At 34.7% G+C, this 144,179-nt stretch overlaps 2 protein-coding genes across 3 annotated transcripts; both read right to left on the minus strand.

Annotated features, from left to right (window-relative positions):
• Positions 1–1,988: 1,988 nt before the first annotated feature.
• LOC137809959 (pleckstrin homology (PH) domain-containing protein) lies at positions 1,989–76,686 on the minus strand. 2 transcript variants are annotated; one of them, XM_068611028.2, is made up of 63 exons: positions 76,272–76,686; positions 75,001–75,104; positions 73,890–74,024; positions 73,735–73,785; positions 72,599–72,693; positions 72,391–72,508; positions 72,017–72,118; positions 70,217–70,405; positions 69,976–70,136; positions 66,606–66,776; positions 65,946–66,038; positions 65,528–65,849; positions 65,330–65,434; positions 65,141–65,236; positions 64,233–64,300; positions 62,003–62,123; positions 61,729–61,923; positions 61,455–61,658; positions 61,235–61,344; positions 56,699–56,795; positions 56,496–56,594; positions 53,497–53,646; positions 53,347–53,421; positions 52,775–53,269; positions 52,223–52,696; positions 46,912–47,025; positions 46,659–46,843; positions 46,351–46,459; positions 41,370–41,513; positions 40,409–40,699; positions 39,387–40,031; positions 39,095–39,286; positions 38,527–38,630; positions 30,806–31,095; positions 30,618–30,702; positions 30,199–30,528; positions 29,550–29,909; positions 28,968–29,457; positions 28,077–28,240; positions 26,523–26,685; positions 26,164–26,433; positions 25,837–26,034; positions 24,689–24,731; positions 24,343–24,467; positions 23,757–24,254; positions 22,401–23,168; positions 22,219–22,292; positions 21,718–22,066; positions 21,543–21,641; positions 21,306–21,461; positions 19,583–19,764; positions 16,155–16,667; positions 14,449–14,626; positions 14,210–14,346; positions 13,029–13,155; positions 11,788–12,009; positions 11,245–11,604; positions 8,335–8,493; positions 7,906–8,190; positions 7,615–7,836; positions 7,462–7,514; positions 6,305–6,413; positions 1,989–2,604 (listed from the first exon to the last, which is right to left on the minus strand). In XM_068611028.2, the coding sequence occupies exons 1-63, from the start codon at positions 76,366–76,368 to the stop codon at positions 2,266–2,268; spliced, it is 13,059 nt and encodes a 4,352-aa protein (XP_068467129.2). In that variant the 5' UTR covers positions 76,369–76,686; the 3' UTR covers positions 1,989–2,265. The 2 variants fall into 2 exon arrangements, 1 of the variants encoding a protein (XP_068467129.2); XR_016518310.1 differs by lacking the exons at positions 1,989–2,604; positions 6,305–6,413; positions 7,462–7,514; ... (18 more) ...; positions 25,837–26,034; positions 26,164–26,433 and having other exon boundaries at positions 26,547–26,685; positions 28,077–28,211.
• A 5,426-nt stretch (positions 76,687–82,112) lies between these two features.
• On the minus strand, positions 82,113–83,650 carry LOC137809960 (FCS-Like Zinc finger 1). Its single transcript, XM_068611029.2, has 2 exons — positions 83,193–83,650; positions 82,113–82,753 (listed from the first exon to the last, which is right to left on the minus strand). Exons 1-2 carry the CDS (start codon positions 83,477–83,479, stop codon positions 82,576–82,578), a joined length of 465 nt encoding a protein of 154 aa, XP_068467130.1. The 5' UTR covers positions 83,480–83,650; the 3' UTR covers positions 82,113–82,575.
• Between the last annotated feature and the right edge of the window lie 60,529 nt (positions 83,651–144,179).

Here is a 144,179-nt window from a genome sequence, read left to right on the forward strand (position 1 = left end):
AACCATCAATTTAAGGGGGGATATTAGGTATAATAGTAATAACTGTTTATAACAGTCCTAACTGTTACTTGTATTCCATACTGCACTGGGTATTATTAACACCCAGGCTGCTCTACATGTAAAGCTGAATATCATATACTAAAGTTCTCTCAATCTTTCTCTTTTCCTAATCCTTTCACTCTCCCTCTTTACTCTTTTAACTCGAATAAGTCTATAGCAAGATGCATTTGTAATATTGCTTACAATTGTGATTTGTATAAGGTTACTAATAAATATAAAAGTCATTAATGTGTTATGTTTTACTATTACTTATTGTTAGAGACTGAAATCTACACTAACTTGATGTTATGTTAGTAATATTTTTTATGAATCCTCCTCTTGGTCTTGCTCTTCCAAATCAAAATCAAGTTTGCAAACAAACTAAATCATGACCTAAAAAGGTATTAGATAATGATTTTTTAAACTATTTCTTTTTCTCATTTCAATTGGTTTTATATACTCTAACTTTGATAACTCTTTCATTAAGAAAAATAAAAATATTTTTACTATTCTTATTGTGTATGTAGATAGGAGATTCTCGATATTACTTTCTAACAAAATTTTCAGAATCAAGGATCTTTACCAACTTAAGTATTTCCTTGATCTTGAAGTGCCTTGGTCCAAAGAAGTTATACCTCTTTGTCAAAGAAAATATGCTTTGAATATTCTTAAAGATCCTACAAAGCTCTACACCCCATAGGTGATCTGAAACCCTTGTTCGAATGCAAAGTTCCTCTTCCAAATCTTAATTCATACTCACTGAAAGATTACTATATCTCACAATACTAAGGTGTATTTTTGTAGACTTTGACATAAATGATCTAACAAATATGAGCCTCATGTCCAAAATATCAAACTCTTGTTACCTATAATGGATAAGTTATTTATTTGTGATCTACATTGTTTCCAACATCATTCTTGTCCTTTATTGCGATAACCAAACAACTCGTCATATTGCTTCTAACCTTATTTTCCATGAACACATTGACATAAATTATCATGTGATAAAAAAAAATTCACATTTCCTTCATCTTCCATTCCCTAAAAAAATTGTTGATATTTTTATTAAATCTTTAAACCACATTGCCTTCAAAACCATATATGCAAACTTGGCATAATGCATATATTTCATCAAGTTTGAAGGGGATATTATGATACATATTTGTTATATTAGATTTAGTTAATCTGTCTAGCTGGTTTGCCAAACGGTTTAATGAATATTGTTTAATTAGATCATCTGATGCGTACTTCATGTAAATAATGTCTAACAAAATCATTTAGTAAAACCACATTTAATAAAACCGTCTAATATCTAGTAAGAATGGTATTACTCAATGATCCCTACTTGACTTTTATATAAGGATTATCTTATGCAAGTTAATGAAATTTTGTTCCATTCTTAGTACCCTTCTACGAATTTCATGAATTGTAGTCTACCTAATATAGAAAAATAGTTTATAGTATCTTCTTACTGTTTTACATAATATACTATATTCAATGACATAGCAAACTAAAGGTGAAGGTGGTGTATCATATCACACTTGCTTCATTCGATCAACCACACTATATACCTTCTATTCTACCTTTTAGCATCTTCTTTTATATCAACATGTGCCAACTTGTATTATTGTTTTAAACATAGATTTCATTCCATGCAAACCATAAGGTCCAATAAATTTTTTCAATAACTTTTATTCTAATAAATTTCAAACTACGTCCAAATACATTAATTTTGGTGTTTTGATTATTTTAATATATGCAACATGATTTATCTAATTCAAGTGGAAGCATGTCTTTTTTTTCTTCTTATAATAATAAAAAATAAAATAATTATTAAAATAAAAACTATCATCAAAATTATAAAAAAACGTGAACACTTGTAAAAATAGATTATTGTATTAACTTCTATGATTATTGTGGGTAGTTAATTAAGATCGAAAAGGAAAGACGAGAGGCAATAAAATAATAATTATGAAACATAAAAAGTCAAATTAAAAGAATTTTTGTAAAAAAAATATATAAAGAGAATTAAAGAAAAAAAAAATGATCCTAAGAATGAAATCAAGAAAAAAAAAGGCTATACACAATTTATTGTGCACACAGTTGAACAATTAAACTAGCAAAATATATTGGAATGACATCTTAAATAGGCGAATCTTTAAAATTGTGAAGCTTACGTTTGCTGCCTTCTTCAGCCTCTGGACCTTGAAGAAATGAAAACGGAGGTTATTGTGATGGCAACTGACAGTGAGGGTCATCACGGATTCTCTTGGGCTTCCAGTCGGATTCTTCCTTGCTTTGTCGTAGTGCAACAAAATGCAAAGCATCACTCTGTACTTGATATATATGACAGGACCATGGATATGAATCAGATGCAGACCAAACCTTCAAATCTTCAAATTCTGTTTCCTCAATCAGTGACTCTGCCACACAGTACACAAGATCAGGCTCTGGTTCCGAATGACCAGCAACGGCAACACATCCAGGAGCCACAAATCCATCTGGAGCCCGTGGTTGCCAAATTGATACCGGAGCAACGTAATCTTCCGAGCAATTTCGCCACACCTGCCGAGGGTGAAACCATTCTTAGGTGATAAGGCATAAAATCTCTGATCCACTCAAATAATCACAATTACCACTAGTGCAGGCATTGTCTAAGGAGTACTAAGCACCAACTGATACTGAATATAATTTAAAGATTAAGGATAACATTATACACTATTAGCTGAGAATCTTTATTCTAAAAACATCTCTGCTACAGACATGAAACATATGTGCCCGTAGAGGTGAAATAATTCTTTCAACCCTTCAGGACACGGTTCATTTTGTTTTTCCCCTAATATTTTTTCACAATGGAAAAAGCTCAAACAAGCCTTGAATGAAATGACAGTATTCTTCCTTAAAATCTAAGTCGACTGAAATTATATGGCTATCTAATATCATTCTGGTACAAGGGTTCTACATCTGAAATGAAATGTATTACTCTTCTGCTATTCCGATTATGCCAGTTTGAGTAGGTAGTCATGGGAGTGGAAGAAAGTTTGAAACAGATTGACTTGAACTTGCTTACAAATTTGGCTACTAGTGATTAAAAACAATGCAGACAGGAATTCGAGAGAGAACTTGACCGAGCACTTAATCGAATTGTAATCACCTCTTCTGAATACAATGATCTCTATCTATAGAATAACGAGTAACTAACTGACCTCTAACAAAATACAGAGCTTTAAGATAGTAACATACCATTCTTGATCTTTTATGATTAGAGATATAGTCAAATTATAATATATAATATATAAGTATGTGTAGTTCTGTAAAGTTGAGTTATGTCTAAAACTCACTTTCAAAAAGACAAACAAATCTATATTTATTGTGCAGAAGAGAATAGAGTCAATGAAAATTTGCCTCATATTTACGTTGATTTTAAATGGTTGGAATAAGAAAAGCATTAATCTTCTTCCCAAATGACATGTGAAACTTAATTTGCTATAGTATGTGTTGAATGTAACCGGCTTAGCCCATAATTTATATTGTTCAATTTGTTATAGTATTGCTCTGATACCATATTACGAAGTGGACTAAGCCTAACTCAACCCCATAAAACCAGCTCATAGGGTTGAGGTTTGCACCCACTTATAAAAGGCTCTAATCTCTAGTCGATGTGGGATCTCCAACACACCCCCCTCACGCCGAGACTGCCAACTCGTGCGTGGGACTATATATTTTGGGTGGTCCGATAGCGGCCCGATAGCGAGCGGCACGATAGGCCCAACACAAACACTCGCTAGGATAGGCTCGAAATGGCTCTGATACCAAGTGGAAAGAAATAGATGAAATATATTTCTGAGATTTCTTACAAATGTGATTACAGTCTCTATTTATAAACGGTTTTACAACCTAAGTAAGGAAAGAAATAATAGGTAATGAAAGCAAGAAATAATGGGTGTTTAAAGCTGTACAAATCAAATCACTAACAAATCTGTCCTAATAAATATAAAATGGAATATGCACTTAATTATAACATAATTCTCCTGATTATGCAACCGTTCAATTATTATGTTATTGATTTTGTTATTATTTTCATCTATAAATAAAGACTCCTGTGTGTATTTTACACAGGATATTTTCTTTTCTTCATTCTTAACATGGTATCCATAGCTTAGGGTTAGGATTCAATTTTTTTTTTGGTGAACCCACTATTTGTATATTGAAATACATTAAAGGTTCTCCTGGAAAAGGCTTCACAATAACCATACTAGAGTTGTATGTTATTTAGATGCTAATTACGCAGGATCTCCGTTTGATAGAAGATCTACTTCTAGTTGTCTTTGATCCTCCTATTATGTCCAGTGGGCCTGCAAATTCTCCTCCTCCTCCACCTCTTCAAGTTTACCATTGTTCCCATCATCCACAGGATGACTCTCTTCTAGTTCCAGATCCTCTGTCTCTTCCGGCTTCGATAGTTGAACCTGATATTCCCATTGCCCTCTATAAAGGTATGCATTCTACCCTTAATCCATATTATAATGTTTTAAGCTACCATCGACTATGTCAATCTTTTTACATTTGCCTTTCATCTATTTCTTCTGTGTCCATTCCAAAGTCTGTAGGTGATGCCTTAGCTCATCCTGGTTGGCGTCAAGCCATGCTTGATGAAATGAGTGCACTTCAGAATAATGGAACTTGAGACCTCGTTCCTTTACCTTATGGAAATCTGTTGTTGGTTGCAAGTGGGTCTTTGCTATTAAAATTGGTTTTAATGATATTATTGATCGTCTCAAAGCTCGTCTTATGGTCAAGGGTTATATCCAAATTTTTGGTTTAGACTATGGTGATACTTTTTCTCCAGTAGCAAAGATGACTTCAGTTCGCTTATTTATAGCCATGGATGGTCTTCAACAATGCCCTCTTTATCAACTGAATGTCAAAAACGCCTTTCTTAATGGGAATTTGCAGGAAGAAATTTATATGGAGCAACCACTCGGCTTTGTTGTTCAGGGGGAGTCTTTTGGATTGGTATGTCGTTTGCACAAATCCTTATATGGTCTTAAGCAGTCTCCTAAGGCTTGGTTTGGAAAATTTAGCAAAGTTGTTCAATAGTTTGGTATGACTCGCAGTGAAGTAGATCATTCGGTTTTTTACCATCACTCGAGTGTTGGCTGTATCTATCTTGTAGTATATGTTGATGACATTGTTCTTACACACAGTGATCACCATGACATCTTACAGGTAAAACAACACCTTTGTCAACACTTTGTGACCAAAGATCTTGGCAAACTATTTATTTCTTAGGGATTGAGGTAGCATAATCAAACAATGGTATTGTTATTTCTCAGAGGAAGTATGCATTGGATATTTCGAAGAAAACTAGAAAAATCTGTTAAGACACCTATGGATCATAATGTCAAACTCTTACCTAGTTAGCCTTTCTCAGATCCTGAGAAGTACAGAAGATTAGTTGGAAAATTGAACTATCTTACTATCACTCGTCCAAATATTTCATTTGCTGTTAGTGTGGTGAGTCAATTCCTTAATTCACCATGTGTTGATCATTGGAATGCAGTCATATGTATATTGAAATACATTAAAGGTTCTCCTGGAAAAGACTTGCTATATGGTCACAATAATCATACTAAAGTTGTATGTTACTCAGATGCTGATTGGGCAGGGTCTCTGTCTGATAGAAGATCTACTTCCGGATATTGTGTTTATATTGGTGATAATTTAATTTATTGAAAGAGTAAAAAACAAAATGTTGTCGTAAGATCTAGTGCTGAAGCGGAATATAGAGCTATGACTTCAACTACTTGTGAACTTATTTGACTTAAACAGTTACTCAAAGAAATGCAATTTGGAGAAGTCAATCAAATGACACTCATATGTGATAATCAAGCTTCTCTTCATATTAGCTTAAATTTCGTCTTTCATGAAAGGACCAAACATATTGAGATTGATTGTCATTTCATTCGAGAAAAGATTGTGTCTGGAGACATCAAGACTGAATTGATTATATGTGCATAGAATTGATTATATATGTAACAAGCTTGATACATATGATTTATATGCACCAACCTGAGGGAGAGTGTTGAATGTAATAGGCTTAACCCATAGTTTATATTATTCTGTTATTATGTTATTATTCTCATTTATAAATAAAGACCCCTATGTGTGTATTTTACACAAGGGATATCAATCCTATATTTATGTTCTTCATTCTTAACCGTATGGATGTTAACTTGTACTCTTAACAATAATTTAACCTTACCAAGTCATATCCCATCGGGAGAGCAAAAAGTCCATCAATCTTGCGGTACACAGCAGCCACATTTGGAGGATGGAGACTAACACGAGCAATATCCCCAATATATATATAGCTGGAAAAGTAATTAACTTGACATTATAAACATGTACAATAAGTGTGGCATAAAGGCATGCCCTTTCAAATTTAATTAATTCCCAAGTATGCATTTCATAAACGCAGGAAAACAGTTGTCATCAGAATAATTCATGTTTGCAGCAACTCCGAAGTGGATGAATCATGAACATAGTCAACAGAAATTAGAGTACATCCCTGATCTTTCTTAATTTTTAGGAAGAAATAGTGAACTTAACTAGGTCATGCGAAATCAAATTGGAATAAAGCATTGGCCATGAACACTACTAAACTTTTCAGAAAATTCAGAATGTGAAGATAACTTACGATACACAACCATTCTGGTAGGACCAAATTCATGCTAAGATAAAAATACCATGCAATCTTAGACTAAGATAGGTGAATGATAGGAAAACACATAAAACTTTAAATGGAAAGCATATGCGAACTGATGTTTCACAAAATTGTTTAAAAAAATTAGTGTAGAACAGATAATGCAAGTCCAACCTATAAGATTCCTACGACATACACAAAAATAACCCATACATTCAAGCAATAGGAAAATATTTTTGGTACTGAAGTTAACAAGCTTATTGAACAAATACATTAATTAAATTAAACTATTAAGGCAAGGAGTGCGGTAATGATAATGCTAAGTTTAGATATGAAAAGGAGCATGTTTAGTATATTATGATTTTATATAAACTATTACATATCCAAACTATTACGTTTTAGTATTCCTTTATCCTCCTTTTCATCATCTTTTTACTTTTCTTCTACATGAAAATGTCCATTCTTAATTACTACGTTAATAAACTTGAAATACATCAAATAAGATATTTGATAACCGGTAAAGAAAAACCATCCCATGAAAAAGCTAAACAAGATGAGTTAAGCTTTCATATTTCAAAATAAGCCAAGTTAAAGATTTAAATTTGATTTGTCTGAATAAATAAAAGCCTAGTTTGAGCTTCAAATGCTCAGTTTGCTTGTAGAGAAGATTTAGCTAAGTCCAATATTGAACAGCTGTAGAGAAGAATGATAATTACCCATCAGGACACACAGGCCTCCAAATGCTACATATTCTTCCATCTTGTGAAATCTGAGAACATAAAATGCATGTTACATTTAACACCATTGGTTCAGTTTAAGAACCTCATGCCCAGTGCACAAACAACTTTAGCAAGAAATGAGTAAAGGACCTGTTTCCTGCTGCATAATGAACATCGACCATTGTATTCTTGTTCGCTGCTCCAGATCTTTGAGAAAGTAATGTTGTGTCTCACAAATCGCCTATCATCAGATGCAGTACTGTTTGATGAAATCTCTCTAGAACTAATAATGGCCTTACTATTAGGGGTCCGTGATTCTCTGCTATCCACTTCAGTCCAGGAAAAATACACTTGTCTCTGACTTGAAGGAACCTAGAAGTGAAATTCTATTAAAACTCTGTTCCTTTTGAAGAAATGAACCAGGTTGTGAATACCACTTACCTTTAGAATGAAGCTTTTCATGTTAGACTGATATGCCTTCCATGTTCTACGCACCACTGAACATATCTTAGTAGCTTGGGGTTCTCTTCCTTCAAACACTTCCACACTATCGCATTTTATCACTCGCACAAAATTTTCAGATCTCCGAAAATGTTTCAGATGGAGGATCAAGAAAGAAGGTTGGGAACTGCCTGCTTTAGCCAGCTCCAGCGCCATCAACTCATCCCAGGGTACATCCCAAATAATCTTGCAAGGTCTTTTATCCATTTTGTCAGGAGCAAGACACTAGACAAAAACAGAAAAGACAAATGAGTTATTTTCTATAAGAGAAACATAACCCCAATCCCAAAGACTAACCTGCAGTTGAGTTATTTCCCTAAAAGAAGCATAATCCATAATCCCTAATCCCTATGACTATGTTTGACTAACCTGCAAAAGCATGACTCGTTTATTGGTTACCAAAACAATTTTCTGATGAGGCACAGTAAAATGCTCTTCATAATAATCAGACAAAGCAAATTTTGAAGGTTCCTTGAAAATCTCAGTACATCCAAATTGTCGACTGGCCTCTCCAAGGTAAAGCACCATCTGGACCCAGCAAATAAATGGAGAAAAGAAAACATAAATAAGGCATTGCATACATATCATTCACACAATTTGCCAACTGACAGACATAAGAGTTTACAAACAACAACAAAAGCATTCAGAAAGCTTGCTTGGTTGCACGTCATAATCAAATCTTTCCAGTGACTACAGATACTCATTTTTCCAAGTAATAAATATTGTTGGATGATAAAATAAATAAAATAAAAGTATGACTCGTACCCATTCTATACAAATAATTATTAGCAACAAATGGAAACCCCCCCCTCCTTAAAATAATTCTCACTGTTGGATGAAATTCACATCAACTATATCTTGTTGGAGAAAATACATTTATTAGTGCTTAATGGTTTAATTGATATAATTAAGGATTTTGAGTACACCCAAAATAAAGGGTACTGTTTTCTTTTCATAGTGTTGTTCATAAACAGGGGTATAAGGTCAGTATTTTGCATTACAATAACTATATATGCAAGAGTATCCATAAGAGTATTTTAGGATCATTGAGTTAGTATTTTGTACCACATCATTACACACTATCAAATACTTATACCGAGTGAGTATTCACTTTTATCTCTTTCTACTTTGGCCTACCTATATGACCTATAATTTCAAGCTCATTAGGGAAATTTATTTTCTTGCATCCATCTATTCCTTTGTCACCTTTTCCTTCTAATACCTAAAATATCAATTATATTATTATTAAGGGGTAAAAGACTTTTCTATCTAACACGTAAAGTTTTGATTATATTATTGAGGTCAAAACCATTCAAAAATCTTTCTAGAGGTTACATGGTAAAGCTTTAAAAGTAGTATCATGACACATAAATCTTATAAATCTGATGTATCTTGCAATAATGCAATCATATTATTTTTTCTAAATTTGAAATGGTAATTAGAGCTCCTGATATTTAGGAGTCTTTAACTGTGCAAACTTAATCCTAGTATATGTGTGTGTGTATATATATATATATATATGTATGATGTATCTTAGAGTAATGCAATCACATTATTTTCCTAAAGTTGAGATGGTAGCAGAGATTCTGATCTTTAGGCATCTAATTGTTCTAACTTATCCTAATACATAGTGTTGGAGATCCCACATCGACTAGATAGTCGATTAGAGCCGTTCATAGTATATAAGTGGGTGCAAACCTCACCCCATTGAGCCGGTTTTATGGGGTTGAGTTAGGCTTAAAGTCCACTTCGTAACATGGTATCAGAGCCATTTTCGAGCCTATCCTAACGAGTGTTTGTGTTGGACCTATCGTGCCACCCGCTATCGGGCCGCTATCGGACCACCCATAATATATAGTCCCACGCACGAGTTGGCAGTCTCGGCGTGAGGGGGGTGTGTTGGAGATCCCACATCGACTAGAGATTAGAGCCGTTCATAGTATATAAGTGGGTGCAAACCTCACCCCATTGAGCCGGTTTTATGGGGTTGAGTTAGGCTTAAAGTCCACTTCGTAACACATAGCCTTCATTGTTGTGCGACTCACATCCTTGTTGTAGCCTTCACGGTATATGATTCTAATCTTCCTCCCTCTTTTTGCCTTGATTTTACCTACTTTTGATGGCTGAAATGAAAAAACTGGGAACAAGTCCCAAAATGCTGGAGAATTGCAAAAATGATCATTTTGCTTATTCATCAAATGGAAAGAATTATCTCACAACTCTTTAAGACCACATTGAAGAGAGAAGGAAAGGTCAATCACCTGACTGATGATTTTCACATTGCAAAGGGTATTGGAGACTTGAACTCATTTACTTATCTCACACTAGGCTAGACATTGCCTTTGTTGTGAGTCTAATTAGCTAATTTATGTACCAACCAACGGAAACACATTTACAAGCTACCCTTTGAATTGTCTAGTAAAAGGAAGGGATACCAGGGAGAGGGATTTTATTAAAAAAAATATAGTAAGTCTCGAGGCACATACAAATGTTGATTATGTGGTGTTAGTCATGAATACAAGGTCAACTACTGAAAGGGGGAAACCTAGTGACTAAAAACAAAAAACAAAGCATGGTAGTCAAATCTAGCACTAAAGCAAAATTCTAAGTCATGGTGCAAGGAGTATGTAAAATTTCATGGCTGAAGATTATATTGGAAGATTTGAAGATAAGGTGGGAGGAACCTGAGGTTATATTGTGACAATAAATCTGCAATTAGTATAGCCCACAACAAAATGTGGAATGGTAGAACTAAATATATCAAGGTGGACAGACTTGAACATATACTCAAAATTACCAAGGGGCTAAACAACAATAGCTTTGAAAGAATTATGTCCAAGCCGACAATGGAGAAATTTATTTATCAGCTTGAGGGAGTGTGTCAAAATTGGGTTGCATTTTTGGAAGAATTTTAGGAAGTTTTATATTAGCCTCGCTATATTTTTATTCTTTATCATTACTGTATCTCGCTATTAATACTATGCATCTATATTTAGAAACAACCCTATAATCACATGGATTTGTCCTCTAGAATAAGCTATCCTAATTCCCAAAATAATCAGCAGCAGGCTCATTTATATATACAAATCTGATGTATCCCATAATAATGCAATCATATTATTTCTCCTAAATTTGTGGGTATAATACAAACATAACTCACTCAAATAGTTTAAATGAGCTCAAATGTGTTGTCCGCTGTTTTCCCCCTACTTGCAGAAAAAATAGAAAACCACTTCAAATGTTTCAGTGTACTTGTGGAGATGCATTTAATTAACATACCTGCCCTATAGCCTGTCTTTCACAATATTCTCTCAGTACCCCATCAGAATGTACAGCCCGAGGATTTCTAATTCTGTGGAATGCAATCTTGCTGTTGAAAACCTCAAAACATTTGGAACAACTTGCACCAATTCCATCAACAGTCAAAGAGAAAAAATCAAGGGCCCCGCTTACTGGTTGCACAATGAAACCTAAAAAGGCACGTCCAAGCCCATGAGCCAATCCTAGGAGACCATTTTGTCGAGCACTCTCAACAGGCTTTCTCACTACACCGGAGACACCAAAGGCAACACCTTGGGCAAGAGCTTCTGTTCCTTGAATGATCCCATCCCCGACCCCAGTGATTCTCCTTGATCTTACCTGTGTTCAAGTGATAAAGCATAACAGATATATCATTTTAATCAGAGGTGGAATCAACAATCTTCAGAATAATTAGGAAAAAAATTAGGATACATTCCAGGAAAATAAAACTTGCATCAAAGAGAAACAAATGACAGGATCTTGTAAATTTGTTAGTAGAAACAAACAATAATTAAGTGTTACCTGCTTTGCACGTAATTGTAGAAATTGCCCATCCGTAGATAGCTCAGCAAACCCTCTGCTAAGAGAAGCCAATGTTGAACTTGTCATACCTAGTACATTCACTGAAAATATTAAATGTAAAGGATTATGAATCAAATCTCTCCAAATACGATTCCCAATAGCTGAAACAATTGAACTTTTCCGCATGAATCTGTCTCTGTGCATCACCCTCCTTAGATGCACCTAAAACAATATGTCAGTGTTAAAAACCTAGTTATCACAACATTTTATTGGTCAAGATTATTCCACTTTGGTAAAGGAAAATGTAACAAAACTAGAAAATTCTATAGCCCAGGTGCATTCAAGCATTCACAATTGTATAAAGAACTAGCAAACAACACGAGTACACCCAATTCTTGCAACACAGAAAAGTAAACCGCTTCTATTTAGAATCAGGAGTAATTTCAAGCATGTAAGCAGGCTTGACATCATTCCTTGCGTACACTCTTGTTATATTGATGCTTCTTTGTTCTACCTTGCTTTTCATGTTTTGAAAGATACACTACCCTTGTTCTAATTGTAGCATTTTTAACATACTTTTATCATAAATTATGTGCAGGCCATGTCCAATAATGTGGGAGAGTGAGTGAGTGTGCTTCCAGCTTCTTTTTTTTGAATGAAAACTAGATATGCAAAAACATCACTATATAGATTGCATTCCCAACTAGGTTGACACTTCAAACTATATCAATCATTTACAGCATACTTTAAATGTATTACAAAATAAGATAATAAAAGGTATACAAACTAAGTGGGGGGAGTATATCAAAACCAAGAGTGTACTTTCAGCTTGAGTGGCCTGTTTATTGAAATATGTCTCTTTCGGACTCATGGTCCACTTTCTTAGACCCTTTTATTTGTTTCTAGCCCACTAATGTAGGGGTTTTTCTAATATATATAAAAAGGAACTAAATGGTTAGGGAATACATGGTTGAGGTATCGTATCAGGACAAAAATGGTATGCATCATATATAAAGTCAGATTGCTGATAAAGACCCAAATACGCTTGAAAGTTGAAACAACCTGGCAGATATATGAAACTTTATTCATCCAACTCTACAACACACTATCACAAGTATGAAGTAGGGCAACATAAGGTCATAGAATTTAAAAGGAAAGGATAATATACTACATATGCTTATTGAATTTGAATGTAATTACGTCTCTGTGTGTCTATGTGTACAGTATATCAAATAGCTCACCTGGATCTTGAAGGCATTTCCAACAGCTGAGAGTATAGGACTCCATATGCCCAGGACCCCATGAGGTCTTTGCCCTGGAGCAGTCTCTAGTGAAAACTTCAACCTTACTTCTGAAACATCTATTAGGCTGCAAAATTAACGGGATCAAATAATAAAATCACATTCTTTTCAAACAAAATCACAACATATTAACATGTAACTATCTGGGTAAACTGACCAGTCTTCATTGAACAAATTTTGGGCATAAGAAGTGCACAACAGCAGATGTTGGCTGTATTTGAGTAATCCTAATTACCTAGGAATCGGCAATAGGATTTGAAGACCAAAAACCTAATAATATATCAGTTTATTACCCTTCAAATTAGTTTTCTTTTAACACCCCCTGTCTCCCCAATTAAGTTAAGATGCAGCTATATTTGCAGTTGTTTATTCCCAGAGATGAAGTAAGAAAGTAGAATGTGTTCAACTGGGTGAGGGAGAAAATCCTCCGAAATGAAAGAAAAGAGATTATACAGTGTAAGTGGCTTTTCTCGTTGTTCACCTAAAACGTATCTTTAATAAAAAACGACTAAACACAAAATTTGTTAAGAATTAGGTTACAGAAAGAAAAATAAAGATAAGGCATCATCCTAGAAGAAGCCAAAGCCAAACAACATAATAGACAAACACAGTGAAGAAGCATAATATAACCTCATAATATTTTTCCAGTTCCAATATGTACCTATGAATGACACTATAACTGTTGTTAAAAGAAACCCATGAAGAATAAACAACGTACTTCAGACATATTTTCCAAGCCTATAATGTAAAATACACTTGAAGGTTATATACTCAATTTCCATTTAAAAAAAGTAATATGTTGCCAAAAGCTTAAGTAGTAACTAGTAGCCTATCAACTACTACTAAGCATGGGCAAAAGATTATGCTCAAAACATACGCACATAATATAACTTAACCAGGAAAATTAAGCTGGCAAGGATTGAACTCAAAGCCACCACATATCAAAGAAGCTCCATATAATACCATGTAGTTATATGCATTTGTGTCATCTGGTAGTGCATTGATACATATAATTGAAAAGTATATGCAGAACATTAAAAGCCAAACAAAAGTGAGCCAGCTATAGTATTCTGAACAAAAATAAAGCTATATTTTGAAAAAGTAAAGAGAAAGAATATTACTCAAAACGTATCTCTGGATCAACCTCTGTGACAGTTGAACTTTTAGGTAAGCGATCTAGATGCAGATTGTTGTAGAAGTCCATGATAGCCCAGATAATAGGTTCATGAATTTCAAGCCTCCAGCACTTGTCGGTTACCTAGAGCGTCCATCAAATTTAAAGAGATTGTAAATAATATAATTTAAATATTTGAAATTTTATTGAGAAATCTAGAATATCATAGATCAAAACATAGCATACTCGTATATAAACATATGGGTAAACTTGTATTCCATCATTATTCTCATTCTGCATGGTGATTGTCATCTTGAATACTGGGTGTTGCACATCAGAGATCTGTTCTGGCGCCAAGAGCACAGGCATCAATGTTAGAGGGAGCTGGTTGTCCAGTTGCAAATAACCAAATATGAGCTTGAACCTGTAAAAAATGCCTAAAAATAAATTTACAATACTGAAAATATAGTGTACATAATTTATAGGAAATGCAGACCTTTGGCAAAAGTCTTGAGGAAGTTAATGTCAGTGATGACTCAGCACTGATGTGGCCAAAAACTAACTATCCTAACTCACAAAGATACAATTAGAGAGAAGAAATCACTAACTCTAGAAATTAGAATACTAACGTAAATTGTAATAGAGAAAGCTCACAAACTCTAACAAGTATTCTTGGAATTTGGACTTAGAGCTTAACTCAACCCTTTCAAAATTGGATTGTAAGGTGAGGACTACTCAGCTTTATAAGCTCTGTTTAAACCATATCTCTAATGTGGGACTAAATCACCAACCTTGAGGTTGCAATTAAGTAAGCTCCCAAAGAGACCACAATTAAGGCAGTTTCCCAGCACTCTTTCTCACGTCTAGGATTCATAGCTTAGAGCATGGCAAATGCAAAGTGCCCATGAATGAGTCTAAGATAGAATCCAATACCATCTTAAAATTCGGGCGTAAAGTCTGCCTAACGTAACTCTACAAAGTTAATTTGTAACATAAGGGTTGTCCAAACTTCATAAGTTCTATTTAAACCACATGTATAATATATATCGGACTAAGCCATCATATAGTATTTTAATTTGTAATCAGTAATCTATTTAATATTTTTGAAAGCCAGAGAAAGAGGAGAGAAAGGAAAGTAGAGAAAAATATGTATTATTGTACTCTAGCGAACTACAGAAAAACACCTGTATATAGATTGATGGAGTTGGTTAGACCTAAAAAACTCTATACAACTGAAAGTAACAGATATAGCTTTCAAACTCAACGAGACTATTCTAACTGAGAACAAGGGTCAACGTTCAAAGTTTGGCCTCTATATTTCACGCTAGATTATGATTTTTTTAATTGATTTTTGTGATGGGTGGCCTCTGCAGGCATTGCTGGACAGGTACACATGAAATGCATTTATAGCACAACAATTGCATAAGAGAGGGATAACTTGTACTGTTATATGGACTACATGTCAACACATTTTACTTAATATTAAGGAGGGAAAATCAACATACTATTATTACAAGTCATTTGATGATGCTTGCATAAAATGAAGCAACCAGTCCACTTACATGGGTTAACAAACTAGGAACTCATTAAAACATGGTTCGAGAGAAATATTGGGAAGAATTTAACAGCCATCAACATACTATATTTACAAATAATTTGATGCATACATAAAATGAAGCAACCAGTGCATTCACATGGGTCAACAAATTAGGTACTCATTAAAATAAGGTTAAATAGACTTTTAACACCATGTAGGAAAAGAGAGAGAAAATGTCCCACACATAAACCCTCATCCTGTCCTAAAAGAAATCAAAGTACTATCAAATAAAAAAAATTCAGCACTTCTATACAGAATAGACATTTAAAGTAATCTTTTTACTTTTAATCAAAATATGCTCTTTGGATACATGCTTCATTTGGATATGCATCTTAAAATATTGTAAGGCTGTTACCTGCTTGTCTTTCCACCATCGTAGCCAGTTGAATATGTTAAGGACACCCTTTCTAAGTATAAGTAGGAGAGCTCCTTCGGTCTATGATCCACCAAAGAAATTCCAACCACCCCTAACTCAATTAAGAGCTCGAAAGGAGTAACACTGCTCTGCATCTCATCCTGAGCACCAGAAACTCCACCTTTACCAGAAGTCACTGGGCCTCTAATCTCTTCATGTGAACTTGAACTTGCCATCCTATCATTGGTAAACTTTACAATTATTATATCTCCCCTATCTATCACATGGAATTGCAATCCAAATTCAACTGAAGATAATCCACTTCTTTCCAAATCAAGTTTCCAAATTGCATTGCTATCACCGTCTCTAAGTTTAGCATCTAAAAACTTATTGCCATATGGATCTTCCCAAGAAAAGTTCGTTGCCGACAGAGGTTGCAACTGAATCCAAGCATCTTCACCAAATCCAGACTGCCGAATGCTAAGTGCCTTGTTTGGACTTCTGTTCTCAATCCTGTTTAAGATAAAGTAAGCTTCTCTCCCAAAGAAATACACTCATACAAGCTTCAGTGTCATATTTAGACAGAAAAAATGGCAAGACACTGAATCTATCATGTGAAACCTAGTACAAACTAATTTGTTTCAATTTTTTCCCATGAAAGTGAGAAATTATTTTAAAACAAATTGGTGTTTGTTTAAGTTTTTTTAATAAAATAAGAATTGGAGAAAGAGCTACTTTTAAGTTATTTAATACTCAGTGTTTGTATACTGAAAAATAAGATTTCCTATACATTTTAGAAGCTACTTTGAGTAGTTTTTGAGATAAGCTTTATTATAACTAGGAAAACGAAATGAGTTTTTTGGTTGGAGGTGGTGATTTTATTGGGAGGGGGGATGGTGTTTTTCTTTATATACATTTGTACTCTTTTATAGTATATACTATATACATATACTTACTGCTAAAGATTAAATTGTTACATAACTGATTGTTATGAGTCTCACATTGAGTAGAATGAGAAGAATATGGTAGTTAACCCATGAGACTCTGCCACCATGAGAAGGCAGCATATATGACTTGCCAACGCAACAGGATGAACAAAAATAAAAATCAGCTTTATAGGATCTACAAATGTTAAATGTTTCAGTAAAATTTGCATTACATGATTATCAGGATGACCAAGTCTATTGTGCCACAAGTGAAAACTGTTAGATTTTGATTTATGAATATCAGTTTTAATAGTGCTAAACAAAGATCAAGGTGTGGGTGAATAGCAAAGAGATTTAGATGACAACTGTGGTTGAGAAGAACAACTATGAAGCTGGAGATTATCAAACGAATACAATCCATCAACACCAACAACTCCTTGAAGAACTTTATTCATCCCCTGGGATTTGACAGAATGAAATTCAAAGAAAATAGAATTATCTTTGGCAAATTGACTAACACTTAGTTGATTTTTAGTAATAGAAGGAACATGTAACAAATTGTTTAGTTGAAGTGATATGTGAATAAAAAGGTGACACAAAAGAAGAAAAACCAGCACCACAAATACTTAAACCTTCATCATTGCCTACGAGAATTTGGTCTAGATCATCAAAATGTTTAAGTTGACCACACCAGTAACATGAAAGCTTGCACCAGAGTCTGTTATCCAAGATATATTGGCATTTCCATGAGAATTAGACTTCATAAGCATAGCACTTAGTTGAGTAATGTTGTCAGGCTTGTTATTAGGATTTATCCAAGTATTTGACGATTTATATGAGCCAGCGGGATCAATGAAGTACAAGGACTCATGACGATGATAAGAAATATCAAATCTAAAATGACAAACATTAGTTGTGAGTCGACTTAAGACATATTTGACATTGAAAATTAAAAAAATTGCCACCACAGTGACCATTGCCAGAATTTCTAGTACGAGAGCCTCCACAAAACAATTATAGACTTGAGTATAGTGCAATGAGGGTGAGGCTAAGTTATGTGTTTCCTAAACATAACGTTAAGTCATGTTTCATGACCATATAAGAGAGCTTCAATATCAACAATTGAAGGCGTGTCTTTTTAACTTACAGAGACAACATGTGCATAATCAGAGGGAAGTCCTTCAAGAATAGTATCAACATGTTCCTCATGACGCACGGGAACACCAACACCAACAAGTTCATCAATGTGACTTTTAATTTTAAGAAGATAATCTTCCATCATTTTGGAATCAAGTCTAATGGCACATATTGTAGTACGCAATTGTCGTACACAAGATTTAGTTTGGAGACCAAAATATATGTGATTTTTTTCTCAAAATTCATACGACGAAAGACCGCAAACTCAAATCGCGAACACGAAGAACAAACAAAAAATGCGAAGAACAAAGACAATAGAAGACTTCGAACACGAAGAATTCTCAAAATTCATACGACGAAAGACCGCAAACTCAAATCGCGAACACGAAGAACAAACAAAAAATGCGAAGAACAAAGACAATAGAAGACTTCGAACACGAAGAATGAAAACGATAGAAGACAGTGAACGCAAACCGCAAGATGGTAGCAAGATCACAAAGCAATTGCAAAGATGAGAGACGAAGAAGAGGCATAGTTATGAAGAAGATAGATCGTAAAAAAAATGCTCTAGGTCTCACTCTATCACAATAAGAATACAATGTTGGAGATCCCACATCGGCTAGAGATGAGGATATTTCATTGTATATAAGTGGGTGTAAACCTCACCCCATGAGCTGGTTTTATGGGGTTGAGTTAAGCTTAAAGTCCACTTTGTAATATGGTATCAGAGACATTTAAAGCCTATCCTAGCGAGTATTTGTTGGGCTTATCAAGCCATCCGCTATCGGGCCGTTATCGGACCACCCATAATATGTTATCCCACGCACGAGTTGTCACTCTCAATGTCACTCTCGGCGTGAGGGGTGTGTGTTGGAGATCCCACATCGACTAGAGATTAGGACATTTCATTGTATATAAGTGGGTGCAAACTAATCAAATTGACAAGGTTATTTCAGATAAGCTACACATAAATACAATGTTTAGATGAAAAAGAGAGGCCCTACATATGTTAAACTTTTAAACCAATTATGCCTTACATGTAATTCCAGTAAGTGCAAATAAGATACTACATCACATGAGGTCCAACAACTATGTGATAATTATGCTACTTAAAATATAAATTAGATATTGCCTTTAAAATGTGTAATTTCTGTTCAGAAAAGTTTATAACCAAAAGGAGCAAAGAGAACTTTAAGCTGAAAAGTTGTTTTCTGTAAGCATGTTCCTACATACTTTCATTGTTCTTAACAACTACTGAAAACCATATTGAAATCATTCGCCACTTGTGAAATGAACTAGATAAGAACGTTAGTCATGCTTACAGGTAAAGGATATACACCCCAGTCTAATCATGCATATCAGTACCTGATAGGACCATCAGTTGATCCAAGGCGGAAAACCACAATAAAACGGGATCCCTCTTCATATCCTCGAATTTCAGTTCTCAAAAGTTTGATAGTACCATCATTCATCCTCAAAACAAGTGAGATTGTGTCCTCTCTTACAATTTGAATAGGAAATGACCAATTGCTACCTTCAAGTCTCACCTACATGTAGAAAGAAAATATCATCTCACCATGTAAACTCAATCAGATGATGATTGAGAACAGAAATAAAGTGATGAAAAAGTTTCTCAAGTGGCCAACAAAAAATATTGTTTCTTAATTAGTAACCTCCTCATTCAAATATAAGCAAAAAATGCATAACTAGTATTAAATATATGCAAATCTTCAACAAATTTTATTTTATTTAATGAGAATCTTCAACAAATTTTATTTTATTTAATGAGAATATTCCTCAGATATCCATCATTTAATTGGGGAATTATTTCCAATGACTTTTATTCTAGATAAGTCTCAAGAAAGAATAGTTTAAGATTTTTTTTTTCAAATGAAATTATAACAATTGGTTTTTCTCCAAGTATATTTTGTAAACTGTGCCTGTGACCTGAACCACACTGTGTCAATAACCTGAACTCCGACGACTTTTTCCGACAACCCATCAACCCAGTTTTCTTTTCCAGTTTTCCTTGTTTCTTTTTGTATTATTCTTCATTCTATTTCTGTGTTTCCCCTCCCTCCGCTTTCCAAAAGTTCTTCATAGTTATGCTCTATTTTTGCAGATGTTCTTTTTCTATTTGGTGCCACTTTTTACATTATTTGACCTTGTCTCTCGTTTCCTCTTTCTATACAAATGTTCCTTCTCTATTTGGTGCCTTGTATGTTACTGCTATCTGCCTTTTTTACCCTTTTCATTTTACAGAACTTCTTTTTCTTTTTGGTTCTGTTTTGTACAGTTCTCTGGATTTTTTGTTCTCCTTTTTACAAAACATCTATTTCTATTTAGTTGAAAGAAAGAAATAGATGAAATGTAAGTAATGAAATAATAAGTAATGAAAGCAAGAACTAATAGGTAATTAAAGCTATACAAATGAAATCAAATCACTAAAAGATACCAAATCTGTCCTAATAATGAAATCTGCACTTAATTACGAAATAATTATCTCCTAATTATGCAACAATATATATATATAGAGAGAGAGAGGGGGGGGGGGGGGGGGGGGGGGGGGGGGGTAATAGATGTGCCGACTTACTTGGGATGTCATGCTTTTCTTTTTCAGCACAAGGTATGTGAATTGTGAAAATAAGTCAGCTATTAGCATTGCTCACAATCTAGTATAGTTCATCACTTGATTAGAAAAAAAAATTGGTAGTGGCATTATCACTACTTCTTATCTCCCATATGGGCTTCAGTTAGCAGACTTGTTTACAGAAGGTCATCCCACTGAAATGCAAGCTCAAAATGATAGATATCATTCCCTAGCTTGAGGGGGAGTGTTGTTAGTAGGATACTAAATGTACTACTAGAAGGTTCTTGTTTCTCCTATAATAGACATTCTTAATAGGAGGCTTAACAAGGTGTAATCAAATCAATACCACAATCACAAAACATGTGAATAACATTTTCTTCGACAATTCATAATATGAAGTTCTATAAATTTTCTATCTTTTTGTCCAGAAAAAGATGTAGGATAAATTAAATGATGTCAATTATTGCAGCAATATATCAACTAAGAACTGTATCCAACCTGGAGCTTTTCAGGTCCACCAATTCCACGACACACAAAGTGTATCCTTGAATCAGAAGCACGCAAAACCTTCGGTTCATCTTCAGCGTTCAATTTGATGAATATATTCTGACCAAGTCTATTAGTGAAAGTCATAAATGGCCGAACAGAAATAACCTGAAAGACAATCAAAATTTAAAAGTATTACAACCTGACTTCATAGTAAAATTAATGCTAAATTTGATCTTCCATCACAACCTTTGTCGGGATAGATTGATAGGAGCATGGTTTTGTGGAAATAATAAGCCGCAAGCAATTGCCATCACCATCATAAGCGTATATATCCAAAGAGCCATCCTAAGGATAAAACAAAGTGATTTTAGAAAGGTATATGATAACTTCTTGTTTGTCAACACATAAATCTTAACATTACCATATCACCAAGAGGAGCAAGATTCGTAACAGGTCCAAAATGCTCATTTCCTGATTGGGCAATGGCCACTGAAAGGGCCAGCATATTAAAATTAAAAGCAGAAGCAATTGTGTAACCATCATATATCTCCTCCTCAGTTATTTCTTCAAGGATTAATCCATTTTTCTTGTTAACTTGAAATTTAGCAGCAACCTTTGGCATATGTCTTTTTCCTGACATATCAAGTATCCTAAATGTAAGTGGAGGACATCTAGCAACTTCTAACCAGTAAGGAGCATACACTCTAATCGTTTTAGCCAGCAAGCTGTGCTCTTTGTCAAAGTTCTGCTCAAGAATAATTTGGATCACCCTGCACATAAGGAGGCAAATAAGATGGGTTTATACAAATCAAGTTGTCTTTCAAAAAAGACGTCAATAAAATTTCAGCAAAATTTTTAATATTTAGAATTAACGTGATAGATTGGGAAATTTCTAACTGTTCCACATCCAGAAATTTACAACCTTCCAGATATTGAACTTCTCAAACTAATTGTTTTTGATGGATTCTCATGAGGATGAGATATAAGAACAGCTTCCTGTTCAAAAAATGGGAACGGGTGAGATATTAATAGCCTAATACAATATAAAAATGACCTAGTAACTGAAACACAAATGGCAAAAGTATTGACAGGTCTCTATCTTACATGTATGGGAAGCCAACCCCTTTGCGGAAGTAAGGATAAGAACAAAGGGTTCCGAATATCAGCACTGTATATCTTTACAGTTTTTCCAGATAAAAATACTCCTCTAGAACATGCAAGGAAATGGCCAGTTGATTGCATTTCAAGAACAGAATATTCAGCAGCAAGGGGAAGAAAGTTGCTTATTATTAGAGGTGCTTTGACCACCAAACACCAATCCTGAATGGCATCAGAATTGATATCTTTAGCAATCTCGGTTGATTGTATGCTTACAGAAAACCACAACTTGTGGGAGCCACCAGAGGTGCCATGCATCTCACTGCAGCACAATAGTTCTTCCGACTCTGAAAGAGCTGATACATACAGATTTGAACATTGACCCCTACTACCAACATCTTGTTGACTAGGTCTGTCTACTACAGTACTCCATGAGTACTCACAAGAGTTTGCTGAAGTCCAAGGCCTTAACTGCAAGAAATATTGTACAGATTGTGTCAAACCAGAGAGAGGAAGTGGAGCAGTTTCTCCTGGTTGCAGTAACCCAACAGATATTTCATGCTTAAGATCCTCTGCTATAAGCTTCCTATTTCTTAACCATCTTCTCTGCCTGGCAGAATTACGAGAATCCATTGGATCAAAGGATTCAGGCCATCTCAAACTCTCCACAACCGGAGCATAAATCCAACTATCAGAAGTATTGGGAGATTTTGTATCCAAATGCCAATCATCAATCCATTCCCACCCTGGCGGTAGATCAATTTCAGGAAAAATCTGGTAATAGAAAATTAAAGAAAAAAATTAAACATGACAGAATAGTAAAAATTAAAAATAAATATGCTTGCAGTTTTCTGATTATAAACTATTCTTCCTCCAAAAGAAAGTTTAAACTAGACACCAGAAGGTTTTCTAAAGACCGTAAAAGTGTCACAGACAATATTTTGATATGAAGGCTTACATGCTCAGGGTTTGTCAATTCCTTAATCATGACATAATATTTTCTATGAGTTGACATAAATTTCCTGAGCAATGTTTATACCTCAACATGCAAAAAAAGAGTGATTATAAAGACGTTAGCATGACAATGTAGTGACTAGTTTAATCCTAATCAAATTCTTAGCATATACCTTCTGAAAGGATAGTATAACAACCATAGAGCAAGTGCTTGATCTATTCTGAACTTTTCAAAGCATAAATATATATGATTGATCCTCTTGAAGAGAGTCTCAAATTATGAGCAATTTATGCAATTATCAGTTTGTACCTTCATTGCAAGAGAAAAACTAACAGCTCAGGCATATGAGCAATACAAAAGCAGCTAGAGAACAGTTTCCCGTGGAAAGTGAAAAAATTAACATTCACCTGATGGGATTTCCCCTCATCTGACATGTGGTTCCCAGAATAACCTGAACAGCGTACCCAACCAAATTGTGGGGTTAACTTTTCAGTCTCGAAAAACTCATCTGTCTGAATTCTGTGGCTCTCTGTTTGAATGGAATCAGAATTAATTGAACTTTTCAGCAAATTCATCTTTTCCGAGGAAACTTTTGAAGTAAGGTTTAAATCAAGTACAAAATCTGTGTTGTTACGAACAGAAACCAGTGATCGAATATTCACATATCTGTTGCCATCCTTCACACTAGCTTCACTGGCAACAACAGCATTGCCTAACCGCCAGCAAGCAGCAGGAGCAGCATAATTTAGCCTCACAGTAGTCCAAGGACCTTCCTTGCTAGGACTAATTTGAATAAACCCACATTTATGGGCATCATAATTAGATAGTTGATTGTTTATCTCAATCTCAGAATTATGTACTAATATGGCACATTGTAATTTGCAAGGCTTCCCATAATAAGAATCCTGAAATCTCAGCATGGCATCATTGAGAGGAAGTACTTAGAGAAAACAAACAAAAACAATAAAAAGGTAAATCATACACAAAATTCACCATGGAGTTTTCTGCAGACAAATATATCCAGTTCAACTTGTTGACAAGATTTTGGGGATTTGAGTAGTCCTCAATAGTTCTTGCTATCTCATTCAAGGAAGCTGAAAAAAATCCAATCGGAACACCTAGAAGAAAGAAAAGAAGAATGTAATAAAGATGATTGAGCAGCCTATGTTGTTTACAATACCAAAAGGGCATTCACAAAATTAGAAACATTTTATGTGCTCAAAACACTATTGTATTCCCAGTATATCTCTGCAGAAATTTGAATTGAAACTAATTTATTTGCATGTTATTTAGCCGCATCTCGGGTCACTTAGGTCTTGATGGAATTTCAAAGAAGTACCTTTACCCACATCCGTTAAAATCAATTCTAAAGAGTGACAGTCCTGTAAAAAAATATAGAAGCCAAGTTTGAAGTTAGTTTTTCAATTAGAAATCAAAATGTAGACTAAAAGAATTTTGAAAATCAAACGTATATTTGACAGAAAAAGATGGCCAAGTGCACAGTCAAAAGAAGCATTAAATTATACAACCTAAAAGGCAGACTAAATCAGTCTAATGAGATAAATAAGAATCAACAAGAAAATTAAAGCATTAAAAAGTACATTACATTGAAATGGGCATGGCTCAGTGAAATAAAGAATGTTACAATGAACAAAAGACAGCATAAAAGTGTAACAATAAATAAGAGCCACAAGAAAAATTACACGATCAGAGAAAAGTAAATCTCAAACATTTGGCAACACAGTCCTCAAATATTATTAAGTTTAAATACTGAATGTTGGCTTATCTTCGCCAACGCAGTTTAAAAACCCCAATCTAGGTAAGATATTAACTCAAGTGAAAAAGTAAATCAAATATTAGTTGAGAAAAAAAGTTAAGAACCAGAAATCAACTTTTAGCTTTTAATAAAAATCAGAAGGTTATTCACCCCCAAAATTATGAATAGAAAGATTATATACATTTGCTATAACCCACAATGTTATTCTTTATTGGTTATATTCTTTATATTTTTATCTTCATTTTGTACATTTTCATTTACATTACACTGTCATTTGGCTGTAATTTTCATTCACTCTTTTTCTGTAACAGAGTAGTCCTTTTCTGTTACAGAATTAGATACTTGCTGACTCACCACCAGTCAGTCATATGGCTTATCTAAATAATATCATACTTCATTTTTATAAAGAATTTTTTTGCTACTAAACAAAAAGGAGAAAAACTAAAATAAACAGATGAAATAAAATAACTGAATATTAAAACATGAAAAAGCTACGAAGACAACCCTATGCCTTAATAAGATTTTGACTTCTAGGGCTATGATAACTAAACCAATCAGAGCACACAAAATCCAAATTTTTAAGTAAACATTCGGTATTTAAAAACGATCAAAATACTTCCGAATGCATTTGAACATTAGATTGCGTCAACTTCCAACAAAACAAACTTACAGCAAGAATAAATAAAAGCAACTAAGATAATTATCAATACCAGGGAATCCACTTTGAAGAAAAATATTTCATTCCACTTGACCGACTGAAGATCTGAAGGCAATAAATGAAGTGGCCTTTGTCCACGCGTGCGTGCACTCTGTTGATAAACCAATGCATCACTAGGGGGGCTCTGATTTGGAGAAAGGCGGACAGCTACTGTATATTGCTGGGAATCTGAACCTTCAACTTGGGGAAACTGTATTAACAATGAAGAAAATAATCTGTGAGCAACTGAATATTTATCTTGACATGGATTAAAGGTTACATGAAAATTGGGACTGGCAAAACCATGTAAGTGGTATACTAAAAGAAACAAAACTTGTACCTGCGCTTCTGCTATGATGATCGTAACCATTGTTCTAATCTTTCTACAGAGTTTACCCTTCAAATGAGATTCTAGCATATTTTTTGACACAGGAACTTTGACAGCCTTCATATCCCCAGATGGCATCCGAACTATATTTTGGAGGCCCCTAGCTTCTGTTGCACGAATAAAAATATCTTGACCAAGTTTATTTTGAGGGATTATATAATAATTTCTTTTCTGGAGTGTGTCAATGATAGAGTTTCCACCATAAGTTGGAGAAAATACATCCTGCCAAGAGAAAACAAGTGCTGTAATATACAACGAGAAAATCAGTCTTAAAAAGCAGCAAAAATGAAAAGGTTTACAATAAATTTTACTCTATTTTTGTAACACTCATGAGCATGGCTAAGATTGTTCCAGCTTGCATAAGCTTGAATGATCATATTAGCATTAGAAACTGAAACATTTAAATTCAGATCTCGAGTTGATGTCAATCGTAACTGAGTGGTTCCAGCCAGGGCGTTGAGGTCATATTGGTACCTGTATGTAGCTGTAATTAGGAAAAGAATAGAAACTGGAACAAAAATATAATTTGGATGGATTTGTGATACGTTCCCAACAGAGAAAGAAAAAGATTCACAATATGAACACCCAAAAAGGAAGGATTTCTATTATTCCAGCACCTTATCAGAACACACAAACATTTACAACGGAAATTAATTCCTTTCACACAGGTATTACTCCTGTCAAACAACTCACATACAAAAAAACGCCCCTTCAACCTACCGGGTTGGTCAGGGTTGATCTTTAACCGTAACAACCAAAACTACCCCAAATCCCACTTATTCTGTATTTTTAAATTTCCTTCTATAATACACCTTCCACACTTTCTTCTTATCTTTTTGCATAATATTACTCCCCTATGCTGAAACAACCTTGTCCTCAAGGTTAAAGACTGAAAATTGGTCCTTGATAGTTGCAACATCCTCCCATGTATTAGTCTCACTTCCCCCTTCATTCCACTGTATTAAAACTTGCTTTATGTGTGTGCCATGGACGACTATTTATTGTCTATCAAAAACTTCTTTTGGAGAAAAAACCACACCTTGCCCCTGGAATTCAACTAGGATACATGGAAAACTGGATGTACTCAAGCCTATACCAGTAGTTATAGTCTAAAAGCCACCCAACCAACTTTTGCTATAATCATAAAAGGGCCATGATAACAGGTTGCTAGTTTTGGATGCAAATGACTAGGCATGGTCAGTTGTCTGTGTAGACGAATTTTAAGATACACCATATCTCCTACTTTAATTGGAGAGGGTTTCCTGTGACAATTTGTGAATTTAGACATTTGATCTTATACTCTTCTTAAATGAAATTTGATTTGTACAAGGGCCTCATCCCTATTCATCAAATCTTGTGTCACTGCTTCTACCATTGTCTCCCCTGCCAGGGATAGAGGAGCTCGTCCATACACCACTTCAAAAGGGGTATTTTTGGCTACCCCATGAAAACTGGTGTTATACCAATATTCAGGCCACAAAAGTAAAATCACCCACATTTTTGGTTGCTCAGAACTAAAGCAACGAAGGTATGCTTCCAGCGTCCTTCGTCTGTCTATCCGTCTCTGTATGATTGTCATGTCATCTTAGGATATGGTTTTAGACCTAACTCAATCAGCTTACATAGTAAGGTTTGTTAGTCAATTTGGGACTTGGATTTTTTCCAATACATCATAATAAATAAGAATTGTCAAAAAGAGGGTAGACTTAGTGACCCAATACTTATTCTTAACTCAATTCTTATTTTCTAAATCAAATTATACCACTGCTCATAACAGCCTGAACTCCAAATCACTCACTCAAGAATTCCATCAAAGCAACATGTATCACACAAGTATTCTATATTTGTAAACACATAGAAATTACCTTAAGAATCCATCTACTGGCTCAACAAGAGGTTCCCAAGCTTCATACTTATCATTGTATGACCTGGCAGCTAAGGAGAAACCAACAGTGCAATTTAGATACCCAGTCCTTCCATGCAAACTAAATGTTATTCCACTGAAAGATACATTGAACAAAGGAACCATCTGTCAAATTCAAAGAAAAGCAGTCAATATAGAAGTAATACTTCCAAGAAAGCTCTGATAACTTATCAAGAACTAACTCTTACGAAAGCTGAAGCAGTTAGAATAACATCAATAATAGTAAAAAAGATAAAAAAAAATAATAATAACATTAACTCCCCTCTTCAATGGTCAATGAGATACGTTAAAAAATTAGGAAAAGATTTAACCAATGAGATAAGTAATTAAATTTTGTTTGCAGTCTGATTGAGAGGTGTGGTATACCGTATACGTATACCTATAAGTAACTTAAGGTCAACAACAACCATTTCATTAATATGAAATCTAGAAGCATGCTGCCATTACCACTCTTATGAAGTGGACTTTGAGCCAAAATCCATCTCACAAATTCAGATTGTAAGGTGAGATTTGCAGTCATTTATATATAATAATTTGATCATATTTTTAGTGGATGTAAGATCTCCAACCCTTCTCGCTGATCTTAATCGTGGGACTAGACATTACCATCTTATAAGGTAAACTTTAACTTAACTCAACATTACAAAACCAAATTGTAAGGTGAAATTTGCACCCACCTATATATTATAAGACATAGGATCTCCAACAACCACTTTTCAATATTTGGAGAATACCTATTGATATAGACCCATTCATTCTCATAGCTTAAGAAGTTAGGTGATTTAACACTTTTATTCTAACAAAATTTACAATCTAAGAATTTTTTTCTCACCAAACCACTGTAATCATCAAAAAGAGCCATTGAGAAGGTCCCAATTCCTGCATCAATGACTGTAACATCTGAGCCACTTGGCACATTTGAATCTGCAAGCTTTAAAGCAAACCTTCTTGGGGGTCTTTTGAAACCACCACGGACAATAAAAGTCCCCAACTCATTGCCAACAGCCCAAATGCTAAATGGTTCTGGTACATGCTTGGCATCAGATGTATCCCACACACTTTCTTCCAAAAATTTATCTCCTGCTACCAAATCACTGCGCATGCATCTTAAGGAGCTAAAATCATTTTGCTTAGGTTTTCCTTTACATGCAACACAGCCCAAGGAAACAAAGCCCGGGGGAGCTTGTGGAAGCCAGAATGACATGCTTTCCATTCCCCTCTGCTTCTTTATTTGTCCGACAAGCTGAAAATCTAGTGGAGTTTTAAAAACATTTTCATCCCTGGAATCATGAACAACAATGCAGGCGTTTGGAGGTTCATACCTAAAAAGAAGATTACATCAGTTCAAAGAGGAAGATAACAAATTAATATCTAAATTTATACAACAAAAGAGAAGATAATGATTGAAACGCACCCTTTAACAGCTACATCACCAAAATATACCATTCCCATTGGTACAGCTGGACGCCATATGGATAACCTCTTTCTTGAATTTGATCCCTGATTCCACCACACTAACTCAAAGCTAGCAACAGGCTCATAACGCCTATTAGAATTTGTGCCAACAGACCGGTCAGGTTGCAAGGCTTGATGCCCACTAGAAGGAGCATGGGAATCCTGACTAGTTAATGCTGCTGAGGATGGCTTCAAATGATCATATTTAATGGAACGCAATTCATATGCTTTACCCATCAAACTAAGAGAAATAGGATCTACTGGCAAAAAAGTGCCAACAGAATTATCCACTCGCCAGAATGCCACACAAGATTGTGATCTGCAATCAAGACAAGCAATATTGTGTTTACAAGGGACAAAAATTCCATGATCTTATGTCTGATCAATATAGTTTAAATTTTCGCAGGTAAAACACCCAACAACATCTTAGAATTAATGTTCAAAATATATAAACTTAATCAGTTAAGCAAAATGATAACATTATTTCATTAGCAAGCAAACTGATATACATAGCAAAAGGCACTAACCTGTAAGTTTGGTACTTTAAAGTATAAAATTGTATAATGAACCTATATGTTAAAGCAGAACAGGAGAAAATTTTCACTTACATATCACTGGTGCCTATTGTGATACAATCCCTTAATGAACATGGGGATACAGAAGAAGATGGGATGCAAAAAGCAGAAGATAGTGGGGGTGGTTCCTTTCCACGAGTAACAATACAACCTAGTGCAACATAACCTTTGGGAGCTTCAGGGAACCAAATGGAACAAATGGCATCTGCCTCGGTATTCCATAACAAGTCAGAATTGTCCACTTCTTCACCCTTAATGCCCACAGAAGCTAATGGTGGCCAAATCAATCTGAAACTAATAGGTCTCTTAACTATAACAGAATTAATATTTACTGCAAGAACTCCTTTTGTTGGTGGCTTGTCTCTGTCGAGCAAACACATCATATTAACATGCAAAACCGGGGAATAAATGCATCCGTCTAGACAGAAGAATATTAAAGAATTTGCACTTACAGAGGTGTCAGGTAGTCACCAAGAACAGCAAAACCAGGTGGAGCATGGGGCCGCCAGAAGGCATATGTTTGATCAGTTTGAGAATCTGCATGCAAAATAAAAAAAAAAATGAATGAGACCAGTCTTCCAAACCACATTTGTCAATTCATTTACCAAAATGAAAAACAAATAGAGGATGATAAACATACCTTTTATTCTTCCAACTTTGTCGAAATGAGAGCAAACAATTGTCATTTTCTTCGATGTCATCCTTAAAAATGCTAAAATATCATCTTCCACAGCCATAAATAGTCTCAAGATACTGAAAGTGAAATTCATGAAAATATCAGAAATAGACAAATGTATATTTGTCCTCCCCGAAGCATTTGAGTACTTCAACGATGTATCAAATGGCTCCAAAATCCTGATTCCATTACTCTCCATAGTCAAACCAAGTAAATCTGCGCTCATCTCAGTATTGTTACCCTTCAATACAAGCCTAGAAATAGAAGAACACAGCAAAATCAGTTAATCCCACATTATCATCATACCTAAAATACAGTGAATCATTAAAATAGGCTTCTAGCACAAAATTTATTCTGAAGATAAACTCGGGTCATAATTAGGGACTATATCCTTAACCTTATAGAAATTAAGTGTTTGAAAAGAGAATAAACAGAATGATTCATGGAATTAACTTTTAATTACAGTAAGGTATTCAAAGAAATATGGGAGAGCTCCAGATCTAACTAACTGACAAACAGCTGTTGCAAAATCCACAACAGCAGGTTTATTCTACTATCAAAGGCAGATATTCTAAGGAGTCAGCCCCTCCCCCAAAATTTTAAATATATATAAATATAAGAATTTTAAAATTTGGGGTGTGGGTGGAATCGCTCCCCTAACTCCTAAGAAGATTTGTCTTTTTTCTTTTTTAATAGCAATAAATAAATAAAATTAAGGGGATACTTAAGGGGTATCCCAACCCGTGTACCACAGCCACAAAGTTACACTTCCACAAAAGAAAGTATAACCAAAAACCTAAACCTACAAAAGGGGATGCCAAACCTACAAGAAGATTTGTCTTTGATCTTGGCAAATGATGTGATGTAGGACAAACAGCTACATCTAGCAAACCTCACCCTACAAACCAGTCTTGTGATTTGAAATATGCTTAAACTCCACTTTCTAAGATGGATACAGGGTGTGTTGGAGATCTAACATTGAATAGAGATATGACTAAATTATAATATATAAATAAGTGCAAATCTTATGTTACAAGCTTGTTTTGTGAAGTTGAGTTAATGTTGCATAATCAGGAGAATTATTTTGTAATTAAGTGCAACTTTTATTCTCTATTTATTAGGAAAAATTTAATCACCCATTATTTTTTGCTTTCATTACCTATTATTTCCTTCCTTAATTAGGTTGTAAATAGTCTATAAATTGAGACTGTAATCATATTTGTAAATTACATCAGAAATACATTCCATCTATTTCTTCCAACTTGGTAGAAGAGCTCCGATTCTGGGAGACTCTGTTTCTGCAATCTTTTTTTTTAGCAGCCTTTATTGCTGCAATTACTTTTCTGAACAGCCTTCATTGCTGCAATTACTTTTCTAGACAGCCTTCATTGCTACAATTATTTTTCCGGACAGCCTTCATTGCTACAATTACTTTTCCGCTACAATTACTTTTCCGGACAGCCTTCAGGGCTGTAATATTTTTTCTCCTCTATTGACCATTACCACTTTGTGCCGTTGACTGTCACTACCACCGTCGACCACTGCTGACCGCCGTCGACATCTGTTTACGGATGCCGGAAAATTTTATAAAACATTCTTAGAATGGTAAACTCACACTACTTTTGGTTTATGTAGATGATATGATTATTATAGGTGATGATGAGATTGAAAAACAAAATTTGAGGGAGAGACTGGTTGCTCAATTTGAGATGAAGGATCTAGGGAAGTTGGAGTACTTCCTTAGAATAGAGGTTGCTTACTCGAGACAGGGCATCTTTATTTCTCAAAAGAAATACATCCTTGATCTTCTCAAAGAGACTGGTATGTTGGGTTGTAAGACCACTGGAGTGCCAATAGAGCAAAATCATAGGATTGGGAATGATGAGGAAAACCCAAAAGTGGAGAAGACACAATATCAAAGACTTTTGGAAAAACTCATTTATCTATCACACACTAGGCCAGACACAACCTATGCAATTAGTGTGGTTAGCAAATTTAAGCATGATTCAAGAGAAAGACACTTACAAACAGTAAATAGAATTATTCAGTACTTAAAAGCCTTTCCAGGAAAGGATTGCTATTCAGAAAGGGAGAAAAATTATCCATGAAAGTATATATTGATGCTGATTATGCAGGATCAATTGTTGATAGGAGATCCGCCACAGGCTACTGCATGTTATTGGGTGGAAATTTGGTGACATTGAGGTGCAAGAAACAAAATGTAGTTGCAAGATCAAGTGCAAAGGCAGAATATAGAGCCATGGCTCAAGGGGTTTGTGAACTATTATGGATGAAGATCATACTTGATTTTCATCATACTTGATGATCTCAAAATAAAATATGGAGCTCCTATGGGTTTGGTGTGTGGTAATAAATCTGCTATTAGTATTCCACACAATCCAGTTCAACATGATCGAACTATAAGAGTAGAGACAGGACGAGAGGTTTAGAGAGAAGAATAAGAGAAAGAGAGAAACTTTATTATATGATTGAATGCCAAAGGAAGATTGGGTATTAATAGTACCCAGTGCAGTAGTTAATACATATAAAACAGTTAAGATTGTTATACCTAACATAAGACTGTTATGCCTAACATCCCCTCTTAAATTAATGGTTTAGGATACACCATTAATTTATGCAACAAAGCTGAAAACGGGCCAGCACTTACTGGTTTGGTGAAAACATCGGCGATCTGTAGCTTAGCAGGAACATGAAGAAGTTGTAGCTGCTTTTGTTGGATAGCATCACGAACAAAATGAAGGTCAAGTTCAAAGTGTTTGGTCTTGGAGTGCATAATAGGATTGGATGCAAGAAGAACAGCGCCAAGATTATCAGATCGAATGGTGGGAAGAGTAGGGGGAAGACGAAGTTCAGTGAGCAGATTCTGTATCCACTTGAGTTCAGCAAGAGTAGCAGCAATACTGTGATATTCACCTTCAGTAGAGCTGCGAGAAACAACCTTTTGTTTCTTTGAAAGCCAAGCAATAGGATTTGATCCGAGATAGACAACAAGGCCTGAGGTTGATTTCCTGTCATCAGGATCAGAGCCCCAATCAGCATCAGCAAAGGCATTTAGTGTGAGTTGAGATGGGCATAGAAGATGAAGACCATGAGTGGCAGTGCCAACTAGGTAGCGGAGAATGCCTTTAACAGCATTCCAATGGTGATGTTGGGGATTGTTCATGAACTGGCACACTTTGTTGACGCTATAGGCAAGTTCAGAACGAGTAATAAGGATATATTGAAGCGATTTAACCACGGATCGATAGAGAAAAGGATCATCTACAGCAGTGGTAGCGTCTTTTGTTAGATGAGTAGTGGAGAGCATAGGTGTGGGTTGAGGCTTGGAGGAGAGCATGTTGGTTTTATGGAGGAGATCCTGAATGTATTTGGTTTGAAAGTGATGTAAGCCACCATCCAATGTCAAAGTAGCTTCAACACCGAGAAAATAATGAAGAGTGCCAAGGTTCTTTCGGGCAAAATGTTGACTGAGGGAGTGAATCAGACGCTGAATGACAATGTTAGGGTTGCCTGTAATTAGAATATCATCAACAAAAATTAGTACAAATAGAGTAATGTTATTGTGGAAGTGAAGAGAAAGGGAGGTGTCACTTTTAGTGGGATGAAAACCAAGAGAGATTAAAGTGGTACTTAGCTTGTGAAACCAGGATCTAGGTGCTTGTTTTAACCCATAGAGAGCTTTGTTAAGTTTGCAAACAGTGTGGGAGTCACCAGTTTCAAAGCCAGGAGGTTGAATCATGTAGACAGATTCCTCTAGGTCACCATACAAAAAGGCATTATTAATGTCAATTTGATTGACAGACCAATTTAATTGAAGAGCTAGAGTAAGGATAATACATATAGTGACAGGCTTTATCACATGAATGTTTCAAAGTAGTCAAAGCCTTGTTGCTTATGAAAACCTTTGGCGACGAGGCGAGCTTTATTCCACTGAAAGGAGTCATCAGCATTGTATTTTATTTTGAAAATCCATTTGCAACCAATGGGTTGAACTCCAGGAGGAAGAGAGGTGACAATCCAGGTGTTGTTTGTATTTAAAGCAGCAAGTTCTTCCTGCATGGCAGAAAGCCATTGGGGAAGATGTAAGGCTTCTTTGGTGGATTTGGGAATGGTCAAAACAGGTGCTGCAGTAAAGGCACTTGGACCAAGTAAAGGCGCATTCGCACGTGTAAGCATAGGGTGAGTGTACTGAGGAATAGGAATGAGTGGAGTCAAAGCAGTGGAAGACGATTCAGAGTGAGAGGATATAGAAGCAGAGGAATCAGGTTGTGATTCAGGAAGTGTTGGTTGAGACACAGAAACATGCGTTTGCTAGCAAACAGTTAAAGTGGGTGAAGGAAAGGAGAAGGGGCTATTAGTGGGTGAAGAAACAGAAGAAAAAGGGTTAGAGAAAACATCATATGGAAAAATAGATTCATTAAAAGTAACATGTAACCTTTGTGACTGGAGGCACAACCAAGAAACACACACAAAAATGAATGAAAACTCATTTTATGTTTATTATATGGGCGAAGAAGAGGATAATAAGCACATCCAAAAGTTTTGTAAAAAGAAAAAAATCAGGGTGTGTTAAACAACAGATAATATGGGCTTTGATTGTTTAAAACAGATGTGGGTAAAACATTTATAATGGAAACAACAGTAGTGAAAGCATAGCCCCAGAAATGCATGGGTAAATTAGAATCTGCAAGTAAAGTCAATCCTATATCAACAATATGTCTATGCTTACGTTCAACAGAACCATTTGGTTCATGAGTGTGAGGGCAAGTTAGACGATGAGTTATGCCATTGGATAACAAGAAAGATTTAAAATAGAGAAACTCTTCTCCATTGTCAGTCTGAATGCTTAACAGTGGAAAACCAAGCACAGTTTGTTTTTCAACATATAATTTGAAAGATTTGAAAACAGTGAGTGCTTGTGAATTAGTGTGAATTAAATAGAACCAAACATATCTAGCGGCATCTACAAAAGAGATATAGTAAGTAGCACCATTAATTGCAGGGGTAACAAGCTGTAAAGGTTTAGAGTATATAGTTTGAGAAGCATTAAAAGGAAGCTGATGGGACTTGCCAACAACACAAGATTCACATAATTCACGTTTTGCAGTAAAAGGTATATTACAAATCTTCATAATTTGATGAATCACTCTTGGTTGGGCATGATGACCAAACCGGGAGTGCCACAAATGATATGTAGAAGAACCAGTGGTAATAGCAGTAGTGTATGCAGAATAGAATGCAGTTTGAACAAGATTTGGAAACATATAAAGACCATCTTTAAGCTTGCCTTGAAGCAGGATTTCGTTGGTTCCCTGACATTTAACAAGACAAACATCAGCATGAAACTCAAAAAAAGACATGATTATCACGTGCAAACCTAGAAACACTTAACAGATTTTTAGAAATAGTAGGAACATGCAAAAAATGTTGTAAAGAAAAGTTATTATGGGTATTGAGATCTGTAAAAATGGCAGAGCCAATAGAAGCAATAGGGAGCTGAGAACCATTACCTACAGCCACCTTTTATGAACCTGTGTAAGGAGTTGTGGAAAGATTGTTGTTGTGAGCAGTAAGATGATGGGAGGCACCACTATTAGGATACCAAAGAGGGTCATGGAGAGTATTTGGGGTTTCGAGGATCGAAGGTTCATCATCACTAAGAGATGTAATAAAATGAGCAGTATTGGCAGTAACTTGAGAGTGAGTGGAAGAATCAAACCTATGCCAACAATGAAGGGCAGTGTGCCCATATTTTCCACAAATTTAACATTGCACCCGAGACGAAGACAAGTTAGATGGCATCTTGGGGAAGTTCTTGGATGGTGGAAAAAGTTGTTTAGAGTAAAATCGTTGTTTAGCAGGAGCAGAAGGGCGGAAGGAAGAGGGATGATTTGTAGAACTGGAATTGTAGTGGGAGAAAGAAGATGGGACAAAAGAGACATTTGCCTATAGAATGTGATCAACAGATTGTTTGGCTTTTTCAATACGATTTTCTTGAGCAAGGAGCAGCGCCTCAATATCTGCTACCGTATATGGGTCAAGATGGGATGTGACAGAGGTGATAAAAGAATTGTATTCATCGGACAGCCCATCAAGAACAACTTCAATGTGATCTTCTGTACAAATGGGACAACCCACAACAGCCAAGTGGTCTACGGTTTTCTTGATATCAAGAAGGTAAGCAGAGATGGAGCGGTCCTTCTTGGGTGTACGCAGCTGCTGTTTGTGCTTCTTTATTTGAGCACGGGTTTGCGACGCATAATGGGTCTGGAGTTTTTCCCAGACTTGGTTTGAAGTGTCCATGCCAACCATCTGAGTTAGGATACCAACAGTCATAGACGCCAATAACCCGGCCAAGATTGCCTGATCCTGATGATTATACTGGATATATTTGGAATTAACAATGGGGGAAGAGTCTTCCTCGACAGAGATGAAGCGCAGAGGAATGCAAGAACCATCCAAAAAATAAAAAAGATCTAGGCTTCGAAGGGTGGCATTAACTTGTCGCCAGACAAGGAAATTGTCTAGATCCAATTTTAGAGGGATTAGGGTATGAAAGATATGAGGGAGAAGAGCTTCGGGCTTGGAAGAAAAAATTTCAGGATTGGTTTCAGTGGTGGATGATGAGGCCATTTTTGGCTTTGGATACCATATAAGAGTAGAGAGAGGACGAGAGGTTTAGAGAGAAGAATGAGAGAAAGAGAGAAACTTTATTATATGATTGAATGCCAAACATACAGGGAAGACTGGGTATTAATAGTACCAGTGCAGTAGTTAATACATATAAAACAGTTAAGATTGTTATACCTAACATAAGACTATTATACCTAACACAAACAAAACATGTCGAGATAGACCGACATTTTATTAAGGAGAAGTTGGATAATGGTCTTATAGCCACCGAGTACATCCCTTCAAGACTCCAATTGGCAGATATGTTTACCAAGGGACTTCGCACAAAACAGTTCAAAGATCTTACTTGCAAGCTGGGAATGATAGATATACATTCACCAGCTTGAAGGGAGTGTTGCATAATCAGGAGAATTATTCTGTAATTAAGTGCAGATTTTATTCTCTATTTATTAGGACAAATTTGTTAGTGATTTGATTTGTACAACTTTAATCACCCATTATTTCTTGCTTTCATTACCTATTATTTCCTTCCTTAATTAGGTTATAAACAGTCTATAAATTGATATTGTAATCACAATTGTAAATTACATCAGAAATACATTCCATCTATTTCTTCCAACGGTTAAACTTAAAGTCTATTTTCTAAAACTACGATTGAGGGCTTGGTCATTGATGACTATCTGAAATAATAGCAATGTCCTTATATCCATTTGACTTCACCATTTCATCATTTTCTTATTCATTTTATTACTTACAAATTTTCTAAGACACTCTCTCTGGACTTAAAACATGAACTAGGCACAAGCCCACCCAACATTATGCCAAACATTAACTTCATTATTAATAATTAAGGTTGGTCTACTAAGCAGATTTACATACCATTCCGATAGTGCCAAATGAACATCTCTCTTAATATACTAATCTATAGGTAAAGGCCCATGATTGATTTTATATATATAGCACTAGGAACAAATGAAGTGTGCCAAACTAGTTAAAATGGAAGCATACCATTTTCAAAAAGAGGAACTCACCTGCAAAATGCATCCAACTGTGCAAGCAGAAGTTTATTAGACAGGTTTAATAACTCTCCTACATCTTTTGAGGTGTTATAAAAGGTAAGCTCTGGGCCAATAGCCTGCATAGAAATATTTCATCACATCTTAAGACATGCATAAAGCAAAGACATTCACGACAACGGTATAAACCATACCACAACTTCTTGTCATAATACAGTTTTGATTACATATTTATATAATTATGGCATGATGATAAAATAAATTGCAAAACACATGCAACAGCAACAACAAAGCACACTTCCAAATCCAGGAAACTACAATTAAAGTAAGCCTACTTTGCCCTATGCCTTTAGTTAGTCTGTTTTGAATTATCATTTCTCACTTTGAAGGTGAGCAGCGTACTTCAAGGGATTAGATGAGAGGAACCTGTGCTGACAATGGAAAACAATTATTTGTGTCCTTATTTAGCATTCAAGTGGGAGAGGACTTGCATAGAGTGAGTCCTTGTATCACAGTAACCCATATTTCATTTAGAATCAATCATACACAAATCCATGAGTAGTTAACTGAAGCAACACTTAACCTGAAGCTCGATGATCAGTTCTGTGGAGTTATTAACAGCATTATTCTGACATAGTACTTCGTCCACAGTTCCTCTCAAAGAACTAGACTGAGGGCTTTCAACTAATTCTTCCAAGTACACATGATCATCCGCTAAAGCTGAATAGCTACTGCCTGATCCAAGAAATACACAGGAATCCAAATGCGGTCCACTCTGCAAAAATAAAAACAAGGTAATTAGTTTATTGGGCACCACAAATTTATATAATCTGTACGGCCCATCGACAAAAAATTTGATAAATTGAGACTATGACCTTAATAACAACATTTCTGAACTGCAACGTCTTCCCATTTCCAATGTATATTATAACCTCTGTGCTAGATGCTGTGAGATTAAAACCCTGCCTGTCCTTTAGATATAATATTCCACCATCACCATCGTAAATGAAATGATCAAAACCATCATCATCAACTATTAAAGGCTTTTGAGGTGATAGGGAAAATTCAGTACAAGGTTGCTTGTAGACAGGTTGATCAATGATGATAGCTTCCAGCATTTCAGACCTACTTTCTTCAACTGATAGCATACTACTGACAGTTGGAACAAAAAACTCGACTACAGCAAGAAGAAAATCTAGTGCAACAAGCAACTGAGGCCTCTGGACACACAAAGAAACAAATGTAGAATTCTGCCCAAATTTCACATCAACAATGAGCATTGTCTGAACTAGATTAAAATTATTTCCCTTAATTAAGCTACTATCAACTGAATCCTGGTTTTGATTATATGAAGAACTATGAAGAGGATTGGCTCCAACATTGTCAGGCTTTCCGATAGCTAATCGAAATTCCTGTTCAACTCCCTCACGGTTGTCAAACACACTGAAACCTTGCAGTGTTGCAGAGAGGAATCCATTTCCTGATGAGCTGGACTTATACAGCAGCCAGGCACTGCTGACCTGCACAAGGGAAAACCACAGACTGAGCCAAGCAAAATAAAGTTCTTTATTTTATTGAACTTAGTCAACTCCATCTTGTTTTAGAGAAATTAAGTCCCTAAAGTTTCTGCTAGAAAAGTGTTTTATCCTAATTAATTAAGCCACTCACCCAATCTTTATTGATCAATCTCAACAATCCTAATTTATCCTAATTTAATCTGGCTGTCATGTACAGAGGAAAATGTATAACTAACTATATAGTGTGGGTAATAATTATAAAGAAAATAATTTCATTAAGCTACTAAACAAACACTATAGTCTATTAGCTTTACAGCTTTTCTCTTTTCTCAACTATTTAACATAGCAGTAAGCTACACACACATATATTCTATTAGTACCTGTACAGTAGCTAGAGATGAATCTCTAGTTAACCCCGTATATAAGCTCAACTCAACGAGATTAATGGACACACAGAGTTTCAGCAGAACAGAGGCTTGAACATTGGTGGTCCCTGAATCAACACTATTTGTAACCTCAGGGACAATATCTCCTGTGGTATCATTTAATGTCAAGGAGGAATATTGATTCAGCGCGGGAGGAATATCGGGAACTTCAGAAATGTTAGAAACAGCACACTCAGTAATAATTTCATATTCTTTATTTGACACTTCCGCCTTTAACTCTTCAATCTGTAGAACCACAACATCCAATACAAGACAGATTTTAATACAGCAAGCTAATAGAAATAAGGTTTAATTAGTTATTTGGCTATACTTGCACAGTTCCTACATTTATTCTTGATATTCAAAAACAACTAATTTTAGTCCCCATAAATATATATTGTCCCTACTATAATTTTTAACTCAGTTCATACACACTTTTTAATTTGTTTTACTCCGTAAAACTCAAAATGACAAAAAAAAAAGAATTAAGAAGTATATTATGGATTAATATTAACAACTTTTAACTGTAAGGAATAAAGCATAAAAATTGTGTAACTATAGGGACTTTAAAAACAGCTCATTTTAGTCCCTATACATATATTTCTAACTCAATTTAGTCTCTACACATAACTTTAAACTCATTCAATCCATGCACATATACTTTTTCTGTTTTAATTCCTACAGTTTTAGATAACAGGAACTAATATGGGTTAAAAGGTGTATGCATTGAAATTAGAAACGTTACAGGTAGGGACTAAAGTGTAAGGATTGTGCAAGTATATCGACCAAATGAGTAAATAAATCTATAAAAAACAAGTATACTAAGAACAAAAAATAACTGAAATACTCACTAATATTTTTAAGTAAGGCAATCCCACTTTCACAAAACATTCCACAAGAAAAAGAAATATATTACCTTGACTATGACTTCAATACTTGGAAATTGACCTAACAAGTCTCGAAGCGACCGGTGAATAGTCACAGATAGCCCATTCACATCCTGAATTATGCTTTCACCTATGTCTGATCCAGTTCCAACATTCAAATTGATTTCTTCAACCTAAACCCGATCATGTTAAAACAAAATGGTTTAAAATGCAGGACACAATAAGCCCAAAATAAATTTAATATCGAAGTGACCACATAAGCAAGGGAGCCAAGGAACACTTGAAGATCCTTTCTAACCAAGTTTCTATCTTAGATAAAAGATAAAAGGATGTAAGAATTTATTATTTATGTCATGCGTAAAGTTGAATACAAAGAGAGCATTTACAGTAGTAGCTACCCTTGAAAGTAAAATGACACAAAGACCAAAACGGGACAGTTGGAAATAACAAACTAAAGAGGAATATTCTTCTAGTGTAACAGAAAGATTCAGAGAGAAAAGAATATCTTTTATATTCTCTGTACTAATATCGTCCACAAAGCTAAGGTGTAGGTTCATGAGAAATGTCTATCGCATTGAGTTTCGTCTTTGATCAAAACAAATCTGGTTGGAGAAAGAAGCTTTGTCAGCAAATCTACCCATTGATCCAAGAATGCAATATAATATATTTGAAATTGTTTGGAGAGAACTTTGTGACAAACAAAAACGACATCAACTTCCGTGCTTTTAGTGGGACTATGAAAATAGGGTTGTGAGTAACCACTGCACTTTGATTGTCACATACTAAGATGAGTAGAAAAGGGAACATGAAGTTCCTGCAGCAGTGCTTGAATCCAAGTTATTTCAGCTATGGCTGGCGACTGGATCCCCCCTTGACATCTAAGGTTTCTTCCGCTGTCACTATGCCTCTTGTCCAAATTTCTCCCTCCAAACATCTATTGTGGGTCCTCTTTCATCTGATAGATTAGGACAACATGTTATTTTCAATAAATAGTTTTACTCCTTCTGTTGCACTCACAATTACATCTTTTGCCGGACTCACTCACTCAACTTCCATGGCGGCCCTTGAGTTTTAGACTCAAGTGCCATAGTTCACATTATTGGTAATAAATCTTTTTCCTCTTCCTTGTCTACTACGAGTTATTTACCTTTAATTACCATTGCCAATGGATCTAGGGTTTCATTGCATGGTGTTGGTACCATTACTTTTATTCCTTCTTTATCTAAGTCTCCATTTAACTTATTATCCATTAGTCGATTTGTTTATTTACAAGGCCGGAGTTCTAATTGGCATCGGATGTGAATCTCATGAGCTTTAAAAATCTCTACACATGTTGGTAGGATTATGGAATCTCTATCTCTCATTCATATTTTATTAGGTCATCCTAGTCTTGCTAAAATGCAGGAGCTTGTTCCAAGTTTGTCTAATTTATCAAGTTTAACGTGTGAGTCATGTCAGTTAGGGACACACATTCATAGTTCTTTTCCTAGTAATGTCTCACAACGTGCTTCATCCCTTTTTCCTTTAGTTCACTCTTAACATTTGGGACATTGTCGTATTAAGTCTAATATAAGATTTTAGTATTTTGTTACTTTTATTGATAATTATTCAAGATCTACTTGGGTGTTTTTAATAAAAAATTGTTCTGAGTTGTTTTTTTAAATAGAAGCTTCCATGTTAGGCATCACTACACAACTTGATACATAGGTTCCTCGTGTTTTTGGTGGGAGGTTGTTCTTAGTGCGTGTTATCTCATTAATCGCATGTCATCTTCAATTTTAGATAACAAAACTTTCCATTCTATTTTATTTCCTTATGACCCTCTCCACCCCCTTACCTCCCAAAGTTCTTGGGTCCACATGCTTTGTTCATAATTATAGTCTTGGTCTCAATAAATTATCTCCTAGTTCACACAAATGAGTCTTTTTAAAGTTCACTTTATCATAAAAAAGGATATAAATGTTTCTCTTTTAAATTTCACTTTATCATAAAAAAGGATATAAATGTTTTTCACCTTTTCTTAACCGCTATTTTATTTTAGTAGATGTCTCTTTCAATGAGTCGTCCCTTTATTTTAAGTCTTCTCCTCGTTTTGTATCTCCATCTAATCAAGTTACTATTCTTGTTGTTTGCAATCCTCTCGTTGTGCCTAGTGCACCTAAAGATTCACCACCTCCACCAACTCTTCAAGTGAGTTTCGTCCATCAAATGACTCTCTTTCAGTGCCAACACCTTTCACCCTCTCCGACTCCAACAGTTTAACCTAATCTTCTCATTGCCATCCGTATAGATATACATTTTACCCGTAATCCCTCTCCACCTTATATTAATTTGAGTTACCATAGACTATCTCAATCTTTTTATACCTTCCACCTTATATTAATTTGAGTTACCATAGACTATCTCAATCTTTTTATACCTATCTTTCATCTGTTTTTATTGTATCTATAGGTGATGTCTTAACCTATCATGGTTGGCATTAGGTCATGCTTGATGAAATGAGTGCACTTCACAATAATAGAACTTGGGAACTCATTCTTCTATCTTTTGGGAAATCTGTTGTTGGTTGCTGGTGGATTTTTGCTATCAAAGTTAGTGCTTGTGGTACTATTGATCGTCTCAAAGTTCGTCTTGTGGCCAAGGATTATACCCAAATTTTTATAATGATACTTTTTCTCCAGAGGCAAAGATGGCTTTTGTTCGTTTACTCATAGCCATGGCTTCACTTCAAAAATGGCCTCTTTATCGAGTGGATAATGTCTTTCCTAATGGGTATAAGAAATTTGTATTGAGCAACCTCCAGCTTTGTTGCTTAAGGGGGTCTTCTGAATTGGTATGTCGCCTTCTGAATTGGTATGTCGCCTTCGCAAGTCCTTATATGGTCTCAAGCAGTTTTCTAAGGCTTGGTTTGCAAAATTTAGCAATGTTGTTCAACAGTTTGGTATGACTCGCAGTGAAGCAGATCATTTAGTTTTTTACTGTCACTCGAGTGTTGAGTGTATTTATCTCGTAATATATGTTGATGATATTGGTAATAACTTGATTTCCTGGAAGAGCAAGAAACAAAGTGTTGTGGCGAGATCAATTGCAGAAGCAAAATCCAGTTTTTCATGAAATGACCAAACATATTGAGATTAATTGTCATTTATTCGAGAAAAGATTGTATCAGAAGATATCAAGACTGAGTTTGTTAATTCAAATGATCAATTGGTAGATATTTTTAGTAAATCCTTACGAGGACCTAGGATTGATTTTATTTGTAACAAGTTAAGTACATACAATCTATATGCACTAGCTTGAAGGGGAATGTTAGATATTATAAGATATCATTATTGTTAGATATTTCTATGTAATGGGCTTAGCCCATATTTCTCTATATAGAGATAACCCTATGTTTTTCTCCTTCCTTTATTTTAATAAATACCAAGAGTCGTTCCAACCATTAGCAACAATAACCCTATGTTTTTCTCCTTCCTTTATTTTAATAAATACCAAGAGTCGTTCCAACCATTAGCAACAATAAAGGTAAGACTAACTCTTCCAAAGCACCCAATAATAAATGACATTTAGAAGAACACTATAATCATTTCATAAATTAACTTGATCACCCCTTCCAACAGTCCAGAAAGTATTATCTAAAACAATATCATAATATTCATTAATGTCAAGCCAAATAGAAGAAAAATGATAAGAAGGATATTAATTATATCATTGAAATATTTTTTTCATATGAAGTAAACTCTTATGAGTTTATCAGTCAAATTTACAGAGACTCTCGAGTTTGATAACCTTGCTCACCACACTAATTTTTTGTAGAATAGGTCTAACAAACTCACTGCAAAAGCATGTACCACTCAAACGACAATCCGATAGCAAAGAGAATCCACAAATGATAATGGTAGAAGGTAAACTAAGAGCAAGAAAGAATCACACAAAATAATGTGGAAATGTTAACGAACTTCAGAACTTCAATCTACTTCCACGACAAAATTCACTATGAACAGAGATTATAGCTTGAAAGCTTGAAGTTTCTCTCTCTATGAACTCAAGCTCAACTCATAGTTTTTCGTTTTTACAATTGAACAAAAAGATTTGGGTTAATAATAACTCTATGAACAACAACTCTAGCTTGACCAAGTTGATGTATAATTTATGACTCCCTAATAACATGAAAAGAAGCACCATAATTAGGAATCCATGTAGAATTCACACCATCTTGAGAAGATGTGTTGGCAAGCATAGAGTTAGGTGTGATAGCTTGAGTACTTTTGAATTGTGTCCCAAATCTGAAAAGAGTGTGTTGGACTAATAACACAAGAGAGAATTGAATTCAATAATGTTGATTATAACCATGTAAAAAGCATTTGATGCTAAAGTTCCCAAGGTTCATATGCAAGATTCACCCAATCAACATCACGATCTCGATCATCGAGATGATCAACATCACGATCTCGATCATCGAGATGATCAACATCACGACCTCCATCATAGAGATGATCAACATCACAATCTTGATCATAGAGATATCACAGAGCAATAGTAGGATTAGCAACGAATACCTTAGGTCTATATGATTTAGTAACATGCTCAACTTGTTGACGCCACATAAATTAGTTGGCGGCATCATGTTTTTTAATAAGGGAAGTGGGAAAGGGATAAGGTATGGATGTGATGGTATTAGCGGTAGCCATGCACACGAGGATGGAAGGCTCTAGCTACCATCATAAAGAAAATATTAAAGGATGTAATATTTTATTATTTTTATCAAGTGTATAGATAAATACAAAGGGAGTATTATAGTAACTACCCATGAAAGCAAAAATGACCAAAAAAACCAAAATAGACTCAGTGAAAAGGGACAGTTAAAAATAACAAACTAAAGGAGAATATTGTGCTAGTGGAACAAAAATATACATGCAGAGAAAAGAACATCTTTTATATTCTTTATTCTGATATATCCTAATACTCTATAACCTGAAAATTAATCATATTATGAGCAACCAATCTCACCTGGACAGTCAAAGTTTCCAAGTGTACTGCATTAATTTCACTTTTACTTCCACCAATCCACTGAAATGTGTTCTTCACAGTTATATGGACAATGTCAAGCTTCAAAAAACTGCATCAAAGAAATATCAATAACTGATATATAAGGAAGGAAAACCACACTTGATCCATTACTTAACAGCGGACGCTGTTAGATTAAGTGTCCCATTAACAACAACTATACAACACAGTGTGTCTGATGTAAAAACAAATGTGAAATCGATATTCAGAGAAGTTATAAGTGAAAAGGAAAACTAAATTCTTCAGCTTACTCAAGGCTATCTGTCCTTTGTGGCATTAATATTATAGGCTTCTTGAGAGAAAGATCAAACTTCACAGCAGGCGATCCTTCAATTTCGCTAGCTGAAAACCATTTCTCTGAATTTGTTGCTTGATCTGTTACTTTGACGACACTCTTTGGGCCTTCTGGAACTAGACCCATTAAGTAGCCAACAACCTGCATGCATTTCAGACTCAAGAAACCTTTATAATAAAATTCACAAAGCTGACCCAATTGGTAAATACCTCCTGCAAGAATCGATTTAGATACACAATGCGCACTTCTGAAAGCTCTCCAAAAAGACTGAAATCATAACCTTCATAGTCTTCATCATCATTGCTAAATGATGTAAATTCCAACTACATGGTCAATAAGAAATCAACAGTAAGCTCACTATAGCAAAACTAAACACTGAAAGTTATAAAGTAAAGGTTTATCATTTTTTTCTCTTTTATGTTTATTAATAATGTTAGATATAATTAAATATTATTATATTATTATTAGATATTTCATATTTATATAATGGTAGTCCATATATTTCTTTTTTTATATAAACATAACCTTATATATTACACAAGAGATTTACCCTATTCTTCCTTTTTCTTTAATATGGTATCTAAAGCATAGGGTTAGGATTCAATTTTTATTGGTGAACCCACTTTTCCCTGGAATTTTTCAGCCACCGCCACACCGCCTCGCCGAGCCGTTGCTGGAATCTCGCCGGAGCCACTGCCGGAATCGCTGTCGGAGCTTTCATCTTTGTTGTTTCCGCCAATTGACCGGTGACTGGATTTGTCCTTATCCTTTATGGCTTCTTCTGCTGCAACTGTGGCTTCTTCTGCTGCCGCTGCAACTGTGGTTTCTTCAGCTGTCCTTATGCCGGATCCGTCTATTTATACTAATTATGTCAATGTTCATCTCTCCATTGACAAATTGGATGGAACCAATTATGACACTTGTGCATCAGATATTAAATTATGGCTCAAGAGTCGTTGATCATCATGTCCATCCTAATGTTGCTGAAAATGAGGTTTCCCATAGGTTCAAAATTGATGTTCAATTATGCATTGTTATCAAAACTACCATTCACTCATCTTTAAAACAATTTTTTCGTAACATGTTCAGAAGTTTGGGAACAAGCAACATTAATATACACCAATGATACTCAATGTCTTTATGGTGTGTCAAAATCTTCTCACAGTTGTTGCACCCAACATCTTAATGGTACACTAGCGGAATATCTGGGTAAACTTCATGCTCTTCTTAATGATATTAATGAGTTATTACCTCTTGCCCCCACTTCTTCTCAAGAACTAGAACAAAGATCCAAGTTCTTCATGTTTTTGGGTTTGCATGGCCTTCCTGATGATTATTCTCATGTTTGTGATCAAATTTTGGGATCTCCTATCGTGTCCAATTTTACTTCCACTTGTTCTACCCTTCTACGTGTGCCAGGTAAACACACCACTGATATCACGTCTCATGTTGATGACTCTTCTGCTTTAGTCTCTTAGCATAATGATCGTACTCGCTCTCACAAGCTGGGTAAAGGGCGTCACAAGTGTGACCATTGTGGCAAACTTGGCCACAAAATTTTCAAATGTTATGTCTTATATGGTCGTCCTCCTAAATCTGTTGCGGTGGCTCAAACTACCCCTATGCAACCTTCTACTGTGGACCATACTTCAATTGATACCCCAGGCCAACCTGCTATTTTGAATTTCTTAAATGGTATAAGGATTGTCAGAACCCTAGTTCCACGACTTTTGTTGCACATTCAGGTACATCTTTTGTTGGCCTCACTCACTCCACTATCCTTGGCCCTTGGGTTCTAGATTCAGGTGCCACATATCACATTGGTAATAAATCCTTTTTCTCTTCCCTATCTATTACAGGATATTTACCTTCAATTACCATGGCCAATGGATATAAGGTACCATCACATGGTGTTGGTACTATTAATCTTTTTCCTTCTTTATCTATTGATAATATTCCTTGTTCCTGGGTTTCCATTTAACTTATTATCCATTAGTCGTCTCACTTGTTCCTTTAATTGTGTTATTTCTTTTACCAAAGATTCTGTTTCTTTACAGGACTGGAGTTCAAGCACCGATGTGAGTCTCATGGACTTTATCAACTGCAGATCTTTACACATGTTGGCGCGATTATGGATTCTCCATCTCTCATTCACGCTCGGTTGGGTCATCCTAGTATTGCCAAGATGCAACAACTTGTTCCAAGTTTGTCTAATGTGTCTACTTTATCGTGTCAGTTAGGGAAGCACATTTGTAATTCTTTTCCTAGTAGTGTCTCACAACGTACTTCATCTCCTTTTGCCTTAGTTCACTCTAACATTTGGGGACCAAGTTGTATTAAGTCTAATTTAGGATTTTAGTATTTTGTTACTTTTATAGATAATTATTTAAGATGTAATTTGGTATTTTTAATGAAAAACTGTTCTGAGTTGTTTTCTATATTTCAAATATTTTACAATGAAATTAAAAATCAATTTGAAATTTCCATTAAAATTGTGTAGTGATAATGGACATGAGTATCTTTCTCATTCTTCTAAAAATTTTATGACTTCTCATGGTATTCTTCATCAAACTTCGTGTGCTTATACACCTCAACAAAATGGGATAACTGAGCGCAAGAATAGAAATCTTGTTGAAACAACTCGTACTATTTTAATCCATGGTGATGTTCCTTAGCGTTTTTGGGGTGATGATGTTCTTAGTGCATGTTATCTCATTAATCGCATGCCACCTTCAGTTTTAGATGACAAAATTTCTCATTTTATTTTATTTTCACATGACCCTCTCCACTCTTTACCTCCCAAAGTTTGGGTCCATAAATTATCTCCTAAGTCACACAAATGTGTCTTTTAAGGATTCACTAGATCACAAAAAGGATATAAATGTTTCTCGCCTTTTTCAGTAAATGTCGCCTTAAGTGAATCTTCACTTTACTTTAAGTCTTGTCCTTCTCTTTCTATGTCTTCATCTATTGCTCTTGTTGTGCCTAGTGCACCTAACGATTCACCACCACCACCAACTCTTCAGGTGTATAGTCGTCATCAAACGTCTCATCGCTTATCATCTGACTCTCTTCTGGTGCTAACAGCTCATCCCCCTCCAACTCCAACAGTTGAACCTGATCTTCCTTTTGCTATCCATAAAGGTCTACGTTTTACCCATAATCCCTCTCCACATTATACTGCTTTGAGTTACCATAGACTATTACAGCTGGATTCTTGCTATCAAAGTTGGTCCTTATGGTACTATTGATCGTCTCAAAGCTCGACTTGTGGTTAAGGGTTATATCCAAATTTTTGGTTTAGACTATGGTGATATTTTTTCTCCAGTGGCAAAGATGGTTTTTGTTTGCTTATTCATAGCTATGGCTGCTCTTCAACAATGGCCTCTTTTTCAACTGGATGTCAAAAATGCTTTTCTAAATGGGGATTTGCAGAAAGATATTAATATGGAGCAACTTCCCGATTTTGTTGCTCAGGGGGAGTCTTCTGGATTGGTATGTCGTCTTCAAAAATTCTTATATGGCCTCAAGCAGTCTCCTAGGGTTTGGTTTGAAAAATTTAGCAATGTTGTTCAACAGTTTGGTATGACTCCCAGTGAAATAGATTATTCAATTTTTTATTGCCACTCGAGTGTTGGGTGTTTCTATCTTGTAGTATATGTTGATCACATTGTTCTTACAAGCAGTGATCACAATGACATCTCACAAGTAAAACAACACCTTTGTCAAAACTTTCAGACCAAAAATCTTGGCAAACTAAGATATTTCTTGGGGATTGAGGTAGCACAATCCAATACTGGTATTGTCATCTCTCAAAGAAAATACGCATTTGATATTTTGGAGGAAATTGGGTTGATGAATTCGAAATCTGTTGATACTCCCATGGATCCCAATGTCAAGCTTCTACTCAATTAGGGGAGCCTCTCTCAGATCCTAAGAAGTACAGGAGATTAGTTGGAAAATTGAACTATCTCACTGTTACTCGTCCTAATATTTCCTTTGCAGTTGGTGTAGTGAGTCAATTTCTTAATTCTCCATTTGAAGATCATTGGAATGCAGTCATTCATTTACTAAAGTACATTAAAAACTCTCCTAGAAAAGGTTTGTTATATGGTCATAATAACCATACTAAAGTCGTTTGTTATTCAGATGCTGATTGGGCAGGATCTCTATCTGATAGAAGATCAACTTCTGGTTATTGTGACTCCATTGGTAATAACTTAATCTCTTGGAAGAGCCAGAAACAAAGTGTTGTGGTGAGATCTAGTGCAGAAGCAGAATATAAAGCTATGGCCTCGGCTACTTGTGAGCTTATTTGGCTTAAACAATTACTTTGCAATTTGGAGAGGTTACTCAAATGACACACTTATATGTGATAATCAGATTGTTCTTCATTTAGCTCAAATCTAGTTTTTCATGAAAAGACCAAACATATTGAGATTGATTGTCATTTCATTTGAGAAAAGATTATACCGGGAGATATCAAGACTAAGTTTGTTAATTCAAATAATCAATTAGCAGATATTTTTACTAGGATTGATTACATTTGTAACAAGTTAGGTACATATGATCTATATGCAGCAGCTTGAGGGGAGTGTTAAATATTATTAGATTTAATTAGATATTATTAGATATTTCATATTTATGTAATGGGCTTAGCCCATATGTTTCTTTTCCTATATAAACATAACCCTATGTGTTCAATATACACAAGGAATTTACTTTATTCTTTCTTTTCCTTTAATAAATAAAAACAAAACTGAATGAGTCATGTGTAAATTTGCTAACTAAATACTTAAATTAGTCTTGCCAAGTAACACCAAATCTAATAGAAATATGGAGCAAATCAACAAAATACTGATAATCAATTTAACACCTTTTGTAGGCAAACAAAGATTGTTTGAAGAAAACAAAATGAGATAAAGTATGAAAATTATCAAAAAGGTTATATTACAACACAAGAGGATACGATATCCACCTAAACATAGAAAGTATAAAAAATGAGCCTCGAAGGCCTAAAATTACAACCAAGCTGGCCAATGCATTTGATTATCAAAATGGAAAACATGTTAAAAGGACTACACAAAATCACCAGAAAGGTCGAGCGCATATAACCCTACCCCATAACCTCAATGAAAGATCAAAACTCCAATCCTGTCAGTCAAATACTAGAAAATGCTGAATAAATTTTGCAAATCCATTTAAAAAAAATTAATCAAAGGTTGAACAACATAAGTGTTCCCAAGGAGCTCAAAATATATTCCAAACTGAGAGAACCTGAATAGTAGTGAGAATCATGATTCCAAGAATAAAGCGAAAAAGATTCCAGAATCATCCATGAGGTGAACCCCAAAGAAAGAACAAGTGAACAATCTAACAGATTAAGAATAGGAAAAAAACTTCCTTTAGAAATCTGAGCATTCCGGTTTAACCAAAGGAAGTACATTAAAATAAATAACAACATGAAATACTTGGATCACATTTTAAAATGAAACATTGAAAGCTAGGACAAAGAAGTACCTCCACAAAAGATCTGCCCCCAGGATTTCTCATATCGCATGCCCAGTAATATAAATGACTGCTAGGTAGGCTATTATCACTAATTTTTAGATTCCCCAATGCTGCTTTAATACTAAAGGAGGAAGGGAACACCTTGATGTCTGTAAGCAAACTCTCTTGAAACAAACAAGCAAGCTTGGTTTCATCTTCCTTCATCAAAAGGATTTGAGCCTGTGCCATTTTTAATGTCAGATTGAACATAACTCTGGATTTACCTTTTCCAAACAAACCCTTAACAGCATGATCCTCAACAGCAGTAGATTGTCGATCATCCACATCTCTTGCAACATCATTTTTCATTCTGGCTGTTGAAGAGCTATCTCTAGAAGTTGCAAGGTTCTTATCCTCAATATTAATAGAATTAATAAATTCCATAATGGCTAGGATTGTTGGTCTTCGACAAAAAAATGTCAAGGTAGCTAGAGTAACTATCACCTGAAATGAAAAATAAAATATTTAGTGATAAAAATCATTTAAATTAAAGGCCATTTGTTAAAACCCAACAACACCCACCTGCTTGTCTATATTCTTATACTGAGAAGAGTTCTGGTCATAGATAATTATTTGAGCTTTAACAAAACTCTCCAATGTGTCATTGAGTTCAAGCTCCTTCCTACTACAAGGAGAGTCACTAGGTAGAAGTCCGGTAATACGACTAAACTTTGGGGGTTTCAGAGATGAATAATTAAATTGCATGTCACTGGCAGAACTAGACTGGTATTCTGATGTACCTTCAGGAGACTGCGTAGAATAATCAACACTGTCTGCTAAAGTCTCGGGTGCCTCATAAAACTTATCATCAGTTTCAGTAGAGATCAATACACCACTTTCAACATATTTTCTCATGTTACTATAGAGTAATGAATTTTCATCTGCAGTCCCAATATAAGATCTTGCCAAAAAACAAGGCTGGGACAATAGTTGACTACAGCAAACTAAATCTTCTATTTCCAAAGATTTCAAGATAGTTCCAACATAAATGTTATTGTCTCTGATCGAAACCTCCACCTGTTTAAATATAAATGCCTCAAAAGGGAAGATCAAAGCATCCATCCAGCTAAGAAAACAACAAAGCAGCTATTTACCTGCCCGCCTATTGCCCGAAATTCAAATAATCGTCTTTCTTCATTTAAAAGAACCTTCGTTATGCTCTGATCAGACTACACCAACACACATTTTTAGTTCATGTGGAAATTCCAATTTTAAACTAATACAACAAAAGCCAAAAGGCCCACCTGATAACTATAACTGAAGCAAATCTTTAATTCATCGAGAACACCGGTTACAAACAATCTTTCAGCAATTCCTACATCAATATCATGTTCTGATTCAGTATCCTCATGGTCTGATGAGGTTTCAGATAGACCAGAAATTGGAGCTGTATTCTGCACAGAAAAGTGAAATATCAACTTTTAAAATTCAAACACGTTAGAACTATGACACTGGATACACTAATTCAACAATGGTTGTGAATTTGTTTATATTGGAGAAATAAGTCCTTTTCCTTTTGTATTTTCCAAAGAGTTATGGGGGAAAACAACTACTTCCCTTAATTAATCAGTCACCAAATGCCCACTTAAAATTACAAAATCTTTTATCTAAGAAAATAAAAACTTCACATAGTAACCAAAAACTAATTAGTAAATAAATTGAGGATGTTGTAAATAGCAAAGGATAAAAATATTCTCAATATCTCCATAGTAATTAGGAAAAAATATCTACAGAATCTTCCTATGCATTTCAACATATTTTTATTTCATCATATTAGAGGATTTGATTATTCAAAATAGAGATGATGAGAAAGTAAAAAGTGATTGTTGTAAATAAAATAATTTTTTATTTTCTTCACATAGTTCAAGTTAGTATCAGACCTACCCTACCGATCTTGGAGCCACTTTTCCACTGCCACATTAACAGCTGCAACCACCATTGTTTGCCACGGTCATTGATGTTAGTTGGTTAAAGAAGACAATTTCACCCATGTTAGTTGGTTAAAGAAGACAATTTCACCCATGGGCTTCCTCAGATTCCAAGATCTTGTAGTCAAGTTGAGAATGATTGATATTCATTTACCAACTTGAGGGGGTAGTGTTGTAAATGGCATATTATTAACATAAAGTATTCAAAATATCTCCATTTGAAAAAATTACCATTAGAATCTTCTTATTCATTTCAAAGTATTTTTATTTAGTTCTTTTAAAGGATTTGATTATTACAAACAGAGATGATGACAATGTGATTGGTGTGAATGATATCAGTCAAATAATTTTTTGTTTATCTTACATGGTTCAAGTGAGGATTATAATCAGATTTCATCTTAAAGCCAATTGGCACTAAGCGAAGTTGCCCAACAAATATATAAGCCGCACTAAGACTTGAGCCAACTGATTTGGGAATTCCCGACACTCTCCACATATGCCTATCAAACCAAGCAAGTCTATTACTATAATGAGCTATAGGCTCTAGGCTCTGATAGATTTTATCTTAAAACTAATTGGCATCAAGCGAAGTTGCCCAACAAAAATATAAGTACCAACTTGGGGCAAGTGATGTGGAACTTCCCAAAAATTACTAAGAAGTAAACACAATGTTTTTCTAATGGATACGTTTAAGGCCCTAGCCATTTAGTTCAGTTAGTAAGTTAGTTCAATAGGTCGAGACAGTTACAAGAAAAAATTAAGGTGTGTTGCCTCTAAATAGATGAGGTAATGTAGTCACAATTGGGAATGAAATTGTCCAATTCTGCAATTTTATAGCCCCATGAGTTAGATCACAAGCAGAATTGAATTTCTCCTCAATTGCAAAAAATCTCCAAGCTAAATCATGAGAAACTTGGGAGCGTAGGTATTCTATGCATTGGTTTTTGCAGGTTAAAATCAAGCTCCATAAAAGAAATTCAAGAAAAAACCAAAGCCCATTTACTTCAAGACTTATTCCGCTAGGCACATACCATCAAAACCTAACTACTCATCTTACACGACCTTTTTCTTTGTTCTCACAATGGGGTGCGAGGGTTTTTTCATTTAATTAGCTTCTCTTTTGTGGATTGGTTGACGTTCTTCCCTTCCTATGTTATTATTAGAGATATTTCTCTTTGTATGTTCATTCACTTTACAATCAATAAATGGTTTCTTTCTAGTTTAATATTTAAAAACTTGTATTTAATAACGCATCTAAAGTGTCTAAAGGTAATCTTTTAGTATTTGTGTTATTGCAATTGCATATATTATGTATACTAGATAGGTGCTTAAAACTTGAGGTTGTTCCATCTAATGAACTAGTATCTTGGGTCTGACTCTCTTTTTGTACTTAAATCCGAACAATTAGTTCTTGCTAGTGCTTCTACTCAGAGTTGGGCACCATAGATATGGTCCTCAAAAAGAGGGTGACAATATTAGGAGCTCTACATTAAGTAGGATGAGTTCCTTAATGTGGTATATGACCTTTGATGATTTCCCACACAATGGACTAGTTTTTTGGGTTGGGCTCCTCTTCTACTTAAGTCCACTTAAGTCCGGACAAGATCCCACAAATATCATCTTTTGACCCCTTCTCAATTTCTTTGGTAACAATTGAGACTTTTCTAGAAAACTCATATTAAAGATGGACTCAGTCAATAAATCAATTTTGTTTTCTTCTATTTCTAACACAGCTTCTATTTTCCTTATAGGGTAGTAAGCTAGGGCAACTTAAATAAACAAATTTACCATATTTATTAAGTAGACTTCAACCTCATAAAACCGGCTTATAAGTGAGGTTTGCACCCATTTATATACAATGAAATGTCTTCATCTCTAGTCGATGTGGGATTTCCAACACACCCCCCTCATGCCGAGAGTGATAGCTCGTGCGTGGAACAACATATTATGGGTGGTCCGACCCGATAGTGGGTGGCTTGATAAGCCCACCAAACACTCGCTAGGATAAACTCGAAATAGCTCGGATACCATATTAAGCAGTCGACTTTAAGACTAACTCAACCTCATAAAACCGGCTTATAAGGTGAGGTTTGCACCCACTTATATGAAATGTCCTCAAATCTAGTCGATGTGGGATCTCCAACAATATCGAATTCCTAAACTGAGAGAAATTGATAAGGGCAAATGATGTTTCAAGACCATAAACATACATATGCCATTCGTCAAAATTACATCAGAATTATGAAAAAGTATAAAACCATTCACAACATTCACGTACAAACACACACCAAGAGAAAGGGAAGGAGAAAACAAACTGATGCATAATAAATAGCCCCTTGTAAGCGACTATGCCAGGTTTTCATTGACTCCTTAGATTCACAACGTATAATTAGTGCATTTGTGTCCTCGACAACCTACAACCAATCATTTAATTATTGCTATTAGTAGAAATTCAAACCTTGATGGAACGAACAAAAAGCTACCACCACTGGTTTCTGGATGACAAAAAAAAAATTACCTTATTGTTGGATCGTGTAGGACTACAAACAACCAAAACATGTTGTACATTACCAACAAGCTCTTGTGAAACCTCAGATACCTGCTTCCCTCGTAGGCTATGACAATAAGATTATATAGGTTGTTAATAGCATTTATAAACCAAGCGAAGATGTAGAAAACAAACTAGAAAAACACTTTAATAAGATCTTTCATAATAAGAAAGAAAGCCTTATTAGATACAAAACAATATGTACATTTTTGTTGTCATTTCATTGTAATTTCAGTAACATCTACTCTATTAACAGAGTTTATTAGTTGAAGACTCGGCATACAGCTTACACATAAAAATCTTCACCCTTTCAACTATTTCACTTTGTTGATAATCAAATTAAATATTTTTAATCCTATTATGATAAATATTAAAAAGTGAACTTAAAGAATATCTCAATCTTACAAAACCGACTTATAAGGTGGAGTTTACACCCACTTATATACTATGAAATATCTTTATCTCTAGCTTTTTTTTTTTATCAGCAAAGAATGAAATTAAATTAAGAGGGATACAAAAGGGGTATCTCAACCCTTTTACATAAACCAAACCACATTAAGAATCTCCAAGAAAAAAGAGATGAACAAACACCCCAGAAGCAATAGATAGATAATGTTTGCTGCATAAGCTAGACATCCTATTCCAGCTAGCATCGTGCTCGTATTAGAATGCTATAAGCACTGCAAACTGCAGCTACAAAACCATCAAAAACACCCTGCCTCTATTGGTCTTATTATAAGACACATCAAAACATAATCCTCCATCATGTCCTTAACATTCCTTTTGACTCCCTGACATACAAGCACATATGTCCTTTCAAATCTTGCACCAGCTGCAGGCCGTGACAAACCCACCAACACCTCCAACCAACTATAAATCCAGTATAGGCCGTAGTCTTAAAATTCTTGACATCTAGGAGTCCTAATTATAACTTCTAATGCAAAGCATTGGATTAAGAATCCAGTCTACGAAAGAATAAGAAAAGGAATGCACCTTGTGCTTCATCCAAAGCCAGGATTTGAGTTGAGCCTTCTGAAACACCTCCTCCGCATCTACTAGCCCTTTTTTTAATACAATCAGGTTCCTTTGGTCCCAGATACACCTAATAACAGATGCCCAAACACCTTTCCATACCAGGTTTTGCTTCTTACTAGCATTGCTCAGATAAAAACTCATAAAGTGCAGATTTAAATCATTATGTTGAACAAAAGAGATACCTATCCATTTGAAGCACAAGGACCATACCCAATGTGCATATTTACACTCCAAGAAGATATGTTGACAAGACTCATCCTTAAGCTGACACATTGCACATAACGTAGATTCCATCATCGCCCCTCTCCTACTCAAACTCACCCTTGTTTGCATTCTATCCAGCAGCACTCTCCAAGCTGTCACGATCACATTTGGGAATGCCTTAATCTTCCAAAGGAAATTAAACACATCAGATTGGGTTCCACAAGACTGCTTGGTGAGGCACTCATAAGCAGAATTCACAGAAAAAAGGCATGGTTCTTCCTTCCCCCACACCTGCACATCCACATCATTCCTTCTCAATAGGGCCCCCGATAGAAGTGTAAAGAGGTCTGCTTCCAGTGATGATTCTCACTCAAATCTGGCACACCTCCATGTCAGCCTCCATCTCCAATCCGAATTAATCCACACGCCAACTTCACCCACTATTTGCCCCTGGTTTAAGGATAGGGAGAACAGTCTAGGAAGCAAGGATTTGAGATCAGAGCTCCCAACCCACACCTCCAACCAAAACTTAACTTTGTCTCCACACCCTAGTTTCCAGCTTAGTTCTTCTTGAAACCATCATTTTCCTCCTCCCTCCTTGCACACTTTATAGAGATCTTTCCACCACCAATCTTTATCTCTAGTTGATGTTGAATCTCCAACACACACCCCTCACACCGAGACCCTCTAACTCATGCGTGAGATTATATTTATGAGTGGTCCAATAGCGGGCGGCCTGATAAGTCCAAAAAACCTCACTAAGATAGACTTCATATTAAGAAGTGGATTTTAAGTCTAACTCAACCTTATAAAACCGGCTTATAAAATGAAATTTACACTCATTTATATATTATAAAATGTTCTTATCTCTAGTTGATATGGGATCTCTAACACACCCTCTCACGTCGAGACTTGCCAACTCGTGCATGGGACTATCGATAGCGGGTGACCTGATAAGCCTAACAAATTCTTGCTGCTAGAATAAACTCCAAATGGCTCTTATACCATATTAAGAAGTAAACTTTAAGCCTAAAATCGACTTATAAGATGAGATTTGCACCCATTTATATATTATGAAATATTCTTATTTCTAGTTGACGTGGGATCTCCAACAATAAATTTAGCTTATAGGAATGAATATCTTCTTATGATGTAAAATGAATACAATAAGAGAAGTTCTTTGAAAAGTGTCCCTTAGATAATTTTTGGTGCTTATATGCCCATCCTCTATGCCAGCCACCTTTTTTCTCACATGACATTTCAATCCAAACAACCTCTAACAAAATTAACAGTGTTGACATAATGGTGTGCCTTATTAAAACTAACAAAATGTATTTGCATAGAACCACAACCAGAACATCCCTTTCCACCACGACCAAATTGTCCTCTATGACGTTGTCTAGCACACGAAAATATGCATATGTCTTTTCTCATACTTCATATGAATGAACAATCCCAAGAATATGTGACAAGATTGTGCTGCAAAGAGAGGACTAAAGCCACACAAAAGCATTACCCTAAACCCTAGACATGAACTTGCATTAGAGCAAAGGAATTAGACTCTTCTAGACCCACAATTCCTACCTCAGTCCCTGCAGTCCCTCCATAAATTCAATCAACTCCTAAAGCCACTTGCTTCAATCCACCCAAAACAAGAAGGAAATGGAGAATCGAAGTACCTTCTTCAAGAATTTGGCTCTTTATGGACTCTCTGTAATATTCAACAACCCAAAACCAAATTCTAGGATTCTCGATGACTCCAACAATGGCATATGACTCCTCTTCTTCACATTCCTCCAAAGCCATTAAGTTAAGTCCCTACTTAGTTGGCTTTTAAATATTGTCATCTTTGTAAATAACTTTTCTTATTGCAAGTACTTAAGTTTGATGAAAAAATACGTTTAAATTGTTTTCTATTTTTACGAACTTTAATATCAAAATAACAATGCAATTTGGCTTTCCCATCAAATCTCTTCAAGTTATAATGCACTTGAGTCTTTATCTGATCAATTTCAACAATTATAGTTTCCAAAGGAATTCTAAATGGTATTGTTAAATGAAAAATTAGATATATTATTGAAATGACTTAGACCCTTTTGATGGCCATGTTTTCACACCATTTCTAGATAAACATTGTCAAATCCTTTGGACACTCATTGGACAGTTGTTAAAAGAATCCTGAAGTATCTTAAGGGCACTATCTCTTATGGTCTTCACATGCAACCAGCCTCTCGAACTCAACCTTTTTCTATCACAGCCATGTGTGACTGGGCCTCTGATATTGAGGATAAAGGTCTACATTTGGATCTTCAATATTTTTGGCACCTAATCTCATTTCTTGGTGGTCTCGCAAGAAGAGTGTCATGGCCAAATCAAGCACTGAAGCTGAATATTGCTACTTCTCAGTCTTCTGCAAAAATTATCTGGATTCCAACTCTTTTGAAAGAATTACCAATTTCTTTCTCGACTATAAACTTAAAATTCTGATAGACTGGATTACCAATGGAGAGGCCTTGGAGTTTATCTGGCCAAGCCTCTAAAGCAAAACTTGGATATTTGTAAAACTGATACATGAAGACGATGAAGGAGAGGAAGTAAAGTGTGTAATAACAGCAATGTACATCAAGGCTGTACATGGTGCACTTGTGTTCCTATCACACCACTAAAGCCATCGGACTTAAGATCACATTCAGGAGTCAATGGGTCATTCCAGACTAAACCACCATGGAAATACATCATAGACACATCTTACCAGAGTAGACAGCTAGACTTGCAGCATCTGAATTTTGCAAAGTGGATTTAATTTTTATCAAGGTCAAACATAAATTGGTTTTGGTAATTAAAATTATGAAGAAGAGGATCAGACAGAATCCACAGAGACAAATAATTGTTGTGAATTATGCAAACATGTCATTTGCCTCCCAACAAGTGAATTTATATGTAAGGAATAAAGTACATACAATTGTTGTACAACCGTTTTCTATGAAGGATAGAAAACATAGGATTTTAGGGTTTAAAATCTCATCCAAAATAATTACAGAATCCCTTCAAGTCTTAAGATCAATTATATTACGAAATAAATAAAATTACAAAATATGTTTCTACTTTCATTAAAATAGGAAATACAAAAAAATCAACAAATTGAACAACAAATATAAGCAATACCAAAGCTAAACAAAGAAATTGACTGCAATCCTTAAATGTAATATAAGCAAAATCTTGTAATATAGTATGATAACGAAACACACAAAAAAAAGGCATCTGTACCTGGTATACTGTTTATAAGATTTTGAGTCAGGGCTTTCAAGTACATAAAGAAATGGCCCAACTAAGCAGAAGTATCTACGCTGCCACAAAGCCTCCCTAACTCCAACACCCTATTACATTTTTATAGGAGACGTGATATAAATATAACAGATTATGATTGAACTACATGGACAAAAATATAGCCAATGACAAACCTAGAGGGTCAGAAAGAGACCAATACCTTCCAAGTTAATAGGGACAACCACCCCTCAAGATCAGCCTGATTCCAAGGACGAAGAAACTCAGAGCTGTCACCATCCTCCTCCTCAAAAATCTTTATCACATGCATCAGCCGATGATACCGAGCAGGTGAAAAATGAAAGGCCAATGATGGAAGCCTCACAGCAAGACGTGTTGCAGGATAATATGGAGTCTCTAAACGAATCTGATCACAATAAGGAAAAAAAGTTGGAATGCTTCTATCAAGAAAAATTCCAACAGGTCCGGAATTTTACCTGTTGAAGCTGTAAGATGACTCCACACTTGTCAATAATTGGGAAGAAACTACTGTTAGCAGAATGGGCCGACTTATTCAGAGAAACTTGACTCCAGTGATAGTCCCCATCAAACAAAAATGCTGATACATCACTTAAGACCAAATCAAATCGCAGGTACATATTATCCTCAGCTGATTCCTGCTGTTGGTCATCCTGAATACATATTTTATAGTTTTTAACAGATTAAAAAGTTCAAAATAAAGATATTACTAAAATTATCCGGAGTATCCACCTGTGTGTGAATCATCAAGTTCCCTAGGTCTAGTAAAAGCTTTGTAGCATGGGTATTGTCCGGACAAAAATCAGTAGGAATAGTAATTTTTGGAGCTGCAATATCCAAATCCAATGAAAACCTAACAGATAAGCAACAATAACTAGAATTAGCAAGAAGCTTCTCAAGAACAACAAACTATAAAAAAAAATCCAGAATAATGTAGTATTACAAAAATTTCATAAATCATTTTCGATTTCTTAACATCTCCCACTTTGCTGCTTAAGTAATTGTTTTAAATATATGGTAGTATTTGACCATGATTGGTCAGACATTGTGAAAGGATCTAACAACTATATTGTATTTATTATTCCTTAAGCTAACAACCAATCAGGATCAGAGTAGCCAACAACAACTTGGGCATTGCCGTTAGTTTCATTTAAAGAAAAGTTTTCATTACAAAAAAAGGATTGTTAGCTACCAAATACAAAAACTAACAATCAAAAGTAGCAATAAAAACTAACTTACACATTTACAACAAAAGTAAAGTCTAATTGAGTTTAACAACAAATGTTTCAATGTGGCTTGATTTGTCAATGGTTCATCCTAACAAGATAGGAGTTTGACATTGGAATACATTAGGGTGTCATGTCACTAGGTCAGCAGTCCAACATGCATGCTTCTTCAAGTATGACTAAAGCATGCTTGATTTAGCCATAGAAACACTAGTATTAGATTGAGCAATCACAATCCCTAAAATAATTGAGAATGCCTAAATATTTTTTCTAAATATGGTGTCCAAATCATTTCTTGTATAGACAATGCTATCTTCATAAACAACTAAGTAAATAGAAAAGATGTACATCCTAGAACAATGATTAAGTTGGGTAAGTGGGTTGCTAAACCATTGGAGCACCCAGTGAAAATATATGATTGGAAATTATGAGAGCCCAAAACAGAAGCTGGCAAAATATCAAAGGATCATGAAAGTTTATTTATCTATTCTACACTAGGCCAAACGCTTATGCAATAAATGTGTTCAGTCAAGAGAAGCAGTCAATCCTAGAGCAATGATTAAGTTGGGTAAGTGGGTTGGTAAACCATTGGATAACTTCAGTGTAGAACCATATAATCGGAGGATGAGAACCCAAAAATGAAAATGGTAAAATATAAAAGGTTCATGGAAAGTTTATTTATCTATTCTACACTAGGCCAGACAAAGCTTATGCAATAAATGTGTTCAGTCAATTTATGCATAATCAGTATTTAAAGGCTAGCCCAAAAAGTAGGCTACTAACGAAGAAAGAGGGGAGAATTGATGTGATGTTGGGTCATGACAAGAATGTCCACGGACATACACAAAAGTCCAAATAATGGGAGTCAATTATTGATCAAAGTTCCACCCCAAGATACATGTTTTTTGGAGGAGCAAAATGCAGTGGCAAGGTCAATTTTAGAGGCAAAAATTTTAGCTACAACTTAAAAGGGTTTGTGAATTTTGGATACAGAACATTCTTGATGACCTTACACTATAATATGAAGCTGCTTTGTGACAAGTCCACAATTAACATTTCACACAACAAAGTTCAACAGGATAGAATAGAACAAAGCATACAGAGATGTGCCAACATTTTATTAAGGAGAAACTAGGTAATAGTATCACAGCTACAGAATAGATCCCTTCAATGCTTTAATTGGTCTGTATTCACCAAGAGACTTCCTAAAGAATAGTTTCAAGATCTCACTTGAGAGCTAGGAACAACATGTGTTCATTCACCAACGACGAGTGTCATAAGAATTACCATAATTAACAAACATTTGAATTTTGATCCTCTTGTTGAATTTGTTAAAATTTATTACCTAATTTCCAGTAATTAGGGCATATTTGATTTGTACAGACTCTATTAGACATCATTTCCCAATATTTCCTTATTTAGATTAGATTATATTAGAATCCACTAATAATGTCATATCTCCCTTTGTATTATCAAGCAATAACATTTAGAGATTATTTTCAATTTCAAGTAAAGAGATGGAATTGAACCACAGTGAGAGAAGGATTAAATCACTAAGCCACATATTGAATCAGAAAAGAATTGAGCTAACATTGCAGGCATCAGTCCATGCAGTTATATATATGATGTACATCATTAGTTCCAAGAGGATCCAATCAGCACATGTAAATGAGTGATAGAACAGTTTCTTACTCATGGCTCACACATATAATAGAGCAAGACAGACAGAAGATAACCTGGCATGATCCTTTAATGCTCTGTTCATTTGCTGTTGTGCAGTGCGCTTTACTTCATCAATTGTCATCTAGGAACAATGATACAAGCTTAATGATAACACCCTTTTGCACAAGATTAAACAAAATTTTCTAGCAAGTCAAAAATAAATTCCATTTTTTCGCATGAGAAAATATGTCAGCAGAAATAAAATGATAAGAAAAAGAACAGAAAAGATGAACATACACAGTACAGTGAGAGCTTGAAATATAGGGAAGCTAGTAAACTAAAATTGATATGGTTTTACTCAATCCTATTTTCATCTCAGCTTACTATCATTCAAGATAACAGAGTTTGGGCTTCAGATTTTTCAACTTTTCCCACACAAACTCATTTCAATTCCTCCCTCACTCCTCCCAATCACCAGACATTTTTCAAGTAACCAGTTAGTAAATCCAAGTGTCCCTCTAATCTTAAGTCCTTTTTCGGGAGTCTGGATACCAGGACTTCATACAATTAAAACAACTGATCCAATGCAAATTCAGAAGCATCACCTTATTTCATGATGTGCTCTTCATGTTCAGGATATATGGAGCACTTATTCTTGTAGAAGGCAATGTCTTTCATACTAAAATTTGTTTGGGGTCCTGGTGAGCCTTAGATGTGTCCCATTTTCAAATAGTTTCTTGCGGTTAAATTTCAAGGCTTTGGTAAAAATGAAGCAAAAGTTCATTGGGATTCATTATTAAGTTTTTCGCTTTTTGCAGTTCTGGTTCATTTGATTGGAGAAGAACGGTTATGTCTTTCACAAAGTATCACCACTTAACCTTCTTAATCAATATACAGAGTCCAGGAATCATAGTTAATGTACAATTCCAGCTCTGAATTTTAACATGTTTCCAAATAGCATAGATATCAAGTCAAATAATACCTGTACAGCAGCTGCAGTTTCTAGTGCTATTGTCTGACTTACAGCAGTATTACTTTCAAAGAATTTCACAATTTGATCAATACTGTCCTTCATGTACTGTCCAAACTCCAAAGACAAATCAGTAAACAAGTAAACCAAACAAATAAAAACTCAAGTAGAAGAAGGGGTGGAAATTGACAAACAGCATACAGTCATATAACAAGGAGAAGCTTTGGCAACCATCCTCCAGTCCAACTTGTCATCGAAAGGTTTGTAATGGAAAACACCAACTAAGGAGTCATAGGAAGTCGCACTCTGAAGGGATGTGAAACAAATATTCCACATATCACAACTTGTACGAGCATAAAAATCAAGAATGCAGAAAATTAATGTCAATGACAGCCTAACCTCAGCAAGGAGACCTGTTGGTGATGATAACTTGTATGAGCCCAACTTAATGTCAAAGACCTTTGTTTCTGGATAAAGCTTTATTGAGCAACTGAGATCTTCACATGATAATTCAGCAACAGACTCTTTGGTTTCCCCGATAAGCTTTGAAGCATTATGATTCATGTGAACTTCCAGGAAAGTATGAATAACATCCGCCTTGCTATTTACAGCCAATTGTCCATCATCACCCTCCTTATATCCTATTATTTTATTTAACTGGTTCCAGTCCTCTTCACTGAAATTAAATTCATCACTTTCCTCTTTAGGAGATTCACTAGTCCTGTAGCATGATCATAGGTGAGTAACACAGTAAAAACTAAAACTAAATTCATTAGTTAATTACTGATACAAGAAAATATTTTAGACAAGACTTCACCATCCAAATGACCACCAAGATTTCTGTGCTTTCTGTTTCCTCATGTTATGGTTTGACTCTGCCGTTTGTTCCACAAACTTGTGAGCCAACATTCTGCAAAACCGCAAAATATAATACTTCAAGGTCAAAGAATAAACAAGAGGGTTCCAAGGTCTACTATATAAGTAACATATAGATGCATAAAACTTTCAATTAAACCCAAATTTGTGGATTGAACAATTGTAAAAGTGCATGTGAAGGAAGAGATATCTGATGCTCGTACAGTGAATAAAAAGAAGCACCTAGAGATCTTTCTTTATAATAATACAGCTTCCAAACCATACACACCAATAAAGTAGTATGAAGAATCATCAATGGAGCCTCATACCAAAAGTCAAAAATATACCAAGGCAAAAAGAGAGCTTGCTTGCTCGTCTGAAGTAAAGACAATATTAACGGATCAAGATGCCATAATTTTTATTAAAATGGCAATGAAAATTGCAAAGATGCTTTTTACTAATTTTTAACCTATGATTCATTAAAAAAAATTATGTATGCAGATGTACACAGACTGGTTATGATACTACAGTTGAATCAATCATAGGCTCACATACCCTTGTTTTTCATATGATTAATTCAATATTAATATTAAATACTAACATTTCAAAACAAACAACGTACCTCCATTGCAATATAAGTTCAATATCAAGTTCCCGATCTAGGTCTTCAATCTCTTTGTTACCACTAATTGTAACCTGAGTGGGGTCAGATTTAAGTAGTGCAGCATACAGAGAGATATATCTCTTCCGCAAGCCTGCATATCTTAAAACTTGCTCCCATGACATTTTTCCACTGACAAGCACAATATCCATAGTCAATGAAATATAAACATTAAAATATGATAAATAAAGATTAACTATCACCATGGATACCACAAAGCTCTAATATTATTTTTCAAAAATGTAAGTACATACAACATTCTGAATGTTGAAGCAGCAAGCTTAAGAGGTGTTGGTTTGATGAGAATATAACAAACCAAACACCCTTTAAACTTTATTTAAGACTAAGGTTGAGAAATAGACTGACGAAAGCTGAGTGGAAATTTTAGAACTGCAGCTTCCTAATATCACCTTTAAACTTTATTTAAGATTAAGGTTGAGTAATAGACTGACGAAAGCTGAGTGGAAATTTTAGAACTGCAGCTTCCTAATATCACTTGGGAAACCACCCGTTCAAATTTGAAAAGCAACATACAGATGCAAAAAATCAAAATGTAATCCAAGAAATTTGATGAATGAACTAATCCAAGAAAACTACAGATTATATGCACCAAGAAAACATTCCCCTTTTTGCTTCCAAAACTTCTAATAGAAGGGAGCAGCAAATACATGGAAATTTTCATCTGCTTACTCAAATGACAAGTACTTAACAGCCTAATGAATAGAATTAAGTCTGATGGACAGCAGATTGAATACCAGTGTATCAAAAATAGAATATTCTCTCCTGTGAATCTTTCCGGTTCTTTGGCAACAAGTAACATGCATTCTACTATTGATGAATTGAAAATTATTAAGGCATGTTTTATTGTTTGCAGGTCAAGGAAATCAGATAAGATATTTAAGTAGATCGGACTGCTCCTGAAACAGGATGACTAAAATGCAGTACAAATGGAGCATACTTGGATCATAGACATAAATCAGCTAGTGATAGTATCTTTATATATTAAAAAGCTAAAGTATAGGCTGTTTTGCAATATCTCTACATGTATAGTTAGTCTTTGAGGCAGAGCTTATGGGAGTTATTCATGCTATTAAGATTACTATTAAAAAGGATGGAGAGCTCTTTGGATTATTGCGACTGATTCTTTGCTTACTGTGAAATTTTTTTATAATAGCTCTTTGGTTCTTTGGAAGTTAAGTAATAGATGGTTTAATGTTTTAGAGTCCATCAGGAGTATACATATCAGATTTTCTTATATTTTCAGAAAAGGAAATAGATGTGTTCATAGTTTTGCAGCTTAAGGTTTGCAGCTTAAGGTTTGACAACTTCCTTGTAATGTTTCTAACTTTTGTTGGGATAGGTGTGATCTTCTGCACTTTCGTTTCTCTTAGGGTTTGATTTGACTCACCCACTTCAGTATTTCTTTTCTCTTCAATAATATTTTTAAGAATGTTGCATGTGATTCGTACAAGTCGCAGAGTTAACCTAGATTATAGATACATCTGCAACTTGTATAGTGATGCAATAACATTCCTTCAATTGACTAAAACAAGTATCATTGACCAAAACAAAAACCTACATGAGAAGAAAAATTAGATTTCCCCAATTTCAGACCTTGTGTTTCAATAGGAATTTCACAATTTTAAGAAATAGAGATTATTAAAAAACAAGACAAATAATCAATACCACTATGAGTAAGTTTGCTTTTCGAGATTAGATTAAAAGGACATACAGGAAAAAATAAGACAGTTTAAACTAAAATGAGGAAGAGGACAGACTTTAATCTGAAATCTGCAAGAGTAAAATAAGGCATAGAGTCCGAAAAGGTCAAAAAGGGAAGAAGATATTGGTTACTAAGCATATGATCTTAGTCACCAAAATCAAGTATCCAAGGTCCAACAAAAGAGGACTGAAACAAAATCTCCAAGATTACCAAACTGAGCCACAACTAAAATCAATGATGCAGTTTGGTTGGCTGCTTGGTGCTTTAGAAGTTTACGATACTCAACTGCAACTGCAGAAATCGTGATATCAGAATTCAGAATTGTGAAATGATGAGCCCTACCTTAGCCTTGAAACCATAACTAGACAGCAGTGGCCAAGAGCTGTAATTTGCTGTCCCTATAAGCTTTTCACAAGGGATCATTGGTATGCTGGTGAAAGTCATGAGAGATTAAGTGAAAGCCAAATCAGAGGAAACCATAAAGTCAAACTAAGCCCAAAAAGTGGTTCATTGGAGAAGGAGAAGCACAGCTGCGAGGTCATCGAAGTGTGGGTCACAGGAAAACATCATCATGCGCTGATTTGAGGGTAGTGTGTAAGACAGACGCATTGAAAATAGGTGACAAATTCAACAGATTTAGGTAGTAATTCCTGCATGGTGGTGGTCGTTGAGTACACCAACTACAGTGGTTTCTGCTCATCAGAGAAATGAGAGCTTGAAAGAGGTGAATGAAGGATTGCAGGGTTTTGTGAACAGTGCTTATAAATAGTACTGTGTGAACAGTTCACTGCAGAAAATAAAATAGGGAAAAGGGAAACCTAGCTCTATGACACCGTAAAGAGTTTCAACACAAAGGAAAAAAAACAGAAAGAATCAACAAGCAAAAGTAATGTGGTTCAATTGAAGTGTTAACAAACTTTAATTTACGTCTAGGACAGAATTCACTGTCCCATAAATTACAACTCGAAGTTCCTCTCTTACAATGAACTCTTGCTCAACTCACTTTACACAATGAAAAGTGTTGAACAACAACTTTAAGTTAGTTTTAAATTTCGTTACAGGTTCCTATGTATAGACACAACTACCATAACTAACTTCAGTGAAAGGCGTCTAAACATGTTGAAAAGACAAGTGAACAGTGCTTCATGCTTCTGATCCTACAAAGAACAATAGAAGAGGCAGCACAGTAACATATAAGAAGCACTTGTTTTATCCATCGCCATTCATCCCATCTAGAGACTTCTGGCACAATTTTTAACTCCTTTGACTACACACTCCAAAATATTTGGTGTCCTAGTTGAGAGTTTCAATTTATAAGAATGAATGATAATCATAAAAACAATTTCATGAAAAGTCTCATGTGTGCAGATTAAGGATGAATATCTTGTAATGGAAGATTTGAGGAACAAGTACATACACAACAACTCTAATATATTAACTTTCTTCCAAGATAATTCAGACAAACAATAGTCACTAGCTTTATTTAATTGTAAACTAGGCTGTAAATTGGGGTTACTTATGCAAGTTACACTCCCTGTCTACAGAAATTGGTATTTACAAAATTTAGCTCGGCAAAAGACTTAACAGAATCGGAATGTGTTCAAATACCTAGCCTTCTTTATCTGGTCAGATACAGTTCTGTAAGCATATTTCCACCAAGACCTGGAATCAGCTTTTACTGGCACTAGTGGACGATAATGTGCATACTTCAGACGTTGATTAAATGCAGCAAAGTTGTCTGCTAATTTCATGATATCCCCATAGCCATCCTACAAAGAAAAAAAATGCAAAGATTATCTCCAAAAATAAACACAATCTCCAAAGACAAGAAAAAACAAGTCAAATGAACCTTAGATATGCTGATTGTAACATCGTCCAAGTTCACCACAGCCTTCTGTAAAGGTTTTTTGCTATCAGCGACTTCAGTTGGCAGTAGCTTGGAGTACTTTGCTTTTCCAGTCACTGGTTGCAGAATGTATGAATGCTTTCTTAACAAATTATCAGCTGGCTTCCCATCTATAGTCCCATACTTAAATATCTGAATTTTTTTATGAGAAAATCATTTCCAAGAAACTAAAAGAAAAGAAGAGGTAAGATAATAAAATTACAATGAAAACATTATAAAGTTACATTGTTCAAGATTTCAAGTGTGATGATTTTCAAGTTAATAAACATTATTGTGCTTCCTTTCTACCTGGTGTCTTACTCCTTTTTATCTTATTCATTCTTATGTATGTGGAACTTGTTACTGAATTGTTTATGGGGTTAGATGGTATGTAACTTTCATGGATGAGAGTATACCCGTGTAACATGAACATACCTTATTAAGCAAAAATTCTTAGTTTGTCAAATATTTGATATCTTTTTCATTTTCTTAAATCAGCTTGTTAGTTCCATAAAACGAATCTGGTTAGACAATGTTAGACACCTTCTTAAGCAAAAATTCTTAGTTTGTCAAATATTTGACATCTTTTTCATTTTTTGAAATCAGTTTGTTAGTTTCATTAAATGAATCTGGTTAGACAATGGTACCGACTATGTTAACCTAGAATATTTCAAGTTTGTTACAGATGTAAGTATCATTCATGATCTCACCTAATACACCCCCAACAAAATGGGTCAGATAATTTAAACATTGAGCACAATAGAAAGGAGCAAACAGGGGAAGCCAAAGTCCAAAAAGGAACGAATGGAAGGTGCTGCATTGAAGTGATTAATTCTGTGACAAGTGCTACAATCGTGCCACTGCAAGCTGGGTAGAAGGAATGTCAATGAGGTGGTGGAGATAACCAATATTTTGGTGTATTTTGATGGTTTTGTAGCTGTAGTTTGCAGTGCTTATAGCATTCCAATACGAGCACGGTGCTAGCTGGAATAGGATGTCTAGCTTATGCAGCAAACATTATCTATCTATTGCTTCTGGGGTGTTTGTTCATCTCTTTATTCTTGGAGATTCTTAATGTGGTTTAGTTTATGTAAAAGGGTTGGGATACCCCTTTTGTATCCCTCTTAATTTAATTTCATTCTTTGCTGATAAAAAAAAAATTGAGCACAACAGAGATAGCTTTATAAAGCTATAATATAAGAGTAATCAATGCTGAGTCAACACTAAAACAACCTGTAATTAACTTGTAACTAACTATAACAGAAAAGCTAAATAGAATGTAACAGTTAAATGTAAAATGAAAGTGAAATGTAAAATGTAAAATTCGCAATACAGTTAATACCCTCTAATACAATATCTCCAATACCATGATAATGGATGATTGCATGCAAGGAAATATTTACATGATAACTATTACTAGGAAGATGACAAAGAAATGATTAAGGAAGTTTGGACACATGCAAAAAAGGTCATTGAAGGCACTAAGAAAAATACTCAAAATAATTTAAAAGGGATATATTGGACAATAATATCACTACAAATTTGGTCTTTAACAAAGCCTTTCCTCTCACACAGCAAGAATATCAACATTAATCATAAAGATAGCATCATGATAACTAAACTAACTGCTATACCCAAAGTCATTCACTCCTTAAATACATGATAAATATTGAAAAAGAAAAGGACTTCAAAGAAGTTGATGAAACAAATATTGAATCTATGAAATCCATAACCCTCACTCCCTATCCACTCCAACATACATACCTGAAACCACTCTGAGGGAAGCAAATCTTCCCATGCTTTGTTAATATGCCATGGTATAATATTTGAATCTAAATAAACTGCAAGTCGATCGAGTTCAACAGACTGCAAAGCAAAGAAGAAAAAAGACATTAACAAAAAAAACACTAGCAAGTAGCAAAAGTATTGATCATTACAGACTATGCAGTACCATTATTTTCATTCAGAATTTATGTTTCACAGGTAAGGTAAGTAAAAAAGACTCATCTATCAATAAATTAGATAATCTTCATTCTGTTTCAATGCAAGATATACTTTAAAACTTAATCAAATAAACAGGCATCTTAATCGGTGCAAAAGGATTTCATCATTACAGTCAATACAAGTCACATGAGAACCTTTTGAATGTGATCTAGTGCACCTCCAGTAATAAAAGTCTCTTTCCCAGTATTATCAACTGTCACAGCAGAGAGTTTATCTAACATAACTCCAGCTGCAAATGGTTGTCCTGGATTGCTACAAGACAGAATATCAGGCTATAGAAGGGTATAAAAAAGCTGAGAGATTTAATTTAGATTCACAAAACATTCCAAAATTTTCCATTACCTCTCACCATCCTCATATCTAATGTGGATATTTGAAATTGAAAGCTTCAAATTTCCAATGATGGTGCCGATGAGGGATCCCAACCATGATTTATTCTTAAGATTAAAGAACAAGATACATGAGTTAATATACGTATTCTTAATCATACAGAAACATGCAGGCATAGGCTTACACAAAGATCCAGAGATGATATTGGAATGCATAGCCTTAAACTACACATTACCCAATTCACTGATAGGAAACGAAAAACAACATTGAAAAGAAAACTTTAAAATGTCATCACCATTTAGCTATAAGGAAAATTTGTTAGCAACTTTCATGTGAAATATTTTGGTTGGAGTTTAGGGGTGAGACTGGAATTTGTCCTTCAACTTCAGGACAGTTTCGATAGTTAACATATAAAGGCTTTTGACAAGAAAAAAGCAAAAGTTATGTGACAGTGGTGCAGTTTTGGCAGTTCGTTGATGAAACTTATCGGGATATGTACTATATTTCATGAGTGTACATGTACTGTGCAAGTATTGAGTGTGTTTGTGATGTCTGGACTCAGCTACAGCCTTATATGCTGACCAGTCATCATGGCAATTAAGTTGAGTTAGTTAGGAATTAAAACAGATGTACCCTCTATTAGGGGACTAGAGCTAGTTAAGTTAGCAAACTGACTACTGAGAAGGAATATAACGATCATAAGCTTTTCACATTTTCATAATAACATTCATTTTTCTGAAACTTCTCTCCTACTTTCTCTACAGCGTTTTAGTTGAAGCCTCTTTCGAAATCATCTTAATTTGTAGTCTCTAGGGTGGAATTTAGTCCATCATTAACTAAATTTGTGGCTAAAATAGAACATGCACAGTCCTTAGCTTACAAGAAGCTTATAAGGTTGAGTAGGTTGTAAGCCCAAATTCTAAGAAAAGTTTCTTTCATTTCCATTCCCTTCCCCGCTCATGACCACATTCTAGCAAACCTGGAGGGAGCAAAATGATGTGCATTTATCCAGCCCTTTACCATTTCAGTCATGTCCAGAAATTGAGCAGATGTTCATAAAGTTGGGTGGATATATCGTACTGGACACAGTCCAAAGTGAAAATCCACTATTCATTTTAAAAAACATTAATAAAAGTGAAACTCAGTACCATTTCTGACTTTAACTGTTGTGACTTCTCCCAAAGTTTCAATTCCATCTCCTGTTGGCAAATGGAAGAATGAGTTTCATCAAATAAATAATCTTCAACCCAAATTGAATACACTTTATCTAATTCTTACTTTTGAATTCTTACTGAATTCTTACCTGTATTCGGATCTTCTTAGCTTCTTGGACAGCATCCTCACTACATCCCTCAACTTGAGTTGCAGGTTCAGCTAGTAAGAAAATGCGATCCAAATATACTAGGACTGGATCTTGGCCAAGCCTATTCCATGGAACCTTAAAAGAAATACAATCATCAATGTAATCATCATTCAAGCAGAAAGGAATATGTGACTTCTGCTGCATGAGTGTATGATGGATGAGAAACTATTCCAATAATGAACTTTTACCACGATCCATAACAAACCAAGTGGCCTGCATGTCTGTTTGTCTCCTACCAATAGATAATAGAAAAGAAACTAGCTCTTACAGCATTGGCAATTACAATATGCCCATGAAATTATATAAAACAAAAAAGATAAATAGGAAAAATCATTCCCTTCATACCATTGTCATGCTGCTGAAATAACCCCCAAAGTCCCTCTCTTTTTTATCATGTCATTATCCTCAAAATGAAAAATCAACTATGAAAAGCAGAAACCATATAAGATATAAAAAAAATAATCAAAATGAAAGAATGCTATTACATCACTATACAAATATAAGATATATAAATTAGAAAGATGAGAAATAAAACAGTTGGTTACACCACAAATTAATCACACAAATAGGAGAATAAAGCTAGCAAATGAAAAATTATACAGAAAAAATAATTTAAATACAATTTTTTTCATGTGCTACTTTATTGTGTAAATTAAATCCATCTCAACTTTCCATTTCTTCGTCAAACATGATCAAGGCTCAAACTTCCAATTTTTTCATCTAAGCTCTTGCTATTTCTTTCTAACTCATCCTCTTGTTTTCCTTTATGTTCATCCTTGAACAAAGAGGTTTGCAGTACAAGGAAAAAGAAGTCAATCTTGGCCATTCACTCTTACATGAATGGTCAAGTATCAAAATTAAATTAAAGTAAAATCAATCTTGGCTATCAATGCAAGATTGAATAATCAAAGATCATCTCCTCCGACTCAATGCACGCATACATACTTTACTTACATGCAGAAATATGAATATATATATATATATGTATATAACCACATTCAACATATTATATTTCTATATTCCGAGAAAAAACAGTTGATCGCCCACCAACCTGAAGTTTCACTGATCCTAGAAATCCGGCCTTAACCTTCACTGGAAGTTTTAAAGCATTCAGAGCCTCGGGCTTCAGCTGCATATTCTTCAGCTCTACATCGCCTGTTTCATATGTCGGTAGAGATATTTCAGAAAAATTAATGAGGAAGATTAAAAGTAAAAGCACCCAAGTGTACATCCATAAACTCGGTAAGGATATGTTTGGGAGTTGAATTCTGGAGGGATAGGGAAGAAAGAACAAACTTTTCATTTCAAATAAATATTCTCTAATTTGATTTTTTTATGAAAGAAATAAAATGATAGATTAGCTTGGATGTTTTGACTATTTGTGTAAATATGACATAAATTCTCTTCGCTTAAAATAAGAAAATTGCTCTCGTTTTCCTTGCCCTCCAAAACCATGCTCTCAAGCAAGCCTACCCAGAATCTTCCAATAATGATTATTAGTAACTAAGATGAATATCTGTATGCACAGATGGACCTCACGAACAAATGCACATTGACAACGAAATAGAACACCGCTAAATCAGGACAGCTAGAACAAATTACGCATATGATTCTCCAACACATTTTAAGAAAGAGGAAATAAAAGAAAAACATAAAAAGTTCAATATAGCCAAATGCAAATTGTTAATAGTAGAATAATTACCCAGTACCTTTTCCCACTCTCATTCAAAACTACGTTGATCGGAGAACTAGGCAGAAATTTCACAATGATCAAAAACAACAGTTTCGGGCACAATTTGCAACTCGGACCACTAACCGTACTCGCTACAGTTCCTTTGGCACGGTCAACAAATTAAACACTTGAAATTCAATTCGACATTAACAATGCAGAAGTTTCACTCACAATCACCAAGAACAACAGTTCCAAAAACAATTTGCTAGTCAAATCACTCGTGCTAAATCGATACAGTAGCTATGGCACGGTATATATATCCAATTCGACAAATATAAACGCCCAAATAACTACGTTGATTAGTTCAATGCAGAAATTTCATAATCGCCGAAAACAACAGTTTCAAACAAAATTAGCAACTCGAGCGACACGCGCACACTCGCTACGGTAGCTCTAGCACTGCCAGCAGATTGAACACTTGAATTTCAATTCGACAAATATAATTCAGACACGGACTCGTAGCCTCACTCTAATATCAACTAGCAATCAAGTATAAATAATAAATAGCTAAACCTTTTAGAAGGTAATAGAAAGTGATTAAGAAAATGAAACGAATAAATAAGAAGAGCAATATTTAAGATTTTGAGAACCTTTCCAGACACTGATCTTGAGAGCTTCTTTGCTGAGACCTCTCACATAATTGCCAAGGTACCTCTGTAGGAGGTATGCCACCTGATCCTCTAGCATCTCGCGGCGGAGTGATCATATACCCCCGCACGACGATGACGATTGCAGCGGTTACAGAGACAAAAACTCGACGAATGACAACGGCGATGAGAAGGAAAAGAGGAAGGAAAAACTGCTCACGGAATGAGTGATTCGGAACTTGAAGGTCACGTTGTTGTCGCTTTGGCCCCAAAAATAAAATATACATATATTTATGTATAAAATTAAATGAAAATGCTACTATTACAGTTATCCTTGCTCTGAAAGGTACTCCCAGAAGAGTCTATGGCATGGCATAAAATTAAGAAGCATGTAACCAAAAGTTACTACTATACACACGATTATTCAACCATAAGAGTTGACAGCGTATAAAACTCCCCTCACGTGAGGTCACGTGTGCACCAACGTGGCTGTTTCGTAGAAGTGCAGGATTCTAGACAGACTGAGAGAAAAATTTTATAAAAGTTTTGTTGAAACTATAAATTATAAATAATAAATAACATACATTTAATTTTGTTTATAATAATATTTTTAAATTAATAAAATTTTAATTTACTAAAGTGTGAAGTATGTATTTTTTCTGTTGAGGGTATTAATATATCAACATTCAATTATTAATTTTATTTGGAATCCTTTTATAAGGATGTTAATATATCAAAACCCAATTATCAATTTTATTTGGAATATTTTATATAGTATGCTATATTTTTTGAACGTACTTTATATATTGTTAAAAAAATATTATGATAGCATTCTTTATTTTAATAAGAATGCGGTTGTCCTTCGGTGTGACACGTTGCCCTTCAAGTATGCCATAAATGACAAGTGGCCTGATCTGCCTTTCCCATGCTGACATCGCAAGTCAGCTGGCATCTTGCTTATTAAATGATGAAAATCAAACTAGCTATGGGAAAGTTTAAATTATTATTTGAATTATTTTTCTTTATATGCTTCCACAACATTATTAGAAAAATTTAAATTATTCATTAATTATGTTTTTAATTGTAAAATAATTTAAAATTTTGGAAATATATGTTAGATTGTGTAATTAAAAAAAGTGAATTGTAAAATGTAAATATGTTTTTAAATTTTATAGTTTGTATTTTGGATTGTTTTGTTTAGAAAAAAATAATTAAAAATATATTTATGAATTATGTAAGGATCAAAAAAATAATTTTAGGGACAATAGTATATTTATAAATAGAAAATTCAGTATTCATATTCATGTTTCATTTTGACGTAATCATGATTTTTTGTAAAAGTTTTTTCTTCTCCTTTGCCTTTTTTTTTGTAGATTTCCACATCCTTCATCAGACCGAGAGACTACTTTGGACTCCTGACAATGATTCGAGTAAGACAACCTAATCTGAATTTTGATTATAGTAAGTTTAATTCTGCCCCTTTTTGTCTTTGATTTAGTTTTTGTTTTCCTATTTACCTTACTACATTCCTTTTCATGTGACATTTAGAGCTTCAATATTAGTCAATGTTAGTTCAGAGTGATATGTTTGGATAGTTGATCATGATTATGTGGTGTAGGTTAGGCTATCCCTATTTTCTTTAGGAGTTGGAGTTCTTCGTGAGTAGTACGTTTACTTCTACTTAGGTAATGAAAGCTAGTTTTATTTTTCAATAGAACTCTAAGTTAGAATATCAGGATGTTGGGGGTGACGTAGTCACCGATTTTAAATTTTCTTGTAAGGTTTTTTTTTAGTAAATTAATGTGTTGATTAAGAATGAATGTGAAAGTATAGTTATGGTACATTTGTTGATTTGATAAAATAGATGTTAATTGTGATTTTAACAAGTCATTGAATGAGTTTGAATTGTATTATGAATCTTTTGAAGTGTAAAGATTTATGAGTATTGGTGGTTTGATATTAAACTTTGAGCAATTTTTCTTTGATATGTTTGTGAAAATATAGTTTTTAAATTAATTTTTTTAGAGAAAGCTTGAAAAATAGCAGTTTTATGAAGTTTAAGTATGTTAATTTCGCTCCAGAGAGATATTTTCGCTTAAGCGAAATATCCTCGCTCAAGTTAGATTAAGACATTAAGATAATAAAAAAGGGGGTGTTCTCGGTCCATGTTTGCTCAAGCGAGAGGAATTCTCACTCAAGCAAAAATGAGGTGTTATTGATTTCATTTTTGCTCAAGTGAAATTATTTTTGCTCAAGTTAAAAGAAACTTAAACTTTTAAAATTTATTTTGAAACACTATTTTATCATTGCTTGTTGTTTTAATTAAGCTTTATGTAAAATTTTGTTTATATAAGTAATTCAAAACAATTAGCTATATAATTATGTGATTTTCTTTGAGATTTTTGGATTGTTAAAATTCTAAACTTTGGTGTGATTGAATGGTGTATTAATGTGTGGTATGGAATATGAAATATTTATGTGAAAATGTGATTGAGACTTTGTATTTTCAGAAAAGAAAATATTGTGTTGAGATTGTTATGAGAATGTATTGATTTGTGATTTGTGATTTGTGATGTACTTTGGAAAAGGAGGATCCTAACTTTTTTTATATCTCGGAATCATATAGATGCAGGTCGTGAAAGTCGAAGGAGGTTCATATGACTTTGTATGCGGTTTGAAAAATAATTTGGTTTGGGAAGTCATATGAATTTACCTGTGTTATATTACTAAATGAGAGACTATGTCGAGACCAGAAAATATAATATAATAGGTGCATGTCTCTAAGTGTTAATTTCATTAGACTGGTATTCCAGAAGTAGAGTAAAGTGTTTATGCGTTGTTGTCAGTGAATTTCTAGCATGAATGATATGAAATATGAAATAATTGTAGACACTTGATTGTGTAGTATCTTGAAAATAGAGGATGTATTGAAAGTTTTAAAAATACTACCTTACCTTGTGTTTCTTATCTGTGGTTGCTCTTTTTCTTTACTACGCTGATCGTGTTTTACACAGGAGTAAAAGCTACAGATAATGGATCTCAGCATTGAGAAGTTCTGGAGTTAGTAGATAAATTTTTAACGAATTTGAGTCTTTTATATACATTTTAAAATCCTTATCCAAAAATATATTTTTGAATTTTACAATTTAAAATACATTTTTGAACTATATAATATAAAAATGTTTTTTTTACTATACAATTTTAAATATATTTATAAATCTAAAATATATTTCTAAATTTTAAACTATAGACTCTAAAATGTACTTTTAGGTTATACAATTTGAAATATATTTATAGATTATAATATAAAATATTTAAAATCATAAATAATTTAAATATATATATATATATAAACTATCAAACTACTTTAAAAAAACTAAATTTAGTTTATGCATAATTTTTAGATTGATCCAATTACTCTTAAATACTAACAACTTTTATTATTTAACATTTTATACATAAATTAAAAATAATATTAAATACACGCCTTTTTATAAAAATTACTAAAATTGTAAGGACAGAGAATAATAGTCTTCGATTAGAAGTGGTACAATTAAAATGACACCTGAATATTTATTATTAAAGTGAAAATAGTATATAAATAGAAATTCAATTATTCAAGTTTCATTTTAAAAGAACTATCATCTCCCTAAAAACTCATTTTTCCTTTTTCTCTGTCTTCTCTCAAAGATTTTGACCTCCTCGTTCATTAAGTTTATTTCCGCTTTTCTCTTTGAGTCAATTTTGAACTTGTTATGTTTGTCTCCATCTAGGTTTTTGTGTGACTCTTTTAGCTTTAGGATTAGTCTCTCTTAGGTCATAGTACTAGTAATATAGTTAGATTTTTTATCAAGACTTTGTGATGCAGGTTAAGCTACCATTGAGGTTTTGGTAGGGTTGGAGCTATTTGTGAGCATATGCTTAAGTTCAGGTAAGAGAATCTAGTTTTAAATTTCTGATAAAACTATAGGCTATAAGATCTAGATGTGGGGATGATGTGGTCATCCATCTCAAATTTTCTTGTAGGATTGTTTGTTTTTTAGTATATTAGAATTTGACGGAATGTTTTTTATAAAATTATAAAGTTTTTCTTTGAATAAGTAAGTAAATAATATAAATTTACTTTTTTTTATACAATTCAAACTATGATAAACATGGATATTGATGAAAAATTCTCATTAAAAGAGTATAAATATAAATGATACCTAATTTTTTAAATTAAATATGTTCATAAGGATGAACAAGTACATATTCAGTTTATCCCTTCTCCATACCCTTTCATATATTTATTTTTATTTTAAATTATTAAAACACTCATTTTTTATTAAATAACCTAAAAGACTTTTAAAACCCTCCTACTTATCTTTTAATCTAAAAGAAGATCTTATTTTCAATGTTATTGTCCTTGATTTCATTTCATTTAGAACATTCTTATTTTTTTTCATAAATATTTTATTTTCTCTCACTTATTTAATATTCAACAGATTCAGTTACATCCATAAGTATATTTCCTCTAATCACAACTACAACTTTGAGTACATATTTTTTTTTCCGATTTCAATCAAATGATATATTATATTTCACATTATCAACTAGTTTTTAGAATATATATTTAATTATTTTTACTCATATTTTTTTATTTGTATTTATGATTTATTTTTTTATATAATAATATCTAACTCTCTCAAATTCAAAAGGTTAAAAAAAAAAGTGTTTAATCGCATAAACTTTTATAATATATACCTACTTTAACATTAAATCATTGATGATATTTAAAATAATAAAAGAACGGATACAACTACATCTCTTATTCCATGAGAATCCAGGGTGGGAATAGAATAATTAAACCCAGCCCTCTTATTTTTATAATTCAAATATTAAAGTAAAAAATAATGTTATCAGAATCCAAACTTAAATCTAAACTCATTTAAGAGGGAGAAAAGAAACAATACATCACACAAAATTTAGTCTGTAATAAATTTCAAAGAGAGAATAAAGTACTTATTTCTTTTTTAAAAGACACTAAAATATGATAATTTTCAACAATATTTTTACGAACAAACAAAGTGATCAACTTTAATATTCTAAATTATAAAACAATATTTTTAAGATATATTTTTAATTATTATAAAAAATTACTGAAATATAATACTTTTAAAATTAATATGTTAATATTAATACAATTTAATTAAAAACTATTACTTAATTTTGGAAGAAGTTTTATCAATGCACATTGAATATTATAATACAAGGACTTTTATTATTATAAAACTCCTTAAACAGAACATGTTTTCTTTTAACTATACCGTTTTCATCTTAGTTTTTAACTAGTGATTATTATTTGTTTATATTTTACATTATTTATTTTATTTAATATATACTTTTAAAAATCAATTTTAATTTTAGAGAAAAAAGTTATCTCATACTTTTTACAAAATGAATTTTTCTTCCATATTTTTTTTTTACTTTTGTAAAATAAAAAAAACCAATTTCAAAAATAAGTGAAAATATACCCAACATGCACACCAATGATCACCGGTAATATAAGCTAAAACAATATTCCAACCATTTCAGAAACTACCCAAAAATAGCAAATGTTAGTGAATAACGGGTGATAAAAATTAAGAGAAGAAAAAGAGAGAGTTTTGAATTTTTCTATAAATAAACTAAAATAAATAATTTTAAAAAATATGAACAAAAGTTGTAGATACAAAATTATTAAAATCTAATTATTAGGTTGTTAATAGTTTTTTCTTGATTTTTTTCCAATAGTTTATTTCTTTATTCTGTAAACTACACCATAATGTGTTTCAGACCTCAAAATTCAAAATTTCACACTGTCAGTTCTTATACACTTTTCTCTCTTCTTGGATTCATATTTAATGTTCACCTAAAGAGGTGAAAACAGAGTAACAAGTTAAAGAAATACAGGTACTAGCAATAAGTTTCTTCATTAAAACTTCGAAACCTGTTTGACACCACCACAACAACAACATATAAAATATATCTAAGATCTTATATATTTTAAAAATTAAGAATCCCGAAAAATGAGTCATTAGGGAGAGAGGATCCCACACGCAACCAGCTTCTCATTACCATATACAGCTTCATGATAAAAAAAAATCCTTTCAGAGGGATCTCTTCTCTCTTGACCCTTCTTCATGGAAAGTCTGAACTTCACTTCTACTTCCCTTTTCTTCATTTTTTTTTTCTCTTTTCCTTTCTTCTTAGAGAAGGCTGAAGCGATTTAACACTGTTTTTTCTTCTTCTTTGTATCCTATATCCTATATTACCATACAAGTTTCATCTAAGCAGCAGCAACCGTCCCTGCACGAAATGAGTAATCCTTGTTTGGGGAGACAGATTTTCTTTGCTCCTTTTTTCTCAAAGCCTTCATAGAAGAAATGTTCTTATTCTTCTCCTTGGCATCGTCTCTCTCTATTTGATCTTGTCTACACTCTTCGCTGCAGAAAGGCGTGTCCCCTCTGCAATACAAATAATTCACACCAGTCAGAACCACCTCACAGAGATCCAACAACATTCACATTCACATAGAAACCACAATTCAACAACAATCTAAATAGAACCCAATCGAGAGCATTGAAAAAAAAATCATTTTTATTGGATCGTGACAACTGGAAAAGAAAGAACTGTGGAATTTTAACAAAACAAATTATTACAATATCACAGCATTACAAGTCCCAATACCAAAACTTAATCTGACATGCAATCAAGATTTTCAATTTCCGATGAAATAATTTCTCAGAAATGAAGAGATGGTGAAAGAAAGGTTTAGATTTAAGATTCATAATCAAAACTGGAAGTTCGAAAGGAATCTAATTTATCTAAAAGGGTATGGGTTGAAAAATGCAAATTGAAAAAATTGAATTGATGGTGTAAGAAGATGGAATCTGGGCATTCAACCTGTACATGAAGATGTCACGATTATCTCCGAGTGGCTTCTTGCAAAGAAAACAAGCTTCAAGAAAGTGGGGCTGGTGATCTTCGAATCTGGCATCATAAAATCTTCCAGATCTCGGAGAAAGAATTGAGGGGCTCCTGAAACTTCGATTGTAGAAAGTGCCGTAACCCAATGTTCTAGAAACAAAGCCATGTTGGTTGTGATGGAAGTGGTTGTGGCCAGAGTCCATATAAGAAGTCGAACCATCGTCCTCTTCGGAAAAACAATGTCTCTTGGAAGAACCAGCCATGAGTTGTTTTCACAGTTTCTCTTTGGAAACAGAAAGGAAAAGTGTTTCCCCTGGATTTAGTTTGTGGAGGGAAAGAAGGAAAGGAAAGAACACAATGAACAGAGAGTGATTATTGATTGGGGGAAAGGAGAAGGGACTCGAAGGGTTTTATAATAAAGAGAGGCAGGTTATAACTTGCAATTACAAACATGAACCCCTCTGGGTGCATCCATTGGCTCAAATAACTGCATCTAGCTTTCCAAAAGTTTTTTTTTTATTGTTATTAATTTGAGGGCAGCCAAAATTACAGGCATGCCATTGAATCTGGAAGAGGTGGAGTTGTAGTTGGATGATGAAGTTGTGGCAGTTTCGTAGTTTGAAGAGAATGTGAGGGTTAGAAGTGAGGATGGAAGAGATCTTTTACAGTTTGTTTGCACTGTGGGAAGTGGTGGGGCCCAGTTTGGACCAAACCTCACATGTCTCTCTCCTCTTGCTTGCCAAATTGTGGTGGGGTGTAAGTAAACTCTCGGACCCAAACTCACGCACTGCGCGTAAGAGTAACGGTAACTCACAACTTCTGTGTATTTTAGTTTCAGATTCGGAGCTTTTTAATTAAATTTGAAATAATTTTATACAATTTATATATCTATTTACTTGTTTAAATTTAGTTTATGTTGTTTAAATTTTGTTTTTTAGAAATTTAAAATGATTTGTATTAATAACGAATAAGTAAAAAGTTAAAAATAATAAACCTATTATATTACACTCTTAAAAAAACAATAAACAAATAAACAAAAACCTTCTATGTTATATGAGCATGTCCTGCTTTCTTACTCTGGTTTGTCCAGGAGTTAATTTATGGGACCACGGGCTATACCTGCCTCTTACAGTACTCATATACATGAAGATGTAGTAAATGCTTTTTCTCTCTTTCTAAGACTTCTTTTAATTTTTTCACATATTCTTAAATTAGTTAAATTCATTGAAAATACTATTTTTTTAATAATTTATATTGTTATTACAAACTTATCTTGCATATTAACAAAAATTTATACATATTTATTCTTCAAATCTATAGCTGCTCAATTATAGTAGGGATATGAGTTTCATATATCTTTTACTTAATTGAGTTCATACTTAGTCTGATCAATTCAAATTCAAATCATTATTAGTTTTAGATTTAAAAAATTGAATAGGAGATAGTGAGATTAAGTTAGATAATTGAATCAGGGTTCAAACTTCAGGGTTTAGGGTTCACACTTCAGACTTCAAACATCAAGATTAAGACTTTAGGGTTTAGACATCAAGGTTTAGACTTCAGGGTTCAGACTTCAGACAAGAAATTCTTTATGAAAAATGTTTCAAAAACTTCTTGCACTCCAACCACACAATAAGGAATGTCTGGTCAAATTTCAAATAAAAAAATCCAAAGAATAAGGCGGAAAAGTCCTAGATTAAGAGTAAATAAAACTAAAAAACTTATTTTTCCGAAAACAAAACGTCATGATTTTTCTTTCTTATAATTTTTTTTGTGTTTTCTTTTTTAATGTGATAGGAGAGAGTGAATTAAGTTAGATAATTGAAGGTATGTGATTTAATTTGTTTAAAACTTGATTTGGTGTTCAATAAAACAAAGTTAGAGTTAAGTTTTTAAAAGAGTTTATTTAAATAAATAGATTAGATTTGGGCTTATAAAAAAAGCTATTAAGTTATATATATATATATATATTACTTATTTGTCTAAAATGAAATATTTTTGCATGACGTTACATTTTTAATTTAAAAAATATTAAATATGAAATTATGATGTGTAATTATTTTTTATTATATTTAAAAAAGTAAACACGTTTATATATATATATTAACGACATGTGTCAGGTATAGGGATACATAATATATAGTGAAATATGGTTAGGATTCTAAATTTCCATAATATTATTATTTTTGTATTGGTAGGAAAGGTTTTGTTGTTACATATACTAAGATGCTTTTCTTATATGAATTATATTTTTTGTTTTTGATTTTTTTTTGTCTTATTTTTTTATCTCGATTAAAGTGAGAATATCTACAAAAGGTTATATGATGCTCAAGTTAAGATTCAATATTCGAATATGGGAATAGTTAATGTTATTAGATGTGTACCTTAATATGGGTGTGGTTAACTTATTTATAGAGTGGGGGTTGAATTTTCGAGGTGATATTCCTGATTAGCACGACTATCACTGTTAATCTTGTGTTAGTCTAACATAAGGTATTAAATGATGTTTTGATTTTATTATTAGGTGTGGGATTGTATGTGCATGCCAAAGTGTGCTCGACCGAGTTGTGAAGTAAATTGTTGGATGTGTACCTTTCACCTATATAGTACAATTATATATCAATAAAAATTCAATTAAATAAAACTTTGTATATGAGGTAAAATTATCACATTTAATATACCTAAAATATATGTAAAGGTGCAATAGTCAACTTTAGCTTACCCGTAAATATATATAAAGATGTGTCATGTAAATAAAATATAATTTAATATGAATATTATTATCATGCATATGTCGTAATTGTAATTATCATTCTTATCATCATCATATAATCATTGTTCATATATTATCATCATCATTTTCAGTTCATCATTCATATGTCGAGATCATGTATATGAATGCAAATAAACTCGTATTTACATATTATGTTATGAATAATTGCAAGATATCTCTCTTAGAAAATTCTAAAATTCATGATAAAAAAAATTCTACTAGAAGTTAACACTTGACATATCCTAAATCTATTAGATCCTAATTGGCTTATGTCCTTAATGTCAAGGTGACACGAAACATTCTTTTATCAAGCTAAATGTAAAAGTTTCCCCTCAACTTCTCACAAATGTGATTAGACAATAATGAAGTCAAATATCTCTCGGCACGAGTTCCAAATTTATCATCATCCCCCAAGGTTTGATACTCCTATGTATCCCTATATCACCCATCAAGAGTCATGCAAACATCCAACCATGGCTATATGAGTAAAACCTTATATAAATATATTAAATCATCCATATACATGCATATAAGTGATCCAACAAAATCTAACACCTATCAATAACCACTCGGAAAAGACACACAACCAATGAGCTTATGACTCACCCTATTGAATATAATAATTCATGTTAGACACACAACCACACAGGTTAATGAACAAGAAGGTATCAGTGCCATAACTCATACAAACACACAACAAAAGAAAGAAACAATTTATTTTTGAAAAATAGAGAGTAATATACCCACTACAAAGGTTACATCAGGGTTTCTTATAAAGAGAACGAAAATATAAAAGAATACAACGCAAACCCGCTAGACGATCTTGTAAGACAACCCGTTAGACGATCCCACTAGAACCATTGGACGGTCTACCAGACTCGTTAGAGGATCTCGGGACAAGGCAGGTATATCTAAATACACCCAACAAATGTACAAAATTCTAAAATTGTTTCGGGTGACTCAAAAGGGTTTTCCAAATTCTTTTATAATCGTTTTTAAATATTAACACCCCTACTCGAGTCACTTTATCCTATTTAGATTTCTACAACTACTTAGATAAGTTATCATGTCATTCAAATAGTTCAATCACACACATATTCACATAAACCAACCAAATATCAAAATAAATTCATACACAAATGAATAATGAATTGAATTTCATCAATCCATTTTGTTCAATCTAAACACACTCAATTATTTTATTACAACATAATCAATAACTTTCAATATTAATCAAGTTTATAGTACCAGTTAATTCAATATCACACTTATTCTATTCAGTCATCTTGCAAAGTGACAAAGACTTTATAACATAAGTACTATTGAGAATCAAGTCTAGCTCCTTTACTTGATGACTAAGTATTGAAAAGTTATTCTAACTCCAAAAGGACGCCAGATAACCTAACCTACATCACAAATTTTTAATCAATGATTTGAACATATCTCTAAGACCCTAAATTAACATAAACTAATTTTGGAGCCTTAAACACCACATGCAAAACATTTTTATGTAGATAAACAAGAAAAATCAAAGATAAATCAGAAAAAAGGAGCAAAATTAATCTTACTCAAATACAAAATATGATTATAATCACGATCAAGAGTCTAAAGATAATCTCTAATTATCAATATGATGAAGGATGAAGTATTTTTTTAGAAAAATAAATTTTTTATAAAGATAATAGTTATTTAAAATTAAAACCCAAATGATTGTTTTTTATATTTTTATAAACTTTTCATTTTAATAATAAAACATTTAAATATTAATTTAGTTATACTATTTTTATTCTAAAATTATTTTCTAAGTCTTTATATAAATTATATACCAAACTCCAAGTTAACATTTCTAAAGTAAAGTTATAAATGCATTATTTAAACTAATTATTTATTAGTAATTTATATTTTTTGTATGCAAGTTATACTATTGGTGATTATACACTCAAAAAAGGATATAGTTATGCATCATAAAAGTGATTGAAATATACATATTATAATTTTGTATTTAATATTTTCACAAACCACATATTATAAAAAAAAAATATTTTAAATAAAACGTATTATTAAATGGGGTGATAACTTAGCCCATGGTTAAAGTTAACCAGTTTTTCTCTAACTCGCACAAACACATTTATTGGCTCATGACTTGTTCCGAGTTTTCACATCATTCAACAGTTGACATTAACGGTCACCCATAACAACCTTTATTACTAAGAAAAATCACCAACCAATAATTTCAATTTTCCAATATTTCAAACATATGAGTTCTTTTTTTTCTTCTATTCTATGATACGTTTTTTTTTTCAAAACTAAACCTACCATATTTAAATGGCGCGTACCACGGTTGACCGTTAACAAATTTAATTTGTTCTGGGAATTCGAGCCCCTTCCATTGACTGGAAAAAAAATAACATTTAAATTAAATACGGTTTAAAAAATTTATTTTATTATGATAGTAACTAAAGTTTTACACTTTTAATAAATAATTTACTTTTTCAAATATATTAGTCAAAATTTAATTACTTACTTTCTTGGGGAACAATTTAACTATTGACAGTGTATTAATCGATACCTCCCTATTAAAAACAACTTTATAATATACTTATCTTATCATGAGAGTAATGTAGTAATCATTTTTCGTATAATCCTTTTCTGTCTCTAGATATAAAATTTCTATTTTTCATATATTTAAAAAAAATATGACGATTCAATATTGCAATATCAAATTAATATATAAAAGATGAATTACAATTTTTATATAAAATATAAATTTTTAAATAAAAATATAATATTAAAAATAAATTATTGAATGAAAAGTAAAATAGCATTTAAATTCCTCATTTGTATTAAATAATAAACATATTACTCAATTAAATTTTGTATTTAAAAATATATAACTATGTTAATCTAAAATATTTTATATTATCTTAATTATATTAATTAATATTTCCATATTTAATATTAAACTAGTTATGATTCATAATAACAACTTAAAAAAAGTCGGTTAGAAAAATATTAAGGATTTGAAACTAATATACATTTTTGCAGCAACTGAAAGTATATAGAATCATAATTATAGGAATTAAAAACATATCTAAATTATAATATTTTATTCAAATATAGTTTTTATAGTTTTGAATGAGTATAAAATTATACTAGTTAAATTGTATTTAAAAAACATCAAAGTTATAATATAAAATCATTCGATCATGTCATCTTATTTAGTAAAATTTAAGTTACAATTAAATGGCTAATTTTTTGTGTTATTTTATAACCATTAGTTAGTTCAACGTTTAAATTTAATAGATTAACTAAATTATTAGATTTATTTTATCTTTTATTTTTTTAATCTACCGTTGAATTTTTAGTATCAACTAGCTAAGACTAATTTTATCAAAAACATGATATGATGCTAAGAAGAAAACATGTTCCAACTTCACTCTAAAGTTATGAGTTTGCTTCATTTGTTAGGGTGTTCATAGTCGTCAACACCCATATAATTGATGTAATGGTACACTGCAAGTCATGACCGAATCATAACTTTAGGTGGAGGGATTAAGATTTGGTTCATATATACCATGTAACACGTTACATAAATGATCATCTAATACACACAGGTAAATGGTATATTTATCCTTGACCATCTTGAATGCTCTTCGGAGGTCGTACATACTCTTATCTAGAACAGTCACAATCACAAATCAAAATTAAATTTTTTATTGAATAAGCAGTAATGAAAAAACTTATATTATATTAAATTCTAAGATCTTCAAAGATATATGATAATTTATGATTAAACGGTGATAAAAAATGTTTTACATTATCAATATATTACAAGTTTAATAATTTTACATCCTAAACTAATTAAAAAAAATTATTTAACCTTTTAAGATATCTATAGTCAACAAAAACTGTATAACATACATTATGACTTATGATTAAACCATAGTATAAAAAAGCTCTACACTATTAATTAATACCCCTTTTTCTCTGACTAAATTTTAACTTACAACTAAGACTCTAATTAATCAATGTGTTCGCATTACCTAATTTAAAGAGAGAAAAACATTTAAAAATTATAGAAAAATTCCATTAGAAACATCGAGAAAGCGTATTGTTACATAAATTAATAAAAAAACTATCCTATTTATTAATCAAAATTCTATTATCTTCATTTGTAATATCCCCACTTTTCTATATTCCAAATACTCACAATATTTTATTACAAAAATATTTTACCTTTTATAAAAAATCTAAAATCTATATACACCCAAACAACTCAAATAAAAAAAAATATTAATTCTCGAGCTCCTCAATGCTTAGATCCATTATATGTAGTATATGCTATCATGTAAGTTATTATCATTGCAGGTTTTTAGAAAGAAGAAAAACATCCACAAACAATAAAATATAATAAGTTAACTGTTTTAAAAGTTTGAAAATCTTTTTAATAAAACAAAATTTATTTACAAACATATTAATCATTATACATCATCCACTATCTGAAATTGTCGTTCACAAATAGTCAAGTGTCAGTCATTATCTCAAATTCCATATGACTCATTCACGAAAATATATTAACATGCATAAGCATTTGACTCTATTTCTAAAAGACTCGTGTATTGAGATTAACATTCAGAGGCATGCACCTCTTATACTACTCACTATGAATCCACACAACTATGTGCATAATTATCTCACTATCTGATCATATCATATGATAGGGTAAATCCATATGATCTGCTTTGATCAGTTCTTTCAAACCTCAAACTCAATCATATGAATCTCCTTCGAATCTCACCAACTAAACAACTTCATATATACCAACTAAATAACTTCATTTATGTGATTCTATTATATTAGTAGAGTTAAGATCGTCTCATTCACACGACACTCACAAATCAATACACCTTAAAAACAATATCAACACAATATTTTCTTTCATGAAAATATTATGTCTTGATTACAATTTCACATCATTTCATGCTCCATGTAACACATTAATACACCATTCAATCACAACACATTTGAACTTTCTAAAACAATTCAAAATATATCACAAAATTCACTTGAACACATAAGTAATTACTTTTAATCATATTTTTAAATAAACATAAAAATTTACACTTACAATAAACAATAATAAACTAGGCTCTCAAAAACAAAAATAAAAAAATTAAGTTGTTTTTACTCTAAGTTGGGTGAAAATGATCTCGTTTGAGCAAGAATGAGTCTTCTCAAACGAAAATCTTCTCATTTGAACGAAAACAGACTCGAGAGCACCCTACAATTCACCATATTTTCTTCTCAATTGGGAGAAAAGGGTTTTCGCTTAAGCTTGAGCAAAAATGGACCCGAAAAATATTGCTTAAATCAAAATACCGCTTTACTCAAAATCAAACAATCTTGTAAGAAAATTAGAGACTGGTGACTCATATCCAAATTTTCTAACCTAGGGTTATATTGAAAATAAAACTAGTTTTCCTTACCTGACTTTGAATAGTTGTGCTCACAAAGAGTTTTAATCCTACACAACCAAAGGTAGATAGTTTAACCTACACAGCCAAAGGTAGATAGTTTAACCTACACCATAGAGTAATTATCAACGATTTAAACATATGACTATGATTTTGAACTAGCAGGAACTAATCCTGAAATCCTAAATATCATATGCAAAGCCTATACCAAATATAATCAAACAATTTCAAAACTGACTCAAAGAAAAAATAGCGAAAATGAACTTACTCTATCTAAAACTCTGATTGAATAGTCGTTTTATAGTATTATAATATTCGTTACTAGGAATTCAATAAAGAACTTTGATCATCATGCTTATGATAAAGATGTTTGAAAAACTAAAAAGAATATATAAAAAAGATTTTTTTTAAAAAAAATTAGTAATTCTTTTAAAATAAAACTTGAATAATTAATTTTATTTATTTATACACTATTTTCATTTTAATAACAAAACATTAAATACACTGAGAAGATAATTTCTATGTCATTACTTAATTTGAACAATGAAAATAATTGACATTGTTGGATTCTACAAAATATTTTTTAATTCTTCTTTATTTTTTATTTGATCAAATGTTATTAACTTCTTTTTTTATGCCCATCTTCTGTGACCTAAGAATATCAAAGGCACCAAATGATATTTTTTTTTTATATAGTGATGTGATAGTAATTATAAAAATTCATAAAAAATATCGATGAATGTCTTCTTCTGACAGCTGTACAGGTTACTCAGCCATGATGTTGAAGTTCAATTTTTCTTCGACAATGTCAATGTTTGGACTTAGACATGTAACTTCATTTTTTTAGGGTGTGTAAATAATTCTCAAACCGTTGAAAATTTACAAGGAGAAGTGCTTGAAGGCACGCGCCACACGCCGAGAGTTTGGAATCCAAAACCACCAAACTGTCTAAGTGTATGTGCACTAGTACTCCTTTGGCACTCCAAAACCAGAATCGTAACCAAAACTCTGAATACCAAAACCAAAACCAATACCCACGGTTCCCCTTTTTTCCTGACCCTTGCTTCTCACTCTAGTTCCCCAACGTCACCATTGCCCTTAACTTTTCTTCAGATTCTTTGGTCGTTACCTTCCACAAATCAAAGTGGATCCCATTTTGCTAACTTCGAAGCCTTCATGGCCCACCAACACTGACAATGTAATCATATGATGGCGTGGTCTCTTTTTAAATGGTTTCGATGCTCTTTTCGGGATTTGTTGTTTACCATTATTGTATGTCCCAATGGAGTCATCAACTGAACACACCTGCTCTTCCCAAAGACCACTGTTCGGTGTTCTCCTCTCACCGCTCCCACATATGCACCACGTGGCCCATCCATCACTATTCATTTTCTGCCACGTGGATCCAACCATCACACGCGACTTTTCACTTCCTCCTTCTTTCCCGCTTCTCCTGATTCCTTTATTAGCAGCAAATCAGAAACAACCAGGCTGGTTATAATCCTCTGTTACGCACATCACTCTTGTACCAACATCATTTTCCTTATTTCACCCTCTGATCCTCTTCATTTTTTCTTGCCTTGGTTTTTTGACTTTGAATGAGGAAAAGAAAGATGAACAGCAACATATTTATTTGACTGAAAGACAAAGACTATAATCTACAATGCAAGATCAACTTATGAACACTTTTGTATTTTATTAACTTTTACTGTCACACATGATTTTTTTTTTATTTTTTTATAAGGAGTTTATGTAATATGTTTTAATCATTTTTCACTTATACTTTAAAATTTTAATTTTGTAATTTATAGTTCTATTCAAAATTCAAAAATCTTAAATTTTATATGTAAATTAATGTGTTTGAATGAAATGTTTTTTATGATTAAAGTCTTAAATTTATTATAAGGTGTTTTTAATATAGATTTGAACAAGTTCATAAATTTGATTTTAATATTTTACAAAACAACATTAGATAATATGATATGACATAAATTTTAAAATTAAAACTATATATATTAAAACTAAAGATATGTATCATTATTCCATCTTGGATCATTCAAACCATTATTTCGGTGACACTTCTATTGTTTAATGTGCTGAATTCTTTTTTATTTATTACAAAAATAAATCATATTATATGTAATAGTATAAATTAAGTTGATACTATTTTCTACTTGGAAACTACAGAATAAACTTATTAGGTTTTATAATAATTATTTTCAAAATTATATTTTTCATGAACTTTAAGTATATAATTCCCTAAGATTTTACACTAGAGTATACAAAATAAAATCTGAATTGTAATGTTTTTTTTTTTTTAGTTTTTACCTATGATTTTGGTTTTCTATCTTTTTGTTTAAAATAAACTGTATTTTATATTTTATCTTTAATTTTGTAGATTATTTGTTTTTTTTCAGTCCGATTAAATGTTAAATTTAATATATTTATTAAAAGTATCAATAAATAATTTAATTGATTAAAATATAGAAGTTAAAGGTGTATAAAATTAAGATTATGCATTATTTTCTTAGTTGTCCACAATTCCTCCTGTATGAACAGTAGTGTACACATAAGAAAATAGCACAGAGACTTAGGAACCATAAGACCAGATCATACCATTATAAAAGTGAAATATTTTATTGATTGAAGACCTCCAATGTAAATTAATTACAAAATAATTATTGAGAGCTAGCTCCCACCAAGTATTTAATGGTGAATGGTTTCATAAATAATACAATATGAAGAGAACAAATAAATACAGGGAAAAAATTAGAAAGAAAATATAAAATATTTAATTGAAGAGAAATATAATTTTTTTTATAATTATTTAATTTTATAACATTTTATATTTCCATTATATCGTATTTATTTTATTATTGTTTCCTCTTATCTTTAATATAAAAATATTTTTAATATAATAATACAAACCAATAAAAATAATTAGTTCAATTTATTTTATTGAATTTTTAAAATAATATTGCCAGTGTAATAACTTTATTTTCATGAATTTTAAGAATTATTTATTATTTATCAATAAAAAAATACATTTGTAATATTTAATAGAAATTAACACTCTATAAACACTATAAAGTATTTTATAAAAAGATTGCTTTTTAAAATTGTATCTTGCATTAACTATTAGAAGAAGTATATGAAAGCAAAAGCAAAAGTACTTTCCATGATTAATTATGAAAAAGGATTATATTTCTTATGTTTATAAGAAAAAATACATTATAATCAATTACGCTTTATTCTGATTAATAATTAAGTATTTTTTTTTCTTATTCCGGGAGTGAAAGAAAAAAAAACTATAATCAAAGTCTCTAGTATAATAACCAGGGCATTTAATATTTGTCTTTTATTTAATTTAGTTTTTATGTATTATTTATTGATGATATTTGATTAACTCTCTTCCAGTGTTTTACCTATTATATTTTGTATTTTTTCTATTTTTAAAGAATCACCCTCTCACTCGTGGATAACATGGTATAATTGTCAAAATTGTATATAACCAATCTCTGATTTCAGACAGTGACACTATAATATTTACATGGAGATTGTTACAAGAACATGTTATTTACCAATTGACATTCCCTTCCCTGTATTGAAAATTTGCAAAGTCTTGTGAAAAGATCAACACAAACATATCATATTTTATTAGAACATATCTGATTGTAAAATTCTATAGTGACACAATAACTAATTTAATAGTAGGTTATTTTAGTAGACATCAAAATGATGCCGGCATAAACTCATCTACATTTTTTATGTAAACAATTATCAGAATTATTAAAATTGTGATCAGATTGATTTTGTACTGAAACAATCTTAAACTTAAACTCTAAAATTTAGACTAATGAGTACAACAGTCAATAATTTTACCATAAGTTCGAAAACTTGAGGACAAATTCTTAAGAGTTAAGAAATTGAGGAACTCAGAATCGAAAAGTACTCCATTAAGAAAATTTGGATCTTATATAACAATTTGCATTTATAAATTTTTTAATTATAAATTGTTGAATTTTGTTTTTAACTATTTTATGTGATCTTGATAAATAATTTACATAATTTTTTTCGCAGATCTTATTCTTTTTCATCCAACATGTAAACTTAAAAAATATTTATATAGACTAAAATAGGCAAATAAATAATGGAACTCAAAATTAATTTATAATGTAATACATTCAAAGTACAACTGATATTTTTTATTTATTTGCACAAACAATTATTCTTTCATCGTATGTTGATGACATTGTGTTGGTTGGTAATAATCTTTGAAAAATTTAATGTATATAACTCATTTAGAACAAAGACTTTGGTATTCTTTATTATTATTATTTTTAATTTGAGATCAGTTGTTTACTTTCTGGTATTATTCTCAGTTAATGAAAATATTGTTTAAATATTTTTTTTTTAATGATTTATTGGCTTGCAAACCCGCATTTTCTCTCATTCATCTATTATCTGAAAGTGAAGATTCATTATTTTTAAATCCAGATAAATATAGAATATTGATTGGACTTTTGTTATATCTTACTCACACTATACTTAATATTAACTTTGTAATTCATAAACTTATTTACCTGTTTTAAAACAAATTATATAAATAATAAAAATATACTTATTTTCTCGATTAATATAATACTCATTAAAATTGTAAGTTAATTATACCAATAGTATTTGTGATATATTTTTACACGTAATTTAAATACTAGACATCTTAACTCAAGTGATAATTTTTTTTAATGGATATTTATAAATCATTTAATAATAAGGGTTTAGGGTTTAGGGTTTAGGGTTTAGGGTTTAGGGTTTAGACTCCACCATAATTACTAAAATAATCTCTCATATTATCTTAAAATATAGTTTTAAATTAATTTGACTAGTAAAGTTAGGTTGAAACTTAAAAAAAAACTATTAACACGAGTTAATACGATTAAAATTAAATAATTTTTCAACATTATTTCTTAAACCGAGACTAATATTTATGATAAATGTAAACAGGCCAATAGATTTAAGATATACTCTTAGACTATTTTAGAATTTGATTTTCAAGACTTAATTTAATATCTCATAAAACAGTTTATGAATGTAGCTTGTCTATATATTATATTTTAACTATAGTACTCGTACATATGGAATGTTCAACTATTAATATTATCATTATTGAATGTACCTTCTCTATATATTATATTTTAATTATAGTAATAGTACATATGGAATGTTCAACTATTAATATTATCATTATTGTTTCAGAAAAATAAATTTAAACCTTTAAGAATTTATGAAATGTATGGAAAAAATAAATATTAAAATTATAACATAATTAGGCCAGCAGTGTGAGAAAAAAAAAACAAATACACTTAATTAAATTAATAATATTAGATAATTACATTATAATCAATTACGTTTTATTTTGATTAATAATTAAGTATTTTTTTTCTTATTCAGGGAGTGAAAGAAAATAATAATAATTAAAGCCTCTAGTATAATAACTAGGCATTTAATAATTTTCTTTTATTTAATTATTTTTTATGTATTATTTATTGATGATATTTGATTAACTCAGTGTTTTACCTCTTATATTTTGCATTTTTTTTCTATTTTTAAAGAATCACCCTCACACTCGTGGATAACATGTTCTAATTGTCAAAATTGTATGTAATCAATATCTGATTTCAAGACAGTGACACTATAATATTTATATGGAGATTGGTACAAAGGATATTTTTTTACCAATTAACATTCTTTCCCCTAATGAAAATTTGAAAAGTCTTGTTCAAAGAGATCGACCATGGCAGAAAAGATCAACACAAACATATTTTATTTTTAATGATATTTTAACACAAAATATTAATATTTAATGGAGTGAAGATTGAGGAATGGATGTGAAATAATCATTTTCATTTATTAAAACATATATGATTGTAAATTTCTAGTGACACAATAACTAATTTAATAATATGTTATTTTAGAAGACATCAAAAGAATGCCGGCATAAACTCATCTACATTTTTTATTTAAATAATCATTATAATTATTAAAATTGCGATCAAATTAATTTTGTACTGAAATAATCTTAAACTTAAACTCACAAATTTAGACTAACAAGTGCAAAGTAAATAATTTTACCATAAATTCGAAAACTTAATACAAATTTTGAAGACAAATCTTAATGGCTAATCAAATGCGATTAAGGAAATTCAGATCCTATAATAACAATTTGCATTTATGAATTTTCCAAATTTTGAATTATTCAATTTTATCTTCAATTATTTTTTACGGTTCCTTTTGAACTAATCTAGTTTTGATATAAACTGTCGATTGTTAATAAATAAAGACAACTTATATTAATTAAGTTTTAACCTATTCTTAACTTAGACAATAGCTTGAACGACTTCATAGATATTGACAATAGTTTCAACGACTTAACGATTTTATAAGTATCAAGTTTAAGACTTTTGCATAAAACTGAAATGGTATAGAACTTTCATCATTATAATCAAAATGTATAAAAGTAATTTTAAAATGATGATTTTATTTATCATAAAATCAAATAATTTATAGGAATACCATATATATATATATATAATCATGTCTAAATCTAAAGAAAATAAATAAATAAAATACATATTTATTCTTCAATTTTGGAATTGTCTTCTTTTAACATTATTTTCTCGTAGTGTAAATTGATAAACATACACAAACAAGAAAATAATGGTAAGTTAGAGTTTGAAAAAATTCATATAATACTTTTTATTAACCACTAATAATTGTATGTCTTAAATTTAATCTCATTCATTCACATATTAAAGTATATTTCAAAATAAATGAAATATACAACTTATGTCAAAACTCTACTGACACATTACATAACACTTGCCTCTACTTCTAAAAGACACATGTCTTAAATTTGATTTAGAGATATGTATTTGTCATACCATCTTCATTGTGTTATCTCTCCAACACGACTAGATAAAGTATGAACTAATTTCTCTCATATGATAGGTAAATTCACATGACTTGCAAAACCAACTTTTTAAAATCACAAACTCAATCATATGAATCTCCCTCGATTCCCATCACTTGATAAATTAAATTTCTTCTGTGTGATTCCAATATATTAATAGAGTCAAATATCTTTTTCTGGATGAATCTCGAATTCAATACATATCTTATACATCTCAACATAATATTATATTTCCTAAAAATTAATAACTATATCTCTACATCATACCTAAGTTCATATATAAGTTATTTATACAAATTCCAAATTCAATTCAAATACCACTAACATGAGAACCTCATCATCTCCTTACTCTTAATTAATCAACCATACAATTTCATAATCTAATACAATCATATATTTTTATTAATACATATACATCCAACTCAATTTAAATGCAAATAAATTGAAATTCATTATTCATTACATTATAATAATATTAAAATACAATACATTAGTCAAATATAAAAATATAATGAAACATAGACACATTTTGACATTTAGTAACATTTAAAAACATGTTTCTTCAAAGTTTAGAAAACACCATCTTGTCTAGCGAATTAGACACATGTTGCAATTCACCCAACTAAATGCATCAACACTTCAATCACTTTTAGTTGCCTACTCCACTGAGAGTTTTTCATAAAAACATTTCATCCAACGAGAATTGACTCGACAACAACCAAAACATTGAGAGTTTTTATTTAAAATACTTGTCCAATGAATTTGGTCTGCCTAATGACCAATGCTCTCAGATTTTTAATTCCATGAATCTTGCACAACAAGAATTTGGCTCTCCCAATTACACAAATTTTTCTCTTTCAACGACTAAAAATCTCAAACTTTTATTAAAATGAATTTCTCTCAGTGAACATATGGCTCGTCCAACAAGCCTGCATAATTAATATTTTATTCAAACTTTTAAATAAGTTTTCAATGGTTTTCAAAAATTATTTTTCTTTTCCTTTTTTACAACTATAAACTAATACATATATCAAATACTCTGAACAATACTTTGCTTTCAGACACAATATCATATCATTCAGAAAATACATACATATTCAATCAATATAAGTCAGATAGAAACTAAACTCAATTTAACCTATCAATCCTTGCAAGATTTTTTAAAATGGTGTGACCACACCACCTTCACATCCAAATCATATAACCCTAGATATTATTAAAAATCAAAGTTAACTTTTCTTAACTTTTTAGATTACTAAGCACCAAACCAAAAGCTCTAACTCCACAAAGCTCGTAAAAAAGTTAAACATATACACAATAATAATAAATATATATTTTATATAGTAAAGTATTGATAATATTTTTAAAGCCAAATAATTAGTGCATTCCTTCTCTTCAAACATAATTTAAGTTTTTGTTTACATAATTAACGAATACCTATGATTTATATGACATCTCGATTTTATTTTACGACATGTATTTTACTTTCAAAATATTTCCTACAATGATATTTAGACAGAGGGTGTTTTAAACATTAAAATTAAATTAATTTTTATATTAAAATAAAAAATAAACCTAAAAAAATATGAAAGAATAAATTGAGGGTGTAGTAATAATAGATATATAAATTTAACTCTCCATTATTTTGTCCACGAAGTGAGCGAGTCCCAAAATTGGGTTTACAAGTGATGAAAATGTAAAATCTAAACTCAAATTCAAGTTATTGAATTATGTTGATTTTAGGGAAACACGTGAAAAAAATATTTCATATATAGTTTAAATATATATTTTATTTGCCAATTTTAAAATAAATTATATAAACGCTAAAAATATACATATTCTCTCTCTCTCTCTCTCTCATTAAAATTGTAAGTTAATTATACCACTAGTATTTGTGAAATTTTAAACGCAATTTAAATACTAGACATCTCAACTCAAGTGATAGATTTTTTATTAGATATTTATAAATTATTTAATAATAAATTCTTAATAAGTTGGAGATAGACTTAACAATAATTACTAAAATAATCTTTCATGTTATCTTAAAATGTAGTTTTAAAATTAATTTAATTCGTAAAATTAGGTTGAAAGATGAAGACATATTCAAACTTAAAAAAAAAAAAACTACTAACACGAGTTAATATGATTAAAATTAAATAATTCTTCAACATTATTTCTCAAACCGAGGCTAATATCTATGGTAAATGTAAACAGACCAATAGATTTAAGATATACTTTTAGACTATTTTAGAATTTGATTTTCAAGACTTAATTTAATATTTCATAAAATCAGTTAATGAATGTAGGTTGTCTATATATTATATTTTAACTATAGTACTCGTTTATTATAGAATATTCAACTATTAATATTATCATCATTGTTTTTTTAAACAGAAAATTAAATTTAAAACCTTAAGAATTTACGAAATATAAATCCACTAAATGAATATGTGGGACCAAATAAATGTTAAAATTATAAATAATTAGGTCAGCAGTGTGAGAAAAAAAAAACAAAATACACTTAATTAAATTAATAATATTATTTTATTGTATGACAGGTATAGAGAAGAAGTAGTATATAAGTTGATTTAGATAAATCATGTTTCTTGAATGTTATAATAAGTATTTATAAAAAAAAAGACAGATGCAGCAGAAAAGAAAATCCTGAAGGTACTTTATAAAGATGCTATATTTAGTCCATTCACCTGGGTCGGTGAAGATTCTAGGAGAGTGTAGATTGCTCGTAGTTTCTTCTCAGTACTCAATTATTGATGCAACATGTGTTGGAAGAAACTATATAGTGATATTTCATTTTTGGGAATTAATGTAAAGTTGAAGTGTTTACATCACGAGTCAAGACAAACAAAAACGATGATATTTTGGGATCCTTCTTCACACTACTAGAAGTAAAGGAAGATGAGTATCAAAACTAGAGGGGTAATTTTAAGAAGGTTATATGGTTTTATTGTTGTTTTCGGGGTGAAACATGTTCATTAATTGATTCCTCTTCTTTTATCATGTTTTTTTTTTTTTTCTGTAATCTTAAACTTTGATTCTTGATTCGAAATTTGTTAAAAGTTTAAATGAACTAAATATCAATAACTTTTTAAATGTGTTTTTATTTCAAAACTTTCGTTTACATTCACGTTATATTTTATATAAGTATATATGATGGCATTGAGATTTTCTTTTGGTGTATTTTGGGGTGAAATTTGCGGAAGCTTATGGTTGTTGATGGAACAAGGCCTTCTTAGGAAGTGTGGGTGCCTTGAAGGTGCATGAAGAGTTTGAAGGTGCATGAAGAGTGTGAGATTAGGGAGGTTCGGCTAGCCCCTTTGAATGTGTAAGGATTGAAGACTAAAACCTAGATTCTAGGCAAGGAGTAAGGTATGGCTCAAGTTTGACAGCATAACAATACTCAATTTAATCTTGCAATACATGAGGTTGACTCCTCCTTTTATAGGCTAAGGAGGATCGTAAATGATGACCTAAATGATGAGCAAATGCAAGCCAAATGAAATGTAAAAGAGTAGCACATGGAGGCACACGGAGCACATGACACATGGCACATGGGTGCACATGACCTTCTAACTTGCACATGGCCGGTCCTAGATTAGTGGGGAGGTTCTAGAAACCGTAGCTAATCTAGATTAACTCCTCCTTAATCCTAATTTGCAGAAATTAAGCAAAGGTTCACAAGACTATGCTATTTACACCACAATTAAGACTAAGCTACACTTTGTTGGGCCTTCTTGGGCGTAAACTTTATTGAATGTCAACTCTCTTAGGCGCTTTTTGTGTGGCCTAGACACTTCTTGTGTCTCTTAGACGCTTGGTTGGTCCTAGACGCTCTCTTGGTTGCCTTTCATGTAAGGTTGGTCCTAGACGCTCTTTTGGGTACTGGGGCTCTTCCATCAATATAAGTGACAAATCTCATTTTATAATCTAATTTTATAAAATTTATTTAAGTTTAAAGCCTACTTGATAAGATTATTCAAATTTACATCCTTATAAGATATAGAAGATTTATCTTTATTAATTTCTCTCATTTTTAACTAATTTATTTATTTAACTTTTTAATCAATAACTTAAGTTAAGGAGGGAAAGGCAAGAAAAATAATTAGATATCATACCAATTTGAGGAGTGCCAATTGTTTCCACACAACCAATGACGTGCCTCGCCAAGAATCCTCATGAATGGCTACAAATTACATATAATTAATGATAATCTTGAACCGAAAATCGTTGGTTACCACCACATAAAAATATGTTGTTAGATTCTTCCATGATTAAAGAGCGGCACTCATTTGAGTTAATGTAGAACAATTATTTATTTAAAGTGTGTACCATTAAAAAAATCATTAACGATTAAAGGCAAAACAATTAAAGGTAATCAGTATCCACTTTGCGTCCTGTCTTCCTTTTTGGTGTTCTTCTACACTTTACCTTGTATTTTATTATAGTGCTTGTTCATTTCATGTCATGAGTAGAAAAATTGCATGTGGCTGACAGCTCCACATGTGTCACAACAACCAAATCACAACTTGAACTTTCACTATTCTATATAGAATTGGATCCCAAAACCAATTCCAAATTGAGGAGAAAGCCATAGGCACAAAGTTGTTCCTAGCTAGGTGGAAAACATCATGATGAATGTGGCCAAGCTAATAATGCACATAGAAAAAAAAAATGCCAAGACTGGTCCTGGAAATGAAAATATAAAACATATTTTAGTTTTTAAATCATTAAAAGCGTTAACTTAAAGACGAAATGTTGCTTATTCAGTATCTTAAAAACATTATCTTTATAGACAATAGAATTTAAACTAAAGAATTAATGTAAATGGCTGACATGTAGATGAATCCTGGTGTCAAAATATATTTAACTTCATGATTCAATTTGACGTAATATGACTGGGTTGAGTCGAAAAAAATATTAAATAAAATTTGGTTCGCTTAATTTATGAGTTCATAACCTATCAATAAATAATAGCTCTTTCATTATTTCATTATCTATGTAATGTGAGTGAAATCTTGAGAAAGATAACCCTAATTATGTTCAAGTGTGCACTCTCCACATGTTCAATGACTCTGATTTCTTTGATGTTGACAACATTTTTGCTCTTCTTCAAACCTGGAACCACAACGGTCAGGTTTTGTCCCTTTCCTCTCTCTTTTTTGTTTGCTTATTATTATAACTTGAAGAGTTAATATGTAATTCATTAATTGATTTCGTATCAATTCCAATATGTTTCTATTCTTTGACGCGTTAATTCTGATTGCATTAGTTATACTAAGATATAATATAAGCGAGATTCGTGTTGTTGTGTTGAAAACCAATTTTGATTTGTGATAGACGGAGTTTAAGTGAGTTTAGTATTAGTTGTCTTTGATGTATGTGTAGGCTTATGTCTAATAGCCGCCTTCTTCAATTTAGACAAAGATGTCAGTTATGGTAAAAGTCACCCTTATAAGCTGTATGTATTTAAACAAAGAGGGCGACTATGGTAAAAATCACCCTTTTACACCTCTCTTATGCATGAAGTGTAAAATGGCGACTTTTACCGTAGTCGTTCTTATAAAGCTTTGCGCTGCATCTAAAAGGGCGACTATGGTAAATAATTGTCCTTGTAGATGGTATTTTTTTTAGTACATTCTGTTTAATGCTAATTCCCATCTAAATTGACTTGTTCAATTATAATACAACCAGACAAATACATAAATTTAATAATCAAATTATATCTATTGATAAAAATGTATTATAAACACTAATAACATATACCTTTACCTATATTCCTATCTATCTATCTATCTATCTAATTCCTACACTATTGATTAGCTATCCTAGAGTTATAAAAATTTAGGAAATATGTGACCCAAGCATGTCTCACATATTCTATGACGACTGAAGGCATTGCTTGCTCATCCATAAAGAAATGCATTACAACATAAGGTTCACATAAATTAGTGTTAAGATACATATATGTTAAAAAATTATAAAAATAATTTACCATCATGTTACCTGTTCCCAATCACTTTTAAGGCTTAGTTTTACAAGATGATAACCATCCATTGCATAATGTAATAGTCACACTCATAGTTTTCTAGTTGTCTATTACACTATAATTTAATAGAAAGTAAAAGTTAATATTAATGAACAATGAAAAGAGAAAGACAAAAATTACAAACCTTTAGTGTCATCCACTTCAACTTTTGATAATTTAAATTGGATCGACCTTTGAGGATGTTATATAAACGTCATGAATTGATTAATACCAAAAACCGTGTTAGTAGATATTTAATTAGTAACATACGGAGTTAAGTTTATAGTATACTTACATATCAATCATATTCTTCAGATGCGTGGATGACTTTTTGTGTAGGGAACAAAACCACACAATAGTCTTATCACTGTGGATAAGACAAGTAACTATCAATGACCCCTATATCATCCATGGAAAGAGTTAGTAAATATTTAAAACATGAAATAGTAATAATTGACGACTTATAATTAAACTTACTCATTAATATAAGGGCATAAATAAATTCGTCTAAGAGCTACCCTCTTAGACGAAACACTTTCATCTAAGAGGGCGACTTTACCAAATAGTCACCTTGTTACACCAAATGCTCTGTTGTAAGAATGCGACTTTACCAAATGGCTGCCTTCTTAAAGAAATTTAATTTAAAAAATGTCACCGTATTTTGTACAACAGCGTCTGACTGTAAAAACGCCTTAAATGTATTTTTGCCCTAGTATGTTTATATACAGTTTGCCATTTTAATTCATTTTATTCTTTGCTGATAAAATAAAAAAGTGAGAACCTTTACTTGTACCTGACACTGAGAAGAAAAAATTTCAAGTAATATTTTGTTTTCAATTAACTAGTTTGTTTGCATTCTATAAAGATGTAACACTTTTCTCTTATTAGAGGAACTATTGCGAGAAAATCATTTCTATAAGATTAAATTCTCACCAATGTTTCCAGTTCTCGTGACTAAGAATATATTATTTAATTCATTTTATTCTTTGCTGATAAAATAAAAAAGTGAGAACCTTTACCTGTACTTGACACTGAGAAGAAAAAATTTCAAGTAATATTTTGTTTTCAATTAACTAGTTTGTTTGCATTCTATAAAGATGTAACACTTTTCTCTTATTAGAGGAACTATTGCGAGAAAATCATTTCTATAAGATTAAATTCTCACCAATGTTTCCAGTTTTCGTGACTAAGAATATATTATTTATTTAGTGAAAGAAATAAGTGTAAGTAGAATCAAGTTTTTATCTATTGAAGAGTATGAAATATTAATGAAAAAAAATTGAAGGTTTCTTTCTCACTTATATTGTGGTATAGAAGTTAGGTGAAAGAAACAAGTGTAAGTATTAATCAAGTTTATGTCTATTGAGTAATATGAAATATTAATAAAAAAAATCAAGGTTCCTTTCTCACTTTTAGGTCATTGGTTTTTGTGTTTCTTAGGATTGTTATTAAGTAAGGGTGCTGCTTTGGTACGATAAATAGGCAATTTCTCCCTGTACCATATTATTTTTATATGCATCAACCCAAAATTTTTAAATCCTAACTTTGTTCTTGTTACATATTTGCTTCGAAAATCACGTATTTGTCTATGAATATTGGTATAAGTGTCAATTTTGCCTACAGATATTGGTATCCATAAGTGTCATATTTTCTTATGGATATTGTCATATGAAATTGTATTTTTTGACTACGAATATCTTTATCCAGAAGGCACCATCATGCTTCTGGATATACATATCCAGAAGTCAATCATCCTCAGTTTTTATTTTTTGGCATTGTGATAACTTTGGTACTTTTAAAAGATTAAAAATTCCTAAACTAAACCTATTTAAAGAATATAAGTAAAGAGTTGGTGGTCTAATGAGTTGTTGTGGTGGTGTAGTGGGTTGTTGTTGTGTGATAATGGGTTGGTGTGGTGTAATGGGTTGTTGTGGTGTAGTAGTGGGTTGCTGTGGTGGTGAATTATGAGTTCCGAATATCCATATCCGGAAGTGTTTTATGAGTTCTGGATTTTCATATCTGGAAGTTAGTTTTGAGTTCTGAATTTTTATATATGGAATGGTTTGATTAAGTGTACGGATATTAATATCCAGAACACAAATATTCATCGTTAAGGGTACAAAGGACTTTTCACATAGTACTGGTGCATGTAAAAAATGGTACGGTGTAGGGAGAATCAGCCTACACCTCCATCACTTCTTCGGCCACCTCCATAAATTTTTGAATTCCCAAAAATTATCTTTCAGTAATAAGATAAAAATAGAAGCAATATTTTACATTACAACTTACGTAATTTGAAAGTAAAAAATTACCACTTCCAGATTATGTAATCCAGAAGTGGTAATTTGACTTCCAGATTACGTAATCCAGTAGGTTTATTTTCTTAAATAAATTATGAATTACGTAATCCGGTATTATTAATTGTTAAATAGGTTCCATATTATGTAATTTGGAAGTGGTAATTTTGGACTTTCAGATTACATAATTCGGTAGGTTTATTTCCTTAAATAAGTTTTGGATTATGTAATCCGGTATTGTTAGTTGTTAAATAGGTTCTGAATAACATAATCTGAGAGTGGTAATTTTTGAGTTCCAGATTACATAATCCGGTAGGTTTATTTTTTTAAATAAGTTCTAAATTACTTAATCTGGTATTGTGAGTTAAATAGGTTTTGAATTATGTAATTTGGAAGTGATAACATTTTACTTCTAGATTACGTAATCTATAGTGTAAAACATTGCTTATATTTTCATCTTTTTATTGAAAGATAATTTTGAAAATTTTAAAGTTTATGGAGGTGGCTGAAGAAGTGATATAGGGACAGGAAGAAACAATCTTTCTTATGATATTAATATTATTATTAATAATTTGGACCATTGAAATCTAAAACACATGGAATTTATGATTACTATATCACAAAACTTTTACATATAGTATTGGGGGTGGGACGCTGAAGGAAGGAAGATAGCTTGGGCTTCTTGGAAAAAGGTGTGTAAGCCTCACGAACTTGAGGGACTTGGTGTCATTGATTTAAAGTTTTTTAACTTGGCTTTACTAGGAAAATAGATCTGGAGGCTGGGTATGGATAAGGGTGGTCTTTGGAAGGAGATTCTAATTTCTAAATATGGTGGTTGGAGAAGTTTGAGAGGGGAAGGTAAAAGTAGTAGGTGTTCTCTTTGGTGGAAAGAGCTGGAAGAGGTTTGGGCCTCGGAGGGGGTGGGGCAGAAGTTTTGAAGATGGTTTCGAGTGGAAAGTCGGTGATGGAAAGGAAATTTCTTTCTGAGAGGACAGGTGGCTCGGTTGTGGTGCGCTAAAGAGAGTATTTCCGAGATTGTTTTCTATATGCTCGACCGAAAATGTTAGGATGGCCGACCTTGAGTATTGGTCTGATGGTGTTTGGGTGTGGCAGTTAGCCTGACGCAAACCTTTTTTCGAGTGGGAAAAGCCTATGGTAAATCAGTTGAGTCAGGCTTTACTTGAGGCCATGATGGTTTTGGGAGAGGAGGATAGGTGGGTGTGGAAGGGAGGGGGTGATCAGTTGTTTTCAGTTAACTCTGCTTATTCTTTGGTAAGGAGGGATTGTGAGGCGGATCATTCTTCGATTTTTAGGAAGTTATGGAGTTGTAAAGCCGTACCTTCAGCTTTATTTACGGCTTGGAGGGTGATGGAGAATAAGATTGCTAACAGAGTCAATTTGGAAAGACGAGGGGTGTTGTTAGAAAGTTCTTTGTGTGGGAAGGAGGAAGAGTCCTATCGTCACTTGTTTTTCGACTGTAATTTTGCTTGGCGGGTTTGGTGTTTCTATTTCAAGTGGTTGGGAGTGTCGTTCGTGTCTCACAATGATCCTAAGTCAAATTTTGCTCAATTTAGGATGAATACGTCCTCTGATTTGATTAATGAAGTGTGGAATACAATTTGGGTGGGGGTCGTGGGGGAAATATGGAATCACATAAATTCTATTATTTTCAATCGGGGTGTGACTAACGCGTCTGAAGTTTGTACAAGCAAAGGTTTGGTCTTGGATTTTTGCAAAATCTCGCACTGCTTCAGTTTCCTTTTCCAGTTGGTGTTTGGAACCTTTGGAATGTATGCGTTTGGTTATTTGATGCTTTTTAGGTTTTTAGGTTCTTAGAGTGGACTGTGCTTTTGCCTGTTTGGTTTGGAGGGTACTCTTAGACATTGGATTATGTATTTATTGTATAAGGATTGATTAGTGGTTCGCATTTATATATCTGTTATTGCTGATAAAAAAAAAGTATTCTTATTATAATTATGATTTGTAATATTAATAATATTAATATTAATATTAATATTATTAATATTATTAATGATATTAATTTTAATTTTAATATTTCAATAAGTCACTTATTATAATTTGTATGTAAAATCATTAGATAATGAATGACTTTATTTACCTATCGATTTAATTACCATTACATAGGAATAATATTTTTTTTAAAATATTGTCCTAAGATGTCAAAAAATTATGTAAGGATTTTACTTAGAAATTGTTATTGTCAAACTACCAAACTATTATATACAGAAGAATTCGTGTTTAGTTTAATTTTATGGATGGATAATAATTTGTATATAAATCTTAATTTATTTACGAATCCAAATATCACTGAGTAGCTTCCAAATTTCTTGCAGTAATTATTCTTTCATTCTTTTGTTTGTTGTTGTGACTTATTATTAAATATATTGATTAAATATAGAACAAATAAATTTGCCTTTTTAAATTCAACTATAATATAGGAGATGGATTGAAAATTATTAATACTATGTATACAAATATTTATTAAATAGAATTCGAGCTCAAATAATCTCTTTTTATTCCTTGTCAATGGGATATTAAGGGTTATTTTTAGTTGTTGTTTCCCTTCTAATAATAGGTTCTAATAGGTTGCTTACTTATCCTTAGTGGAAATGAAAAATTTATATAGAACAATTTAAAGGCTTTATTATCTAAATGGAGAAAACAATTATTACTAAAACACGTAAGTCGTGTCAACGTGACACGATTTCACTTTACTAAAGTCGTGCCAAGTAAAAACGATTTTAATTAAAACAAGAAGAAATCGTGATGTGCTTCCACGACTTTAGTGTTATGAGTGATTTTTCTTTGTACATCCACGACTTTGCTTATTTGATCATGTAATTACCACTGATGTTTAATGAAATAATGTCAAGAGAAAACAACTTCATCGTAAAAATCGTTAAAAGCAAACACAATTTCAACGTAGAAGTTGTTAGAGGTGAACACAACTTCACCTTAAAAAAACCGTGAGAAGCCTATGCCGGTTCAATTGTATTTTGGTATACTAAAATCGTTGAAACGACTTTGGTTTAATATTTTTTTTTTAAAATCTAAATACATGAATTCAGATGTGTGAATGAATTGTGAAAAATTTACTACTTTAATTGATTGATTTTTTTTTGTTATGGATGTGTAATATATTTTTAATAGTTATTAATTGTTAACATAATTGAATAATAGTTAAGGAAAATAATTTTAAAAAACGAGTAAAAATTGATATTTTGTTTAATTAAAAATAAAGAATGTAAAAGAAAATCCACGACACATTTTAATAAAAAAAATGATAGATATTTGAAAAATACTCCAATCAACTATCATCGACTGAAACAAAAACTTTGATAAGGTGAAAAAATAGTATCAACAACAGTGTAAACAAAAATAAAATAAACCTACTGTGTAACTTTAAAAACTTGACTTATAAGGCATGGTATTCTAAGTGAAATTGATAAAAAAAAACTTAGTCGACATAAATCAAATAATAGTCCTTTCAATGTTGATATAGAAAAATCTAACCCATATTAATTAAGAAATAACTTTAACATATTGACAAAAAAAAAAAATAGTTGATATTGAGGAAACATATTTGTGACTAAAATCTGCCAAAGATAATTATATTCCATACCAAAAAAATGTGTTTAATACAAGTTGAAAAACATTGTTGACGTTGACTAATTAAACTCTTTCTAAAACATCAGTTAAGAAATAATATTCACCTCTATTGATAAAAAAAAATTAACCTTGGTAATATTAGCAAAAAAAATAATATGATGAACTTCAAATTGAAAAAACTCTAGCTAATATCAAAGGAATAAAATGATGGCAAGCCAATAAGTTTAACAAAATCGATGATATTTTTAGTGAAACTAAGTTGACAACACTCCGACTGAGTTCATGGATAGGAGAAAGTATGAAAAAAAAAAGAAATATAGATTTGAAAATTAAAAGATCATACAAAATTTCAAAATCATATTTAAAAAAAAAATAATTTTAAATAATTAAATTAATCTTGAATTTATGAAACATCATTTTCTTTCGAAAATTATGAGGCCACATAAAATATTTTATCATAAACTATTTATGGTTTTATATAAAAATAAATTATCCGTAAAATTTCTCCATGGTGTTTTCTTCTTTTTCGAGGAAAAAATGTTGGGTGCAATTTATGTTCTTAAATCGTGTTCCACCAAGTTTCAATTTTCTTCATACACTTCATAAGTAATTTTGATGCACAAAAACAATATTTTAAAATTCTTGAAACATTGTAAAAAATATTTAAAATGTACTTGAAAGCTTTCCATATAAAAAATAAGAGAGTCAGAACCAAAAATGTGGAATCCAAAATAATATCAAACGTATTCATTACTATGCATTCCATGTATATTTTCTCCATTCCAAAATATTAGTAAAAGGTATTTTAAAATGTATATTTCATAATTATATAAAATAACATAATTTTGCACTAGACAATCTAAAAAAATTATTTTAAAATGTGTAATACATAATGATATTTTCACTAGTCTAAACATGTTAAAAGAAAGAAACAAAAAATTCCAGATTACAAGTAGAGGAACAAAAGATGTTTTAAAATACAAATCCAAAATAATATCAAAGATATATTGAATTATACATTTCATATCCGGATCAAATGTCTTTGTGATAAAATACATTTTGAAATTATGTAAAATAAACACAATTTTTTCAGTTTTGAACTAGAATATTAGGGGGAAAATCACAAAAATGTTTAATCTCGAAATATTTTGGCAATTCCAAGCGTGTTAAAGAAAAGGCAAAATTAAAATAAAAGTACGATGGTGTAGGAGGAAAGTGCGGAGTGCAGGATGAAACAAAACCCAAGCCCATAATAAGTAATTATTGGACTTTTGCATTGATTTCCAGACAGTTTCTTCCTGCACCCCTATAATTTTCTTCTTGCACCCCAAAACTTTGTAAATCCCAAAATTGACCTTCACCTTTTATTTGAAATTGGGTTATGGGAGTGTGTTATGGATTCATCAACCCGGAAGTGAATCATATTGCTTTCCAGATGAGGGGGTGTTCCGAAATCAAAGTTTGCATAAATTGTTGATTTCTTGATTGCTGAATCTGGAAGCCTAATTTCTATTACAGATTGGTGGATCTGGAATGATTTTTTTCAGTTATGGATTTATGAATCGGAATGCATATTTTGAATTATGGATTGGCGGATTCGGAATGCATATTTTTAACACTATCATTCATGTACTACTGGAAGCACCAATCCGAGAGATTACCGGAAGTACCAATCTGGGAGATTACCAGACGTGCCAATCCAAAATTTTACCGGAAGCGACAATCCGAAAATTTACTGGATTTTATAATCCAGAATGCAAAAAAATAAATGTACAGTTTTTATATAGGGACAGTTTTATCTTTGCACAATATTGTGGAGTGCAGGAGGAAAAATTGTAGGGGTGCAGGAAGAAACCGTCTGATTTCCATTAGCACCTTCATAATTTAAAACAGAATTGTTTCCTGCACCGAATGCCTTAAGTGAAATAACAAAAACATTTTTTTTTTTAGTTTTTAATAAGAGTGCAGATCAAAATACATTCCAGATTTAATATTTTCAAATGTCCAAATTTATATTTCTAAAACACTTATTTATATTTTGAAATATGTTTTCCAGAATACGAATCTCTTTCCCAAAATATGTTTTCAAAATTCCCTTGGTGGAATACATTTCTGAATTTTGTTTTTCAGAATCCAGATTTTGTAAAATTGCTTTTCCAAAATGTGATTTTGGTTTTTCAATTTTATTTTAGTTCATTTCCAAAGTACAAAAATCTATTACAAATTTATTTTTCTGTAATGTATTTTTTAATTTTATATTTTTAATTCCAAAATTAAAACAATTTTCAAACTTCGAAGGTTGATTGAGTACAGTTAAAAAATAATTGATACCATTAAAAAATCAAGGGTTCAGGAATCAACTACCTTTAAAATATCGTTTGTCGTTGTGAGAACCGGGTCATCTTCTATTTTCTTATCATTTGAAAATCTCTGCTATGCGGTGGAAGGTTGTTACGTGAAAACTTGCGAAAATTGGTTGCTTACATTATTTATGCAGGGGTTGATTCTCTCTACAGTAGATCAAGGCACACTTGAGTCACTGAATTTTTATAATTGAGCACGGCTAAACCCTAAATCCTAAACAAGAAGAAGTGGAAATTGACGATGAAGGTTATCCAAAATGGTCAGTGGATAAGTCGTTAATGATTAATTATGAAGATCATGTGACGAGATAGTTATAAGATGGTTTGGTAAGTAATGAACATTAATTGAGTGTGTTATGTATGTAGTTATTTCTCACAGGAAAAGGTAAATAAGTTAGGAGTACCACATGAGCGCATAGAGGCTGTAGTAGACATGTCTGACTTAGATGGTCCCATTCATGCAAATTATGAGAATTTAGACAGATGATTGCTTTGTGCATTTGTAGAGAGTTGACATGTCTGACTTAGATGGTCCCATTCATGCAAATTATGAGAATTTAGACGGATGATTGCTTTGTGCATTTGTAGAGAGTTGACATGTAGAGACAAACACATTTCATTTACCTATTGGGGAGATGACCATCACTCTTGATAATGTGTCAAATTTGTTGCATCTGCGGATTGTTGGGCAATTTTATACACACCATACTTTAGATGCAGATGTCACAAATGACTTGTTGGTAGAATCCTTACGTGTTGACCGTGGAGTTGCAGCTGAAGAGACACGACACTACCGGGGAGCTCATGTAAGCCTCAGTTGGTTGAGAAATATGTATGATGACGCATGCTCAAGGAGGCAGTAGACTGTAGCTGCCAAAGCTTATTTGCTTCACCTTGTTGGTTGCACTATCTTTGCCGACAGGAGTGCTACTTCAATGAGTGTGATATACCTGGAGTTTTTTTTGTAGATTTGAGGCTGACTAAGGGATATGCTTGGGCGGCAACTGCATTAACCTACATGTATGAGCAACTAGGAGATTGTAGCTATGCAAAAACTAGGCAACTAGCTGGTTATGCGACTTTGTTGCAAGGTTAGATGATGGAAGAGGGCTAAGCTCAACACCCCAATGAAAGACAAGAGCCAAATCTAGAGCGTCTAGAGCCAAGTGAAGAGCGTCTAGCACAAGGTGGAGAGCGTCTAGAAGGAAGGGGAGAGCGTCTAGGACCTATTACTAGGTCCATGAACAAGCTACGGATGGGAGACTTGGGCCAAGCTACGGATGGGAGAGAAAACAACTTGTATATGCTACATGAAGGCCCATTAAGGGTAGCTTAGTATTAAGTGTAGAGTAAATAGCATAAACTTGATTCCATGAGACTTGACCTAGATTTGCTAAAGATTTGGACACATTCTAGAAGGATTCTCCACTAAGGCCGGCCATGTGCCATGTGATGTAAATTTGCATTTCATTTTGTTTAGCATTAGGGTTGCATTATGGTCCTCCTTAGCCTATAAAAGGAGGAGCCAACACCTTGTATTTTGAAGACTATTTTGAGTAATGAAATGCTGCCCAAGTGCCATTCAAATTACTCCCTTGCCAAATTCTCTCTAGAATTAGGTTTTTTGTTTTCAATCTTCACCCTCAAATGGAGATGGCCGAACCACTCCAACCCTCACTACTCCTCATGCACCTTCAAGGCAGCCTTGGTTTGCACAAAATTTCTGAAAAATTCTCCCGGAATAGTTTTTCCTGAAATTCCACCCAAGAATCTGCACTGTGTGGGACAAAACACGACAAATTTTAGGTCAAACGGATGAGTATTCACTCACGAAAAAAATCAAACAGTTTCACATACAAACAAACCTTCCTTTCAGCCCTGGCAGTGACGAATAAAAAATTTATTGCCAATCTTGTGGGACGAATCTGGGGCTCAAAACTCAGACAAAACTCAATAGCCACTGTGACGAATGTCTGGTAAAAATTTCAGACCAAAATACCCAAGGAGTAAGGCGTAGTGAGTCCTAGACCGAGACTGAACAAAACCGGTTTTCCGAAAACAAAACGTCCTGGCTTTTCTTCCCCGTATCTTCTTTTTGTGATTCCTTTATGGACGTGCCTCCTTGCCTGGGTGAAAACAACATACGAAAGTGCTTGGGTGAATTTTTTTCAGCGCAATACGGACCCAGAATGAAATTGCAGAAATTAGGCCGGAATTTCACAAGTTTCGGTAGAGGATAGCCTTGGTTTGCACAAAATTTCTGAAAAATTCTTCCGGAATAGTTTTTTCCTGAAATTCCACCCAAGAATCTCCACTGTATTTGGGACAAAACCCGACAGATTTCAAGTCAAACGGATGAGTATTCACCCACGAAAAAAATCAAACAGTTTCACACACAAACGAACCTTCCTTTCAGCCCTGACAGTGACGAATAAAAAATTTATTGCCAATCATGTGGGACGAATCTGGGGCTCAAACCTCAACCAAAACACAATACACACAGTGACGAATGTCCGGTAAAAATTTCAGACCAAAATACCCAAGGAGTAAGGCGTAGTGAGTCCCAGACCGAGAGTGAACAAAACCGGTTTTCCGAAAACAAAACGTCCTGGCTTTTCTTCCCCGTATCTTCTTTTTGTGATTCGATTATGGACGTGCCTCCTTGCCTGGGTGCAAACAACATACGAAAGTGCTTGTGTGAATTTTTTTCAGCGCAATACGAACCCATAATGAAATTGCGGAAATTAGGCCGGAATTTCAGAAGTTTCGGCACAGGATAGCCTTGCTTTGCACAAAATTTCTGAAAAATTCTCCCGGAATGGTTTTTTCCTGAAATTCCACCCAAGAATCTCCACTGAATTTGGGACGAAACGCGACAAACTTCAAGACGAACGGTAGAGCATTCACCCACGAAAAAAATCAAACTGTTTCACACACAAACGAACCTTCCTTTCAGCCCTGGCAGTGACGAATGAAAAATTTATTGCGAATCTTGTGGGACGAATCTGGGTCTCAAACCTCAGCCAAAACTCAATAGACACAGTGACGAATGTCTGGTAAAAATTTCAGTCGAAAATACCAAAGGAGTAAGGCGTAGTGAGTCCCAGACCGAGAGTGAACAAAACCGGTTTTCCGAAAACAAAACGTCCTGGCTTTTCTTCCCCGTATCTTCTTTTTGTGATACGTTTATGGACGTGCCTCCTTGCCTGGGTGCAAAAAACATATGAAAGTGCTTGTGTGAAATTTTTTCAGCGTAATACGGACCCATAATGAAATTGCAGAAATTAGGCCGAAATTTCACAAGTTTCGGTATAGGATAGCCTTGGTTTGCACAAAATTTCTGAAAAATTCTCCCGGAATAGTTTTTTCCTGAAATTACACCCAAGAATATCCACTGAATTTGGGACGAAACGCGACAAATTCCAGGTCCAACGGATGAGTATTCACCCACGAAAAAAATCAAACAGTTTCACACACAAACGAACCTTCCTTTCAGCCCTGGCAGTGACGAATAAAAAATTTATTGCCAATCTTGTGGGTCGAATCTGGGGCTCAAACCTCAGCCAAAACTCAGTAGACACAGTGACGAATGTCCGGTAAAAATTTCAGACCAAAATACCCAAGGAGTAAGGCGTAGTGAGTCCCAGACCGAGAGTGAACAAAACCGGTTTTCCGAAAACAAAACGTCCTGGCTTTTCTTCCCCTTCTTTTTGTGATTCGTTTATGGACTTGCCTCCTTGCCTGGGTGCAAACAACATATGAAAGTGCTTGTGTGAAATTTTTTCAGCGTAATACGGACCCATAATGAAATTGCAGAAATTAGGCCGGAATTTCACAAGTTTCGGTATAGGATAGCCTTGGTTTGCACAAAATTTCTGAAAAATTCTCCCGGAATAGTTTTTTCCTGAAATTACACCCAAGAATATCCACTGAATTTGGGATGAAACGCGAGAAATTTCAGATCAAACGGATAAGTATTCACCCACGAAAAAAATCAAACAGTTTCACACACAAACGAACCTTCCTTTCAGCCCTGGCAGTGACGAATAAAAAATTTATTGCCAATCTTGTGGGACGAATCTGAGGCTCAAACCTCAACCAAAACTCAGTAGACACAGTGACGAATGTCCGGTAAAAATTTCAGACCAATATACCTAAGGAGTAAGGCGTAGTGAGTCCCAGACCGAGAGTGAACAAAACCGGTTATCCGAAAACAAAACGTCCTGGCTTTTCTTCCCCGTATCTTCTTTTTGTGATTCGTTTATGGACGTGCCTCCTTGCCTGGGTGCAAACAACATACGAAAGTGCTTGTGTGAATTCTTTTCAGCGCAATACGGACCCATAATGAAATTGCAGAAATTAGGCCGGAATTTCACAAGTGTCGGTAGAGGATAGCCTTGGTTTGCACAAAATTTCTGAAAAATTCTCCCGGAATAGTTTTTTCCTGAAATTCCACCCAAGAATCTCCACTGAATGTAGGACGAAACGCGACACATTTCAAGTCAAACGGATGAGTATTCACCCACAAAAAAAATCAAACAGTTTCACACAACAACAAACCTTCCTTTCAACCCTGGCAGTGACGAATAAAAAATTTATTGCCAATCTTGTGGGACGAATCTGGGGCTCAAACCTCAACCAAAACTCAGTAGAAACAGTGGCGAATGTCCGGTAAAAATTTCAGACCAAAATACCCAAGGAGTAAGGCGTAGTGAGTCCCAGACCGAGAGTGAACAAAACCGGTTATCCGAAAACAAAACGTCCTGGCTTTTGTTCCCCGTATCTTCTTTTTGTGATTCGTTTATGGACGTGGCTCCTTGCCTGGGTGCAAACAACATACGAAAGTGCTTGTGTGAATTCTTTTCAGCGCAATACGGACCCATAATGAAATTGCAGAAATTAGGCCGGAATTTCACAAGTGTTGGTAGAGGATAACCTTGGTTTGCACAAAATTTCTGAAAAATTCTCCCGGAATAGTTTTTTCCTGAAATTCCACCCAAGAATCTCCACTGAATGTTGGACGAAACGCGACACATTTAAGGTCAAACGGATGAGTATTCACCCACAAAAAAAATCAAACAGTTTCACACAACAACAAACCTTCCTTTCAACCCTGGCAGTGACGAATAAAAAATTTATTGCCAATCTTGTGGGATGAATCTGGGGCTCAATCCTCAGCCAAAACCCTGTAGACACAGTGACGAATGTCCGGTAAAAATTTCAGACCAAAACACCCAAGGAGTAAGGCGAGTGAGTCCCAGACCGAGAGTGAACAAAACCGGTTTTCCGAAAACAAAACGTCCTGGCTTTTCTTCCCCGTATCTTCTTTTTGTGATTCGTTTATGGTCGTGCCTCCTTGCCTGGGTGCAAACAACATACGATAGTGCTTGTGTGAATTCTTTTCAGCGCAATACGGACCCATAATGAAATTGCAGAAATTAGGCCGGAATATCACAAGTTTCGGTAGAGGATAGCCTTGGTTTGCACAAAATTTCTGAAAAATTCTCCCGGAATAGGTTTTTCCTGAAATTCCACCAAAGAATCTCCACTGAATTTGGGACAAAACGCGAGAAATTTCAGGTCAAACGGATGAGTATTCACCCACGAAAAAAATCAAACAGCTTCACACACAAACAAACCTTCCTTTCAGCCCTGGCTGTGATGAATAAAAAATTTATTGCCAATCTTGTGGGACGAATCTGGGGCTCAAACCTCAGCCAAAACTCTGTAGACACAGTGACAAATATCCGGTAAAAATTTCAGACCAAAATACCCAAGGAGTAAGGCGTAGTGAGTCCCAGACCGAGAGTGAACAAAACCGGTTATCCGAAAACAAAACGTCCTGGCTTTTCTTCCCCGTATCTTCTTTTTGTGATTCGTTTATGGACTTGCCTCCTTGCCTGGGTGCAAACAACATATGAAAGTGCTTGTGTGAAATTTTTTCAACGCAATATGGACCCAAAATGAAAATGCAGAAATTAGGCCGGAATTTCACAAGTTTCGGTAGAGGATAGCCTTGGTTTGCACAAAAGTTCTGATAAATTCTCCCGGAATAGTTTTTTCCTGAAATTCCACCCAAGAATCTCCACTGAATGTGGGACGAAACGCGAGGATGAGTATTCACCCACGAAAAAAGTCAAACAGTTTCACACACAAACGAACCTTCCTTTCAGCCCTGGCAGTGACGAATAAAAAATTTATTGCCAATCTTGTGGCACGAATCTGGGGCTCAAACCTCAGCCAAAACTCAATAGACACAGTGAGGAATGTCCGGTAAAAGTTTCAGACAAAAATACCCAAGGAGTAAGGCGTAGTGAGTCCCAGACCGAGAGTGAACAAAACCGGTTTTCCGAAAACAAAACGTCCTGGCTTTTCTTCCCCGTATCTTCTTTTTGTGATTCGTTTATGGACGTGCCTCCTTGCCTGGGTGCAAACAACATACGAAAGTGCTTGTGTGAATTCTTTTCAGCGCAATACGGACCCATAATGAAATTGCAGAAATTAGGCCGGAATTTCACAAGTTTCTCGTTATAGCCTTGGTTTGCACAAATTTCTGAAAAATTCTCCCGGAATAGTTTTTTTCCTGAAATTCCACCCAAGAATCTCCACTGAATTTGGGACAAAACGCGACAGATTTCAGGTCAAACGGATGAGTATTCAGCCACGAAAAAAATCAAACAGTTTCACACACAAACGAACCTTCCTTTCAGCCCTGGCAGTGACGAATAAAAAATTTATTGCCAATCTTGTGGCACGAATCTGGGGCTCAAACCTCAGCCAAAACTCAATAGACACAGTGAGGAATGTCCGGTAAAAGTTTCAGACAAAAATACCCAAGGAGTAAGGCGTAGTGAGTCCCAGACCGAGAGTGAACAAAATCGGTTTTCCGAAAACAAAACGTCCTGGCTTTTCTTCCCCGTATCTTCTTTCTGTGATTCCTTTATGGACGTGCCTCCTTGCTTGGGTGCAAACAACATACGAAAGTGCTTGTGTGAATTCTTTTCAGCGCAATACGGACCCATAATGAAATTGCAGAAATTAGGCCGGAATTTCACAAGTTTCGGTATAGGATAGCCTTGGTTTGCACAAAATTTCTGAAAAATTCTCCCGGAATAGTTTTTTCCTGAAATTCCACCCAAGAATCTCCACTGAATTTGGGACAAAACGCGACAGATTTCAGGTCAAACGGATGAGTATTCACTCACGAAAAAAATCAAACAGTTTCACACACAAACAAACCGTCCTTTCAGCCCTGGCAGTGACGAATAAAAAATTTATTGCCAATCTTGTGGGACGAATCTGGGGCTCAAACATCAGCCAAAACTCAGTAGACACAGTGACGAATGTCCTGTAAAAATTTCAGACCAAAATACCCAAGGAGTAAGGCGTAGTGAGTCCCAGACAGAGAGTGAACAAAACCGGTTTTCCGAAAACAAAACGTCCTGGCTTTTCTTCCCCGTATCTTCTTTTTGTGATTCGTTTATGGACGTGCCTCCTTGCCTGGGTGCAAACAACATACGAAAGTGCTTGTGTGAATTCTTTTCAGCGCAATACGGACCCATAATGAAATTGCAGAAATTAGGCTGGAATTTCACAAGTTTCTCGTTATAGCCTTGGTTTGCACAAATTTCTGAAAAATTCTCCCGGAATAGTTTTTTTCCTGAAATTCCACCCAAGAATCTCCACTGAATTTGGGACAAAACGCGACAGATTTCAGGTCAAACGGATGAGTATTCAGCCACGAAAAAAATCAAACAGTTTCACACACAAACGAACCTTCCTTTCAGCCCTGGCAGTGACGAATAAAAAATTTATTGCCAATCTTGTGGGACGAATCTGGGGCTGAAACCTCAGCCAAAACTCAGTAGACACAGTGAGGAATGTCCGGTAAAAATTTCAGACCAGAATACCCAAGGAGTAAGGCGTAGTGAGTCCCAGACCGAGAGTGAACAAAACCGGTTTTCCGAAAAAAAAACGTCCTGGCTTTTCTTCCCCGTATCTTCTTTTTGTGATTCGTTTATGGACGTGCCTCCTTGCCTCGGTGCAAACAACATACGAAAGTGCTTGTGTGAATTCTTTTCAGCGCAATACGGACCCATAATGAAATTGCAGAAATTAGGCCGGAATTTCACAAGTTTCTCGGTATAGCCTGGCTTTGCAAAAAATTTCTGAAATATTCTCCCTAATAGTTTTTTCCTGAAATTACACCAAAGAATCTCCACTGAATTTGGGACAAAACGCGGCTGATTTCAGGTCAAACGGATGAGTATTCACCCACGAAAAAAATCAAACAGTTTCACACACAAACGAACCTTCCTTTCAGCCCTGGCAGTGACGAATAAAAAATTTATTGCCAATCATGTGGGACGAATATGGGGCTCAAACCGCAGTAGACACAGTGAGGAATGTCCGCTAAAAATTTCAGACCAAAATACCCAAGGAGTAAGGCGTAGTGAGTGCCAGACCGAGAGTGAACAAAACCGGTTTTCCGAAAACAAAACGTCCTGGCTTTTCTTCCCCGTATCTTCTTTTTGTGATTCGTTTATGGACGTGCCTCCTTGCCTGGGTGCAAACAACATACGAAAGTGCTTGTGTGAATTCTTTTCAGCGCAATACGGACCCATAATGAAATTGCAGAAATTAGCCCGGAATTTCACAAGTTTCGATAGAGGATAGCCTTGGTTTGCACAAAATTTCGGAAAAATTCTCCCGCAATAGTTTTTTCCTGAAATTCCACCCAAGAATCTCCACTGAATTTGGGACAAAACGCGACAGATTTCAGATGAAACGGATGAGTATTCACCCACGAAAAAAATTAAACAGTTTGACACACAAACGAACCTTCCTTTCAGCCCTGGCAGTGACGAATAAAAAATTTATTTCCAATCTTGTGGGACGAATCTGAGGCTCAAACCTCAGTAGACACAGTGACGAATGTCCGGTAAAAATTTCAGACCAAAATACCCAAGGAGAAAGGCGTGGTGAGTCCCAGACCGAGAGTGAACAAAACCGGTTTTCCGAAAACAAAACGTCCTGGCTTTTCTTCCCCGTATCTTCTTTTTGTGATTCCTTTATGGACGTGCCTCCTTGCCTGGGTGCAAACAACATACGAAAGTGCTTGTGTGAATTCTTTTCAGCGCAATACGGACCCATAATGACATTGCAGAAATTAGGCCGAAATTTCACAAGTTTCGGTAGATGATATAGCCTTGGTTTGCACAAAATTTCTGAAAAATTCTCCCGGAATAGTTTTTTCTTGAAATTCCACCCAAGAATCTCTACTTAATTTGCGACAAAACGCGACAGATTTCAGGTCAAACGGATGAGTATTCACCCACGAAAAATATCAAACAGTTTCACACACAAACGAACCTTCCTTTCAGCACTAGCAGTGACGAATAAAAAATGTATTGCCAATCTTGTGGGACGAATCTGGGGCTCAAACCTCAGCCAAAACTCAGTAGACACAGTGGCGAATGTCCGGTAAAATTTCAGACCAAAATACCCAAGGAGTAAGGCGTAGTGAGTCCCAGACCGAGAGTGAACAAAACCGGTTTTTCGAAAACAAAACGTCCTGGCTTTTCTTCCCCGTATCTTCTTTCTGTGATTCGTTTACGGCCGTGCCTCCTTGCCTGGGTGCAAACAACATACGAAAGTGCTTGTGTGAATTCTTTTCAGTGCAATACGGACCCATAATGAAATTGCAGAAATTAGGCCAGAATTTCACAAGTTTCGGTAGAGGATATAGCCTTGGTTTGCACAAAATTTCTGAAAAATTCTCTCGGAATAGTTTTTTCCTGAAATTCCACCCAAGAATCTCCACTGAATTTGGGACAAAACGCGACAGATTTCAGGTCAAACGGATGAGTATTCACCCACGAAGAAAATCAAACAGTTTCACACACAAACGAACCTTCCTTTCAGCCCTGGCAGTGACGAATAAAAAATTTATTCCCAATAGTGTGGGATGAATCTGGGGCTCAAACCTCAGCCAAAACTCCGTACACACAGTGACGAATGTCCGGTAAAAATTTCATACCAAAATACCCAAGCAGTAAGGCGTAGTGAGTCCCAGACCGAGAGTGAACAAAACCGGTTTTCTGAAAACAAAACGTCCTGGCTTTTCTTCCCCGTATCTTCTTTTTGTGATTCGTTTATGGACGTGCCTCCTTGCCTGGGTGCAAACAACATACGAAAGTGCTTGTGTGAATTCTTTTCAGCGCAATACGGACCCATAATAAAATTGCAGAAATTAGGCCGGAATTTCACAAGTTTCGGTAGAGGATATAGCCTTGGTTTGCACAAAATTTCTGAAAAATTCTCCCGGAATAGTTTTTTCCTGAAATTCCACCCAAGAATCTCCTTTGAGTTTGGGACAAAACGCGACAGATTTCAGGTCAAACGGATGAGTATCCACCCACGAAAAAAATCATACAGTCTCACACACAAACGAACCTTCCTTTCAGCCCTGGCAGTGACGAATAAAAAATTTATTGTCAATCTTGTGGGATGAATCTGGGGCTCAATCCTCAGCCAAAACCCTGTAGACACAGTGACGAATGTCCGGTAAAAATTTCAGACCAAAATACCCAAGGAGTAAGGCGAGTGAGTCCCAGACCGAGAGTGAACAAAACCGGTTTTCCGAAAACAAAACGTCCTGGCTTTTCTTCCCCGTATCTTCTTTTTGTGATTCCTTTATGGAAGTGCCTCCTTGCCTGGGTGCAAACAACATACGAAAGTGCTTGTGTGAATTCTTTTCAGCGCAATACGGACCCATAATGAAATTGCAGAAATTAGGCCGGAATTTCACAAGTTTCGGTTGAGGATAACCTTGGTTTGCACAAAATTTCTGAAAAATTCTCCCGGAATAGTTTTTTCCTGAAATTCCACCCAAGAATCTCCACTGAATTTGGGACAAAACGCGACAGATTTCAGGTCAAACGGATGAGTATTCACCCACGAAAAAAATCAAACAGTTTCACACACAAACGAACCTTCCTTTCAGCCCTGGCAGTGACGAATAAAAAATTTATTGCCAATCTTGTGGGACGAATCTGGGGCTCAAACCTCAGCCAAACCTCAGTAGACACAGTGACGAATGTCCTGTAAAAATTTCAGACCAAAATACCCAAGGAGTAAGGCGTAGTGAGTCCCAGACCGAGAGTGCACAAAACCGGTTTTCCAAAAAAAAAACGTCCTGGATTTTCATCCCCGTATCTTCTTTTTGTGATTCCTTTATGGACGTTCCTCCTTGCCTGGGTGCAAACAACATACGAAAGTGCTTGTGTGAATTCTTTTCAGCGCAATACGTACCCATAATGAAATTGCAGAAATTAGGCCGGAATTTCACAAGTTTCGGTAGAGGATAACCTTGGTTTGCACAAAATTTCTGAAAAATTCTCCCGGAATAGTTTTTTCCTGAAATTCCACCCAAGAATCTCCACTGAATTTGGGACAAAACGCGACAGATTTCAGGTCAAACGGATGAGTATTCACCCACGAAAAAAATCAAACAGTTTCACACACAAACGAACCTTCCTTTCAGCCCTGGCAGTGACGAATAAAAAATTTATTGCCAATCTTGTGGGACGAATCTGGGGCTCAAACCTCAGCCAAACCTCAGTAGACACAGTGACGAATGTCCTGTAAAAATTTCAGACCAAAATACCCAAGGAGTAAGGCGTAGTGAGTCCCAGACCGAGAGTGCACAAAACCGGTTTTCCGAAAAAAAAACGTCCTGGATTTTCATCCCCGTATCTTCTTTTTGTGATTCCTTTATGGACGTTCCTCCTTGCCTGGGTGCAAACAACATACGAAAGTGCTTGTGTGAATTCTTTTCAACGCAATACGTACCCATAATGAAATTGCAGAAATTAGGCCGGAATTTCACAAGTTTCGGTTGAGGATAACCTTGGTTTGCACAAAATTTCTGAAAAATTCTCCCGGAATAGTTTTTTCCTGAAATTCCACCCAAGAATCTCCACTGAATTTGGGACAAAACGCGACAGATTTCAGGTCAAACAGATGAGTATTCACCCACGAAAAAAATCAAACAGTTTCACACACAAACGAACCTTCCTTTCAGCCCTGGCAGTGACGAATAAAAAATTTATTGCCAATAGTGTGGGACGAATCTGGGGCTCAAACCTCAGCCAAAACTCCGTACACACAGTGACGAATGTCCGGTAAAAATTTCATACCAAAATACCCAAGGAGTAAGGCGTAGTGAGTCCCAGACCGAGAGTGCACAAAACCGGTTTTTCGAAAACAAAACGTCCTGGATTTTCATCCCCGTATCTTCTTTTTGTGATTCCTTTATGGACGTTCCTCCTTGCCTGAGTGCAAACAACATACGAAAGTGCTTGTGTGAATTCTTTTCAGCGCAATACGTACCCATAATGAAATTGCAGAAATTAGGCCGGAATTTCACAAGTTTCGGTAGAGGATATAGCCTTGGTTTGCACAAAATTTCTGAAAAATTCTCCCGGAATAGTTTTTTCCTGAAATTCCACCCAAGAATCTCCTTTGAGTTTGGGACAAAACGCGACAGATTTCAGGTCAAACGGATGAGTATCCACCCACGAAAAAAATCATACAGTCTCACACACAAACGAACCTTCCTTTCAGCCCTGGCAGTGACGAATAAAAAATTTATTGTCAATCTTGTGGGATGAATCTGGGGCTCAATCCTCAGCCAAAACCCTGTAGACACAGTGACGAATGTCCGGTAAAAATTTCAGACCAAAATACCCAAGGAGTAAGGCGTAGTGAGTCCCAGACCGAGAGTGAACAAAACCGGTTTTCCGAAAACAAAACGTCCTGGCTTTTCTTTCCCGTATCTTCTTTTTGTGATTCCTTTATGGACGTGCCTCCTTGCCTGGGTGCAAACAACATACGAAAGTGCTTGTGTGAATTCTTTTCAGCGCAATACGGACCCATAATGAAATTGCAGAAATTAGGCCAGAATTTCACAAGTTTCGGTTGAGGATAACCTTGGTTTGCACAAAATTTCTGAAAAATTCTCCCGGAATAGTTTTTTCCTGAAATTCCACCCAAGAATCTCCACTGAATTTGGGACAAAACGCGACAGATTTCAGGTCAAAGGGATGAGTATTCACCCACGAAAAAAATCAAACAGTTTCACACACAAACGAACCTTCCTTTCAGCCCTGGCAGTGACGAATAAAAAATTTATTGCCAATCTTGTGGGACGAATCTGGGGCTCAAACCTCAGCCAAACCTCAGTAGACACAGTGACGAATGTCCTGTAAAAATTTCAGACCAAAATACCCAAGGAGTAAGGCGTAGTGAGTCCCAGACCGAGAGTGCACAAAACCGGTTTTCCAAAAAAAAAACGTCCTGGATTTTCATCCCCGTATCTTCTTTTTGTGATTCCTTTATGGACGTTCCTCCTTGCCTGGGTGCAAACAACATACGAAAGTGCTTGTGTGAATTCTTTTCAGCGCAATACGTACCCATAATGAAATTGCAGAAATTAGGCCGGAATTTCACAAGTTTCGGTAGAGGATAACCTTGGTTTGCACAAAATTTCTGAAAAATTCTCCCGGAATAGTTTTTTCCTGAAATTCCACCCAAGAATCTCCACTGAATTTGGGACAAAACGCGACAGATTTCAGGTCAAACGGATGAGTATTCACCCACAAAAAAAATCAAACAGTTTCACACACAAACGAACCTTCCTTTCAGCCCTGGCAGTGACGAATAAAAAATTTATTGCCAATCTTGTGGGACGAATCTGGGGCTCAAACCTCAGCCAAACCTCAGTAGACACAGTGACGAATGTCCTGTAAAAATTTCAGACCAAAATACCCAAGGAGTAAGGCGTAGTGAGTCCCAGACCGAGAGTGCACAAAACCGGTTTTCCGAAAAAAAAACGTCCTGGATTTTCATCCCCGTATCTTCTTTTTGTGATTCCTTTATGGACGTTCCTCCTTGCCTGGGTGCAAACAACATACGAAAGTGCTTGTGTGAATTCTTTTCAGCGCAATACGTACCCATAATGAAATTGCAGAAATTAGGCCGGAATTTTACAAGTTTCGGTAGCGGATAGCCTTGGTTTGCACAAATTTCTGAAAAATTCTCCCGGAATAGTTTTTCCCTGAAATTCCACCCAAGAATCTCCACTGAATTTGGGACAAAACGCGACAGATTTCAGGTCAAACGGATGAGTATTCACCCACGAAAAAAATCAAACAGTTTCACACACAAACGAACCTTCCTTTCAGCCCTTGCAGTGACGAATAAAAAATTTATTGCCAATCTTGTGGGACGAATCTAGGGCTCAAACCTCAGCCAAAACTCCGTACACACAGTGACGAATGTCCGGTATAAATTTCAGACCAAAATACCCAAGGAGTAAGGCGTAGTGAGTCCCAGACCGAGAGTGAACAAAACCGGTTTTCCGAAAACAAAACGTCCTGGCTTTTCTTCCCCGTATCTTCTTTTTGTGATTCGTTTATGGACGTGCCTCCTTGCCTGGGTGCAAACAACATACGAAAGTGCTTGTGTGAATTCTTTTCAGCGCAATACGTACCCATAATGAAATTGCAGAAATTAGACCAGAATTTCACAAGTTTCGGTAGAGGATAGCCTTGGTTTGCACAAAATTTCTGAAAAATTCTCCCGGAATAGTTTTTTCCTGAAACTCCACCCAAGAATGTCCACTGAATTTGGGACAAAACTCGACAGATTTCAGGTCAAACGGATGAGTATTCACCTATGAAAAAAATCAAACAGTTTCACACACAAACGGACCTTCCTTTTAGCCCTGGCAGTGACGAATAAAAAATTTATTGCCAATCTTGTGGGACGAATGTGGGGCACAAACCTCAGCCAAAACTCAGTAGACACAGTGACGAATGTCCGGTAAAAATTTCAGACCAAAATACCCAAGGAGTAAGGCGTACAGAGTCCCAGACCGAGAGTGAACAAATCCGGTTTTCCGAAAAAAAAACGTCCTGGCTTTTCTTCCCTGTATCTTCTTTTTGTGATTCGTTTATGGACGTGCCTCCTTGCCTGGGTGCAAACAACATACGAAAGTGCTTGTGTGAATTCTTTTCAGCGCAATACGTACCCATAATGAAATTGCAGAAATTAGACCGGAATTTCACAAGTTTCGGTAGAGGATAGCCTTGGTTTGCACAAAATTTCTGAAAAATTCTCCCGGAATATTTTTTCCTGAAACTCCACCCAAGAATGTCCACTGAATTTGGGACAAAACTAGACAGATTTCAGGTCAAACGGATGAATATTCACCTACGAAAAAAATCAAACAGTTTCACACACAAACGAACCTTCCTTTCAGTCCTGGCAGTGACGAATAAAACATTTATTGCCAATCTTGTGGGACGAATCTGGGGCTCAAACCTCAGCCAAAACTCCGTACACACAGTGACGAATGTCCGGTAAAAATTTCAGACTAAAATACCCAAGGAGTAAGGCGGAGTGAGTCCCAAACCAAGAGTGAACAAAACCGGTTTTCTGAAAACAAAACGTCCTGGCTTTTCTTCCCCGTATCTTCTTTTTGTGATTCGTTTAGGGACGTGCCTCCTTGCCTGGGTGCAAACAACATACGAAAGTTCTTGTGTGAATTCTTTTCAGCGCAATACAAACCCATAATGAAATTGCAGAAATTAGGCCGGAATTTCACAAGTTTCGGTAGATAGCCTTGGTTTGCACAAAATTTCTGAAAAATTCTCCCGGAATAATTTTTCCCTGAAATTCCACCCAAGAATCTCCACTGAATTTGGGACAAAACGCGACAGATTTCAGGTCAAACGGATGAGTATTCACCCACGAAAAAAATCAAACAGTTTCACACACAAACGAACCTTCCTTTCAGCTCTGGCAGTGACGAATAAAAAATGTATTGCCAATCTTGTGGGACGAATCTGGGGCTCAAACCTCAGCCAAAACTCAGTACACACAGTGACGAATGTCCGATAAAAATTTCAGACCAAAATACCCAAGGAGTAAGGCGTAGTGAGTCCCAGACCGAGAGTGAACAAAACCGGTTTTCCCAAAACAAAACGTCCTGGCTTTTCTTTCCCGTATCTTCTTTTTGTGATTCGTTTATGGACGTGCCTCCTTGCCTGGGCGCAAACAACATACGAAAGTGCTTGTGTAAATTCTTTTCAGCGCAATAGGAACCCATAATGAAATTGCAGAAATTAGGCCGGAATTTCACAAGTTTCGGTAGAGGATAGCTTTGGTTTGGACAAAATTTCTGAAAAATTCTCCCAGAATAGTTTTTCCCTGAAATTCCACCCAAGAATCTCCACTGAATTTGGGACAAAACGCGACAGATTTCAGATCAAACGGATGAGTATTCACCCTGGAAAAAAATCAAACAGTTTCACACACAAACGAACCTTCCTTTCAGCCCTGGCAGTGACGAATAAAAAATGTATTGCCAATCTTGTGGGACGAATCTGGGGCTTAAACCTCAGCCAAAACTCAGTAGATACAGTGACGAATGTCCGGTAAAAATTTCAGACCAAAATACCCAAGGAGTAAGGCGTAGTGAGTCCCAGACCGAGAGTGAACAAAACCGGTTTTCCGAAAACAAAACGTCCTGGCTTTTCTTCCCCGTATCTTCTTTTTGTGATTCGTTTATGGACGTGCCTCCTTGCCTGGGTGCAAACAACATACGAAAGTGCTTGTGTGAATTCTTTTCAGCGCAATACGGACCCATAATGAAATTGCAGAAATTAGGCCGGAATTTCACAAGTTTCGGTAGAGGATAGCCTTGCATTGCACAAAATTTCTGAAAAATTCTCCCGGAATAGTTTTTCCTTGAAATTCCACCCAAGAATCTCCACTGAATTTGGGACAAAACGCGACAGATTTCAGGTCAAACGGATGAGTATTCACCCACGAAAAAAATCAAACAGTTTCACACACAAACGAACCTTCCTTTCAGCCCTGGCAGTGACGAATAAAAAATTTATTGCCAATCTTGTGGGATGAATCTGGGGCTCAAACCTCAGCCAAAACTCAGTAGACACAGTGAGGAATGTCCGGTAAATATTTCAGACCAAAATACCCAAGGAGTAAGGCGTAGTGATTCCCAGACCGAGAGTGAACAAAACCGGTTTTCCGAAAACAAAACGTCCTGGCTTTTCTTCCCCGTATCTTCTTTTTGTGATTCGTTTATGGACGTGCCTCCTTGCCTGGGTGCAAAGAACATACGAAATTGCTTGTGTGAATTCTTTTCAGCGCAATACGGACCCATAATGAAATTGCAGAAATTAGGCCGGAATTTCACAAGTTTCGGTAGAGGATATCCTTGGTTTGCACAAAATTTCTGAAAAATTCTCCCGGAATAGTTTTTCCCTGAAATTCCACCCAAGAATCTCCACTGAATTTGGGACAATACGCGACAGATTTCGGGTCAAACGGATGCGTATTCACCCATAAAAAAAATCAAACAGTTTCACACACAAACGAACCTTCCTTTCAGCTCTGGCAGTGACCAATAAAAAATTTTGTTGCCAATCTTGTGGGACGAATCTGGGGCTCAAACCTCAGCCAAAACTCAGTAGACACAGTGACGAATGTCCGGTAAAAATTTCAGACCAAAATACCCAAGGAGTAAGGCGTAGTGAGTCCCAGACCGAGAGTGAACAAAACCGGTTTTCCGAAAACAAAACGTCCTGGCTTTTCTTCCCCGTATCTTCTTTTTGTGATTCGTTTATGGACGTGCCTCCTTGCCTGGGGGCAAGCAACATACGAAAGTGCTTGTGTGAATTCTTTTCAGCGCAATAGGGACCCATAATGAAATTGCAGAAACTAGGCCGGAATTTCACAAGTTTCGGTAGAGGATAGCCTTGGTTTGCACAAAATTTCTGAAAATATTCTCCCGGAAATAGTTTTTTCCTGAAATTCCACCCAAGAATCTCCACTGAATTTGGGACAAAACGCGACAGATTTCAGGTCAAACGGATGAGTATTCACCCACGAAAAAAATCAAACAGTTTCACACACAAACGAACCTTCCTTTCAGCCCTGGCAGTGACGAATAAAAAATGTATTGCCAATCTTGTGGGACGAATCTGGGGCTCAAACCTCAGCCAAAACTCAGTACACACAGTGACGAATGTCCGGTAAAAATTTCAGACCAAAATACCCAAGGAGTAAGGCGTAGTGAGTCCCAGACCGAGAGTGAACAAAACCGGTTTTCCGAAAACAAAACGTCCTGGCTTTTCTTCCCCGTATCTTCTTTTTGTGATTCGTTTATGGTCGTGCCTCCTTGCCTGGGTGCAAACAACATACGAAAGTGCTTGTGTGAATTCTTTTCAGCGCAATAGGGACCCATAATGAAATTGCAGAAATTAGGCCGGAATTTCACAAGTTTCGGTAGAGGATATAGCCTTGGTTTGCACAAAATTTCTTAAAATATTCTCCCGGAATAGTTTTTCCCTGAAATTCCACCCAAGAATCTCCACTGAATTTGGGACAAAACGCGACAGATTTCAGGTCAAACGGATGAGTATTCACCCGCGAAAAAAATCAAACAGTTTCACACACAAACGAACCTTCCTTTCAGCCCTGGCAGTGACGAATAAAAATATTATTGCCAATCTTGTGGGACGAATCTGGGGCTCAAACCTCAGCCAAACCTCAGTAGACACAGTGAGGAATGTCCGGTAAAAATTTCAGACCAAAATACCCAAGGAGTAAGGCGCAGTGAGTCCCAGACCGAGAGTAAACAAAACCGGTTTTCCGAAAACAAAACTTCCTGGCTTTTCTTCCCCGTATCTTCTTTTTGTGATTCGTTTAAGGACGTGCCTCCTTGCCTGGGGACAAGCAACATACGAAAGTGCTTGTGTGAATTCTTTTCAGCGCAATAGGGACCCATAATGAAATTGCAAAAACTAGGCCGGAATTTCACAAGTTTCGGTAGAGGATAGCCTTGGTTTGCACAAAATATCTGAAAATATTCTCCCGGAATAGTTTTTTCCTGAAATTCCACCCAAGAATCTCCACTGAATTTGGGACAAAACGCGACAGATTTCAGGTCAAACGGATGAGTATTCACCCACGAAAAAAATCAAACAGTTTCACACACAAACGAACCTTCCTTTCAGCCCTGGCAGTGACGAATAAAAAAATTATTGCCAATCTTGTGGGACGAATCTGGGGCTCAAACCTCAGCCAAAACTCAGTACACACAGTGAGGAATGTCCGGTAAAAATTTCAGACCAAAATACCCAAGGAGTAAGGCGTAGTGAGTCCCAGACGAGAATGAACAAAACCGATTTTCCGAAAACAAAACGTCATGGCTTTTCTTCCCCGTATCTTCTTTTTGTGATTCGTTTAGGGACGTGCCTCCTTGCCTGGGTGCAAACAACATACGAAAGTTCTCTTGTGAATTCTTTTCAGCGCAATACGGACCCATAATGAAATTGCAGAAATTAGGTCGGAATTTCACAAGTTTCGGTAGAGGATAGCCTTGGTTTGCACAAAATTTCTGAAAAATTCTCCCGGAATAGTTTTTCCCTGAAATTCCACCCAAGAATCTCCACTGAATTTGGAAGAAAACGCGACAGATTTCAGGTCAAACGAATGAGTATTCACCCACGAAAAAAATCAAACAGTTTCACACACAAACGAACTTTCCTTTCAGCCCTGGCAGTGACGAATAAAAAATTTATTGCCAATCTTGTGGGACGAATATGGGTCACAAACCTCAGCCAAAACTCAGTAAACACAGTGACGAATGTCCGGTAAAAATTTCAGACCAAAATACCCAAGAAGTAAGGCGCAGTGAGTCCCAGACCGAGAGTGAACATAACCGGTTTTCCAAAAAAAAAACGTCCTGGCTTTTCTTCCCCGTATCTTCTTTTTGTGATTCGTTTATGGACGTGCATCCTTGCCTGGGTGCAAACAACATACGAAAGTGCTTGTGTGAATTCTTTTCAGCGCAATAGGGACCCATAATGAAATTGCATAAATTAGGCCGGAATTTCACAAGTTTCGGTAGAGGATATAGCCTTGGTTTGCACAAAATTTCTTAAAATATTCTCCCGGAATAGTTTTTCCCTGAAATTCCACCCAAGAATCTCCACTGAATTTGGGACAAAACGCGACAGATTTCAGGTCAAACGGATGAGTATTCACCCGCGAAAAATATCAAACAGTTTCACACACAAACGAACCTTCCTTTCAGCCCTGGCAGTGACGAATAAAAAATTTATTGCCAATCTTGTGGGACGAATCTGGGGCTCAAACCTCAGCCAAAACTCAGTAGACACAGTGAGGAATGTCCGGTAAAAATTTCAGACCAAAATACCCAAGGAGTAAGGCGCAGTGAGTCCCAGACCGAGAGTAAACAAAACCGGTTTTCCGAAAACAAAACTTCCTGGCTTTTCTTCCCCGTATCTTCTTTTTGTGATTCGTTTATGGACGTGCCTCCTTGCCTGGGGACAAGCAACATACGAAAGTGCTTGTGTGAATTTTTTTCAGCGCAATAGGGACCCATAATGAAATTGCAGAAACTAGGCCGGAATTTCACAAGTTTCGGTAGAGGATAGCCTTGGTTTGCACAAAATTTCTGAAAAATTCTCCCGGAATAGTTTTTCCCTAAAATTCCACCCAAGAATCTCCACTGAATTTGGGACAAAACGCGACAGATTTCAGGTCAAACGGATGAGTATTCACCCACGAAAAAAATCAAACAGTTTCACACACAAACGAACCTTCCTTTCAGCCCTGGCAGTGACGAATAAAAAATTTATTGCCAATCTTGTGGGACGAATCTGGGGCTCAAACCTCAGCTAAAACTCAGTACACACAGTGAGGAATGTCCGGTAAAAATTTCAGACCAAAATACCAAAGGAGTAAGGCGTAGTGAGTCCCAGACCGAGAATGAACAAAACCGATTTTCCGAAAACAAAACGTCCTGGCTTTTCTTCCCCGTATCTTCTTTTTGTGATTCGTTTATGGCCGTGCCTCCTTGCCTGGGCGCAAACAACATACGAAAGTTAGAGGATAGCCTTGGTTTGGACAAAATTTCTGAAAAATTCTCCCGGAATAGTTTTTCCGTGAAATTCCACCCAATAATCTCCACTGAATTTGGGACAAAACTTGACAGATTTCAGGTCAAACGGATGAGTATTCACCCACGAAAAAAATCAAACAGTTTCACACACAAACGAACTTTCCTTTCAGCCCTGGCAGTGACGAATAAAAATTTATTGCCAATATTGTGGGACGAATCTGGGGCTCAAACCTCAGCCAAAACTCAGTACACACAGTGACGAATGTCCGGTAAAAATTTCAGACCAAAATACCCAAGGAGTAAGGCGTAGTGAGTCCCAGACCGAGAGTGAACAAAACCGGTTTTCCGGAAAACCCAAGAATCTCCACTGAATTTGGGAAAAAACGCGACAGATTTCAGGTCAAACGGATGAGTATTCACCCACGAAAAAAATCAAAAAGTTTCACACACAAACGAAGCTTCCTTTCAGCCCTGGCAGTGACGAATAAAAAAATTATTGCCAATCTTGTGGGACGAATCTGGGGCTCAAACCTCAGCCAAAACTCAGTAGACACAGTGACGAATGTCCGGTAAAAATTTCAGACCAAAATACCTAAGGAGTAAGGCGCAGTGAGTCCCAGACCGAGAGTGAACCAAACCGGTTTTCCGAAAACAAAACTTCCTGGCTTTTCTTCCCCGTATCTTCTTTTTGTGATTCGTTTATGGACGTGCCTCCTTGCCTCGGTGCAAACAACATACGAAAGTGCTTGTGTGAATTCTTTTCAGCGCAATACGGACCCATAATGAAATTGCAGAAATTAGTCCGGAATTTCACAAGTTTCGGTAGAGGATAGCCTTGGTTTGCACAAAATTTCTGAAAAATTCTCCCGGAATAGTTTTTCCCTGAAATTCCACCCAAGAATCTCCACTGAATTTGGGACAAAACGAGACAGATTTCAGGTCAAACGGATGAGTATTCACCCACGAAAAAAATCAAACAGTTTCACACACAAACGAACCTTCCTTTCAGCCCTGGCAGTGACGAATAAAAAAATTATTGCCAATCTTGTGGGACGAATCTGGGGCTCAAACCTCAGCCAAAACTCAGTACACACAGTGAGGAATGTCCGGTAAAAATTTCAGACCAAAATACCCAAGGAGTAAGGCGTAGTGAGTCCCAGACGAGAATGAACAAAACCGATTTTCCGAAAACAAAACGTCATGGCTTTTCTTCCCCGTATCTTCTTTTTGTGATTCGTTTAGGGACGTGCCTCCTTGCCTGGGTGCAAACAACATACGAAAGTTCTCTTGTGAATTCTTTTCAGCGCAATACGGACCCATAATGAAATTGCAGAAATTAGGTCGGAATTTCACAAGTTTCGGTAGAGGATAGCCTTGGTTTGCACAAAATTTCTTAAAATATTCTCCTGGAATAGTTTTTCCCTGAAATTCCACCCAAGAATCTCCACTGAATTTGGGACAAAACGCGACAGATTTCAGTTCAAACGGATGAGTATTCACCCACGAAAAAAATCAAACAGTTTCACACACAAACGAACCTTCCTTTCAGCCCTGGCAGTGACGAATAAAAAATTTATTGCCAATCTTGTGGGACGAATCTGGGGCTCAAACCTCAGCCAAAACTCAGTAGACACAGTGACGAATGTCCGGTAAAAATTTCAGACCAAAATACCCAAGGAGTAAGGCGCAGTGAGTCCCAGACCGAGAGGGAACAAAACCGGTTTTCCGAAAACAAAACTTCCTGGCTTTTCTTCCCCGTATCTTCTTTTTGTGATTCGTTTATGTACGTGCCTCCTTGCCTCGGTGCAAACAACATACGAAAGTGCTTGTGTGAATTCTTTTCAGCGCAATACGGACCCATAATGAAATTGCAGAAATTAGTTCGGAATTTCACAAGTTTCGGTAGAGGATAGCCTTGGTTTGCACAAAATTTCTGAAAAATTCTCCCGGAATAGTTTTTCCCTGAAATTCCACCCAAGAATCTCCACTGAATTTGGAACAAAACGCGACAGATTTCAGGTCAAACGGATGAGTATTCACCCACGAAAAAAATCAAACAGTTTCACACACAAACGAACCTTCCTTTCAGCCCTGGCAGTGACGAATAAAAAATTTATAGCCAATCTTGTGGGACGAATCTGGGGCTCAAACCTCAGCCAAAACTCAGTAGACACAGTGACGAATATTCGGTAAAAATTTCAGACTAAAATACCCAAGGAGTAAGGCGCAGTGAGTCCCAGACCGAGAGTGAACAAAACCGGTTTTCCGAAAACAAAACTTCCTGGCTTTTCTTCCCCGTATCTTCTTTTTAAGATTCGTTTATGGACGTGCCCCCTTGCCTGTGCGCAAACAGCATACGAAAGTGCTTGTGTGAATTCTTTTCAGCGCAATACAGACCCATAATGAAATTGCAGAACTTAGTCCGGAATTTCACAAGTTTCGGTAGAGGATAGCCTTGATTTGCACAAAATTTCTGAAAAATTCTCCCGGAATAGTTTTTCCCTGAAATTCCACCCAAGAATCTCCACTGAATTTGGAACAAAACGCGACAGATTTCAGGTCAAACGGATGAGTATTCACCCACGAAAAAATTCAAACAGTTTCACACACAAACGAACCTTCCCTTCAGCCCTCGCAGTGACGAATAAAAAATTTATTGCCAATCTTGTGGGACGAATCTGGGGCTCAAACCTCAGCCAAAACTCAGTAGACACAGTGACGAATGTCCGGTAAAAATTTCAGACCAAAATACCCAAGGAGTAAGGCGTAGTGAGTCCCAGACCGAGAGGGAACAAAACCGGTTTTCCGAAAACAAAATGTCCTCGCTTTTTTCCCCGTATCTTCTTTTTGTCATTCGTTTATGGACGTGCCCCCTTGCCTGTGGGCAAACAACATACGAAAGTGCTTGTGTGAATTCTTTTCAGCGCAATATGGACCCTTAATGAAATTGTAGAAATTAAGCCGGAATTTCACATGTTTCGGTAGAGGATAGCCTTGGTTTGCACAAAATTTCTGAAAAATTCTCCCGGAATAGTTTTTCCCTGAAATTCCACCCAAGAATCTCCACTGAATTTGGGACAAAACGCGACAGATTTCAGGTCAAACGGATGAGTATTCACCCACGAAAAAAATCAAACAGTTTCACACACAGACGAACCTTCCTTTCAGCCTTGGCAGTGACGAATGAAAAATTTATTGCCAATCTTGTGGGACGAATCTGGGGCTCAAACCTCAGCCAAAACTCAGTAGACACAGTGAGGAATGTCCGGTAAAAATTTCAGACCAAAATACCCAATGAGTAAGGTGTAGTGAGTCCCAGACCGAGAGTGAACAAAACCGGTTTTCCGAAAACATAACGTCCTGGGTTTTCTTCCCCGTATCTTCTTTTTGTGATTCGTTTATGGACGTGCCTCCTTGCCTGGGTGCAAACAACATACGAAAGTGCTTGTGTGAATTCTTTTCAGCGCAATACGGACCCATAATGAAATTGCAAAAATTAGTCCGGAATTTCACATGTTTCGGTAGAGGATAGCCTTGGTTTGCACAAAATTTCTGAAAAATTCTCCCGGAATAGTTTTTCCCTGAAATTCCACCCAAGAATCTCCACTGAATTTGGAACAAAACGCGACAGATTTCAGGTCAAACGGATGAGTATTCACCCACGAAAAAAATCAAACAATTTCACACACAAACAAATCTTCCTTTCAGCTCTGGCAGTGACGAATAAAAAATGTATTGCCAATCTTGTGGGACGAATCTGGGGCTCAAACCTCAGCCAAAACTCAGTAGACACAGTGACGAATGTCCGGTAAAAATTTCAGACCAAAATACCCAAGGAGTAACGCATAGTGAGTCCCAGACCGAGAGTGAACATAACCGGTTTTCCGAAAACAAAACTTTCTTGCTTTTCTTCCCCGTATCTTCTTTTTGTGATTCGTTTATGGACGTGCCCCCTTGCCTGTGCGCAAACAACATACGAAAGTGCTTGTGTGAATTCTTTTCAGCGCAATACGGACCCATAATGAAATTGTAGAAATTAAGCCGCAATTTCACATGTTTCGGTAGAGGATAGCCTTGGTTTGCACAAAATTTCTGAAAAATTCTCCCGGAATAGTTTTTCCCTGAAATTCCACCCAAGAATCTCCACTGAATATGGAACAAAACGCGACAGATTTCAGGTCAAACGGATGAGTATTCACCCACGAAAAAAATCAAACAGTTTCACACACAAACGAACCTTCCTTTCAGCCCTGGCAGTGACGAATAAAAAATTTATTGCCAATCTTGTGGGACGAATCTGGGGCTCAAACCTCAGCCAAAACTCAGTAGACACAGTGACGAATGTCCGGTAAAAATTTCAGACCAAAATACCCAAGGAGTAAGGCGCAGTGAGTCCCAGACCGAGAGGGAACAAAACCGGTTTTCCGAAAACAAAACTTCCTGGCTTTTCTTCCCCGTATCTTCTTTTTGTGATTCGTTTATGGACATGCCTCCTTGCCTCGGTGCAAACAACATACGAAAGTGCTTGTGTGAATTCTTTTCAGCGCAATACGGACCCATAATGAAATTGCAGAAATTAGTCCGGAATTTCACAAGTTTCGGTAGAGGATAGCCTTGGTTTGCACAAAATTTCTGAAAAATTCTACCGGAATAGTTTTTCCCTGAAATTCCACCCAAGAATCTCCCCTGAATTTGGGACAAAACGCAACAGATTTCAGGTCAAACGGATGAGTATTCACCCACGAAAAAAATCAAACAGTTTCACACGCAAACGAACCTTCCTTTCAGCCCTGGCAGTGACGAATAAAAAATTTATTGCCAATCTTGTGGGACGAATCTGGGGCTCAAATCTCAGCCAAAACTCTGTTCAGACAGTGACGAATGTCCGGTAAAAATTTCAGACCAAAATACCTAAGGAGTAAGGCGCAGTGAGTCCCAGACCGGGAGTGAACAAAACCAGTTTTCCGAAAACAAAACGTCCTGGCTTTTCTTCCCCGTATCTTCTTTTTGTGATTCGTTTATGGACGTGCCTCCTTGCCTGGGTGCAAACAACATACGAAAGTGCTTGTGTGAATTCTTTTCAGCGCAATAGGGACCCATAATGAAATTGCAGAAATTAGGCCGGAATTTCACAAGTTTCGGTAGAGGATAGCCTTGGTTTGCACAAAATTTCTGAAACTATTCTCCCGGAATAGTTTTTCCCTAAAATTCCGCCCAAGAATCTCTACTGAATTTGAGACAAAAGGCGACAGATTTCAGGTCAAACGGATGAGTATTCACCCGCGAAAAAAATCAAACAGTTTCACACACAAACGAACCTTCCTTTCAGCCCTGGCAGTGACGAATAAAAAATTTATTGCCAATCTTGTGGGACGAATCTGGGGCTCAAACCTCAACCAAAACTCAGTAGACACAGTGACGAATATTCGGTAAAAATTTCAGACCAAAATACCCAAGGAGTAACGCATAGTGAGTCCCAGACCGAGAGTGAACATAACCGGTTTTCCGAAAACAAAACTTTCTTGCTTTTCTTCCCCGTATCTTCTTTTTGTGATTCGTTTATGGACGTGCCCCCTTGCCTGTGCGCAAACAACATACGAAAGTGCTTGTGTGAATTCTTTTCAGCGCAATACGGACCCATAATGAAATTGTAGAAATTAGGCCGGAATTTCACATGTTTCGGTAGAGGATAGCCTTGGTTTGCACAAAATTTCTGAAAAATTCTCCCGGAATAGTTTTTCCCTGAAATTCCACCCAAGAATCTCCACTGAATTTGGGACAAAACGGGAAAGATTTCAGGTCACACGGATGAGTATTCACCCTGGAAAAAAATCAACCAGTTTCACACACAAACGAACTTTCCTTTCAGCCCTGGCAGTGACGAATAAAAAATTTATTGCCAATCTTGTGGGACAAATCAGGGGCTCAAACCTCAGCCAAAACTCAGTAAACACAGTGACGAATGTCCGGTAAAAATTTCAGACCAAAAGACCCAAGAAGTAAGGCGCAGTGAGTCCCAGACCGAGAGTGAACAAAACCGGTTTTCCGAAAACAAAACTTCCTGACTTTTCTTCCCCGTATCTTCCTTTTGTGATTCGTTTATGGGCGTGCCTCCTTGCCTGGGTGCAAACAACATACGAAAGTGCTTGTGTGAATTCTTTTTAGCGCAATACGGACCCATAATGAAATTGCAGAAATTAGGCCGGAATTTCACAAGTTTCGGTAGAGGATGGCCTTGGTTTGCACAAAATTTCTGAAAAATTCTACCGGAATAGTTTTTCCCTGAAATTCCACCCAAGAATCTCCCCTGAATTTGGGACACAACGCGACAGATTTCAGGTCAAACGGATGAGTATTCACCCACGAAAAAAATCAAACAGTTTCACACGCAAACGAACCTTCCTTTCAGACCTGGCAGTGACGAATAAAAAATTTATTGCCAATCTTGTGGGACGAATCTGGGGCTCAAATCTCAGCCAAAACTCTGTACAGACAGTGACGAATGTCCGGTAAAAATTTCAGACCAAAATACCCAAGGAGTAAGGCGCAGTGAGTCCCAGACCGGGAGTGAACAAAACCAGTTTTCCGAAAACAAAACGTCCTGGCTTTTCTTCCCCGTATCTTCTTTTTGTGATTCGTTTATGGACGTGCCTCCTTGCCTGGGTGCAAACAACATACGAAAGTGCTTGTGTGAATTCTTTTCAGCGCAATAGGGACCCATAATGAAATTGCAGAAATTAGGCCGGAATTTCACAAGTTTCGGTAGAGGATAGCCTTGGTTTGCACAAAATTTCTGAAACTATTCTCCCGGAATAGTTTTTCCCTAAAATTCCGCCCAAGAATCTCTACTGAATTTGGGACAAAAGGCGACAGATTTCAGGTCAAACGCATGAGTATTCACCCGCGAAAAAAATCAAACAGTTTCACACACAAACGAACCTTCCTTTCAGCCCTAGCAGTGACGAATAAAAAATTTATTGCCAATCTTGTTGGACGAATCTGGGGCTCAAACCTCAACCAAAACTCAGTAGACACAGTGAGGAATGTCCGGTAAAAATTTCAGACCAAAATACGCAAGGAGTAAGGCGCAGTGAGTCCCAGACAGAGAGTGAACAAAACCGGTTTTCCGAAAACAAAACGTCCTGGCTTTTCTTCCCCGTATCTTCTTTTTGTGATTCGTTTGTGGACGTGCCTCCTTGCCTGGGTACAAACAACATACGAAAGTGCTTGTGTGAATTCTTTTCAGCGCAATACGAACCCATAATGAAATTGCAGAAATTAGGCCGGAATTTCACATGTTTCGGTAGAGGATAGCCTTGGTTTGCACAAAATTTCTAAAAATATTCTCCCGGCATAATTTTTCCCTGAAATTCCACCCAAGAATCTCCACTGAATTTGGGACCAAACGCGACAGATTTCAGGTCAAACGGATGAGTATTCACCCGCGAAAAAAATCAAACAGTTTCACACACAAACGAACCTTCCTTTCAGCCCTGGCAGTGACGAATAAAAAATTTATTGCCAATCTTGTGGGACGAATCTGGGGCTCAAACCTCAGCCAAAACTCAGTAGACACAGTGATGAATGTCCGGTAAAAATTTCAGACCAAAATACCTAAGGAGTAAGGCGCAGTGAGTCCCAGACCGAGAGTGAACAAAACCGGTTTTCCGAAAACAAAACTTCCTGGCTTTTCTTCCCCGTATCTTCTTTTTGTGATTCGTTATGGACGTGCCTCCTTGCCTGGGTGCAAACAACATACGAAAGTGCTTGTGTGAATTCTTTTCAGCGCAATACGGACCCATAATGAAATTTCAGAAATTAGGCCGGAATTTCACAAGTTTCGGTAGAGGATAGCCTTGGTTTGCACAAAATTTCTGAAAAATTCACCCAGAATAGTTTTTTCCTGAAATTCCACCCAAGAATCTCCACTGAATTTGGGACAAAAGGCGACAGATTTCAGGTCAAACAGATGAGTATTCACCCGCGAATAAAATCAAAAAGTTTCACACACAAACGAACCTTCCTTTCAGTCCTGGCAGTGACGAATAAAAAATTTATTGCCAATCTTGTGGGACGAATCTGGGGCACAAACCTCAGCCAAAACTCAGTAGACACAGTGAGGAATGTCCGGTAAAAATTTCAGACCAAAATACCCAAGGAGTAAGGCGTAGTGAGTCCCAGACCGAGAGTGAACAAAACCGGTTTTCCGAAAACAAAACTTCCTGGCTTTTCTTCCCCGTATCGTCTTTTTGTGATTCGTTTATGGACGTGCCTCCTTGCCTGGGTGAAAACAACATACGAAAGTGCTTGTGTGAATTCTTTTCAGCGCAATACGGACCCATAATGAAATTGCAGAAATTAGGCCGGAATTTCACAAGTTTCGGTACAGGATAGCCTTGGTTTGCACAAAATTTCTGAAAATATTCTCCCGGAATAGTTTTTCCCTGATATTCCACCCAGGAATCTCCACTGAATTTGGGACAAAAGGCGAAAGATTTCAGGTCAAACGGATGAGTATTCACCCGCGAAAAAAATCAAACAGTTTCACACACAAACGAACCTTCCTTTCAGTCCTGGCAGTGACGAATAAAAATTTTATTGCCAATCTTGTGGGACGAATCTGGGGCTCAAACCTCAGCCAAAACTCAGTAGACACAGTGATGAATGTCCGGTAAAAATTTCACACCAAAATACCCAAGGAGTAAGGCGTAGTGAGTCCCAGACCGAGAGTGAACAAAACCGGTTTTCCAAAAACAAAACGTCCTGACTTTTCTTCCCCGTATCTTCTTTTTGTGATTCCTTTATGGACGTACCTCCTTGCCTGGGTGAAAACAACATACGAAAGTGCTTGTGTGAATTCTTTTCAGCGCAATACGGACCCATAATGAAATTGCAGAAATTAGGCCGGAATTTCACAAGTTTCGGTAGAGGATAGCCTTGGTTTGCACAAAATTTCTTAAAATATTCTCCCGGAATAGTTTTTCCCTGAAATTCCACCCAAGAATCTCCACTGAATTTGGGACAAAACGCGACAGATTTCAGGTCAAACGGATGAGTAATCACCCGCGAAAAAAATCAAACAGTTTCACACACAAACGAACCTTCCTTTCAGCCCTGGCAGTGACGAATAAAAAATTTATTGTCAATCTTGTGGGACGAATCTGGGGCTCAAACCTCAACCAAAACTCAGTAGACACAGTGAGGAATGTCCGGTAAAAATTTCAGACCAAAATACGCAAGGAGTAAGGCGCAGTGAGTCCCAGACCGAGAGTGAACAAAACCGGTTTTCCGAAAACAAAACGTCCTGGCTTTTCTTCCCCGTATCTTCTTTTTGTGATTCGTTTATGGACGTGCCTCCTTGCCTGGGTGCAAAAAACATACGAAAGTGCTTGTGTGAATTCTTTTCAGCGCAATACGGACCCATAATGAAATTGCAGAAATTAGGCCGGAATTTCACAAGTTTCGGTAGAGGATAGCCTTGGTTTGCACAAAATTTCTGAAAAATTCTCCCGGAATAGTTTTTCCCTGAAATTCCAACCAAGAATCTCCACTGAATTTGGGACAAAATGCGACAGATTTTAGGTCAAACGGATGAGTATTCACCCACGAAAAAAATCAAACAGTTTCACACACAAACAAACCTTCCTTTCAGCCCTGGCAGTGACGAATAAAAAATGTATTGCCAATCTTGTGGGACGAATCTGGGGCTCAAACCTCAGCCAAAACTCAGTAGACACAGTGACGAATGTCCGGTAAAAATTTCAGACCAAAATACCCAAGGAGTAAGGCGTAGTGAGTCCCAGACCGAGAGTGAACAAAACCGGTTTTCCGAAAACAAAACGTCCTGGCTTTTCTTCCCCGTATCTTCTTTTTGTGATTCGTTTATGGACGTGCCTCCTTGCCTGGGTGCAAACAACATACGAAAGTGCTTGTGTGAATTCTTTTCAGCGCAATACAGACCCATAATGAAATTGCAGAAATTAGGCCGGAATTTCACAAGTTTCTCGGTATAGCCTTGGTTTGCACAAAATTTCTGAAAATATTCTCCCGGAATAGTTTTTCCCTGAAATTCCACCCAAGAATCGCCACTGAATTTGGGGCAAAACGCGACAGATTTCAGGTCAAACGGATGAGTACTCATCCACGAAAAAAATCAAACAGTTTCACACACAAACGAACCTTCCTTTCACCCCTGGCAGTGACGAATAAAAAATTTATTGTCAATCTTGTGGGATGAATCTGGGGCTCAAACCTCAGCCAAAAATCAATAGACACAGTGACGAATGTCTGGTAAAAATTTCAGACCAAAATACCCAAGGAGTATGGCGTAGTGAGTCCCAGACCGAGAGTGAACAAAACCGGTTTTCTGAAAACAAAACGTCCTGGCTTTT

Source organism: Phaseolus vulgaris, chromosome 2 (assembly GCF_051622355.1).
Source record: "Phaseolus vulgaris cultivar YP4 chromosome 2, ASM5162235v1, whole genome shotgun sequence".
NCBI classification, from domain to species: domain Eukaryota; kingdom Viridiplantae; phylum Streptophyta; class Magnoliopsida; order Fabales; family Fabaceae; genus Phaseolus; species Phaseolus vulgaris.

What these genes read in the sequence shown, in the direction of transcription:
- LOC137809959 (XM_068611028.2), bottom strand. Translation starts at nt 76,368, where the DNA reads ATGCTAGAGGATCAGGTGGCATACCTCCTACAGAGGTACCTTGGCAAT. An exon ending in CTACACGATCCAACAATAAG is followed by an intron (nt 56,595 to 56,698) that starts GTAATTTTTTTT and finishes GATTGGTTGTAG; the next exon opens with GTTGTCGAGGACACAAATGC. An exon ending in ATGAGTGTTACAAAAATAGA is followed by an intron (nt 26,434 to 26,522) that starts GTAAAATTTATT and finishes TTCTCTTGGCAG; the next exon opens with GATGTATTTTCTCCAACTTA.
- LOC137809960 (XM_068611029.2), bottom strand. Translation starts at nt 83,479, where the DNA reads ATGGCTGGTTCTTCCAAGAGACATTGTTTTTCCGAAGAGGACGATGGT. An exon ending in CGTGACATCTTCATGTACAG is followed by an intron (nt 82,754 to 83,192) that starts GTTGAATGCCCA and finishes TTTGTATTGCAG; the next exon opens with AGGGGACACGCCTTTCTGCA.